The 144179-nt window shown below is 38.4% G+C and overlaps 1 protein-coding gene across 1 annotated transcript; it reads left to right on the top strand.

Annotated features, from left to right (window-relative positions):
- Positions 1-28795: 28795 nt before the first annotated feature.
- LOC149205056 (protein disulfide-isomerase-like) lies at positions 28796-89728 on the top strand. The gene is made up of 11 exons (XM_089394878.1): positions 28796-29049; positions 55927-55957; positions 56137-56424; positions 56522-56710; positions 56860-56985; positions 58027-58164; positions 65200-65319; positions 65432-65549; positions 80717-80829; positions 82556-82750; positions 89362-89728. Exons 1-10 carry the CDS (start codon positions 28877-28879, stop codon positions 82742-82744), a joined length of 1485 nt encoding a protein of 494 aa, XP_089251004.1. The 5' UTR covers positions 28796-28876; the 3' UTR covers positions 82745-82750; positions 89362-89728.
- Positions 89729-144179: the final 54451 nt, after the last annotated feature.

The raw sequence follows: 144179 nt of genomic DNA on the forward strand, positions 1-144179 counted from the left end.
GTTAGTCTGTTTTGGGGATGGGACGTATATGCAGCAAAAAAAAGGGGAACACACTCTCTCATTCTCTCACGTAGAGATTGTGGAAGAAAGTGCATAGGCAGTGGAGAAAACATTGGAAGATGTAGGGAAGGATGTGATCAGAATTTGTAATCAATCAAGCTTTGGAGAGATCAAACCAACTGAAGAACCCTCATGGAGGATTTATGGGTGAAAACATTATAGAGAGTATTGGCATGCTTGTAAGTTTGAGGAACCCACTGGAAGGTTGTGGATTGATGAACCTACTAGATTTGGAAGAGACATGCATGTGCTTGTCAGGGCTGATGAACCACCAGGTGTTGCCTTGGGGCTGAAGCTCTCGTGCTTGAATCATTGATGAACCACCTAGAAAGGCGATCTCTTTACCCATAAATAGCTTATCCACTGATGAACCTTGCTTGATGTGGACTCCCTTCTCCTGAATGTGAGATGAAAACTCTTTGTAATATGGTATCCTGACATGGATGTGATTATGCCTAAAAAGACTAAATGAAAACGTGTGTAGCTGGTCGATGAAGGAAGTGTAGCCTTGTCACATCTTGTTTCAATTTTTCTAATCAAATTACTTAGAATCACTCCGCCTCAAGCACTAGAATATGGCTTGGGGGTGACAAGTACAAGTAATAATGGTTGCAGTTTGTCTTTAGTTGGGTGGAGAGTTAGAGTCCCACTCTGAGTTGCCAAATATCTTATAAGATAAGTACAATCTTATGTTTTCCACTTGTGGTTATTGTTATGTCCCTAATATTTGCATCAAATTAACGTTATGTTGATGCATATGAGTATTGTGTATTGCATGAATGAGGAATGTAAATCTTTGTGTATAGTTATAATGAAATAGTTCAGTCTTCATGGATATTCTAAGCTTGAAATGACTTAAGAATTCTAGAGCATGAAGAGATAGAAATCTATGTTAACGAGAAATTACTTACATAGACCTATAGGCATATATATATATATATATATATATATATATGGTTACTATGTTAATATTAAGGAATGTGGATTCTTGTGCAAAAATGCTCTTGCATGTTTTGTTGTTGAAATGGTTTATTTTTGTAATTGTATTGAGTCTGTGGAATTAGTCTATATGACCTACATGTTAGAGGTAGATAACCTCTATCAAGTAATTAATCGATCACATGAAAATGATGAGGCCAGAGGATCTTGGATTATATGTTGTAGTCTTAGGGGGGATTGTATACATACTTATGTATGTAAGTACACTTATAAATGTTTTGCAAGATGGGTTAGGCTAAGTTTTTACAAGCTCAAGAGGGTAGCAATGGCTATGTATATGCATGTATATAACGTACGCTAAGGAAGAACCCCTTGAAAACCACCTTGTTCAAGTCCTTACATATTTATGCATGTGGAAACCAAGTTGGGCCAAAGTTTCAGTAACATATAGGCTTGGGCACTAAGCTGTGAGAGGCCCTCATGCAATTAAACCACCATGACCAAATTCCAAAGGGTGAGAGGGCTCCAGTTATTCATACATTAATTAAACCACAGTTTGGAATTTTAGGGCTCAAAAGAGCCGGAGAACTCATGCTTAGTAGGTCAAGTGACTGTGCACAGTGACTATGCATGTTAACCTATAAGATTTGGGTCATCGATGGATGAGCATCCATGGCCGTTGAATGACCCTGGAGGTTCATCTTCGAAGGTTTCAAATGGAGCACAAAGGAGGAACTACGAAGATCAAGTTCCTGAGATGATGTGGCGAGGTGGGTCACTGCATGGACGTGTACTTTGACTTGGTGGAAGGCCAAATTTCGGTATAATGTGAAATTCATGAACTACAGGGGTTCGACAGTCACATGAGACCTAGTCCACTTGGAGGGCGTGATGTAGGATGATGTCATCCCGACGTTTAGGGCTGATGATGTCACTCCATACCCTATCCCTGGAGGTCATCTACAGAGTGAAAGGCAGGACCTACCAGGATCCACTTCTCAGGATGACATGGTGTGTATATTGCATTTGGTGGGGGCAAGCATCATGTTGCACAAATGCATTGCACTTAATTCAAGGAAGGGGTTGAATCCTAATGTAGAGATGGCACAACCACGTATCCTGGTGGTGAGAAACTAACTGGGATATCCATGTGGGTGCCACATGGTAGGTTAATGAAGTGGCACTAACCAAATGACTAGTCTTCATATGATCATATCTTATGATCTAGGAATCAGATTGGAGTAAAGTTTATATCATTGGAAATGTATATATGTATATATATATAGTGTTAAGTTATAACTGGGGTCTTGTGTGCCGTCAAGGAGGGTCAATATGTGACCTGGGTGTGAGTAAGGTCGGAAACTAAGGTAACATTATTGATGTGGTGGAGATTGAATGGGATAGCCATGTGGGTGCCACATGGTAGGTTAGTGAAGCGGCACTAACCAAATGACTAGCCTTCATATGTTCATATCTTCTGATCCATGAATAAGATTGGAGTAAATTTTATTTCATTGGAAAGATATCAATGAAATGAACACAATAATGTTAACCAATTTAAGTTTTGAGATGAATGAAAAATGATAAAAAAAAATTTAGACCCCATTTCCATGATGTCACTATGGGATTTAGGTTAGTCTAGTAACTACCTCATTCTACCCTTAGTTAGGGCCAGGGTTAGTAGGGGATACGTTACACATCACTTGTCAAGGATGCAGGGGATCTCATTACCAACATGATTGTGTAGAAATTCCCACTATAGATCAACAGATTATGCAATATACTAAAGCAAAATACAAGATCTACTTCTACAACAAACTTGCGGAAGCTTAATCGAATATGAGAAAGATCAAATAGAACACATATAACAGATGAAGAGAAATTAATCACATATGAACACAGAAGAATACTCTGGGGAAAGCCTAAGCTAAAAACCCCAATCTTTGTATTATCATACAAGTGTATATATGTTCAAATTACAAAAAGAATCAGCTCACAAGCTATCCTGCTCTCTCTGCAATCCAACAATACAGCTCACAGACTGAATAGACACAAGATATGCCTTCCCTCAGTCCTCCAAGCCTCCTATTTCCCTGGGCAGTTTTCCTTGGGGTCTAGTGATGCCACCTGTGTGAATTGGCCTCATCACACACTCACCAAACTCAAAAGTAATTGTGCAGTCCTGAAGGAGATAATTCCTTTTGCATGGATGAGTTTCCTATATACGAAAATTCCTCCAATTGATAGTACATTGTCCCTTCCTTTGATCTCAATTGGGTCTCTGACTGAACTGACATGCATGAGTTATTTATGAGAGAATATTCAGTTATCTGAAGTGCGGTAGTTACATGCATGCATGCATTAACTAACTAAACTCACAATTAATTCCAAAAACTATTGGAACTAATCTAACTGGACTTAACTCAGTTAACTGAGCTAACTAATTACAACTCAAATTACAACTCATCCTTATCTCTTTAACTAAGGGATAAATTCCTCAATTAATGGGATAACTATTGCATGTCCTCACATAGACTTCATGTTTGATTTTCTACAACTAATTAACTCAAGATGAATTAATTAATTATTTTTCAAATAGCTGCTAAGATTAAATTCGAATTTTACTTCTCAATTTTAGTTCAGGGACTAACTAAAATAGGAATCCATCCCGAAATGTTATTTATAACAATGTTATTTTTAGCACTTCCATTTTTCATTCCTTGTTGTTATGTCCAACACTGGTACCCGAACTGTTATTTATAGCAATGCTATTTTTAGCATTTCTTGTTGCCATTTTCAACACTCCCTCTCAACAAGAAAGGCATTCAACTCGAACCCGATCTTGAACCTTTGGAATGTTTTGAATGCAACACTTCTCCCAAGTGTTGCTGCTCCAACAACTCTAGAAACAAAAAAACTCCCAACTAACCTTCCTGTTGGGCTAGAAACATCCTCTGATGCTGAAGCTCCATCTGCAGCGGACAAGTGCTCCCTCTCTGACCTCTGAGTTGTTGCAACACTTCATGCATCTTACACCGTTGCACACCTCTCTGTGCCATCCTACACTTGTGCAACACTCCTGTGCCTCTCGCATTGCTGTAGCTTGCTAGCTCCACACAATCTTGGGACTCCTGCACTGTAGCTCTCTCTGTCACTCCACCCGCATCTGTCTCTACCCACTCAGCTAGTCCTGCTACTCCTCATCGGGGCTCCCGTAGCAAGGTCTAATCAAAGAGGTTGGGTACCTAATTGATCTTGCCCTATTCCAGTCTTCTTAGGACTGTCACTCCACATTGCCCCACCTCCGACCTGGAGGTATGGATGCATGTGATCCCTCTGCCCACTTGGCTTGAAATTTCCCCCTATTGGAGGTCTCTGCATGAGTGAATGTCTCTACTTGATCTCCTCTCGACTTCTCTAGTTGTGGCTACTCCGCAACCTACTGAAGTTGCTTCACCAATTGTGGCTTCTCCACAATTATCTGAGACTTCTTCTAGTGCTGCATGTTGAGAGGTAATGTACTCTCTCTCTCAACCACCAAGTCTCCAATAGTTGCCTTGCCCCTCAAGGCTTTGCATGAATCTTGAACCTCAAGAGCATATAGGTTCTTGACTCGTGAACCGATCTGCTTCACCTGTCTCGTGGTGATGTGTCTAAGGAAAACCTTTCCCTTACTGAAGACTACATCATAGCCTTTGTCTTCTAGCATTGCAATCGACACCAAATTTTTCCTCAGTCCTGGTACATACTTGACATCGGTCAAGGTAATGCGAGCTCCATGCTCCCTCTGAAAAACAACCGTGCCTACACCTGAGACATTATACTTTTCATCATTACCCATCGCTATGAGTATTTGGAGATCTTTCTCCTCCAAGGTACTAAACAAATTCTTGTCGTCGGTCATGTGGAAAGAAGCTCCACTGTCAAGAAACCAACCACATCCCACCATGGATGAAACCATGCATGCGAAGAGGGTGAAATCCAACTCGAACTGTCAAGCCAATGCCTCACCTTTAGATCCTTCCTTGGATCCCATCTTGGATTTCTTCAGTGGACAATTTTTTGCAAAATGGCCCACCTCATGACAATGAAAGCATCGCACTTTCAATTTGTCAAACTTCTTCCCACCATGGGAAGAACTCGATTTGGGATGAGAATCCTTCTCCTTCCCTTTCTTCACCTTACTCGCTAAGGCGCAATTTTCTTCATCCTCCTTGGATGAAGAAACATCTCTGGTGCTTCTTCTTATCTCCTCTTGCATCAGATCCGACCAAAGTCATTCCCAATCTGGCAGTTTTTCTCTTCCATTTACCGAGTCTTGGTAGCTATGCCAGCTCTTAGGAAGACCGAGGAGTGCAAGACTCACCATGTCATCATCAGCTGTTGTGATCCCTACACTTCCAAGCTCATCCCTGCAAGTGGTGAGCTTGTTCAGATATGTAGAGATCGTGTCGCCCTTTTCACACTTGATTTTCCGAAGCTTGTCTTTCAACTCCAGCTTCATCTGATCGCTATTTTTCTGATATATATCTTTCAATGTTTTCCACATTGAAAATGGGGTCTCCTTCCCATGGAGGCTCGAGACAATGTGGTCTCGAACTCCCTCCGGGAGGATTCTCCTTACTCTAGCCACACATTTCTTCCATTCCACCAATTTTGTAGCATTAACTACTGCAGGCTTGGGGACTTCTTGATCAATGAAGTCCTTTAGACTGTTATCCTCTAATACTACTTCCATGTGATCCTTCCAGGCTATATAATTCGAGTTGCCATCAAGGGCATACTCGAGTCTTAAACCATTGAACGCCATTGGTGAAATTGAGATGTGATAAGAACTCGATTTCTATATTCAAGAACCTTAAACTTCGAACTTCTCCCTTCTTGTATATTTTTCTCTCCTTTGATAACCTTTGCTCTAATACCATGCAGAAATTCCCACTGTAGATCAACAGATTATGCAATATACTAAAGCAAGATACAAGATCTACTTCTACAACAAACTTGTAGAAGCTTAATCGAATATGAGCAAGATCAAATAGAACACATATAATAGATGAAGAGAAATCAATCACATATGAACACAAAAGAATACTCTGAGGAAAGCCTCAGCTAAAAACCCCAATCTCTGTATTACCATACAAGTGGAAATATGTTCAGATTACAAAAAGAATCAGCTCACAAGCTATCATGCTCTCTCTGCAATCCAACAATACAGCTCACAGACTGAATAGACACAAGATATGCCTTCCCTCAGCCCTCCAAGCCTCCTATTTCCTTGCGCAATTTTCCTTGGGGTCCAGTGATGCCACCTGTGTGAATTGGCCTCATCACACACTCACCAAACTCAAAAGTAACTGCGCAGTACTGAAGGAGATAATTCCTTCTACATGGATGAGTTTCCTATATAGGAAAATTCCTCCAACTAATAGTACATTGTCCCTTCCTTTGATCTCAACTGGGTCTCTGATTGAACTAACATGCATGAGTTATTTATGAGAGAATATTCAGTTATCTGAAGTGCAGTAGTTACATGCATGCATGCATTAACTAACTAAACTCACAATTAATTCCACAAACTGTTGGAACTAATCTAACTGGACTTAACTCAGTTAACTGAGCTAACTAATTACAACTCATCCTTATCTCTTTAACTGAGGGATAAATTCCTCAATTAATGGGATAACTATTGCATGTCCTCACATAGACTTCATGTTTGATTTTCTACAACTAATTAACTCAAGATGAATTAATTAATTATTTTTCAAACAACTGCTAAGATCAAATTCGAATTTTACTTCTCAATTTTAGTTCAAGGACTAACTAAAATAGGAATCCATCCCGAAACACTATTTATAGCAATGCTATTTTTAGAATTTCTTGTTGTCATTTTCAACAGATTGTCCCGAGTTACAAACTAGTAAAAGTCGTAGAGAAGCAAAAGAACTGATAGGAGGAGCAAGAAGCCACCATCAAATTTATGCAGTAATTGATAACCGACAAGTTGAACACTAATCCACCATCGTAGAAACCTCAGGTATGATAAAACATGTAAACATTTTTTATTTTTTTTTATTCTAGTGCTATAGATAGTTTCATTTCACTATTTGCATTAGAAAAATATGGTTTGGCATCCTATGAGTGTGATGAATTTAAACAAGTCGATATGGATTTTGAGATAAAAAAAAACGTGGTAGGACTTAGTATTGACCAATGTCAAGTAAACCTTGGGGTGTGTACAACTAAGTTGAAAGTATACGCCACAACACTTGTGACGTATGATGCAATCACCATATGGACTTGTGAGAAGCTCATCGAGCTTTGGTAGATTGTTTAAAAAAGAAGGTGATTTGTTTAAATGATGAAGGTAGGTCAATTTAGGTTTGTGGTGTCAATAGTGGAGTGTCCCTACGATTAATCTCAACGATGAAGGTAAAACATTGTCTCTGGCATGGTTGTAAACTATATGTGGGCAAGGATGTAAGTGAGCAAAAAGGACCCTCACTAGATCTGCACCCAGTTTCATCAAAATTCAAGGATGTTTTCCCTAAGGAATTGCTAAGATTATCACCTGTGAGGGAGATATATTTCACAATCGACCTAAAACCTGGTGCAGATCCAATATCCAAGACACCTTACAAGATGATAACTCTAGAACTTTGTGAGTTGTAAATGCAATTAAAAGAGCTATTAGATGTGGGATTGATTAGACTTAGTATTTCACCTTGGGGTGTGTGGAAATTTCACCTGTAGATCAACCTGATATATGCAATGTACTAAAGCATAATACTTGATCTAGTTCTACAAAACATTAAGCAGAAGCATAATCGATTTCATGAGCAACATCAAGCATAAACAAATATAACTGAGTAAGAGAAATAATCAACCATAACACAAGATATATCACTGGGGAAAGCACCAGCATAAAACCCCAACACTGTATTATCAATCAAGTGGAAATCCTCTTCAGTTTACAAAAAGAATCAGCTCAAGAGCTATCCTGCTCTTTCTGCAATCAGAAGATGAAGATCATAGACTACCTAGGCCTCAATATATAGGCCACAAGTCCTCCAATCTCCTATATCACGTAATTCTCTTGGAAATAAATCCTTCTCCATGCAAGGAATACTTACTAGAAATATCCTAGCAACTGACAGTACACTGTCCCACTATCTGAACTCAACTGGGTCTCTGTCTGAACTGACATGCATCAATTATCCATGAGAGAATACTCAGTTATCTGAAAATAATAGTTGTCACATGCATGCAAGCATTAACAAACTATATCTCATTATTTTAACAACTTGTTAAAATAATCTAACTAGACTTGACTAAGATAAACTAAGTCAACTGATTCTCTCATTATAGAACTCATACTTAATTCCTCAATCAGTGGAGAGAATCAAGGATAAATTCCTCAATCAGTGGGACAACTAATTGCATGTTCTCACAAAGACTTCTAGTTTAATTTTCCATAACTAATTAACTCATGGAGATTAATTAATTAATATTTTAAACTGCTGTTAAGACCAAATTCGTTTTTACTTCCTATAGTTAGACCAGGGATTGCTAAAAATAGGAAGGGACCATGAAATGCTATTTTTAGAAGATGTTATTTTTAGCAGTTTCACCTCTCACCCAAGGTGGCCAAAATTCTCATTGGCCAAACTGCTATTTTTAGACATGCTATTTTTAGCAGTTCTATTTTTAGCACTTTCTAAATTTAGCATTTCTTGTTGCACACTTTTCAACACTCCCTCTCAACAAGAAAGGGATTATCAACAACCCCAATCCTGTCTCTATGGAACTCAAACTTGCCCTTTGACAATGCCTTTGTCAAAATATCTGCATCATGTTCCTCGGTCGAAATGTACAACAACATCATGATCCTCTTGACCACACAATCCCATAGATGATGATAACGGATATCTATATTCTTGGACCTGTCATGAAACACTGGATTCTCAGAGAGTTTAATGCAACTCTGATTATCACAATATATCATGGTAGGATCCATCATCTGACCAAACAATCCCACTAGAATCTTCTGCATCCAGATGGCCTCACATGCAGCCTGACTCGCAGCCATGTATTCTGCCTCCACTGAGCTAAGTGCAATTGATCTTTGTTTCCTGCTATACTAAGAAACTGCAGTTGACCCAAGGTTGAAGATTCCTCCAGAAGTGCTCTTCCTGTCTGATGGACTACCTGCCCAATCTGCATCCGTGAAGCCTTGGAGCTTCACTCCCTCTATCTTCTTGTACCATAATCCATACTATGTAGTGCCTCTGAGATATCTCAACACATGTTATGCCGCCTTCCAAAACAACTTGGTTGGCTGAACTATAGCTTGACTCAGTTGGTTCACCGCAAAGCACAAATCCGGTCATGTGTTCACTAGATACATGAGTGAACCCACAAGCTGCCAATAAACTGTAGCAGCTACTACCTCACCTGAAGTAGCATCCTCCTTCCTCCAGTTACCTGCTAGAGGAGTCTCCATGGGCTTGCACATCTCCATGTGGAAGCGCCTGAGTATCTCATTGGCATACTTGCCTTGAGACACAAATACTTCCCCATCTCTCTGCCACACCTCCATGCCTAGAAAGTAGTGCATGAGGCCCATGTCCTTCATCTCAAACTCTCTTGCAAGGTCCTCCTTGCAAGACTTGATCAACTGATCATCACCTGTCAAAATCAGATCATCGACATAAAGTACAATAATCAATAGCTTACCTTCTACCATGATGTGGTAGAGGTTCGCATCTGCTTCACTCTTGGTGAAGCCCAACCTAGTGAAATAGTTGTCGATCCTGGTATACCAAGCACGGGGTGCTTGCTTTAGCCCATACAATGCTCACTTGAGCCGACACACATGCGACTCACAATCGAAGGTCTCAAATCCCTCAGGCTGCTCTATGTATACCTCTTCTGTAATCTCCCCATTGAGGAAAGCTGTCTTCACATCCATCTAATGGATCTTCCAACCCATTTGTGCTGATAGTGCTAGAATCGATCTGATCGATGAGTACCTTGCAACAGGAGCAAAGGTCTCATCATAGTCAATCCCCTCAACCTGTGAGAAACCACGGGCAACAAACCTTGCCTTGTGTTTCTCAATACTGCCATCAAATGCCTGCTTTACCTTGTAAAGCCATCGAGAAGTAACCATTGACTTGTCCCCTGGTCTAGGAACAACATCCCACACACTATTCTGCATGATAGAATCATACTCCTCTACCATCGCATCCACCCAAACTGGCTGCTGCACTGCCTCCTCAAAAGAAGAAGGCTCAGTCGCTACACACTCCCCAACCAGGGCCATGTAGCCAGTGTATCTATCGGGAGATCTCCTCTGTCTGCGATGAGAGGATGGCTACCCCATATTCTCTCTCGCATCCTGCATCAATCTGTCAACTTCCCGTGAGTGTTTTTGCCCATATCTAAAAGACTCTCCAGTAGTGGTGATCTCCACAACTGGAATCTCTGCATGCGGTTGCTCCACATCATCAGGAGGCTCCTCTTCCTTAAGAACTAAGAGTTCCTCATCATCACCATGCAACTTGAACTCCCTCTCAAGTGACACTCACATGGCTCGCTGCTCATCAAACTTCAGATCCCTGCGCACTACGGTCCTCTGACTGGCAGGCAGAAACACACGATAGTTGTGAGGTGTATCCATGTACCCCACAAGTATTCCCAACTCAGCTGTTGGGTCTAGCTTCTTCTGAGCATCTTTGGTCACATGACAGAAGACTGGTGATCCAAAGATGCAGAAGTGACTCACATCTGGTCGCTTCCCCGAAAAAGCCTCTATAGGTGTATTCATCCCCAAAATACGATGAGGACTTCTGTTCTGAAGATACACTGCTATATTGCATGCCTCAGCCCACAAATGAAGTGGTAGGCCTTGGTCATGCAACATCGCTCGAGTTGCTCCCACAATAGATCTGTTCTTCCTTTTGGCCACCCCATTCTGTTGTGGGTTATGAGGTGCTGTGAGTTCCCGTTTAATTCCTTCTGAAGCACATAAGTCCTTAAACTGCTGGGAAACATACTCTCCACCGTTATCACTCCGCAAGGCCTTTACTTTCTTCCCTGATTCTTTCTCTGCCAAAGCTTTGAACTCACAAAACTTCAAGAAGGTTTGATCCTTCTTTTGCATGAAGTAGATCCAACATCTATAAGAAAAATCATCAGAAAAAATAACAAAGTACCTATGCTTAATGGTGGAGGCTGTAGAGAAGGGCCCACATACATCTGAATGAACTCGCTCCAGAACTGCTCCTGCTCTACTATCCCGATCATGAAAGGAAGCTTTTGCATACTTACCCAAAGTGCAACCTTTGCATGTGCTCATTTGCTCCAGCTTGAACTTGGGTAATCTGGCAAAAAATTTGCTGCATGATCTTCAAGGCCCCATGATGCAAGTGGCCCAATCTACTATGCCATAACTCACCAATATCTTGGCCATGCACCACCTCTGCTTTGGAACTCAATGCAGCACAGTATTCTACCTATAACTTATAGAGATTCTTAATTCGAATCCCAATCTGTTTGGTCTATCTAGTGCCGATATGCCTTAGGAAAACCTTTCCCAAACTAAAGACTACATCATAGCCTTTATCCTCAAGCATAGCAATAGACACAAGATTCTTTTTCAACCCTGGTACATACATAACATTAGAAAGAGTGAGGGGAGAACCATGCTCCCTCTAAAACACAACCGTACCTTCACCTGAGACACGGTACTTTCCGTCATCGCCCATCTCGATCTATATCTGGAGATCCTTCTCCTCCAAGGTGCTGAAAATACTCTTGTCACCTGACATGTGGAAAGAGGCTCCACTGTCCAAGTACCAAACACATCCCATGCTGGATGAAACCATGCATGCAATAAGTGAGAAATCCATCTCAAACTGTGAAGCTAGTGCATCACCATCAGATTCCTTGGAGGAACCTTTCTTGGACTTCTTCTTTGGGCAATTAGTAGCATAATGGCCCAACTCATGACAATGAAAGCATCTCACCTTCGACTTGTCAAACTTCTTCCCTCCTTGAGAAGACTTGGATTGGGATGCCTTCCCTTTCCCTTTCTTAGCTTTAGATGCTAAAGCCAAGTTCTCTTCATCATCATGTTTTGATGAAGAAGCTCCATCCCTGGTGCTTCGTCTGATCTCCTCCTGCATCAAATCTGACCATAGTCATTCCCAATATGGCAGTTTGTCCCTTCCATTCACTGAGTCCTGGTAGCTATGTGTTGAGAATGCAACAAGATGATGGAGCTTAGTGGAAAGGAGTCGCCTTCACTAAGTGGGCCTGCAGGAAAATTATGGCGCAAAGTCTATTTTTAGACATATGGATCATGGTCTATGAGTTGCAGGATGTTGTTTATGGATGATTGGTCATGTTGGGAAAAATAGATGGACTTCTATTTCTGGTTCACAGCAGGAGTGATCAAAGTCTATTTTAGACTACCAGGTTAAAAATAGAAAAGTCAAATATTATTGTCTCATAATAATATTTAGACTATAAACTTTATCTTATCCTCTTGGAGCACTTCAATTTGAGCTACAGATGTGGCACATGCAGCTATCAGAAGGAAATACGCTTTTCTTGTGAGTCAGTTGAGCTATTTCATGCATGACATTAGTTAGAACTCATGCATGTGAGTTCTGTGGAGTTGGATGTGGAGTTGATGGAGTTGTGTTCAGTTTGACTTTGTTAAACTAGTTGTAATTAGTCTAACTGCAAATAGACTAGTGATGAGTGATTTGAATTAATTGATTAAATTAATTCACTAATTATTAACTCATAATGCAACTGAAGAATACATCAGTTAACTCAGTGCATGTACAGTTCAGTGGAGACAGGTGTTAGAGGTTGAGATTGCTATCAGTTGTGACTATAGTTGTGCATGAGGTCTTGCACAAGCAATGTATTGAGTATGCCTATGATAATTGCCCAATATATGCCCAGTAGAATAGCCTGTGCTCACGTGATTTCCAATGTGAGTGATTCTCAGCAGGTATTGTACAATAGAGGCAGGCAAAGCAGCGGAGGAGATTTGAACCTGTGACTTGTTCGGATCTGAGCTAGTTTTGTGTGTAACAGGTGGAGATAGTGCTGGATACTTGATGTTTCATTGTTTTGATGTTGCTAAATTGTTTATCAATGTAGAGGAGCTTATGTATTGTGCATGTATTCCGCAATAGTGAATGATCAGGATAATCTCTGTTGAATATGTGTTTATTATTCAAAATTTCTACATGGTATCAGAGCTGGTTGATTTTTATTAAAAATTTCTACATGGTATCAGAGTTGTTGATCATCAGATCTACTATTCAGAAAGTGTTTACATCTTATTTCTTCAGGCAGAGTCTGTAATCGGGCCAGGTAGCCTCTGGATTCATCCTTCCTTTGGAAGGTGAGATATCCGGTAAAATCCCATACAGTCAATCTCTGTACGAGAAATACTTTGTTCTCACGAATTCTAGATTCGAGGCGGTTGAGTTTGGAGCTGGTGGAATTCGAATTTGCAGCAGTGTTTTCTTGGTATCAACGAGGCAATGTCTTTCAACGGATTGCGATTGGAGTATGCTCTTGAGGGCAGCTCGAACTATATTGCATGGAAGGACAGGATGGAGGTAGTGTTGGATGATAATGGGCTGAAGGATTTCATAGAGGCTGATGTCCCAAAGCCTACTGATGCTGCGCAGGTTGATGCTTGGCAAAAGAAGACAACAAAGTGTCGAAGGATTCTGTTGGAGGGTGTGAAGGATCATATTGTGTCCAGCCTGCATGGTAAGACTTCTCCATATTTGATGTGGAAAACATTGACAGATCTATTCCAAGGCAAGAGCGATCAGAGGAAGCTGGCGCTCAAAGATAAACTCAGAAACATCAAATGTGAGAAGGGAGACAGTATGCCCAAGTATCTCACGAAGTTCACTCAGTGCAGAGATGAGCTGGGAAGTGTGGGGGTGACTGTCGATGATGAGGACTTGGTGAGCTTGGCTCTCCTTGGTCTTCCGAAGAGTTGGCATTCCTATCAGGACTCTATCAATGGTCGGGAGAAATTTCCAGGATGGGAAAGACTTTGGTCAGATCTTGTGCAGGAGGAGATCAGGCGGAATACCAGGGACGGATCTTCATCAAAGGGACCTGATGAAGAAAATTGCACTTTGGCTGCCAAAGCAAAGAAGGGGAAGAGCAAGAAAGCTTCTCAGTCTGGTGCGAAAGGCAAGAAGCAGGACATGTCCAAGGTGAAGTGTTTTCATTGTCACCAGCACGGACATTATGCCACTAATTGTCCGCAGAAGAAGAAGAACAAGCAAGCTGCTGGATCTGCAGCAGGAGAGGCTCTAGCCTCGCAGTTTGAGCTTGATTTTTCATTGATTGCATGCTTGGTTTCAAGTGTGATGGGATCGGTGTGGTTCTTGGACAGTGGTGCATCTTTTCACATGACAGGAGATCGAGATTTGTTTTCTGATCTGGAGGACAAAGATCTTGGAGTGCACATCGAGATGGGCGATGATGGTAGATACAGTGCGACCGGTATCAGTACCATTTCCTTTGAGAGGGAGTCTGGTAAACCCTTCGTATTGAAGGAAGTGATGCATGTTCCAGGATTGAAGAAGAATCTTATCTCTGTGGCGATGTTAGAAGACAAGGGATATGATGTTGTTTTCAGTGAGGGAAAGGCTTTCCTACGCAGCAAGACAACTGGAGAAACCCGGAAGATAGGGGTTTGAGTGAGGAACCTTTATCAGTTGCATGTAGATGGATGCGCAGCAATGGCATGCAAGGCAGAAGGATTGGTGAGCTGGGATGATGGCGAGCTGTGGCACAGGAGATTGGGTCACCTTCACCATGGAGCCTTGAAGATACTGTAGCAGATCACTACAGGGCTTCCTAAAGGCACTCTTGCGCAGTCAGATTAGTGCAAGGGGTGTACTTTAGGAAAGTTTGTGAAAGCCATCCTTCACGAGAAGGATAGTCGCGCCACGACGATCCTTGAGAGAATTCACACAAACGTGTGTGGACCTTTCTCAGTAGCTTCGACAAAAAAGCACAGGTATTATGTGATCTTTGTTGATGATTTCTCTCGTAAGTGTTGGATCTTCTTCATGTAGAAGAAGAGAGAGACATACTCAAAGTTCTGTGAGTTCAAAGCACTAGTCGAGAAGGAGTCGGGGAAGAAGGTGGAGGCTCTTAAGAGCGATAATGGTGGTGAATACATCTCTGGCGAGTTCAAGGATTTCTATAAAGTAGAAGGGATTCGAAGAGAGCTCATAGCTCCCCATAACCCAAAGCAGAACGAGGTTGCTGAGCGGAAGAACATAATGATCATGGGTACTGCACGGGCGATGTTGCATGATCAGGGCCTACCCCTTCACTTGTGGGCGGAAGCATGCAATACAACAATATATGTGCAGAACCGTTGTCCTCACAGGATACTTGGCATGAGTACACCCGAGGAGGCTTATTCTGGTAAGAAGCCTGATCTTTCTCATTTGAGGATTTTTGGTGCTAACGTTTGCATGCATGTGACGAAGGATGCCAGGAAGAAGTTGGAGCTGACCGTAGAGGTTGGGATATTTGTGGGGTACACTGATACGCCCCACAACTATCGTGTGTATTTTCCAGACAATGGGAAGATTGTTGTGCGATGGGATATAAAATTTCAGGAGGAGAAAGCCATGAAGTGTTCGCTTGAGAGGGAGGGAGCTACACTTGCATGCAGATGAGGAGCTATTAGTTCCTAAAGATGAGCTTCAGGACGTGGATCAGCCACAGGACAAAGTTCATGGAGTGGAAGAGACCACTCATGCAGCGCCAACCATCAGAGGGCGAAAGCACTTGACAGAAGCTGAGCGACTGGCTCAAGATACAAAGAAAATTGTAGGACCACCTACAGCCCAACGCAGGTAGAGACAGTCACCTGATCGGTACACTGGATACATGGCTCTTATGAGAAAATGTGTTGTGACTGAGCCATCCTCTTTCGAGGAAGCTGTGGAGGATCCCGCATGGGTAGACGCCATGGTGGAAGAGTATGATTCGATTGTCAGAAACAGTGCATGGGAGATTGTTCCTAGACCGGAAGGGAAATTAGTGGTGGGTTCGAGATGGATCTACAAAGTGATGCAGATGGGGTGGCACATCCATCAGATGGATGTGAAGACTGTGTTCCTTCCTGGAGGTTGGAGGAAGGAGGATACTACTTCAGCGGAGGTAGTGGATGCCACTGTTTATCGACAGTTGGTGGAGTCGCATGTGTGCAGGCTCAAGAGAGGCACATCGGGATATGGATCTTGGTACAGACAGGAGGATGCAGATTGGGCAGGGAGCTCAACAGACGACATCAGGTACCATCATATCAGAGATTGTGTGCAGCGGAGAATCATGTTACTTTCATACATTCCAACGGAGGATCAAGATGCTGATATCTTGACGAAGGCGCTCACCAGGAGCAAATTCGAATACCACTGAGGTAGGATAGGGGTTGCTGATAATCCATATCTTGTTGAGAGGGAGTGTTGAGAATGCAACAAGATGATGGAGCTTAGTGGAAAGGAGTTGCCTTCACTAAGTGGGCTCGCAGGCAAATTATGGCGCAAAGTCTATTTTTAGACTATGTATATTTTTAGACATATGGATCATGGTCTATGAGTTGCAGGATGTTGTTTATGGATGATTGGTGATGTTGGGAAAAATAGATGGACTTCTATTTCTGGGTCACAGCAGGAGTGATCAAAGTCTATTTTTAGACTGCCAGGTTAAAAATAGAAAAGTCAAATATTATTATCTCATAATAATATTTAGACTATAAACTTTATCTTATCCTCTTGGAGCACTTCAGTTTGAGCTACAGATGTGGCACATGCAACTGTCCGAAAGAAATACGTTTTTCTTGTGAGTCAGTTGAGCTATTGCATGCATGACATCAGTTAGAACTCATGCACGTGAGTTCTGTGGAGTTGGATGTGGAGTTGATGGAGTTGTGTTCAGTTTGACTTTGTTAAACTAGTTGTAATTAGTCTAACTGCAAATAGACTAGTGATGAGTGATGTGAATTAATTGATTAAATTAATTCACTAATTATTAACTCATAATGCAACTGAAGAATACATCAGTTAACTCAGTGCATGTACAATTAAGTGGAGACAGGTGTTAGAGGTTGAGATTGCTATCAGTTGTGACTATAGTTTTGCATGAGGTCTTGCACAAGCAATGTATTGAGTATGCCTATGATAATTGCCCAGTATATGCCCAGTAGAATAGCTTGTGCTCACGTGATTTCCAGTGTGAGTGATTCTTAGCAGGTATTGTGCAATAGAGGCAGGCAAAGCAACGGAGGAGATTTGAACCTGTGACTTGTTCGGATCTGAGCTAGTTTTGTGTGTAACAGGTGGAGATAGTGCTCGATACTTGAGAGGAGTATTGTACTATGTAATGTTACATGTTCTCAATCATTAATATACAGATAGTGTGGGGTTTTCATCTGTATGCTTTCCCCGGGTTACATACTGTGTTAATGTGTGCATGCGATTGATGTTTCATTGTTTTGATGTTGCTAAATTGTTGATCAACGTAGAGGAGCTTATGCATTGTGCATGTATTCCGCAATAGTGCATGATCAGGATAATCTCTGTTAAATATGTGTTTATCATTCAAAATTTCTACACTATGCCAGCTCTCAGGAAGGCCAAGGAGTGCTAGACTCACCATATCATCATCAGCTGTAGTGACCCCTACACTTGCAAGCTCATCTCTGCAGGTAGTGACCTTGTTCAGGAACGTAGAGATAGTGTCACCCTTTTCACACTTGATCTTTCGAAGTTTTTCCTTCAGTTCCAGCTTCCTCTGATCACTGCTATTCTGATATAAATCCTTCAATGTTTTCCACATTGCATGCAGAGTCTCCTTCCCATGGAGGCTCGAAATTATGTGATCTCGAACTCCCTCCAGGATGATTCTCCTAGCTCTAGCCACACACTTCTTCCATTCCGCCAGTTGAGTAGCATCAGTAAGCTTAGGGACTTCTTGATCAATGAAATCCTTAAGGTCATTATCTTCCAATACTGCCTTCATGCGATCCTTCTAAAAATAATAGTTGTCACATGCATGCAATCATTAGCAAACTATATCTCATTATTTTAACAACTTGTTAAAATAATCTAACTAGACTTGACTAAGATAAACTAAATCAACTGATTCTCTCATTATAGAACTCATACTTAATTCCTCAATCAGTGGAGAGAATCAAGGATAAATTCCTCAATCATTGGGACAACTAATTGCATGTTCTCACAAAGACTTCTAGCTTAATTTTCCATAACTAATTAACTCATGGAGATTAATTAATTAATATTTTAAACTATTGTTAAGACCAAATTCGTTTTTACTTCCTATAGTTAGACCAAGGACTGCTAAAAATAGGAAGGGACCATGAAATGCTATTTTTAGAAGATGTTATTTTTAGCAGCTTCACCTCTCACCCAAGGTGGCCAAAATGCTCATTGGCCAAACTGCTATTTTTAGACATGCTATTTTTAGCATTTCTTGTTGCACACTTTTCAACAGTGTGCACCAGTGATTTTCATCAAGAAGAAGGATGGTTCCTTAATATTGTCCATAGATTATAGGGACTTTAATCAAGCCACAATAAAGAATAGGTGCTCGATACCTATAATAGATTACTTCTTCAACCAAATGAAGGGAAGAGCAATTTTCTCAAAAATCGATCTACAATCTAGATACTGCCAGTTGAGGATTAAGGAAGCTGACATCCAAAAAAAATTCATGGACTCAGTTTGGGCACTACGAGTTTGTAGTAATTCCATTTGGTTTAACCAATGCACCTGCAATGCTCATGAGTTTCATGAATGGCGTGTTGTGGAAGTATTTGGAGCAATTTGTGCAAGTTTTTCTAGACAATATTCTCGTGTATTCCAACAATGAAAAGGAGCATGAAGGGCACCTAAGGGTTGTGTTGACATGCTTAAGGGAAAATCAACTATATGGAAAATTGTCTAAATGTTCTTTCTTGTAGAAGAAAATTCATTATCTCAGACACATAATTTTGGGAGAAGGGATTTCAGTTGACCTGGAAAAGGTAAAAGCCATAATGGATTGTCCAGAATCAAAAAATGCTCATGAGGTGCATAGATTCATGGGGATAGCAAGTTATTATTGATGATTTATGGAAGGGTTTTTGAATATTGTGAAACCCATCACCACATTGCAACGAAAGGGGGTTAGGTATGAATGGGCAGATAGATGTGACATTGCATTCGCTGAACTAAAGAGATTACTAACTAGTGCATCGATCCTTCGAGTGCCCAACATGCAAAATGAATTCACTATTTGCACAAATGCTTCTAAGCAAGGATTGGGAGAAATGTTGATGAAAGAAGATGGAGTAATAACTTATGCATCCAAAAATTTGAAGAAACATGAAGAGTTGTATGTTATCCATGACTTATAATTAACAACAATGATGCTAGCTTTGAAACTGTGGAGACACTGCCTTGTCTGGAGAAGCTTTGTATTAAGGGCCAATCCTGAGAGCCTGAAGCACTTCTTCGCAAGAGAGATTTGAATGCTAGCCAAAGACGGTAGAGTGAATTCATCGATGAGTATGATTTTGGTATTTCATATATTAAGGGAAAGGAGAATGTGGTGGTCGATGCACTACACAGGACATAGACCTTTTCCTTAGTACCCTTGAGGGTCAATTTGAGGGAGCGTGTGTTGGAGAAACTCTTTGAAGATAGTTGGTATTTGAAGGTTACATCAATGATCTAGAGTGGAAATTAGATAAAACCAAATTTTGAGCGTTATGTCATTAAACCATATGAACTATTGAGATTTTGAGGGAGAATGTACATCCCTAAGGAAGGGGGTATACAAAGAACCATCCTCGAAGAGTCACATAGAGCACTCTATTGTGCACATATTGGCATGAAGAAGATGTATGCGAACATGAAGAAAATATTCTTTGGGGTAGGCATGAAGCGCGACATAGTCCATTTTGTCGCCATGTGTCTTGAATATCAATGAGTGAATGTTGATCATTGCAACCCAACAAGGCTCCTACAACTGTATGACATCCCTATGTCTAAATGGGAGGTCATTTATGTTGATTTCATTGTGGGTTTTCCACTCAATCCGCAAAGGAACAATGCCATATTGGTTATAGTTGATAAATAGAACAAAGTAACCATTTTATCCCAATGAGAGACACTTATGATGTCACTAACGTGGCACGAGTGTTTATAAGCGATGTTATCTAGCTACATGGGTTATGCACAAAGATCATTTCCAATAGAGGTTCTCACTTTACATCTATGTTTTGGACAAGTTTGTATTTAGCGATGGGGACTCAGTTGAACTTGAGCATTACATATCATTTAGAAACAGGCGGGAAAACTGAAAGAGTAAATCAGGTTATGGAATATATGCTTAAATGTATGTCATGGATAATCAAAATCAGTGGGAAAGGTACTTACCATTGATAGAGTTTGCCTATAATAACAATTACCATAGTTCAATCAAGATGCCTCCTCATGAAGCTCTATATGGGAGGCAATGCAGGATGCCATTGAGTTAGGAAAAGTTAGGGGACAGAGTGATAGTTCAACCATAATTGGTTCAAGCAATGGAGGAACACATAAGACAAATTTGACAAAGGTTAAAGGAAGCATAAGCTAGACAAAAGGGTTATGTCGTTGCACATAGGACTGATCAAAGTTATGAAATGGGAGACCAAGTTGTTATTCATATTTGACCCAACAAAAGCACCATTCGATTTGGGAAAGGGACAAAGTTGTCACCTTGATTTATAGGACCTTTTAGAATCAAAGAGAAAATTGGACTAGTTACCTATCGTCTTGTACTACCACCCCATTTGCATAAAACTCATGATGGATTTCATGTATGATCGTAGGGGGTTACAATTCTCGGACATGGGAACCATAATGGTGGAACCATTATGCATATTGGAGTGCAAGGTTTGATAGCTCAAACGTCGCATGGTGGAACAAATTAAGGTCCAACGGTACAAGTGTAGCCCAAGATCTGATACCTGGGAGGATGTAGGGACTATACGTCGCAACTACCCTCACTTTTTGACCATTTGTGATACCAATTTTGACCTAGATTTCTATCTATGTTGAGGCTATATTTGTATTTTCATGTTGTTTTATTTATCAACACTATGTAATATTGATGCATTTTAGTTGGAAAAATGAACCTACTTATATAAAACAATTGATGGATTAGGTTTTGATTAAAGTATTTGATGTATGACTTATCTGATGAATGATTTACCAAATGTATGGCTTACTTAGTTATGATTTATATAGTGTATGACTTATCAACATTTTGATTTATTTGATAGATGGCTTATTTGGATATGATTTATCTGATGCAAGATTTACTTCCAACATGTTGATATTAATTGGGAAAATTTTGGGTCTGTGGATAACATACTTAATAACATGATGATTATCACCATTTGTTTACACACACACACACAATTGTTATGTATATGCATGGATGAGAACTAACTTGCATATTGGAAACGACTATGTGATAGCCAAAATCTAGGCTAGTGACCAGGGGAGGTTAAGACATTCAATGAGGAATGGTAAGATGTACATTGTTTTATTACATTTTATATCTACTTGATATGCACTATTATGACACGGGGTAAGATGTGGATTGCAAGTGACATGACTGCCTAACTAGATTATTCAATGACAAGTATCCAACCACACCATAGTGTGGTCCATATTAGGGTGTTGACCCTAGTTCTTTGAGGAGGGGTGGAGGAATTTCCCACCATATAACCTCCAATCTTGGAATCGTGGGAAGGTAGTGATGGAGACACCCCCTAGATGTTTGATGATGATTGCTAGTTTCCTACTGGTGAAGTTAGATTGATATAATTGATGCTTTCGTCATATTGGGTCTATCGGTCGTTCGATCAATATAACTAATACCATAGTATATTGTAACAAAGGATGGATAGGATGGGAGCATAAGTAAGTTAGGGAGGATAAGAGGCTATAGGTTAGCTGGAGACTCTAGATGGGAAGTGGCATCCTTGCTTGACTCACTTAATTTGACTACCATATCTCTCTCTTTGTTTTGTTATGCCTTATTGTCACACTACTGCGAGACTACTTATAACCTTTTGACTCTAACTTAGGGACAAAATTTTCTAAAGGAGGGGTGTATGTAATGCCCTACACGATCCTATTATCTTATTATCCTACGTGTTAAGTGATTGAATATTGTGCTTAATTCTAATAAGTATTATTAGTATACATATGAGGTATGTGTATGCTAGCTAAATACCCACACTTCAGACGAACACACTAGTATTCTAAAGCTTAAAGTGTTGGATGATTAAATAAATGGTTAGGATTGATTAATTACTAATAATGATTAATGATTAATTAACCTTAAAGCATGATTTATAATTAATGATTATATTTTAAACATGATTCATTTAAGTAGTAAGTTGATAACATTCTTGAAGTTTAACTAACATTCCACAATAATATTTTATTGAATGATAATATTTTATTAAAATAATATTATTTTATTGAATGACAATATTTGATTAGAATAATATTATTTTAATTGAATGGTGATATTTTATTGAATTAATAAGGGGTGGTCGGGGAATGAACCACCCAAGTGTTAATTAAGGGAGAAGGGGTAGGTGGAGCGATAAGGAGGGGTCGCTTGAGGAGGTGTTAGGGGGGTGAAAGTCAAAGGCCTTAAAGTAAAAAAGACGGGGGAATTTAAAGCATTTACCTTGAAGAATGGGGGGCATTCATGAGAGGTGGTTGGGACAAATGAAGAAGGAAGTCATTAAATGAGGAAATGAGAATGAAAGAGGGGAATGATGATCTTTGTTTCTTTAGTGCTACTTTTAGTCTTTGATTATTTTGATGTGGGATGTGAAAGAGAGAGGAGAGAACCAAGAGAAAGGTTGGAGAACTCAAATTTGCATCTATTGGAGAGTATTGGACTTGTTGACACACTATGACAATTGTTATTAGACTTGGGCTCGGAGGGCCAGGGAACTTGTGGAGGTTCCCTGGGCTAGGAGGTCATTCCTAGTTGGTTGGGTGGCAAATTTAGTTGGGCAACACCAATAGGAGCACCCCAACCAAGCCACCAGATTATACATTCTTATGTTTGTTGTTTTATTTATGTAAATTTCTATAATCAAATTCCTTCCATGTTTAATAATCTTTAACATGTTGTAGATCAAATTTTATTTATATGCTAGTGTCAAATAATTGTTGTATTATAAACATGTTATTTTCGTTGTTTTGAAATTATTGTGAAATTAGTTTTGATTAATTTAGTATTAGTTAGAGGACCCTAGGTTGAGTTGTCACATATTGACTATGCTCATTTGTAAGAAAACCCATCACAAAATGCCAAAGTGGCTTTTTAACATAAATTATTAAACCCTAAGATGCAAAAAACATAAAGATCCAAAACCCTAACCTTGGGAGATGAAGTGGCAAAAGGAATGCAAGCCCCAAGGAGTCTATTTGATATGTCAACTTCTTGAGGTTGCAACTTGTACATACAAACTCAATTTGGAGTGAACAATAGCCCGTTGGAAAGATCTCGATGAGAAGAGAAATTTCCTTCACCATCTCACACTCAAGCATTGAGAGGGAGGGTGATGATACCTTTCTAATGCACCACATAATCCCCCCCTCTCCCTCAAGTTCCGAATGGAGGGTTATATTAATTGATAGCTACTATCCCAATAGGGCATGATGAGAATGGATCCTGTAACCACTTATGCATGCATTTAGCTAAAAGGGTTGAACCAATAAGCTATTCGCTTTTGTTACGTATTATAATATTGTTAAAAATCAATCAATGCATCAATATTTGACATGCATCATCAAATTTAATTCATTTTCAAAACATTCAATGGGTGGAAATAAGAAATTAGACTATTAGGAAGCACAAACTTGAAGCAAAGACAAAATTTTGAACACATTGGGTTATTGCCTTTCTTTTTCAACCTCACCCTTCATGTGAGGGCCTATGTCTCTCTTGTTTTTGACATTTGCGCCCTCTACAACCCAATATGGGGGTAGATCTCACTTAAAAATGTAAACATGTAAACTTAAATGTAAACATAATATTTAACATTTAACATTTTTAATCTAATGTCAACCTTATTTAAAAATCAATCTAATTATTATTATGTATAAACACAATATAAATTTAAAATATAAACATGTTTATGAACACTCAAAAAAGATGTATGGTAAATAAATAAAAATATAAAAAAGCCAGAGGTATGGTAAATAAATAAACCTTTTTTTATATTTACTCCATAAGCCTCTTTATAATTACGAAAACTCAAAAAAAAAGTTTTATTTAAGTGAAGCCTATGGGCCAAATACCATATTTATAAAAGATGTATGGTAAATACATAAATATAAAAGAAGTTTAAAGAGGTATATTAAATAAATAAAAATATATCAAATAGGATTAGAAATCAACATCTAATTATATACCAAACCTATGGGCGAAATACCATGGTAAATAAAATAGATATAATAAATAAATAAAAATACAAATAAACCAAAGGTATGGTAAATAAATAAAACCTATTTTTATATTTACTCCATAAACCTCTTTATACTTACTAACACTAAAAAAAGAGGTTTTATTTAGGTGAAGACTATGGGTCAAATACCATGGGGCAAATTATTATTAATACCATGAAAAAAAACATTATTAACCCTATTATTATTATTATTATTATTAAAACTAATATTCATATTAATATTATTAAATTTAATAACTTTGGATTAATACAATATTAAATTTGTTATATTATAATATATATTAATATATCATGATATATATTAACTCTAGAAATATATGGGAGGGAAGAACAAAGACATAGAGTGATAGAGGTGGAAACATAGGGGAGTGACAAGGGAGAGATGGAGATAAACTGAATGAGAGGGGAGAGGAGGAATGAAGAGAGAGAGGGGGGGATGAGTGAGAGAGGTAGAGAAGGGTAAGATAAGGAGAGGGATACACAAAGATGGAGGGGGGAGAGAGAGAAGGGGAGAGGCAGTGAGATAGTGAGAGGATTGGAGGGAAGAGAGAGAGTGTGTATGTTTAGGGGTGAGATAAAGAGACAAAGAAGGAGAGATAGAGAGAAGGGGGGAGAGAAGGAGAGGGTGAGGGATATAGTAACATAGTTGGAGAGAGAGAGAGAGAGAAAGAGAGAGAGTGAAGGGGGAAGAGAGAGGGAGGTAGGAGAGAAAGGGAGAGAGAGGGAGAACAAGAGACAAGACTTGAGAGAGATGGGAGAAGAGAGAGGATTGGAGGGCAAAGAGAGAGAGAGATATAGATAGATAGATAGAGAGAGAATGATGGGGGAAGAGAGAGAGATATAGGATAGAAAGGGAGAGAGAGGAAGAGAGAACTTTTATTCTATTAATTGGTTTTTTTTTTGAAATATGTGATTCATTCATTTTTTTAATATAGAGATGATATGCAATATTTAAATATTAATAGCAACTATATATATATATATATAGAGAGAGAGAGAGAGAGAGAGATAGATTTATAATAAAAATATTTTTTTACAAAGAAAGAGTTCTATAGATATTTGTGTTCTACTTCCAAATATGTGTGAGGTATATATTAATATTCTAATATGTAAAATTTTCACCATAATAAAACATTTCAATCTCAACTATATGCATATATATATTAAAAAAAGTTTAATATGGATTTTATAAATATATAAAATATCAATTGTTTTTTCTATTTCATTTTTTAATATGGAGTTTGACATGTAACATTTAAAAAAATATTTATAACAAAAATATTTTTTTAATATAGAGAGAGTCCTATGGATATATGTTTTCTACTTCCAAATATAATTGGGGCATGTATTAATATTTTAATGTATAGAATGTAAATTATAAATAAAATATTTCGATGTCAACTATGTATATACTATATAAGACAAGATAGATATATATATCATTTTGTAAGTGTGTTGTTCAAAATCAATATAGATCCATTTAAACTTCGAATCTACAAAGGGCTAAGATGAATCAAATATTTCCTTAAGTTTTGTATTCAAAAAGAAATTTGCATCTCGAGAGATTTGATCCCGCTCGTTGCTTGGTAGATTCAGAGTTAAGATGGATCTATGTTGGTACTAGCACTAATTCACAAGAAAAACTATACCATATGAGTATCTATACAAATATTATATAATATGTTGACAAATTAGTGCAATCCCTATGTTAATATGTGACATAAGCATAGTGAAATATGAATTCAAGTTTGAAACCCAAACTTGGGCGAGGGGTGAGGCGAGGGTCGGGTTTTAGGGTTTGATAGTTTTATTATAATGAGGACCCAGGGAGGTGCTTTCCATTGTGATGCGGACAAGGGAGGTGGTTTCAGTCGCAGCGTTGGACGTAGCAGAGGTGCTAGAGGGTGTGGGGTTCGTTGTGGTGGCCGATCAGGAGCTTAAAGACGAAGAAGAAAATGGAAGCTCTTGTCTAAGATTGACTGCATGGTAAAAGAAGGGTTCGAAGGTGGGGGCGATACATGTGGCAACGACAACTGCTGTGATTTCTTCGCTAAGGTGGGGCGGATCAGACTCCCTTTTCTGGCGGGTGCTTTGCACTACAGAGCAACATTGGAGGCTATGTTCGAGCGATTTTGTTAGAGTCGGAGACAACAAGATCTCGCCCTTGGTTCTAGGCGTGTTTCTATGCTCGAAGAGTTGTCATGTTGGGTTGTAGGCGTGTGGGCTTGTTGCGACACGATGGTTCTGCATTGGGGGCATCACTATTCATGTTTCGAAGCTGCGACGAGTGTATTTTGCACATAATTTTGACAACACAGGGTTCACTGCCAACAAAGCTTTGGCTGTTGTTGTCTTAGGTTTTTTCCTGTTGCTTTCATGCTCTCCGGGTTGTGAGTTTGCCTTGTGGCTGTTGTGGCCCTTCTAAGCCTACTTTATTGCTACCCAGTCTTGGGTTTATTCCCTGCTTTTGGGATGTCTGCGTCCCTTGAGGGCTTTATTTCTGTGGGCCTGGTGCCCTTTCCCCTTCTTGTGGGCGTTATTGTTGATCAACCTTGAATGATTGTTTGCCCATTCTTGGGTTTCATTTGCATGTCCCTTTCGAGGTTTTCTGAGGGCCTGTGTGCCTGGTATATTTTGGTTTTTCAGTCTTTCAATCAAGGGTCTACTGATGTATAACTTTATGCTCTGGTTTTTTTTTTGAGGGGCTTGCGCACCCAATATTTTGATAATAATTATATGTTATATGGGTTTGTTTTGGAACCTATGCTACATGCATGAATATGTAACAATCTTCCTATCTAATAGCAATTTGTTATTTTTTCTTAAAAATAAAAACATATGCTACATGCATGAATATGTAACAATCTTCCTATCTAATAGAAAATTGTTATTTTTCTTTAAAAAAAAAGAAAAAAAAGAAAAGCATAGTGCAATAAGTCCAATATTTTTAGAGAATGAAATACTATTTCCAATTGGTAATAAAACACTATGCCATGTGTAATTAAATAATAATTAGAGAATTAGTAATAAAACACTATACCATATGTAAAGTAATAATTAGAAAACATGTGAGTAGAATTGTGTAATTTCTATATAGATTTTAGGATGATATTTTTTATTTAAGATTTTAATTTTGTTATATATATATATATAAGGAAATAGATTAATGATTCAAGATTTTTATGTATTTAGTAGAAGTAAAAACTTATTTGTATAGATTAATGATTCAAGATTTATATGTATTTCGTAGAATTAAAACCTCCATTTTTATAAAGCATTAACTAGTTATTCCAAGTAGTATAGGTTTCTTGGAATAATGATGATGACTCAATTTTTAGTGGTGGATCACAATTAATTTTCATTGTCCCATTGCTAATTTGACAATTAATTTATGATAAGTTTTTTCATTATTTAAAAAATAAAAATAAATAATAATAAATAATTTAATTTTAAGGTCACTACTAAACTAGACACCAAATTGGTGTATGATGCCTTTGATTGTGTGATAAAAGCCCCACCTCCATGTAACAATTTGACTTCTAAAATTTACCAAAATATATATCCTCTGCAATCTAACTTGTAATCTATTAAATTACTTTTTAATAATATGATGACAACTCAAAAAAAAATACATAAATTATTAGCCTATCCATAGTATATTAGATATACTAGTACTCTTGGTATTGCAGTGATACAAAATTGGATCCTAAAATCTTTACCTAAATTACTCCAATACTTTACCTTTCACTATAATTTTTTTAAGAAAATATTAAAATAAGTTTTTGTTATTAAAAAGATAGCAAGGGGCACACCGGTACACTAGTGCAATTCCTCCCGGGCGTGGAATACTAACAACGGTTGGCAGAGACAAAACAAACAATGATGTGAGGGGGAGGAATCTGTGAAAGAGAACCCGTGACTTCGTCCTCCCCATCCTATTTTCACCCTCACATATAATCCATGGCAGACGTCACGCGGAAAGTTTGGCCCCAACAACTATTCGTGACGGCAAATACGAATATTATTCTGACGTGTCTCCTAATAGAACGTCGTGGCATCTAGATGTTGGACTGGGAAGAGAAACCGGCCGCTGATTGGCTGGACCACGTACACCCAGCCTTAAAAGACACGGCGACCTTATGGTAATGGAAAAAGCAACTCTATATATATGAGAGGAAGGATCAGATCAAATCCTACGACATACATAGTTTGGCAAAGTGAAGTTGGATCTAGGGTTTTGCAGATACAGTCATGGCGATGCTACGTTGGGTTTTCTTGGCACTCATCTTGTTTTCGGTAGTAAATCTGTGTAAATCAGAAGCTGAAGAGGAAGGAGGAGAAGCAGTTCTTACGCTCGATGCAAACAGTTTCTCGGAGGCCATTTCAAGCCATCCATTCATTTTGGTGGAATTCTATGCCCCATGGTATGTATCTCTATCCCTCTGAAATATGGTGTGTTTTTGTCATATTCTTTTCACATACTCTAGCTGTCAAATTTTCGATTTGCATTTAATAATTTCGATTTTTAAGGCTAATATCTGTAGATGCCATAATGATGGTTTGCCTTTTCCCTTTCGTTCAGTTTTCTTTTTTATAAGTTTAAAATTTGTAGCAAGTAATGCAAGGATAGAAAAGTTAATTTTGTATAACTTGTCCCCAGATTAGTCAATCCAGGGAAGTAGCTGCTCCTGAGTTGGGAGTTATTTCGAATTATTATTATTCGTTTGGTCAACTTTTAATTTATTTCAAAAGATTAAATTTTTGTGATATAAATGTTGATGTACTGGTCAGTATTAAGCACTCAGTTACAGAGTATTTAAAACTGTGTATGTTTTATGTTGGATGTGTATGTTACAGGTTGGATCTTTGAGTATTTAAAATAGTGTAAAGCCCAGCATATAGAACATATCAGATCTAAGTAGAGCATTAATGTTCAATATCTGGGGTTAGTGCTTGCCGTTAAAGAGAATTAATGCTCAATATAACTGGGCTTAGTCCTTGCACTTGAGCTGTAATTAAATAAATTAGTTGGAATTAGTATTATCTGATTTATTTTTTAATCTAATTCTAAAATTAATGCCCACCAGAAGCCAAAGCTGGCTAATGGGATTGCAAAAAAGTACCAGGATGAATGGACATTGGAAGAGATAAAGCATATATTCGAGCAGTAGGAACTTGGAAATATAGAAGAACCAAATGGGCAAGGGTCCCAAGGGCACCAAGGAAGAAACGCCAAAACAAAAATGATGTTGGTGGTCATTGAGTGTCTGTGGTCTGACCGACCTTGAATTGGAGATCTGGTCAGAAAGCTTCGTTTGACTGGAATGGTCTCGAGTCTCGAACTAAGAGGTAACGAGGTTCGATCTAACCACATGGAAAGGCCTGACCCTGAGAGTGTTATGGTGGATGTGAATTATGTTACAAAATAACAGGGCGATACAAATATTGACAATGAATACAAGATTATTGGAAGTCAACTCGAACCAATCACCGATAAATTCTATGAATTGATCAATAAGTGGTCGCTCCAATGGGAGTTGTCTATAATGCGACTTTTTGGAGATTTTGGTGACGGAATCCGGCGGAAGAAATTGAGGTTAAATCTTGATTTGTTGCAGTTAAAATGGTTTTTTAACTGTATATTTGGATTCAGCACCCTGAAAAACCCTTGGGAGGCTTTGATTGTGCAGAAACTAGCTATCAAACTTGCGATTCTAATAAATTGCTGCCGGATTTTAGCCGGAAAAACCACCAGAAAAACTTCCAAAAAGTCCCATTATAGACAACTGCGCTCCAATGTGTTTTTGATCTTTGGCCTGGGTATGGGTTAATGTTCAATATCTGGGGTTAGTGCTTGCCGTTAAAGAGAAAATTAATGCTCAATATAACTGGGCTTAGTCCTTGCACTTAAGCTGTAGTTAAATAAATTAGTTGGAATTAATATTTAATTGATTTATTTTTTAATTTAATTCTAAAATTAATGCCCACCAGAAGCCAAAGCTGGCTAATGGGATTGCAAAAAAGTACCGGGATGAATGGACATTGGAAGAGATAAAGCATATATTTGAGCAGTAGGAACTTGGAAATATAGAAGAACAAAATGGGCAAGGATCCCAAGGGCACCAAGGAAGAAACGCCAAAACAAAAATGATGTTGGTGGTCATTGAGTGTCTGCTGTCTGACCGACCTTGAATTGGATATCTGTTCAGAAAGCTTCGGTTGACTGGAATGGTCCCGAGTCTCGAACTTAGAGGTAACGATGTTCGATCTAACCACATGGAAAGGCCTGACCCTGAGAGTGTTATGGTGGATGTGAATTATGTTACAAAATAACAGGACGATACAAATATTGACAATGAATACAAGATTATTGGAAGTCAACTCGAACCAATCACCGATAAATTCTATTAATTGATCAATAAGTGGTAGCTCCGGTGTGTTTCTGATCTTTGGCCTGGGTATGGATATGGCGGGAGACGTGCCATAGAAATGCTTTATAAGTCTATCCCAGCATTATATCTAGTGGGTACTAACTGCTGCAATTCGCCAGAGCTCATATATAAATGATTATGTTGACAAAAAAGTTTGGCAGACAAGTTCCTTTGGCATTTTAGCCAATTGAGCCCGCTGCATTGGATTCGAAACATTCCTGGAAGTCCATTGGTCTAATGTGTTTTTAGTTTAGAACACATGCTAAATCAGCTCAGGTAAGCTAAATCTGCTGACTGATCAATGACATCAGCTTTAATTTTTTTTAGTAAATTATTTAATATATCTTATTATTAATATATTTTAAATAAATCCCAAGTATTCATTAAACTAATGTTTGCCTGTCATAAAAATGTAAACATTTCGTTGATCACCTATGGCCTTTCCAAAGTGCCAATGTAAAAGTCAATGCGCTGATGGATTCATTGATCATCGGTGAAATTTGCGATTTTTATGTTAGAAGACTTTATCCACTTCGCTGGTTATCGATGGTTTCATTGGCCATCAACGAAATTTAATATTTTTACTTTTAGAAACTTTATCCATTTCGCTGATTGTTGATGTAGTAAAATTCCAACCTTTTTGTGGATGGTCGAAAATTAAATTTGTCCATTTTAAAACTCCATGAATTCTTCTGAGAGTTGATGGTTTTATTGTACTTCAACGAGATCTAACATTTGTGGTAAAAACTTCATAAATTCTCCCGATCCTCAATGTGGAAGATTTATCAAAGTTTTTCAGTCAATTTAAAAAGAGACCTGGAAACCTTGTTTTATTTTATCTTTCATTTTCATCCTTTTACTTAAATTTTTAACATTACCATGCAATGACTCAGGATGTTTGAGAGTGGTTCCAACCTCATTGAAATTCATATGGAGAAAATAGAATTTCACATCCCATTCAAAATTCAGCAGACTTAACAGTTTTCAAGATTTCATGATCAATGAGATTGTGCCATTTCATTAGATTATATCACGTATGAGGGATGTGATTAGCATTTTATCAAGAGCACCAAGCCCCATATCTTCCTCGGTGTTGATGGTGTTGATTGCTGAACTCTTTTGTCATGGCCTTAGCAAAAATGTACCCTTCACTCAAGTCAAAATCATTGATCAGGCATTTTAAGTTTTTTCTACCATATTTTAAGGCTTGGATTAGGCAGTTTGATCCAAATTGGGCAATGTTGACTAATGTTCCTAGAGAATTGAGGTAGAGGCAAAGGCTCGAATATATATAATATGTGCTTCCAGGATGCTTTGCTTCCAAAAAGTGCACTTGCTTCATCCCTATTTGCAACATTGATTTGAAATGAACTTTGGAAAAGTTAAATTTCCATGGAAGAAATTATATAAATCTTATGAAGATGCATCTTTTGTAGTTTAGTTCAATAAATCTCCGTAGTGGACCAAGCCTTACTTAGGATGATTGAACTTCTTCATTTATGCACACCCTTGCACATGCACACACACAATGCATAAATATCTCTTCTTTTGGAGATGAATTACTACTAGAAGCTATTAAATTCAGGTGGTAAATATAATTCTTACCAATCATTATCGAAAACCTAATATTAATGTAAACATTGCTTTAAAACATATATGCGAACTATATAAGTGAAGTCTCTTCTTTTGGAGATGAATTACTACTAGAAGCTATTAAATTCAAGTGGTAAATATAATTCTTACCAATCATTATCGAAAACCTAATATTAATGTAAACATTGCTTTAAAACATATATGAGAACTATATAAGTGAAGTTGCGCTCTCGAAAAATAAGGCAATTAATAAATTCGTGATATTGAAGTAAATGAGCATTTTCTAACCAAGAATTACTACCCATGTAAGTCTTTGAATTTTCATCTTCAAAAAATTAAGCATTACAAGAATTTACACACTCCTGTTAATAATGAGATTCTCATGAAGAGTTACCACCCACCAATATTTATACAACTCTTTTGCAGATAAGCCTATATTCAAAATGTATTGATACATTTTGCCTCTTAACTATATACATACATCGATATGTATATTTATATTTTGGTGAAGTGATATAGCTTTGGCCACACTAGACCAAGGGCTTACCCATGTAAACGAAGAGATACATGAAACCATAAAATGACAAGCATGTATGCTTTAACTAGGTTTTAATAATTGAATTTAGTTGAGGGCATAATATTAGTTTGATCTTTTGTCATTGCTCTTTATGGTTGACCACCTGGTGAAATTTTCCTTTAATTGCAACAACTAGAAATTTATTCCTATAATTGATTATGCAGTTTATTTGTTATATGACAAATAACGAATAAATCACATTGCAATTCTTCAAAATAAAATTACGCTACGGAAAAATAAATTGGAAGCTGAGAAAATAGATGTGCACACACAATAAAAATGACATCGATATGTTGGACTAATTGTCCTTGGAAAAACCTTGAAGGGAAAATCAGTGCAACAAATGAGGGTTTATTTTATTTTTATGCGACAAAAATTATGAGTACAATATCTGGATGCCAAACTGGAAGTTTTCAGAAATAATCTTGCCAAAATATTTGTGAGACAAATTGTCTCACTCCACAATTGATTTGGCTCCAAAATTGGCTCAATCTGGGCTCACTCGATATGCCCCTGCGTAATGATTGCACAGGGCCTACTCACATTGCCTTTGGATCTGTCTCTCTGCTTGAATTTGCCTTTGGAAATGACTCGCTTAGCATTCTGATGAAAAACGTAGCCACCAGCAAGTGAATCAACCTCCTCTCTGGTTGAATCGAACTGGCCCTTTGAAGCCTCTGTGCAACCTCTTTGAGGAATAATGCGGCCTCCTTGCTAACGCTTCTCTGTTGTTGGAAAACTCTCCAGAAATGTTCTTCTGCTGCTCACTTAATCACTAATGCTCTCCTTCTTTGGCTTGAACTCTCTTCTTTGCTGAATCATTGCATTGGATAACTTGATCTGCCAAGGATACCCACTCTCCCTCTTACTCGATGTCTCTTTGATGTGTCTCTCCTCATCCCATCGATTTGCTCTTATAATCTTTCGATGGATCACCAACGACCATGATTAAATTGTTATCAAAAACTAAGATCATCTCAAACTCGATTTGTGTGAGTCTCTAGAGCCATCGCGATATTTCTCAATTAATTATTGTTAATTAATCAATTTTCCTAAGTTAGATTTAGGCATTTTTAAAATTATTGATCAATTAACTTAATTGAGTGGTCTCTAGGTGTTTTCTACTTAAACCTTTTATGGGTTTGGGAGATTTCATGTTCTTTAGCCTTTCCAACACAAATCGAGACTAGAACACTTGTCCAATGATACCAAAAGTTAACACTCACTCTTAGCGAGGAAGGTGTTCTGTCTTCTCCACTACTACTATACCCATCATCTTGATGAATATCTTGTAGTTTGTAGTTGGACCACCTCACACTGCTGATGTCTGACAACTATGGTACAACTAGCTCTCACTGTCCATCAACCACTGCACATACTCTGATTCATTTGCTAACCCTATAGTTGAACCACTCTGCATATGTGTTGTTGCTAACACTGCCATATGCCTCTCTACACTGTTGCCAACATTGCCTGCGCTGCAATGTTATCAGAACCAGACCGGTCATCGAATTGGTAGACCCTCTGGGCTTGGAACTGGCTAGAATCAAATCAGAATTGGTAAAAAACCGGTCAACCAAAACACATAAAATATTCAAATTTAAAGGAAAAACATATGTATTTATGTGCATCCATATGAATCCAAACCATTTATGGTTTGGATTCATATGGATGGGTCAGGGGCGAGAAAGATAAGAGGATTGCATGGGTGCTCATTGAAAAACCCTATAAAGGAGGATATCCGGAAGACATTCAGATCAATTGGGAAGGCTCTTCAATCTGTCAGCGGCTCGACTATTGGGGAATTCCTTTTCGGTGTTCTCAATGCCACCGCACAGGTCATCTCGCAAGCACCTGCAGGTATCTTCATAGGCGGAACCCCAAGCGTTTTTCTCGCCACAGAGGAAGACCCTATAAATCAGAATCATTGTCTGAAGATCCAGATGGCTCTTTATCTCACCGGCCCACACAGGAACACTATTCTCAGTCGCGTTCTCAGGAGTGCGCCCAGGAAATGCCCTCACCAGTATTGGAATGCTCCCCCATTCCGGAGCCCATTGACGACCTTCCGGTAGCCTCTCCATCTCCGATGAACAAAGGGGATTTTATAGTTGGAACGCACCCTATTATCATTAGTTCAACATCTCCCTCAACGGCCACGCCTTCTGCTCGCCTCCACAAAGGCAAGGACCCAATGCCTTCTCCTACGCCGGCAAATTCCCCCTCCGGGTCTCCGATCAATAAATCGGACAGCGACATAGATCTCCTCCTCCATCGAAATCCCCCAATCCTGGAGCCATTGACTATCCATAAACCTGCATTTCCCTCCATTAGTCCCAACTCAGCCAAGAACATCACTGTCCGGAAAAAGAAAAAAGGGGATTCGCGTCATTTTAGAGGCCGAACCATCGCTTCTGACTACGGCATTACTAATCTCTCCCTTGTTGATGTTCCTATCTCCGATTCTCCTGTGCCTCAGCCTCTTAGAGCATGCATGGCTGGACAACCATCTAAATGACCTTTCTGACATCATTAAACATCCGGGGTCTCGGTGCCGCCCCCAAATTCCAGGCGCTAAAAGAGATTTTCGTTGCTGCTCGTTCTCATATTATTTTTATCCAGGAGACCATGCACTCAAGTAAGGCATCCATTGCATTCTTCCGAAGAATGTTTCCTACCTGGTACATCGCTGCCTCTGACGCAGATGGAATGTCGGGAGGATTGGCGGTTATGTGGGATCCGATGTGGGTTCAGGCAAAGGCCTATAAATGCTGTGCGGGCATTCTTCTTTCTGCTCTTGTTAGAGGCCGGGCCGAGATCATAAATATATTGAATATATATGCGCCGTATAAGAACAAAATCTCCTTCTGGGATCTGCTACTTGCCTCAGAGATCCTGGACATCCAATCTCTATTGATAGCTGGTGACTTTAATATTGCTTTAAACTCTAACGAACGTTGGGGTATCTGCAGGAAATCTGATCCTTTTGCTGACAGGCTTCGGGCGGCTTTCCTCAACAGGAATCTGGTCGACATTACTCCTCAAAAGATGGTTCCTACATGGACCAATGGCAGGACCGGCCCGGGGTACATCGCCAAACGCCTTGACCGTTTCATTATAAATGCTGGCTTAATTGAGCAATGGGGAATGCCAATTGCACGCACTGGTTTTGATTGCACATCTGATCACCGACCCATCTTCCTCGAATGGAGGAATGGGGAGCGAAGGTTGGGGTATTCGTTCAAGTTCAATAGGACCTATCTTGAAGACGACTCATTCCAAGACCTTATCACCAAAACATGGGGAGAATTAAAGCGGGCGGAGCGATCAACCATGTCCACCTTCCGCGACAAGATTCATCTGCTGAGGGTGGCGGCCAAAGATTGGCTAATTAAAAAGAGGAAATCGGACAAAAAGGCGCTTGAGGACATTAAAAATGAACTACGGAGCATAACGGACTCGGCTCCCTTCGACTCTCTGTCCTTCGACCAAAAAATCCACATCAGTACTTTGGAGAAAAGGAAACAGGTTTTGCTGCTCAAAGAGGAATCAACATGGAGGCTAAAGAGTCGAGCGGTCTGGCTCAAGCAAGGTGACCGTAACACAAGGTTCTTTCACAATTTTGCAAATGGCCGCAGGAATAGAAATTCGATCTGGAGGATTAAGGACGAAAATGGTTCCTTTGTTCATTCTCAGCAGGAAATTCAGATGGAAGCCACGAAGTTTTTCCAGAATCAATATAAGAGGCGGCCCAATGAGATAAGGGATGTTTTCTGGATGATTGAAGAGGTTCCTGTTATGTTTAACGAAGCCGACAACATAGCATTTCTAAAGGAAATCTCGGAAGAGGAACTGTGTGAAACCATTAAAAAATTTCAAAAGGATAAAAGCCCCGGGCCAGATGGATGGCCGATTGAATTCTTTTCACACTTCTTCGACTTGTTCAAAACTGATTTGCTGAACATGGTTGATGCGTCCCGTATGTCGGGGAATATCAACAGCGCCCTCTCTGCAACCTTTATAGCTTTGATCCCTAAAAAAGAACAGAACGATTCATTTGCTGATTTCAGGCCAATTGCCTTATGCAACATCCTCTTTAAAATCATCTCGAAGATTATTGCTGAGCGTATGAAGCCGCTTCTTAACTCCTTCATCTCCAAAGAACAACATGCTTTTTTAAAAAACAGGAATATCTTGGATGCTGTTGCCTCGACCCAAGAATGTCTCTTCTCGGTTTTATCCAAGAACACCGATGCTGCCATTCTGAAGATTGATTTGGAAAAAGCATATGATTGTGTGGACTGGGGTTTCCTCCGCATCCTCCTGGCAAAAATTGGGCTGAATCCTCAAGGTATTAATTGGGTGATGGCATGCGTAGAGAACGTTCAATATTCTGTCATCATTAATGGCTCCCCATCAGCTCCCTTCAAAGCGGAGAGAGGACTCCGTCAGGGGTGTCCTCTCTCTCCTCTCCTCTTTATCTTGGTTATGAGCACTCTCAGCTCGCAGATCAACAAAGCTGTTCCAGAGCATAGATATGCCCCGATTAAGATATGCAAGAACATTTCTCTGTCACACAATTTGTTTGTTGATGACATTTTGACTTTTGCCATGCTCTGTAAATCTAGTTGGACATGCCTTTCAGGTATCTTCCTCAAATTTCAATCAGCCACGGGTCTGCACATTAACAGAGCTAAATCCACCTTATATTACAACGGCACAAATATAGAGTTGGCACAATGGATTGCTACGCACTTTGGTGTCAATTTGGCATTAATCAATGATGGTTTTAAATACCTGGGCTTCTCTCTCAAGCCTAAAGCGTACCGGTATCAGGACTGGGTTTGGCTAATTGATCGTTTTCACAGGAAGATTTCAAGATGGGAGTTCAGATTTTTATCTCTTGGAGGCAGATTAATTCTTGTCCAATCCGTTCTCTCCCAGCTGGCGGTGTATTGGGCTCACCTATTTCATCTGCCCGCTGCAATCATTAGGAAAATGGTCTCCTTATCGGCAAATTTTCTTTGGGGAGGGCGCTCTCATCAGTCAAAGATCCATCTCGTCAAGATGGATCACATTTCCAGGCCAAAGCGTTCAGGTGGTTGGGGCATCCTTCATATGCGGTCTTTTGGCCAGGCGCTCTTATGCAACTCTCTTCGCAGAGGCGTTTTTGGTTCCAGCACTTGGAGTGCTATAATTAAACAAAAATATTTGAAGGGTAGGCCTTTGGTATTCTGGTACAGGAATAAGACTCTCGGCTCCAAGAGAGGTTCCGCCATTTGGCTTGGGTTCAAAAGGGTGCAGGCACTTTTCTTTGACTTTCTCAGATGGCGTTTTCACACTGGTTCCAATATAATCATTGGCGTAGATGCCACTGTTCATGACCTGGAAAAAAGGCTATCTCCTCATATGATATCCTTTCTTCATACCCGGGGTTATTTCACTTGGGACAAATTGATATTATCTTGGTCATCCTCCATGCCGATTTGGAAGAGTGCGCAGGACCTTGGGCTTCCTCCTTCGCTGCAACAGCCTTGGGAGCTGGCCTCAAAATTTTTTGCAGACAAGAGTATTGTTCAGACAGGTGATGCTGATGCATTGATATGGACCAAGCCGAATTCAACTCTGCCCATTCGGGTCCCCGATTTATACGTTGCTGCCTTGTCCAATCTCCAACAGCGGCCTTCTCCAATCTTCCCTTACAAATTTTGGAAAGCCCATTGCCCGCTCAAGGCCATTTTATTCTCCTGGTTGCTATTTTTTGATCGTAATCTCTCATGGGAGGTTCTTCAGCGGAAGGGGTGGTCGGGTCCTAGCAAATGTGTTATGTGTCGACAGGCGCTGGAGACGAACGCCCACATGTTTTTCCAGTGCCCAGGTACTGCTCAAATCTGGTATGAACTTTCAATATCTCATGGTTTTGCTCTGCAGGTTTTCGCATCTGTGCAGGAGGGTTACAAGTGGTGGTCTGCTCAATGTCAAGAGTGGCAATCATTATTTATCATTACCTGTTGGTGTCTCTGGAACTGGAGAAATGCAAGCATTTTTCAGGATTCCAAAGAACCAATCCTCTCCTCTCTCATTCACATAATGGCGATGCTAAATTCATCATGTTGATGTCTCTGTTCCTTCTTCAAGTTATCATGTCTTTGCACAGGTTCTCCCTCTATAATGGCCGCGGGTTTTTGGCTCTATTTTGTTCCTGGCCTCTTTTATTTCACAGGTTCCTCCTCGTTGTGCAATGTCCGAACGGACTTAGTCTCTCGGCTTCAGGATTGCATGGCTCTGCATCTTATTGTATGCTCCATGCTATTTTCTGTATTTTTCTGTCTTTATCGTATCGCTGATTTGTCATATGGATCTCCATTCGATCTTATTCGGCCCTATTCTCTTCACGGCCTGTACAGGTCCTCTGGAATGTTTTTGGATGGACATCGCCTGATATTGAGGCTCAATAGCACGCCTGCTATAATGGTTTATATGTATATCCTTGTATTTTCTCAATATAATATATCTGATTTTCACTCTGAAAAAAAAAAATGAATCCAAACCATTTATACACAAATAAGCAAAACTTCTCATTTATATAGCATGTAAGGGTGCACATAACCAAAACAGCACCGAGTGCAATCCATTTCTAAACCAAAAATACATCAACAAACAAGCTCCACATGGACTCTAGCATCCAAAAAAAATCATGCTACAACAAATACCTACATATCATCAAAATCATTGCCTATATTGGGATCTTCTTTGTCAATATCACCCTCTAAGCATTGAAATAAGATAGAGAAAACATAACATGTCGAGTTAAGACTTTGTTTGAGTGATGGGTACTTTTTTTAGTAGGCTCATGATAGAGGAGTTCGACAACCAATGCCACTAACATCAAGGTACATAGAGGGCTTGGTGTTCTTGATTAAATACTAGTTCCATACCCTTGTACATGACAAAATCCAATGGAGCATTGCAATCCCTCCAATCTTGAAATCTTGGGAAACTATTAAGTCTGCTTTCTCCTTTATCTTTCATTTTCATCCTTTTACTTTAATAATTTAACATTACCATGAATTGCATAGCATTAGTAGGGAAATATGGTCGAATACTAGGCTTCCCTTGTCAAAAATCATTTGCTTTTTTGAAAAAAAATTGTGTTCAAAGGGTCCTTGGCAACAATGTACAAAATTGGTTGGTTCAGTACTGAAGAACCAGCTAGTTCGCTACCAAACTGACCAAAAGCGATTTCGGTCATCGGTCTGAAACGACTTTGGCCTCAAATTGGTTGGACCGGTCGGTTCAGACCAGTTTCGTTTGGTCTTAATAACAATGTTGCATTGCATATGATCTCATGCTGCTGCGACCAATGTTGCACGACTCATACTCGTATAAGACTCGTCATGGCATTTACTCGTCAACTCGTATAAGACTCGTCATGGCATTTACTCGTCAACTCGTATAAGACTCGGGAATGAGTCAATGACCCTTATAAGACTCGTAAAAGACTTGTCAAAATACAAAAAAACTTAAAATATGGTAAATTTTAAGCACAAAAAAGAAACTAATGACAATTCCAAGTTATAAAAACCACAAAATATGCAATAATTCATAACATCATCTCATATCTATAAAAGTACAACATAAGTATTCGATTTTTGTAAGCGAAACATTTAGATACTGAATAAGAAAATGACTCGTGATTCCATAATTAAAATAAAAAATGTCAGCAAGTTCAAAATTCAAATACATGTCATAAGTGATAAATGATTGCCTCATAACAATCTTGAGTCTCGTCACTCATGAACGACCATGCCTACAATAAGCCCTTGTGGAGCTACTAGTAACTTCGGAAGGCAGAAGCAACTATGAGGCAGGTGTATTTGGAGTCTCCATTTGAGATGGCAAACTAGAGAGATCCTCAGTCTCTTCATCAAGCCAACTCAAATTAGGGGTCTCCTCCTCCACAACCCAATCAGACTCTAAATCAATAGTATCCAATAAAATTGGATCTGCATCCTTTGGTTGCACTTGTTTTGTGAGCATTCGAAGGTTGTAGTAGGTGAAAACCAACTTCTCCAACCCCTCATGCTCCAACCAGTTTTTCTTTTTGTTGTGTATGTGCTCAAACACTGACCAATTGCGCTCACAAGAAGAAGCACTGCAGGGTTGACTCAGAACTCTGATGGCGAATTCTTGTAATTGTGGTGCCTTAGTGCCACAATCTATCCACCAATGAGTTGTAAAAAAACAACAACAAAGGTTATCAGTTTGCAATGCCAAACATATAAAAGAGAACTAACAAAATTACAAACCAAGTTCTAACAATTTGCACTTACAAGGCAATGAGGCATTTTCTTGTCCTTGAGACGTTGGCTTGAGCTGAATCCAAACATGCCAGTCGATTCCTTGTACATATCTCGTTGTATGTTGATTTGTCTTGAATATCTTGATCCGGGAACATCTTCTCAATGCATATCATGACAGCTCTCATCACCTCAGGATCTCTTTGAATGCTACACCCCCCTCATTATAGAATAAGCTCCGATTGAGATATGCTCTTGCTGCATGCAATGGTGAATGTATGTGAAAACCAACTTCTCCAACCTCTCATGCTCCAACCAGTTTCTGTTTTTGCTGTGTATGTGCTCAAACACTGACCAATTGCGCTCACAAGAAGAAGCACTGCAGGGTTGACTCAGAACTCTGATGGCGAATTCTTGTAATTGTGGTGCCTTAGTGCCACAATCTATCCACCAATGAGTTGTAAAAAGATAACAACAAAGATTATCAGTTTGCAATGCCAAACATATAAAAAGAAAACTAGCAAAATTACAAACCAAGTTCTAACAATTTGCACTTACAAGGCATTTTCTTGTCTTTGAGACATTGGCTTGAGCTGAATCCAAACATGCCAGATGCTTCCTTGTACATATCTCGTTGTATGTTGATTTGTCGTGAATATCTTGATCCGGGAACATCTTCTCAATGCATATCATGACACCTCTCATTACCTCAGGATCTCTTTGAATGCTACACCCCTCATTATAGAATAAGCTCGGATTGAGATATGCTCTTGCTACATGCAATGGTGAATGTAGTTGTGTCCCATCTGGAATCAATAATTTGCCATATAGGGAGATATTTAGATTCATTTCCCTTATAGAAAGTCTTGATGGCCTCTTTGGCCCTGTCCATGCCCTCATAAATATATCCCATTGCAGGTTTTTCTCCATCCATCAATCTCAAGACTTTCACAAGGGGTTTAGTGAAGCTGACAATCTCAGGGATTTTGTCCCACAAACTATCAGCAAAGACAAATGTTTTCAGACATTGCTTCTGATTTTGTGCTATCTTTCCAAAATACCCATTGCTGGCTACAAAACATTCTTCTCAAAGCTTGGTACTCATACAAAAGGCTTTGGAGGGAAAGAAAGTTTGTAGCAAATCGTGTGACAGCTGGGCGACTAAGCTCACACTGTTTGAATTCCCTCATAAGGTTCAACACCCAAGCATAATTATAAATATACTTGGTAATTTGCTTGCATTCTTGCACAACATCTTGCACCCACTCTAACTTCCCAATGTCCTTTAGCATCAAGTCTATGCAATGGGCAGCGGATGGAATCCAAAAAATGGTGGGATATTTGGCACAAAGCAACCTTCCAGCTGCCACATAATTTGCTGCATTGTCCGTGATTACTTGGACAACATTTGCAACCCCAACATCCTCCACCACATTAGCCAACAATGAAAAAATCTAATGTGCATCATTTACATTTGTAGATGCATCAATGGATGTTAGGAACATGGTTCCTTTAGGGCAAAAAATACAACAAAATTTATTATTGTTCTACCCCTTTGATCTGTCCACCCATCAGACATAATTGTACAACTTGTAAATTTCCATGAGCTTTTAATGCTCTCCAATTGTTCCTTGACACACTCAAGCTCTTCATCTAGCTCTTTCCCCCTAAGTGCATTATAAGTTGGGGCTTTGTATCCAGTGGCAACACTTGCAATGGCATCCACCATGGGCTAATAAAAATAAGACTTTGTGTAGTTGAATGATTTATGGTACCAAAACCTCCTCACTACCATATCTGCCTCCTTCCTCTTCTTTTCATTGAAACTGTCCAAGGTTGGTTGAGATCCCGGAGTTGTACAAGAACTGAAGAAAGAAGAGGTTATGCTCTTGTTTGCCACAACACTTGAAGAGGAGTTACCAATACCTGGACTTGGAAACTGTGTTTCACTCTGAGATGAAGATTTACCTATCCCAACAATCTCATCCTTTTTTCTTGCCCTCTTAGAACTTGCTTCTTTAATGGATTCCAAAGCAACTATCATTTTAGTAGTGACTTCATCAGGGCAACTTTGACAACATCCCACACCATTCCCAGGAATTATGGCTAGGTGGTATTTCAGCCTGTTTATGCTTGCATGCATTGTGGCATTGCAATAATTGCGCTTGATATTGTGGTCATTATCGACAATGATTCGTTGACCATGTGCCCATGCCGGATCACAAGATTGTCTAAAACCCTTTGGTGGCATGGTGACAAAATCTGGAAGTTTTTTTTTTTTTTTTTTTTGGTTTTGATTTTTTTTAATTTGCAATTTTTTTGGCCCTGTGGCTGTTTCTCAGCCACATAGGGCCGCTATGTGGCTGAGAAACATGCAGCCCCAAACATAAAAAAAAATTTGCAAACATAAAAAAAAATTAAAAACAAAAAAAAACAAAAATGAATACATGGAAAACATCCTAACTAGGTTCATGAAGCCTCCCTGAAGTTGAGTCTGATCTGATGAGGCCTCCTTTAGCCTCCTCCAACAACTCCTTCAGCCTCCTTTAGCTTCACTCTCAACACTCTCAAATTAGCCAAACACTCAAATGACAAGTGAATGAGAAATGGAAGGGAGAGAGGTGCTTATAAAGCAGTTTTTTCCCTCCCTCATTTCCAAAAAAGAAAAAAAAATAAAAACTATCAAAATTTTGCACTGTTTGTGCCTTTTCATGCCTGACGAGTCCTATATGGGTTCGATAAGGGTTTAATAGGCTACCTGCGGATTTGATACGGGTAGTCGGGTCTTATGAAAAACCTGTTGGGTTCGGGTCTAGACAGCCTCCAACAGCTCCTTCAACCTCCTTTAGCCTCCTCCAACAACTCCTTCAGCCTCTTTTAGCTTCACTCTCAACACTCACACGAATTAGCCAAACACTCAAGTAATAAGTGAATGAGAAATGGAAGGGAGAGAGGTGCTTATAAAGCATTTTTTTCTCTCCAATTTCCCTTTCCCTCCACCTCATTTCCAAAAAAGAAAAAATAAATAAAAAAATCAAAATTCTGGATTGTTTGTGCCTTTTCATGCCCGACGGGTCCTATACGGGTCCGATAAGGGTTTAATAGGCTACCTGCGGGTTTGATACGGGTAGCTGGGTCTTATGAAAAAGCTGTGGGGTCTTGGTCTAGACCGCGGGTTCTATGCGAGTGACCCGACCCAACATAAGACCCGTCCTTACTCTCAAGTTTTATGCAGGTCGTGCTTCAGTCGTTGCAACTACTGCAACTGAGAATTCTTCTATTGTCCTTGCATCTAGCTTCTGCAATTGTCTCTCGAGTCTCTGACTACACTAGCTCTGCTCTGTCTACCGAGTATCTGTCTGCGCCCAACTGCCTCTATGCCCCGCTAGTAATTAATTGCAACTAGTTCTGCACTGTCTCTCAAGATCCGAGTGCAACTTGTTGACATCTTGATTCTCCTGCTACTGGATACTTGTGGGCCCTCATAGCCAAGGTAATGATATGTGAGGAAACACTTGTCCAATCTTGTGCCTCCTTGGAGCCTGCCCATTTGCAATTCTGAAGTACTATTCTCCACCATCTGGAGGTATAACTGCTACTAATGCAAATTCCTCCAACCTAGAGGTTAACTCATCTATTTCTGTCGCAACTGAGGTCTGTTGCTCCTCCTTCTTAGCCTTTTTCTTGGGACATTGGGTGCTATAGTGACCAAACTAACCACATTTGAAGCATTTGATCTGTGATAGATCTTTTTTCTTCTTTTCGCCTCCCTTTGAGTTTTGTCCCTGATTAGGACCTTTCTTCGCCTTTCCCTTACTGGCAAGGGCTACATTCTCCTCCTATTTCTTAACCATTGACCCTCTGCGATTGTTGCTGGTAGTGCCTTGGACAAGATTGAGCCTAAGCTCCTCCTGTGTGAAATCACTCCAAAGACGTTTCCAATCTGGCAATTTATCTCGTCTAATGATCCCTTAGACAAAAGTTTGCCACTCTCTGGTCAACCCATTTAGAGCGATTTGCACAAGTTTGTTGTCCTCTGGTTTCTCTCCCACAACTACTAGCTCATTTCAGACATTTTGAATTCTAGTGAGATAAGGAGTTACTCCTTCACCCTTCTCCTGCTACTGGATACTTGTGGGCCCTCGTAGCCAAGGTAATGATCCATAAGGAAACACTTGTCCAATTTTGTGCCTCCCTGGACCTTGCCCATCTGCAACTCTGAAGTACTATTCTCCACCATCTGGAGGTATAATCGCTGCCAATTCAAATTCCTCCAACCTAGAGGTTAACTCATCTATTTCTGCCGCAATTCAGGTCTGTTGCTCCTCCTTCTTGGCCTTTTTCTTGGGACACTGGGTGCTATAGTGACCAAACTCACCACATTTGAAGCATTTGATCTTTGATAGATATTTTTTCTTCTTTTCGCCTTCCTTTGAGTTTTATCCCTGACTGGGACCTTTCTTCGCCTTTCCCTTACTGGCAAGGGCTACATTCTCCTCCTCTTTCTTAACCATTGACCCTCTGCTATTGTTGTTGGTAGTGCCTTGGACAAGACTGAGCCTAAGCTCCTCCTGTGTGAAATCACTCCAAAGACGTTTCCAATCTGGCAATTTATCTCATCCAATGATCCCCTAGACAAAGTTTCCCACTCTTTGGTAAACCCATTTAGAGCAATTTGCACAAGTTCGCTGTCCTCTGGTTTCTTTCCCACAACTACTAGCTCATCTCGAACATTCTAAATTCTGGTGAGATAAGGAGTTACTCCTTCACCCTTCTGCATCTTCGTGGTCCTCGACTTCTCCTTGAGAATCATTTTACGATTATCTAATGGATCTTGGTATAGCTTCATAATGACATCCCACATCTCCTTTATTGTTTCCTTATATGCAATATGCCAGACAATATGATCTCAGACTCCATCCAAGACCATCCTCTTCGCTTTGGCCATATTCTTCTTATACTCGTGAAAATGGATAGGGTTTGTCGTATAGCTATGGCTGCTATCACGAACTCCTTCAGGCCATGCTCATTCAAAAGGAATTGCATCCTAGCCTTCCAGACACCAAAGTTATAGGCTCTGTCAAGTCTATCCTAATCTCTGAGACCTACTGTGACCATCCTTGTGAAGCTCAAATAATTGAAGACTAAAACTTGAAATCTCCTTCTCTTTCCCTGCTTGGCCTCTCTTTGCTATTCATACTTCCTTAGAAATGTGTAGATCTACTATTGTTTGCCTTTAGAAATCCTTCTTTGACTCTCACTCTACTTGTTGCTTCCTACTGGGCAACTCGCTCAACCTTCGAGAAGTCCTTCTCTGGAATTTGGCACACAATCTGTTGCTCCTGAAGCTTGCCCTGGTTGACTGGGAGAACTGCTACGGCCTTATGCTTCCTGAAATTATGGATCTCCTCCTGGATCTAGATCTGGAAACCCTCTAAAAAATTCTGGAAATTCCTTTGTGTGCTTTTCTTTTCCTGTCACTGCATAGATCTGCAGCTGAAACTCTTGTTGCAAAATCACTGCCATCAGATCTACTCAATGAACTGATTGCTCTGCTCACTGGAACTACTTCCTGGCAAATCTACTGCCTACAAATCTTTGCTTCCGAGGTTATTTGAGCTTTCCTCCTGTCTGGAATTGGAAATCGAACCCCCTCTGCCTTTGCAATTCGTACTTCCTGGTGGCCTGTGCAGATCTGAGAAATTTATGCTCAGAACTCCCTTTGAACCTGCACAACTTCTCCTTCTCGCTTCAAAGCTTCTGATTTGATCTTCCTTGCTCTGATACCATGTGAAATTTTCCTTAAATTGTAGTGATTGGAAATCTATTCTTCTAACTGATTTTGCAGTTTATTTGTTATACGACAAATAACGAATAAATCACATTACAATTCTTCACAATAAAATTATGCTGTTAAAATAAACTGGACACTGAGAAAATGATGCACACACACAATAAAAATGACACCGATATTTTGGACTTAGAATAATCCTGAAGGGAAAACTGGTGCAATAGATAAGGGTTTATTTTATTATTATGCAACAAAAATTCTTAGTACAATATATGGATGCCAAATTAGCAATCCTTAGAAAATAATCTAGCCAAAATATCTGTGAGACAAATTGTATCACTCGACAATTGATCTGGCTCCAATACTGGCTCAATTTTGGCTCACTTTAAATGCCCCTTCACAATCTCTGCGCAATGCTTACGCAGGTCCTACTCGCACAACCTCTGGATTTGCCTGGAATCTATTTCTCTGCCTGACCACCAACAACTGAATCGACCTCCTCTTTGGCTGAATTGAACTGGCCCTCTGAAGCCTTTGCGCAGCCTCTCTAAGGAATAATGCAACTTCCTTGCTACCGGGAAACTCTCCAAAAATCTCCTTTTGCTGCTCCCTCAATCACTGATGCTCTCCTTCTCTGGCTCGAACTCTCTTCCTTGTTGAATCATTGCACTAAATAGCTCGATCTGCTAAGGATACTCGCTCTCCTTCTTTGGCTTGATGATCCGGATTTAAACAGGAACGCAACAAATTACAGAGATAGCCATATACACAAAGATGCAGCGGAAATAATACTTCATTTCATTAATGGAAAATACTGAAATATGCTTACAACCAGAAATGGAAATAAACCAGCTAGGGCGATGGTAGCTTATCTCTGAGAAGAGATGTGATGGCTACATGCCTCTGAACTGTGTTACAATGAGGCTCGAAGGCCTATTTATTGTTGAGAAACAATGGAAAAACCCTTAACATTCCAAAACCTAACCCTAGGAGATGAAACACCAAACTGTGGGCCCCGTTTGGGGTAAATTGGTACATCAACTTCCCGGGGTCGTAACTTTGGCATATGATCTCCGTTTGACGCGTACAATAGCTCATTAGAAAGATCTATCCGAGCACTATCATTGTTGGAACGGGCAACATTGGTCTATTCCATGGACCATGTTGCCCCCGGATTCCCCAAAAAAACGTCGTTTAGGGCCTCAAAACGGCTCCGGAAGTTCAGGACCCGAAAAACTGCTAAAAATAGTAAGTTGTGCTACAATTAAGGAAACTGAAAATGCTGAGAAAGAAAATGGTGGGGGTCCAGGTGGACTTGGCAGGTGGCCACCAATATCCACCTGGATCATTCCTCCCCCCTTAGGAAGCAATGGTCCCCATTGCGTTGAGCTCCTCCATGAGATGAGGAAACTTCTGCTGAACTTGTTCCCTGGATAGCCACTTGCCCTGCTGAAGGAGTTGGCCTGCTTTGACAACTCGATATAGTTGGATATTCTGTTGGCGAGTGTTCTTGATTTGTGTGTCCATGATTCGATCAGTTGCAGCTTGTTCCATGCAATCTGGATTTAATTCTGTGGGTTTGAGCTGTTCTGCAATGTCGGATGTGTCTAGCAATGGTGGAAAGTATGGCCGAAGGCGGTCCACATTGAACACTGGGTGCAGGCCAAGGAATGGGGGAATGCTGAGCTCAAATGCATTGTCTCCCATAGCCTTAGTAATGGTGTAAGGACCATATCGGAGTGGTCTCAATTTCCGATAGGCTCCAGTAAGGCGTTCCTTTTGCAAATGCAACCAGACTTTGTCGCCCACCTGAAACTTGTGTGGCACCCGATGTTGATCATGTCGCTGCTTGTACTTGGCATTTGATTTCTCAAGAATGTCATGGACCTGCTGGCGAATATGTTGGATGCGCTCAATGAAGCTGGTGGCCTTATCTGTTTCGGACTGGACATGAGCTGAATTCATGTGAGTAGCTGCAAGTGGCATGGCCACATCAATGGGGCATAGTGGCTGGAATCCCAAACCCACCTGAAAAGGGCTATGGCCAGTGGAGCTGTGAAGAGCTCGGTTGTAGCTGTGCTGAACATAGGGGAGGCTCTCGTCCCATGTGCGTGGATGCTTTGAGTTATACATGCGCAGAATGTGCACAATCATCCTATTGACAACCTCTGTCTGGCCATCAGTTTGAGGATGGAAGGCTGTGGACTTCGTGAGTTTGGTGTCCAGCATTGACCAGAGACTGGACCAAAATGTGCTGAGAAACCGACTGTCCCGATCTGAGATGATAGACTGTGGGATCCCAAAGTGCACCCACACTCGTTCAAAGAAGAGTTTAGCAGTGGCTTCTGCTGTGATATTCTTCTTGCAGGCCACCATAATGGCCATCTTCGAGAACCTGTCGACGACCACAAAAACACAGTCATTTCCATGCTTAGTGGAAGGAAGGCCTGACATGTAATCCATGGAGATGGATTTCCAAGGTCGACTAGGGGTAGGCAACGGGGTATAGAGGCCTTGCTTCTTAATGGTCGGTTTGGCAATGGCACAGGCAGTACATGATCGGATGTACTTCCCAACATCCTGTCGAAGATTCGGCCAATAGAAATAATTTTGCAGTACTGCCACTGTTTTCTCGACCCCGAAATGCCCAGCAGCCCGACTGTAGTGTGCTTCCCAAATCATCTTGGCACGCTCGCTTGAAGGAACACAAAGGTGACCGAGGTGGCATAATAGGGCATCCTGGAGGTGAAAATCTGCAACATGCCGACCCTCCAAGAGTGTCTGGTATGTGTGGCCGAATTCTGGGTCGCTTTTGTAGAGAAGTGGCCAATCAGAAGTCTCGTGCCCACAAGAGTTGAGCACGGTGGTTAGCGCCATGATCGGTGGTCGACTGAGGCAATCTGCAACATTATTGGTGCTGCCCTTTTTATACTTGATATTCAAGTGAAACTGTTGCAGGTATGTAGACCACTTCTGATGGCGATCATTCTGCAATTTCCCTTGGGTCTGTATGAACTGCAGGGGTCGGTGGTCTGTGTGGATGACCGTTTCCTTCCCCAAAATGTAATGCTTCCATTGTCGGCAGGCCTGTACAATGGAATACATCTCTTTATCATAAGTGGGGTACTTCCGGACTGTGTCTGAAAGTGTTTCACTGTGATATGCCACTGGATGTCCATGTTGAGTAAGGACTGCCCCAATAGCATAGTCAGAGGCATCTGTCTCGACCTCAAATGGTTGTTGTAAATCTGGTAACGCGAGCACTGGTGCCGTGCAGAGGCGATCCTTCAACTCCCTGAATGCCTTCTGTTGAGATTCAGACCAAAAGAATTTTGCTTTCGCCCCTCCCTTGGTGACTTGACTCAAGGGCCAAGAAATATGAGAAAACCCCAACACAAACCTGCGGTAGAAGTTGGCAAGACCTAGAAAGCTGCGGAGCTCTGTTAGAGTGGTTGGAGAGGGCCAATCCCGAATGACTTGGACCTTGGCTGGATCGACATGCACCCCCTGTTCATCAATGATGTATCCCAGATACTGAACCTCGGTCATGCCAAAAGTGCATTTCTCCAAATTGGCACATAGCTTGTGTTGCCGCAGTGTTTGGAAACCTGTCGGATGTGGTGGAGGTGCTCTTCCCAACTCTGGCTGAAGATCAGAATGTCATCCAAGTATACTACTACAAAGGAGTTGGTGAATGGCCGCAAGATGTCATCCATTAGCCTCATAAAGGTTGCAGGAGCATTCGTCAATCCGAAAGGCATGACCAACCATTCGAAGAGGCCCTCCTTGGATTTGAAGGCAGTCTTCCACACATCTGAGGGTTCGATTGGTACCTGGTGATATCCTGACTTCAGATCGATCTTGCTGAAATATTTCGCCCCCTTTAGTTGGTCTAGGAGGTCATCAATCCGCGGGATCGGGTACCTATTACGGACAGTGATCTTGTTCAGCGCCCGATAGTCAATACAGAGTCTCCACGTCCCATCCTTCTTCTGTACCAACACGATCGGGCTCCCACAGGGCGATGAACTCGGACGGATGTGACCTTTCTGCAGGAGCTCCTGAATCTGCCTCTTGATTTCATTGTTCTCCAGAACGCAGCGCCGATAAATTGGTCCATTGGGTAGCGGCGCACCTGGGGTCAGATCGATGGAGTGCTTGACTTGACAGTGCAGGGAACCCCTGCCGGGGAGGTGAAGATGTCTTCGTACTCCTCCACAATCTTGTCCATCTGTAGCTGTCGTGCAGAGGGACCCCGTTTGGAGGCCGCGGCCACTGTCTTCTTCTTCCCTTGAGGGCGTATCATCAGAAAAACAAATTTCCTGGTTTTGGAAATGATCTTACTGCATTGTTTTGCAGTAATCAAAGAGATGGCGGCAGGTGGTGCTACCTCTGGTATCCTGAACAACTTATTTCCCAATGTAATAATAACAGCACGGGGCCTTGATTCATACACAGCATGTCGCTTCCACAAGTATGGTTGTCCTAGTAATACATCACAAACTTCAAGGGGAGCAATGTCACACAATACCTCATCCGTGAAGGGCTTGATGTTGTATGGAAGGCGACACTGCTGGCTCACGCGAAGATCTCGCCCTTGGTGTATGGTTGTGGATGTGCTGTGGTCGGTAAGCCCAACCGCTTCACGACCTCTGCCGAAATGAGGTTCTTTTGACTCCCGCTATCAACAATGAACTGTATCGGGGAGCCCTTTACCCACATCTGGGAGTGGAAGAGACGCTCCTCCTCCTCTGGATCTTCGGGTTCATTTTTTTGGATCTTTGCGGTAGCAACAGTGGCGCTGGGATCCGCATCAATGATCTGCTTCCCTTTTTCATACCCCTTATCGGGTTCTGACTCAGAGTCGGAACATGCATCTGATTCTGAAACCTTTAGCTCAGCCACCAGTGACTGCTTGGCCCGACACTCACTTGTGTTGTGAGTGGAGCTCTTATGGAACTCGCACCATTTTCCAGTGTCCTTTCTCGGCTTCGCGGCGTTGTTCTTTGCTTGCAGCTTCAGCTGGTTGTCTTGGGCTGTCCCGCCTTGGCTTTGTCCTTTGTTCTGTGGTTTAGGGGCACCTTTCCCCTGCTTTGGATTCGCAAATCCAAAGTCTCGCTTCTTTTGTTTAAACTTCTGCTCGACCTTGACGGCATATCGGTATGCTGCGTCGAGCGAGGGGATGTTTAGGAATTGTATTTCTTCCTGGATGTACTTGTGCAGGCAGCCACGGTATTTGAGTATCAAATGTTGCTCCGAATCCTTGATACCCAACTTTGTGCGAAGGGTATGGAAAAGATTGGTGAACTCCGGCACGTCTTGGTCCCTTCCCTGCCGCAGCGTGGTCCACTTTATGTATTCATCCTCATAGCTTCCGACAGGGTAGTACTGCTCCTTGATGGCATCCCGGAACGAATCCCAGGTGGGTGCGGCTGAAAATAGTGAGCCAGTACTTTCATCCTTCTGCTCGCAGTAGGTTTCCCACCAGTCCTTGACGTGGGGGGCTGCTTTGAGAAGAGCAAAAACAATCTTTTCCCGACTCGAAAATTCATGAACAGAAAAATAACCCTCTAGCAGATTTAACCATTTATCTACGGCATCAGCGTCTATCTGACCCTCGAATATGGGGATTTCAAAATTAACTTGTACCTTAAAGGGTGTGGCGTTTCCAGAGGAGCTACTGGAAGCCGATGCGCCGCTTCTGGGTAGCCGCTGAAGGATCTGGGCAAAGCTGTCCATCATCGCGTTCCGTTGTCGCTCGAGGGCTTCTTCGAGCAAGATTTTGATGGGATCTCCTGCCCCCTCGTCTTTCTTCTCGTCCGCCATGGGAGGCCGTCGGGATTTGCGAGGCTGGTCTTGCAAAGGTTCAACCAGTTCAAGCCCTAACTCCTTATATCCCGACCTTGTTGGGGACATGCAAAGAAAAACAGAGAAAAAGCAGACCGCTCTGATACCACTGATCCGGATTTAAACAGGAACGCAACAAATTACAGAGATAGCCATATACACAAAGATGCAGAGGAAATAATACTTCATTTCATTAATGGAAAATACTAAAATATGCTTACAACCAGAAATGGAAATAAACCAGCTAGGGCGATGGTAGCTTATCTTTGAGAAGAGATGTGATGGCTACATGCCTTTGAACTGTGTTACAATGAGGCTCGAAGGCCTATTTATTGTTGAGAAACAATGGAAAAACCCTTAACATTCCAAAACCTAACCCTAGGAGATGAAACGCCAAACTGTGGGCCCCGTTTGGGGTAAATTGGTACATCAACTTCCCGGGGTCGTAACTTTGGCATATGATCTCCGTTTGACGCGTACAATAGCTCATTAGAAAGATCTATCCGAGCACTATCATTGTTGGAACGGGCAACATTGGTCTATTCCATGGACCATGTTGCCCCCGGATTCCCCAAAGAAACGTCGTTTAGGGCCTCAAAATGGCTCCGGAAGTTCAGGACCCGAAAAACTGCTAAAAATAGTAAGTTGTGCTACAATTAAGGAAACTGAAAATGCTGAGAAAGAAAATGGTGGGGGTCCAGGTGGACTTGGCAGGTGGCCACCAATATCCACCTGGATCACTTGAACTCTCTTCCATGCGGAATGCACTAGATAGCTTAATCTGTTAAGGATACTTGCTCTCCCTCTTGCTCGATGTCTCTTCGATCTGTCTCTCCTCATCCCATCGATATGCTCTTATCATCTCTCACTTGATCACAAACAACCATGATTAAATTGTTATCAATGGCTAAGATCATCTCAGACTCGATCCGTGTGAGTCTCTAGAGCTATCTTGATCTTTCTCAATTAATTGTTGTTAATTAATCAATTTTACGAAGTTAGACTTAAGCATTTTTTAATTATTGATCCATTAACTTAATTGAGTTGTCTCTAGGTGTTTTCTCCCGAAACCTTTTTTGGGTTTGGAGATCTCATATTCTTTAGCCTCTCCAACACAAATCGAGACTAGAACACCTGTCCGATGCTACTGCCAAAAACTAACACACCCCTTATCCAGACCATGATACCGCAAGGGGAAACTACGAACACTCAAAAATTTGGGATGGGTGAAGGAAACTCTCTTTCGCAATTACAAGAACGTTAGAGAACTCTTTTGCTTATTGAGCTTGGGGTCTCCATAAATTCTAGATGCCACTCAGTTGCCTAGCGTAGCAATATAGAAATCTCTTTGTTTCTCTATAGTCTGTCGATGATTTCCTTGCTCATTGCTTATCATGCTTGCCCAACATGCATCAACTTGTGTCCCCCACAACCAAGCTAAGTTCCAGAGATCATAGGTGAGTATTTGGCATGCAAATTTGTTTTTAAAGACCCCAAAACAGACCAATATTGATCCAATCCTTGATTGGCACTTTTTTGGGCCTATTTGGGCACCCAAACCTTAGTAACACTCAGAACACCCCAACAAGCTTTCTGCTTGGAAATGGCAGTAGTGTACTTGCGATTTTGCTGCTCTAGTCACTTGCAGTCGTGTGTCTTTTCTCTCTTTGTGTGTGGTTTGAATGTTCTTGTAGAAGTCTGCTCCACATATTTTCTCCCATTTCCCCACACCATCTGTGGGTCAACTCTTGAATTTTGAGATGGGTTCTTGCCCATGCTGCCCTTTGAATGCTAAGAATACTCCACAACCACTACTTATAAATGGCGGTGGGTGGTTGCTTCAGCTACCCAGTGCATCATTCAATGACCTATGGGCTGGTGGAAAAACAAGGTAGTCAGATTTCAAATTTAAATTTTGGCTTAAAACTTTGGGTGAGGTTTTTTGGCAATAGCAAGCAAGGCTAATTTCCCATAACCCTCTCACCAGTTCTCACTCATGGTATGATTATCCATGTTAGTGCTCGCATTCCCAGTCATTCAGTTGGTTCATCGTAATGGTGATATTTAAATGTTGCTACAAATGATAACAACATAATTATTTACACTAATCTTGGGGTTCAAAATGGAGTTGTTACATCTGACTTCATCATTCGGGCCCCTTGTATGTAAAACAAAGCTTATGAAGTGTCCCCAATGCCATCCACCTTAACTGCAGACCCAACAAGCAAAGCTTGTGCATCATGATCAGTTTAAACTTAATGACCTTGAAGTGCTTCAAAATTTCAACTCCCACCTTAACCTTGTTTCAAAGAAAAGCAAGATTTTAATGATACAAGTTCTGGAATTCCATTGTCACACCAACCAAAACTGCTCCTAACCTCGTCCTGAAGTTCCTTCGCAACCACACAAATCTTTCTAATAATGTCTAGTTTTCTTGAACCTAAAGCAGCCTTCTTCCTAGTGTCCCTCTTCTCTGGCAGACCTGCTTTGAACTAAGTTGCATCCTTGTAATAAGTTTGTCTTCCGGGCCTTCTTGATCTTCTTCAGTACCATTCTGCACCCATGTCAAACCTTTGGAACCAAACTTTCTCAATGAACGAAGGTAACATATTGTTCTATGATTCCTTTTGACAAACTTTAAAAAAATTAACGAATAGGAAGCTTCCAGTGCATAGGAAGGAACTTAAGTACTTTTTATTGTACTTATTTGTAGCTATTCAACATGCTTACTGGGGTTTTAATGGATTTGTTTTTTGTAACAGGTGTGGTCATTGTAAGCGTCTTGCTCCTGAGGTAATTCCATCTTTTAGCTTCATTGCTGCTGAACAACTATTTGAAAGTATTAATATATACAATTTTAATGCTAAAAGCTTTGAGGAAAGTTTTGTGGTGCAAGTTCCACCTTTCCTCGGTTTGTATTTTCTGTATTCCGATTGACGTTATTGTAATCGATGAATTTCTGTGATTGCCAGTATGAGAAAGCTGCAGCTATTCTTAAAAATCATGACCCACCCATTGTCTTGGCTAAAGTTGATGCTAATGAAGAAACAAATAAAGCTTTGGCTAGTGAATATGACGTAAAGGGATTTCCAACTCTGAAGATCATTCGGAAGGGAGGGTCAAGTGTTCAAGAGTATAAAGGTCCTCGTGACGCAGATGGTATTGTGGAGTACTTGAAAAAGCAGGCTGGTCCCGCATCTGTGGAAATCAAATCTTCAGAAGAAGCCACTAGCCTTATTGGTGACAAGAAAGTATTCATAGTATGTATTCAATTGTATACACGAGCAATTTTGCTTTTATATTTTAAACTTCTTTCTGCAAAGCATTTGTTTGAATATTTTTTATTGTAATAAACAGGTTGGAGTGTTCTCAAACTTTGAGGGTGAGGAATATACCAATTTCACTACTCTTACTGAGACAATGCGTTCAGAATATGATTTTGGTCATACATCCGATGCTACATTCCTTCCTTTGAAGAATTCTCCAATAAACCCACCATTCGTTCGGCTGTTTAAGCCTTTTGATGAGCGATATTCTGACTCTCAGGTAAATATTAATTTCAGATCACTATCATATTTATAGAAGACTGGAGTCATCTACAAGTCTAATGATTCAACATTCTTTAAGGATTTTAAATGCTCAAACATTTTTTCTTTTCTTTTCTAGTGCTTCACAATAATTTTATGAATATGCAGGATTTCAATGTTGATTCATTAGAGAAGTTTGTTGAAGAAGCCAGTATTCCCCTTGTAGCAGTTCTGACTAAGGACCCTGAAAGTCATTCTCATGTTATCAAATTCTTCAACAGCCCAGATGCCAAGGTATGAATAACTTAAAAGGTCTGTTACTGGAATAGCCATATCTGAGTTGGATATCATAGGGGTTAGTATAAGGTACAATGGTTAGGTTCACTGTTTTTTTTTTGTCATTCCAAGTCTAAATCTGAATGGGTGTACCATAGTTAATGCTGTGAGTCATTTAGGGTGATTGTTAGTGGTGACTGCTACAGAGAAGCCTGTGTGTGGGTTGAACTCACTACTCTAAACTGTCGACTATAAACTCTTTCTTTATATGATTCTTACATCAATAAAATTGTTTCCCAAAATGTTGGAAGTTATTATGATCATTGCTAATTGTGCTTGAGGCCATTCCAAGTGCAAATCTGAATGGGTGTACCATACTTAATGCTGTGAGTCATTTAGGGTGATTGTTAGTGGTGACTGCTACAGGGAAGCCTGTGTGTGGGTTGAACTCACTACTCTAAACTGTCGACTACAAACTCTTTGTTGGTTTATACGATTCTTACATCAATAAAATTGTTTCTCAAAATGTTGGAAGTTATTATGATCATTGCTAATTGTGCTTATGGAGGTCTGTAAGGAAAACGGGTTTACCTCCAGAGTGGTATAAAACACCCACATAACATAGAAAGTCTGCTATTTAGTGTGTTTGTGTTGTGCTTGTTGCCATTCACCAATAGTGACTTGTGAATGGGAAACATTATATGAAAAGTCGCATGTAAATTTTTTTAGCTACAGCTTAACATATTGGTTAGAAATTGCATGTCTTTTCTATTTCCTGATTTCTTTTGGTACATCCTTCTTCTTTGGGTTGCTTTTCAAACAGGATGGAAATTTTATTCTCAAAGGCTCTTCTGCTGCTTTAGAATGTTGTCCTTTCTTAATGCAGTTTTTTTATATCTCAATCTATTAATTAACTTTGTAAGTGCCTGTTAATGATTCGTTAAAAGGAATAGCCATATAATATGAATAGACAGCAAGTCTTTTCCATAATTACTGTATTCTCTGTTAGCTTTCTAGAATCTAAGCAAGCTGATGTTTTGGTTGTTGGGTGTTGGACAGGCCTTGTTTTTTTTGAATTTTACTGCAGACAATGCAGAGGAATTCAAAGTTACATATCAAGAGTTAGCAAAATCTCATAGAGGAAAAGGCATGAAATTTCTCCTTGCTGATCTTGAGGCTAGTCAAGGTGCTCTACAGGTAATTTATACAAATAATAAATTTCTCTACAAAGTTTCTACAATTCATAGCATGTGAATAATTTTCATTTTTCAGTGATGTGAACAATTTGGCCTCTTTTGTCTTTATTTTGTCCTTGTAGACATCAAAATGCATACTGTCAATATTACTCGCTTATTGCCTATACAGTGTTCTCTTGAAGCTCGCCTGAACTAAAAGCATGTTTAGTTTAGAATAAGAACGACACATTCAATAATCCACTTAATCCAATTTCATAAGTTTCATTAGTAAGAATTTGTTTGAAATTTGTAGACTCGTAGGAACTTTCCACTCTTTGTTGTGTGATATTTTTATTATGTCAATATGAGTCTGTATTGTCTTTTCTGGTATGCTGATGTAGTGGCATATTGGGAACCAGGGTTAAGCTTATCTCAGCATGTTTGGTGTCCCCTCACTCAATGTCCTGGCTGGGGTAGGTGCCAAAACTGTGATGGCCAGTTTACCCAGAATGAGGGAAAGTGCGTGGGGTAACATGGGATATATATTTATAAGGAAAATAATAGTCTGATGTTTGCAAAAAGAGAAAAATATAAGAAAAATAACATAGATCCATCCTAGCCCTGGATCTTTTAAGCAGCAAGATGTTTGCATCTGTTTTTTTAATGCCTCTTGGTGTTTACTAGATCTGGGGTTAAGATGGATCTTCTGGTCACCTTGTTTTAGTAGGCAAAAGTGTGCCCAATTAAGGGCCATTTCTCATGACAAGATATTCAAAGTCAAGTTTGGTTACATTAGTATATGCTTTTGCACAGGTTTCTGTTAGTAGTAGTAAGATTCTGTTAGTGATTTTTAAGGTTAAGTCAAACACTTTTTACCATAAGTTTTGGATTTTGTCACTTTCTTGAAGTATCCAGCCTCATGTATCAGGCAGTGAGAAGCGGCCTTTAATCTATCTAGTCTCTATTGCATATTGGTATTGAGTGGGGGCCCTTTGGCAACTGTTTCTAGGTAGTAAGTATAGCAACTGATACATGCCATTACTTCTGGATGCCTTTGAAGTTTGAAGTATATATTGACCTTTACTTGAAGCTGTTATAACTTATTGTTGGAGACTCATGGTTAACCAGGCAAGCTTGTAGTCCATATAATGGGTTGGGTGCAGTTTGTATTATTTAAGGGCACTGTTCAAAACCCTAAGCCTAAACCCTAACCCCCAACAGAAACAAAAAATGCAATCCCTGTTTGTTAAGGTATATAGTAAATTTCAAGTTTTGCTAGGTTAGTTTTTTTTTATGTTTTTCTTTTCAAGGTGAGAGGGGGTTAGGAGTTGGTAGAGCTTATATTAAAAAAGCTGTGGCCATACCATACATCTTAAGTTTACTAAAAATATATAGTCCTGGGCAGCTATAACCTGGAATCCCCAGTTAAGGATGAACCAGTCAAAAAATACTATGGAGGCCTACCCATATCTGCCTCTTAGAAGTCCACAGGTATACTGCTTAACATACTGGCATAATAAAAACAGTACTCATCAAAACATACTAGGTTACTAAAAGAAAAGTAAAAATGTAATGCCCATTTTGGGCTTTAGTTACGAGGTCCACATGACATGCTAGGGCTTCATACTTCACAGCTGTAGAGCCAGTATCAATGTAGATAGCCACATGAGTGTCTTCAGTGGGGCTTTCCAGCAGCTTTGAGATATGAGCACTTAGGGTGTATCCATAGAATGAGGTGGGCCAGAGGAGGTAGAGTCTACAGAGGTGTTGTTTAAGTTGAGAGTGGGAGACAGCTTAACCTCTAGGTGGAGGTTGAAGTGAACCAATGTGCACCCAACCATCATTTATAGAGACTCCTTAATTGAGGCCATTTTCAACTGGTTCCCTCTAAAAATGGCCATGGCGGCCCAAGGTTCAGCCTCCCATTCCCTCAAATTAAGACTATGATTCCATGTTTCTGGCGTGCATTATATAATTGGTCTCTGAATTCTGTTCCTTCAGCCCCTCTCATCTTACTCATTGTAGGGTTGAATAGGCCACATTGCAGTGGCCCTTTGCTGCATCTTTCCACATTGTGGAAGTCCCTTTGAATAACACTGTTAACTTGTAGAAAACACACCATTTGTTACATCAACGATAGTGATCCATTACGATTCCCAATCTGTGAGGGATAGACTGGTCAGCTCTGGGGATCTTGTAGGAGTCAGAGAAACTATTTGAGAGGGATGAAAATGAATAATGCACACGGAGACTTGTTGAATCCTTATCCCTCTCACCAAGGCTTTATTTGATGTCACATAGGACCAGCGTTCACTCTTGGATAGACCAATTAATCCCACATGTCAGATCCGTTGCCACCAAAATACATTTCTTTAGAGAGTAAGTCAAATTGACATGCATAAGATTAGAAGGTGAGGCCGTTTAAGCCCTGTCCTCCGCATTGCCCTCATGATATGGCAGGTTTTATGGGAAGGGTTGCCTGTCTTAATGCTTTGCTGCTTCATGCGAGTGGGCGCCTGGAGCTTGAGTCTCTCAATCTCTCCTTTACGCACTGAACACCTACTTGCATTTGAACCCTTGAATTGGCCTTTTAGTTTGCTTCAGCATTTAGACTTTGACATATTTTTGCAAGCCTTAGGTTTGTAAGCAGGGGGAGTTTGAAGGAGGGATCACATAACCACCATTGAGTTGTTGATCACTGTCACCTTTCAAACACCTTTGTTTTTGAGTACATCAAGTAAAGTAAAGAAAATCTCTGACATTTTATCTGCTAGCTAATAGAGATATCCATATGTCTTGGAGCACAATGCTCAACTCTGCAAATCATTTTGTTATATAGATGTGTTTACTTAAGCATAGTGTACTGCTAGTAACTTGGAGGATGTAGTAGTGCAGAATACTGTCTGTTTCCTGCTTTGCTAGGTTGTTGCATTCAACAATTATGTGCTGAGTTTCTTTCTGGAGCTAATCTCAGGAGTTTGTAGGAGATTTCAACTCTTCTGTATTTGTTAGAGAAGAGAGAGTCTATTAGAATAGGGAACCAACTTGGAATAGTGTGCTTCGACCTTCAGATGTCAGGTTAAGACCTAGCAAGTGAATCGTTGCTGGATCCAAGTGGCACCTACGAATTTGGATTGCAGTGAAGGACAATAATGTGAGGTTGTGCGCCACATGTCAACTTTGAGGTGTGCCATTACAAGATGTGCAAAATTTTCCCAAATATGAAATGAATTTTGAGACAACATGCATTTCTCTAGTATTCTAATTTTGCTGTATCACAGTTCTTTGTATCTTGTACGTTTAGGAAGATTTATTTCTAACCATTGGTCCTTGGACTGTTTGAGCTCATGCCTTTACCTATGAATGCCTGCATCTCACTGTAACTACCATAAGATATGTCAGAAGTGTCATCGTAATTCCTTTGGCCTGTGGCCGTGTTTGTTAGAGAAGAGAGAGTCTATTAGAATAGGGAACCAACCTGGAATAGTGTGCTTCGGTGAACCAATGCTGTGCTCCCCCGTCGAAGAAAGCCCAAGGTCTGGTTCTGTCAATTTGTAGAGCGCGGATGATTTTGTTGTGCTGCACAGCCTTTGGCTTTGGAAGGAGGTCTAGAATGGCAATTGATTGGGCAGCAGTGATTTCCGGAGGGATCAGGCGTTTGTTGAAAATGGTCTTGTTTCTGGCAAACCATACACCCCAGTAGGAGAGGAGTGGGAGGATGATGGGGTCTCTAACTTCTCTATTGTTGTACCATGATTGCCAGGCCTCCATAAGGTTTTGTCCAGATCAAGTGCATGCTCGGCCTAGTTTGGCTGTGAGGAAGTGCCAGAGAACCTGGGAATAAGAGCAGTCAATTAACAAATGGGAGACAGTTTCCCCAGATGATTTACAGAGGCTACAGCTTTTTATTTTGCCTTCTACGCAGGAAATCTCAGGTGGGGATTTCGTTTTCCAGAGTGCACCACATAAATAGTCTAGATTTAGCTGGGCATTTAAGCTTCCAAAGATTCCTCTACCTGTCCTAATTCTGGTAACTGATCCACAATAAGGGTGAGATAGTCTTCTTTGGGACTGTAGTTCCCAGAAAGGGAATGAATCCATACCAGTTTGTCCGGATCATTGGTGAGGCTTTTGTGGGCCTCCCTTAAGGTGCAGATGTAAGCAGACCAGTGTCATTTGAGGCCATATGGGAGGTTCAGTTGGCGCCCTGTGAGCCATTGCTGTTATCTGAGCGGATTTTGAAGAGGCACCGCTGCATGGTTGACGGTGTAGAGCCCCTTGTCATGAAGGAAGGCTATTAGGTCCTCAGGAAGACAATGAGCAAAATTACATTCGATCCATGGATCCATTCTCAAGTGGAGAAGTGAGCCATCCCCCTACCTTCCAAGCTAGGCCATTTTCAATGAGGGGGAAAGAGGTGATAACAGCGTACCAGATAATAGAGCCATTATGCCTGTTATTGATTGTTGTTGCTTTGAATCGAGTCTTTGAGGGACAGGGGTAGATGTATTTCCTGTGAACCACTGAAGTCCGTGAGCTCTGAGTGGAGAGAAGCTGCCATCCAACCTTTGCTGCCAGCACTTGGGAGAAATAGGGAAGGTGTTTTAGACTCCAGTCCCCCCAGGCCTTGGGTTGTGACATTTTAACTCTGTGTGTCTGTTGTTTATTTAGCTCTTTATAAGCTGAATTCTAAAACAACAGAAAATAATGTAGTTCACCATAATCTCTCCCATTCATCTTTGGAACTAATTAGCATGCAAATAAAATATATATACAAGAAAGAATTCTGGACAAATGGGTGCTTAAATGCATAGGTTCATCCCTTTTGCTTTGCGGTATTAACTAATTTGGAGTTAATAAGTGTAAAGTTGTGGAGCAGATATGAGAACTGCCATGGTTAAGACAGATTTCAGCGATTCAAAAGTGAGTAGTCAGATTATGCAGTGAGAATTACATATCTACACAAATTATTTGACATTTGATTTGCAAGGATAACTGCTGGATAGATGAAAAAGCTTGAGAAAATTTAGAGTAGGACTATGCAGGGCAGGATTTTATGCTTGTATATAATCCCAAATCTCGGTAGGGGTAGGATATAACTAAATACAGATGTTTATTTATCCTGTTCTTTTCAGTCAAGTCATATTATATTTTTGAATGTGTGAATGATTAAATATGGGTCTTGCATCAATGTGGAGAATAACTCAGTTTATCTCAGACGTGCTCCTGCCCCTATGTTGTGTCTCCTGCGTTTCCTTGTTCACAATGACTTTGGGACTGCAAGGGGCTGCCCTCTGTTTGGAAGGGGACATTCCTGAGTAAACTGGGTCTTGCATCAATGGGAAGAATGTTGTGTCTCCTGCATTTCCTTGATCACAATGACTTTGGGACTGCAAGGGACTGCCCCCTGTTTGGAAGGGGATGTTCCCGAGGAAACTGGGGGCTTCCTCCATATTCTCTAGACGTTTCCTGCCCAAAATGGTGACGTCTGGAAGACAAGACTTGGTGGTTTCAGGGAAGTCTAAGGGACTCCTCTCCAAAATGGTGCCTATATAGCACTGGTCTCCTGAAAAATAATCACTTGGTTTGCTTTGCACTAATAACATGATAAATCACATCTATGCAATGCCTGTGGGCAAATGAAACCTGTCCCTCATCCCCTTTCACTGAAGTCTTAAACTTTGTGCTACATAGGACTGAATATGTGCATTTCGTAAAACCATATTTCTGGTATGTCACTAAAATATAACTTGCAGAAGAAGAGGTTTTAGCAGTGTTGCAAATGTCCCCATTTTATTGTGATAAAATGGCGAAATTGTGATTTTTTGGCCTAGCTGATGTTTGCCAATTTTTACTGATATTTTCCCGATTTTTATGATCTTTTGGTTTTCCAGATCCTTGCCGATTTTAGCCCAGTGCCGATGATTGCAAAATTGGGTTTTAGAACTCTTGACATGTTGGTGGAAAGGCATGACTGTATACCTAGGAGTCTAGGACAACAGAGCTACAGAGGGAAACATGTAGAATACTACCACTAAGAAGCTCAATATGATATATAAATGAAAGTAGGCAGCTTTGATTGCCCTAGTTCTGTGAATTAGGAATATGGTGGTAAATGGGGGCAGATCATGGTTAAAAAACAGCTAAATGAGAATTAAAAATATGCTGTCTGAAGATTGTTAAAACTTAAAATTACCGTTTGGCATGTTGTCAATACTCATTTTAATAATTTTCACTTTCCAGTCATGTTCTGTAGTATGTACTCGTGAACGAAATACAAATATGGACAGAGTTCAAAGTGTCACTTTTTGAATATACTTGTGAAGTAAAAATTTAAAATATTCCAAATTGCAAAGTGCCTTATTTTGTTCAATTTCATTATCTAGCATCCTTTGATTGGGGGTTTCCTGATTTGTATTGGTATTCTGTGGTTCATTTCACTCAAACATCATTAATTTGAACTATTTTTTACACTGACTTGTAAGTGTATTGTAAAGAGTGAAACTGTTGGAAAATGCTACAGCTGCCAGGTCATTGATCACTTGGCAATAATATATTTATGAAATGTTATTGTGAACTTGCTAATTTTAGATAGTTCTCATCTTAATTGTCAAATTCTCAGATTTTGTTCGCTTTTTTTGGTCGAACGATCATTAATTTTGAATGAGTTCTCTTTTGTTGTAGCCTAATCTTTTGTTGAATGTATTCTCTTAATGAGATGTGATGGTGTGTCATGGAACTGGGTAACTACAAGAATTGGGGAATGAGTATTATTTTGCTCTTTATCATTATGTCCGAGTGATTTTCACATTATCTTTCTGTGCCACTTATTTTATTGCTTTACATGTAAGAGCAAATTTAATGGATGCAAGTATTTTATTGTGGAATTCAATGCAGAGACACGTAGTATTTCTTTTTATAATTTGATACTTCTTATATCAATTGAAAAAACTAATTCTAAACCTCTACTCTGCTTTTATAAGCAACTCAAGAAACAATATTATAATTACTTAACGTCTAACATGTCCTAATCAGTTGCGTTGTAATTAATATATAGTACTATGGAATTAAAGCTGAGGGTGTGCCATCGATCCTCATTCAAGATGCAGAAGATCGGAAGTATCTTAAGGAGAGACTGGAAGTCGAACAGATATCATCTGTGTTGAAAGAATACTTTGTGAGTAAACATGATTCTTTGTAAAAGGCTCATATATTCTGTGACCGAGATTATTAGTTATTTACTGTATGGACCTTCATATCTATCACCTAATATTTTACATCATATGCAGGATGGCACATTACCACAGTTCAGGAGATCTGAGCCCATCCCCGAAAAGAATGATGATCCTGTAAAAGTTGTTGTGGCAGATACTCTGCAAGAAATGGTCATCGATTCTGACAAAAATGGTATTGATCTGCCTTGGTCACCTGCTTTTCATTGATGCACAGTGGGTGCCACTTAGATGTTCTCATATAATATGTTTTAGCAAAATGTCATTTCTGTAGGAATTTACATTTTGTTTGCTTTTAAAGACAGTAAAATCACACTACCATCATATACATTCTAGACTAAAATATATGACCAAGAAACCTATAATTTCTTGTATTGTCAAAATAGTAATGCTGAAATATTTCGTTGCTCTAGCAGCTTTTGAATGGCACAGAAGCAGACCAAAATAATTGAAACTGTCATGGGGAGTTGATTGGTCTTGTCATCTTGAGAATAATATTTCCATCCTGTCAGCAATTTGATATGTCATGTTGTTGGGTTTCAGAGCAGCCTAGAATAGTTTAATCTGTTTGATTTGTTGCCTGTCTTTGTTGGATAGAGCTACTGTAGAAATATTTATTACACTCAACTTGTTCAGCCAGAGCTTTCAGAACCCTAATGGGCATCCCATTTAGAAAAACCTGCAAGAGTTATTGATATATGTTCGATGGCCGATTAGTGAAGTAGATGTTACATATTAGAATTTTTCACTGATATCAACTAATGATATGTCCGGCCACAAAAAATGTACAAAAAGAGTACAACTAAGTAGAACTGTGGGGTGTTATGAAAATCAACATAGAAAAGACATTTCCACCATATTTGGATTCTATTCAGATTTAGAACTTCCTTCGCGCAGTGGTTCTTGCAAATACCGTGGGGATCATACGGATTGAAGTCTTTGGCAAAATGTTGTGATATGCATGTCACCTGTACACTCTTCAATTGTATTTCTTGTTATTGTCCCCTTGGAAATTGGAAATTGCCCCGTTCTTTATCCTAGCATCCCTAAACTTAGTCCCGCATCTTGCCAATTACTGGAATTTAGGAACAAGCATAGGTCTACCGTAGCCCTGGGTTGAAAAACTTGAGATGCCAACATGGGAAATATCACTTGGGATGCCTTGTGGTTAAATAATCTTTATGGGCAGGAAAACATTAGATCAGTACCTCAAGTTTTTTAATACTTTGTGGTGCAATAATAGATCTATGGTTAACATGGAGCACACAAGGTATTTAGGTCAGCCATTTTTATGCACATCACCACTATAGTCCACGTCAACATTACACAAAGAGTTGAAGTATTCGCCCTACAGGGTTGTAGGAGTGCCTTTAGGTGCAAATAATAATCTTGGAAGATTCTTGACAAAATCTGTATGGAAATTCATTGACCAAGAAGAAGTTAAGAACTAAAAAATGTTTGAATCTTGTCATGTCTTGGAAAATATGCATCAGATTATATGAAAAGAGTGCATGTCCAAAGGTAAATACAACCCAGGCACAATCTGCAGTCAAATTCACATGGTTCTGATTGGACTTTGAGTTTGGCAACGATGAAATTCGGTTTGAATTCAAATTTATTGATGAGATTCAGATAAGGTTCATCCATATACATATTTTATATTTTTCAAAATAAACATAATATTTATAACCACACTCACACACGCACACACACATACATATATATTTTGATAAAATTACAATTTCTGATTGATATAACTTATTTTAATCTATAATATATATTATATATGAGATTGACTCATTTATAATATATGCTATTATGCTATATATGAGATTAATTTTTTTATAATAACATTGAACTAATAAGTACCCGTGAATAACAACATAATCTGTCAGCACTTTTAGTCCTGTAATTCGCGTTGACTGTCTTTTGACCTGTAATGTATGCATGCATCAAAGCATCGCATGGCTTGATTGGTTCTTGTCACTGCTGAGGTGATTCTAACAGAGGATAAAATGCTTAAGAGTCGTGTAGGTTTCACGCCATACATCCCCTAATCAAATTCCTTGCACTTCTGTTGGACTTCCGAACTCATGCGATCATCCTCTTCCATTAACAATTTGACACTTGCAATAGTTAGTGACCTGTGGGATGCTCTGTCGACGCCTGGGATAACTGTTGAAATCTGTGTTGAATTTGTTCAAAAGTTTGGTGAATCTTAATTAGGGCTTTCAGATTTACCTGATTTGAGCTTTAAACTTCAAATTGATTGAACCCTGTGACAAGTATTATTTGCCACTATCAGCATGGTATATGATGCTCACTAGCATTATTTTTGCATGTAATGGACCTGGACTTTGTATGCACGTGAGATTTAATTTTATAGGTTAGAAGACTTGTGCATATATATATATTTTCTTTCAATACTTTGTTTTTAAGCAGTTCTTATTAACAAGCTAGAAGACCCAAGTTATTTTTACTACACTTGCTGTGGAAATCACCTCCTTGCATGTGAAGTTTAGTTTTTGCCAACCCTATTCTGACTCGGTTCAACGTGAGATATAATGTTGGGGGAACTTTGTTCAAACTCAAAAAAGCAGGAGTGAGAGAGGTTCAGAGTATGAAATTAAGCTTTTGACCTCAACCACTAGGGACTAGATGTTCCTGAATTGGATAAGAATTTAAGTACTTTATTGTGAATAGTCAGCCTACTTCCTACCAACAGAACTATCAATATACTTTATTATCAAGAGTTCACGACATCCCCAATTAGTAACTTCCATTTGCAGTTTGAGGATGGAATCTAACATTATCCCTAGATCCAAAGAACTAATTCTTGAAGAAAATATTTTTTTAGCACGAAGCTAAATGATACTTAAAATTGATCTTTTACCCTATTCATTCTCAGTTTCCAAAATGACTAGCATAATTCAACTGCAGCTAATATTTTCTGGATTAATTGGAGCTCAAGTTCAAGTTCCAGGCCATTCAACGTCAACTGTAATTTTCGATTGGAGTAGTCACTTCAAAATTTAGTGATATGACCTTTTATTTTGCAACCAAAGGTCAAAAGCCCTTTAGCAGTCTGAATTGTCACTTTTTCTAATGTTATCTGTAATTATCCCTGCAGCTTCTAGCTATTAGTGTAAAACATTCTCAAATTTGACATGTCAGCATGCCTAAGCACAAACGCAAAGTCAAGCTTGTTTAGCTTGGATTACTAGCTTATGTTAAATTTCCAGTTTGTTCAACTTGGATTGCTGTTTTAGATAGCAAATGTCACTGAAAAGTCTTGTCTTGGAAAGTGCTCGAGTACCTAGGACTTGCCTAGTCATTGTTCACTCTATACAGACTTCAGCCCTCCAACTCACATAAAAGTGCATTGTCTGACCTTTGGTTCCTACTGTCCACAGTGCACACCACTACGTTCAAGAATTGTCCTATACAGATAATAGCAAAGTTGTTAGATTGGACCCAGCAAAGTGTAGATCAGTCATATTCCCTTTCCAAGTTTTAACCTTGTGATGCCGATCTTGCTATTTTCCGTGCTACCGCAATGCACATATTTACTATTTCTTGCTAAAGCCTGAATGTCCAGGTGTGTTGGAAAATAAACCTTTGGCATTTAGAGTTAGTACCATTAGATTGATTGTTCCTGCTGCCAATTTTAAAACTGGCCTTCAGGTTTGTTAGAAAACAAACCTTGAGAACTTAGAATTATTTCTATTAGATTGATTGTTCCTGCTGCCAATTTTAAAACTGTCCTATGTTTGATTGTGATGTGGCATTTGGCAAGAGCATTGTTCTCCCTGTGTCCTAGCATCCTTTGTTTTAAAAAATATATATATAAATGAGAAAAATTAGTGCTTGCAACATCTGAAATCTTACTGACTATGGACAGAAAGGTAATTAGATATAAGATGAATTATACATTGAATAGCTGTGAGCAATTCTTATAAAAACTGAGTCCACAATGAATAATATTCCATAAATCACTCGGTGTCCTTAGTCCCAAGTGTAGATTTTGGTTATTAACATCTACCTGCTGGCCGTTTGGCATCTGCTAATGATCCGGATTTAAACAGGAACACAACAAATTACAGATATGACTATAAATACAGAGATGCAACAGAAATAATACTTTATTTGATTGATGTAAAAAACTGAAATATGCTTACAAACAAAAATTGAAATAAACTAGCTCGGGCGATGGTAGTTTATCTTTGATAAGCTAGCTCGGGCAATGGCGGCTACATGCCTCTGAACTGTGTTACAATGAGGCTCGAAGGTCTATTTATTGTTGAGAAACAATGGAAAACTCTAAACATCCAAAAAACCTAACCTTAGGAGATGAAACACCAAACTATGGGCCCCGTTTGGGTAAATTGGTACATCAACTTCCCGGGGTTGTAACTATGGCATACGATCTCTGTTTGACGCACACAATACCTCGTTAGAAAGATCTATCTGAGGACTACAACTTTTGAGTGAGCCACATTGGTCTACGACTTGCTCCCGGTTTTCCCGAAAACGTCATTTAGGGCCTCAAAACGGCTCTGGAAGTTTAGGACCCGAAAAACTGCCAAAAATAGTAAATTGTGCTACAAATAAGGAAACTGAAAAGCTGAAAGAGATAGTTGTGGGGGTCCAAGCCACCAACATCCACCTGGATCATTCCTCTCCCCTTAGGAAGCAATGGTTCCCATTGCGTTGAGTGCCTCCATGAGATGGGGAAACTTCTGCTGAACTTGGTCCGTGGTGAGTTGTTCTGCAATTTCTGATGTGTCCAGTAATGGTGGGAGGCATGGTCGAGGGCGGTACACATTGAACACTCGGTGCAAGCCAAGGAATGGGGGAATGTTGTGCACCAAAGCATTGTTTCCCATAGCCTTGATAATGGTGTACGGACCATATCAGAGTGGTTTGAGCTTCCGATGGGCTCTGGTAAGGCGTTCTTTCTGCAAATTCAACCGGACTTTGTTGCCCACCTGAAACTTGTGTGGCACCTAATGTTGATCATGTCGCTGCTTGTACTTGGCATTTTCCAGAATGGAGCGGCGATATATCGACCCGTTGGGTAAAGGTGCTCTAGGAGTCTGATTGAACGAATGCTTGACCTGACAGTGCAACGGTACCCTTGTGGGTGAGGAGAAGATGTTCCTGTATTCTTTCATGACCGTATCCATCTGTTGTTACTGCTGCGTGGAGGAACCCTTTGCGGGGGTCATGGATGTGGCAATGATCTTCCCCTTTGGGAGCGAACCAGACAGAAAATAAATTTCGTAGTCTGGGATATGATCTTACTGCCTTTCTTAGCAGAGATCAAAGAAGTGGCGGTAGGTGGGTCTACCTCCGGTATCATGTATAATGTATTACACAAAGAAATAATAATAGCGCGAGGCCTTGACTCATACATAGCATGTCGCTTCCACGAGTATGGTTGGCCTAATAATACATCATATTGATGCAACATCACACAATACCTCATCTGTGAAGGGCTTGATGCTGTAGGGAAGGCGACACTGCTGGCGGACTTGGAGATCTCGTCCTTGGTGAAGCCACCCGATGTTGTACGGTTGCGGGTGTGGTATGGTTGGTAGTCCCAACCGCTTCATGACCTCTACTGAAATAAGGTTCTTTTGGATACCACTGTCGACAATAAATTGTAGTAGTGAACCCTTCACCCACATTTGTGAGTGGAAAAGACGCTCCCCCTCATTTGGATCTTCGGGCTCATTCTTCTGGACCTTGGCGATGGCAACAGTGGCGCTGGGCTCCGCATCAATGATTTGCTTCCCTTTGTCATTCCCCTTGTCAGGTTTTGACTCAGGGTCGGAACATGTATCTGATTCTGAAGCCTTCAACTCGGCCACCAGCGACTGCTTGGTCCGACACTCACTTGTGTTGTGAGTGGGGCTCTTATGGAACTCACACCACTTTCCTGTGTCCTTCTTTGACTTCGTGGTGGTGTTCTTTTCTTGTGGCTTCGACGGGTTGTCTTAGGTTACCCCGCCTTGGCCTTGTCCTTTGTTCTTTAGATTTGCAGATCCAAAGTCTCGCTTCTTTTGTTTAATCTTCTGCTCGATCTTGACAGAGTATCTGTATGCCGTGCCAAGCGAGGAGATGTTCAAGAACTCCATCTCGTCCTAGATGTACCTATCTAGGCAGTCGCGATATTTGAGTACCAAATGCAGCTCAGGATCCTTGATACCCAACTTTGTGCGAAGGGTATGAAAAATATTTGTGAACTTCGACACATCTTGGTCCCTTCCCTGCCGCAACGTGGTCCACTTTATGTATTTGTCCTCATAGCTCTTGACAGGGTAGTATTGTTCCTTGATGGCATCTCAGAATGAATTTCAAGTGGGTGCAGCTGAAAATAGTGAGCCCGTACTTTCATCCTTTTGCTCGCAGTAGGTTTCCCACCAGTCTTTAATGTGGGGGGCTGCTTTGAGAAGTGCAAAAGTAGCCGCTGTGTTTCCATAGTAGTTGTTGGAAGTAAGTGTGTCGCCCCTGGGTAGCCGCTGAAGGATCTTGGCAAAGTTGTCCATCATCGTGTTCCTTTGTCGCTCGAGGGCTTCTTCAAGCAAGATTTTGATAGGATCTCCTGCCCCCTCGTCTTTCTTTCCATCCGCCATGGGAGGCCGTCGGGATTTGTGAAGTTGGTCTTGCAAAGGTTCGACCAGTTCAAGCCCTAACTCCTTATATCCCGACTTCGTTGGGGACATGCAAAGAAAAATAGAGAAAGAGTCAACCCGCTCTGATATCACTAATCCAAATTTAAACAGGAACGCAACAAATTACAGATATGACCATAAATACAGAGGTGCAACAGAAATAATACTTCATTTCATTGATGTAAAATACTGAAATATGCTTACAAACAGAAATTGAAATAAACTAGCTCGGGCGATGGTAGCTTATCTCTGAGAAGAGATGTGGCGGCTACATGCCTCTGAATTGTGTTACAATGAGGCTCGAAGGCCTATTTATTGTTGAGAAACAATGGAAAACCCTAAACATCCAAAAAAACCAAACCCTGGGAGATGAAACGCCAAACTATTGGCCTCGTTTAGGTAAATTGGTACATCAACTTCCCGAGGTCGTAACTGTGGCATACAATCTCCGTTTGACGCCACAATACCTTGTTAGAAAGATCTATTCGAGGACTACAACTTTTGAATGAGCAGCATTGGTCTACAACCCATGTTGCTCCCGGTTTTCCCAAAAAACGTCGTTTAGGGCCTCAAAACGGCTCCGGAAGTTCAGAACCCGAAAAACTGCCAAAAATAGTAAATTGTGCTACAAATAAGGACACTGAAAAACTGAAAGAGATAGTTGTGGGGGTCTAAGTGGGATAGGCGGGTGGCCACCAACATCCCACTTGGATCAGTTAAGCCTTTGTTTGAAGTAATGTAATAAACTCTAAACATCTTCGTAAGTATAGTGACGTGGGATGAAGGAAAGGAGAAGAGAGTGGTGACTATGCAGGTTTATTCCAACATACTATAATGGTTCCCACACATGCAAACCCTCTTAATCCTAAAAGTTGTCTGTGGCTGGGAAATTATACCTCATTTGCTTGAGGCTTCTAACGTAGAATGAAAGGATTGATATATATTCCTAAACACATCAAGTATTTTAAAAGAAGAGAAGCGACTCTACACTAGGCTTTTTGATTGTTTGCCACATAATAGGTTAAAACATTATTAGCACTCTGACCAATGAATAGCCTGTGCTTAATTGCCATCATTAATCCTAATTGTGCCAAGAGGTGCTCTATAGCTTGCTATGGGGGTAATGTTGTAGGGATGTGTTTGATGAAATGTTGGATAAAAAAATAATAATAATAAAACTTAATAACCGCTCAATTAAAAAAGTAAAAGGTGATAAAAATAACAAGTTGGTTTCATTCAATTTGTTGTGTCGAGAGATGCTCTATAACCCAGTGTGGGGGAGATGTTGCAATGCGTCAGATGAGATCAAATAAAATCAATAATAGTAAAACATAATGTCAGCGTAATTATAAAAGTAAAAAGTAATGGAAGTAATAATGAAAATAACAAATCAATTCAATTCAATTTGTTATGTTGTAATTTTCTTTTTATAAATAAAATTACAAACAATTTCTTTGGGAAAAAATTTCATAATATACATATCACACAAATAAATTTAAATAATAATGATTCATATTTGTAACCATGATATTTCATAACTTCATGTTTAATTTTAGTTAATAAATATATAATTAGAAATATGAATATTTGCAGTAGATAAGATTGAGAAAATTGTAACTGGTGGGCATTCTTTGTGCAACCCTTGAAAATCTGTAAGCATCAATGGATGGCACAAGAAAGGAGTTCATATTCTCTTTACATTCCTGTTGAAATACTATTCTCATGCAACTATAACCAACACATGCAAAATGATTAACAGCAAAGTGAAGATTACTTCTTTCATTCTATAGTTGGAAGACTCTCCTTAACATGCATCTTAAACCCAACCTTGCATATCTCTTCTCCTTGGTTGTAGCACCAATCAGTGGAACTACTAATGTTATCTTCATGATTATATACATACTCCCATTGAACTTATATACATACTCCCATGATTATGAATTCCTCTCCAATAATCCCCTTTTATTCTAATTTTTACTTTTTATTTTCCACTTCCCCTTTTAATATTTGATGCACTCCCTTCCTTTTTTCTTTACAGCCACACCTTGTGCAATGAAGATTTGGTAACACAACTCTATATAGCGCTCCTATAGACAGAACCAATTGAAAATTCTAGAATGATGTTCTGGACCAGAGAGTTAGTTGTGGCTAGGAAGAACCTAGCACTTATGGCTCCCACACAATTCCTTGTTAGAAAATCGGAAAGGCAAAAAGATTTTCTTATATTGTTAATTACTTGTGATACTATTATGTTCTTATTAACTTCTTTATGTTCTTTTATCTTCTCATCAAGCAATTATCTAGACAAAATCATGAAGATCATGGACACCAGATGTAGGCACCTAGCTAGGGCTAAAACCCATATATAGGGGAAAATCCAGTAATTTTTTTTTTCTTTCAGTAGATTCAAAATTGAGATAGACCAAGACCCTAGACCAACAGATCTTCCTCCTCCACCAAGTCAGCTTCTAATGTGATACAACTTTCAATATTCTCCTTTTGTTTAGTAGCTATAGCCCAACAACGACCCAAAAGTTTTGGCCTCAGCTTCAGAATTTTGGACCTGCTTGCACTTCTAAAATTTTTGGCATGCTTGCACTTCTCAGCTTGCCTGCACTACTTTTGAAATTCGACTTTCTTGTACTCCTAAAATTTTGACTTTCCTTTATATAGGTGTTTCTGCCCGTTAGTTAGGCTGACTTGTCCTTCTTTGAGGCCAACTTGGTGGAGGCGGCCTAGAAGACCTAATTTACACAAAAACAAATTTCTTTCTTGACAAATAAATCCCAAGAAGGGTTCTTTACATTATGACATGGACATAGACACTTGACTTAAACCCTAGAAACCTGCAATGGAGGCTATGACCTATAAATAATTGACCCAAGCATGAAACCCATGCTTTAATAAGTCAATTTCTGAATAATGAAAATTTCTTTTTCCTTCTTTTGATAATTACATTACATCATGACTCAAATACAATTATGAAGACCGACACTAGTTACATTCTTCAGCACTCCCTCTTAACTAGGGAGGTATTCATAATTACACACATATATATAGAGGTACATAGAAGATCTCAAAATAAACTACGAAGAGTTCTAGCACACTCAATGCTGCGGACTAGATACCTGACTAGGGTATTCTATCCAGGTGGGGCTAAGATGGGCTCAAGCTTTTAGCCACTCTAGGTACCATTAGGCTTACTAGCTTAACCATCAACCCAGGGATCTAGGTGCATATCCAAAGTCGAAGCTCCATGACCAACGCCACCCTCCCTCTTCAGGATCTAGACATCAACACACAGGCCGACCAGATGTCTTCCCAAACATCCAACATTAGATTCTTCAACTCTCCCTATTAAACTAGAGATATCCATTTGTCCAAGCATGCTTCCAAAGTGTTCAACCTTTTTACGGAGAGATTTACTTGTTCAAACACAATTCCAATCAATAATAAACTCTCAAATATTCAAGTAAACACAAACCTTCAGGGTCCTTAATCATCTTGATGCCATGTATATCAAGTTATTCATATGCAACTAGTCGGAAGCTTTTCTTCTTTCATTTCTTTAGCAACACCAAGACATCCTTAATACATTGTAGTACTTTCATTCATTCTTCGATTTCTTCTTCAAGGTATCAAGACTATCATAATATGCCCTCCCTCTTAACTGGGGGATGTATTCTTTTCTTCTAACCATGCTCCCTCTTAACTTGGGGAGATCAAACACTTCCTTCTTCTATAACATCGAAGAACCTGTCATGGCTTCATTCCTTCTTACAACCTCAAGGTCATCTTATATAACTTCCTTCATCATGCTTTATCATTATCATAAGGACATCTTCATCATTTGAAGATTATGTACCTACAAAACTTTAATAGCAAGTACAACAAATACAAACACACAAAAGCATCTTGGAAGTATCAATGCATTTAGACTTTAGACATCAAATGCCTAAATTTAGTTAGGTTCATAATCAACAAGAAACACATCTTTTTACATATTAGACTTCAACTTCTTGCTAGGGTTTAGTCATAATTCCTAGATTCTATCTTCAAGACACAAAGCCTTAGATATTAGTAATTCAATCAAATAACATTCCTACTATACATCTAAGGTTTCATCAATTTTCAGAATATACATGCCAGATTCTACTAGGGTTTGTTGCAAGCCATATATTTTATCAAAACTATAATAATCACATCCTAGAATATCAATCTTAAATAGGGCTTTGTTACAAATCCTAAAAACATGAGTAATCAATAATTAAATCAGCTTTCTCACACATACATATCTCGGATGCATCAACACATTGAAGTTAGATATACAACAATTTTCTCTAGGCTAGGGTTTTAGTCATGTGGAAGAATATACACCTAGGGTTTCATTCCTAGGATCTCCCTATAAATATTATTAGGGTTTTGCTCATAGACCCTAATTCACCAAACCCTAAATATCTAGGGTTTTAATACATAACATAGACATTAACAACAAACCCTAAAGGACTAGGGTCTTTATAATACCAAAACCTTACACATAAAATGAATATGTTTTCTAGATTTCCTAAATATTGACATACCCTTAGGTTAGTGTTTTTACAATGAACCTTTTGAGGGTTCAACAAGATTGATAATATAATGAGGGTAGAACCGTAGATCCAATCTAATGATTAATCACCCTAACAAGAATCTTTGTGATTCAAAACCCTAGATATAACGATGTTAGTAATGTAAAGCAATTTCAAAAGAGAATGAATATACCTTTTACATGAGAACTTTATAACAAAGTTTATAGTCTAAGACATATCTTCAGTTGTTTCTTAACAAACCTTGAAGGATATCAATTATAAAGAAAAGATTATTACCATACATTACAAACAAATCTTGATGTTAGGAGGAAAACAAACATGAAAAGATGAAAACAAAGAACAAAATACTTATCTTTTGGTAAAATGGTGGAGGCTTCCTCTTAATTCAATCTTTTGGAGGGACACCTACAACTTAAAAAGCAATTCAAGAAGTCTATGAGTTATGGAAATCAAAATATAAAGGAAATCAATTCAAAGCTTAAAAAATAGAAGACTAGGAGGGATAAGAGAGAGGGGACTTAGTAATATAAGTCCATGACTTTTGATTCTTTAGTCTTTCTCTTCTTAGGTGGAGCTTCATTGGCAATATTCGCATGTTCTCTTTCTCTCTTCCCATTCCTTGGATTCTTTGGACATTGATTTTTATAATAATCCATCTTATGGCAATAGTAGCATTCAATCTTTGATAGGTTTACTTTCTTCTTTTGTCCTTTGAACTTCTTGAAGGTTCCCTTCTGCATTTGATGAGTGGAATAGTCATTTGAGATGTTCTCTTCTTCATCCTCCTCCTTGTTGTTTACTAATGATATTTGAGCTTCTTGACTGCATGCGTTCCACATTTGTTCAAATGTTGGAGTATCCTCCCACCTGTTGATTCCTGATGCAAAAGCACTTCAAGATTTTAGTAGCCCTAGAAGAGTAGTAATTACGAGCTCTTTTTTTGGTACAATTTCATCTATTGCTTGGAGTTCATCTCTGATTCTATATATCCTTATAAAGTAGGATGCCATAGTATTGTCTTTTGTCATTTTGATAGTTCTTAATTCATTCTTGAGGCTTGCTCTTTGACTAATGTTCTTGATCGTGAATAATTTGGAGAGAGCCTCATACATTTCTTGAGTGGAATCTATGTTGGATATGTATAGAATGAGGTTGTCCTTTACTCCATCCACAATTAGGTTCATGGCCAAGATTTTGGTTTCTCTTAACTTTCCTTTCTTTGCTTCATCTATAGGCTTCTTGATTTTTCCTTGAACTATATCCAAAACTTTGTTCTTTTCAAGGATGAGATCTATTCTCTTTTTTTCTAGGCCCTGTAGTTGGAGGCTCCTTCTAGTTTGTTTTCTCTCTTCATTGAGTTTGACATAGTTCTTGTAGATAGTAGACTTAGCTCCTTAGCATTCAATCTTTGATGGGTCTACTTTCTTCTTTTGTCCTTTGAACTTCTTGAAGGTTCCCTTCTGCTTGTGATGAGTGGAATAGTCATTTGAGATGTTCTCTTCTTCATCCTCCTCCTTGTTGTTTACTAATGATATTTGGGCATCTTCTTGACTGCATGCATTCCACATTTGTTCAAATGTTGGAGTATCCTCCCAACTGTTGATTCCTGATGCAAAAACACTACAAGATTTCAGTAGACCTAGAAGAGCAATAATTACAAGCTCTTTTTCTTGTACAATTTCATCTATTGCTTGGAGTTCATCTCTGATTCTAGATATCCTTATAAAGTAGGTTGCCACAGTATCGTCTTTCGTCATTTTTATAGTTCTTAATTCATTCTTGAGGCTTGCTATTTGACCAATGTTCTTGACGGTGATTAATTTGGAGAGAGACTCATACATTTCTTGAGTGGAACCTATGTTGGATATGTATAGAATGAGGTTGTCCTTTACACTATCCACTATTAGGTTCATGGCCAAGATTTCGGTTTCTTTGAACTTTCCTTTCTTTGCTTCATCTGTAGGCTTCTTGATTTTTCCTTGAACTAGATATAAAACTTTGTTCTTTTCAAGGATGAGATCTATTCTCTTTTTTTCTAGGCCCTGTAGTTGGAGGCTCCCAGTTTGTTTTCTCTCTTCATTGAGTTTGACATAGTTCCTGTAGATAGTAGACTTAGCTTCTTATATCATCATTTTTCCTTAATGACCTTTCTTTGATCTCCTTTTCCTTAGTAGATCTTCAACCTGCCTTTTTCCGTCTTCTTCACCTTAGCTTTGATACCATGTTAGAAAATCGGAAAGGTAGAAATATTTTCTTATATGATAATTACTTTTGATATTATGATGTTCTTATTAACTTCTTTATGTTCTTCCTTTATCTTCTTCTCATCAAGCAATTATCTTGACAAAACTATGAAGATCATGGACACCAGATGTAGGCGCTCAACTACGGCTAAAATCCTTATATAGGTGAAACCCAGTAAAAAAATATTCCTTTAGTAGATTCAAAATGAGATAGACCAAGACCCTAGACCCAACAGACCTTCCTCCTCCACCAAGTCAATTTCTAATGTGATACAACAACTTTCAATATTCTCCTTCTGTTCAGTAGCTATAGCCCAACAACAACCTAGATATTTCGGCCCCAACTTCTTCAAAATTTCAGACTTGCCTGCACTCCTGAAATTTTCAGCCTGCTTGCACTTTTCGGCTTGCTTGCACTTTTCGGCCTGCCTGCACTACTGAAATTCAACTTTCTTGTACTTTTGAAATTTTGACTTTCCTTTATAGAGGTGTTTCTGCCCCTTAGTTAGGCCGACTTGTCCTTCTTTGAGGCCGACTTGGAGGAGGCGGCCTAGAAGACCTAATTTACACAAAAAAATTTCTTTCTTGACAATTAAATCTCAAGAAGGGTTCTTTACATTATGACATGGACAAGGGCACTTGACATAAACCCTAGAAGCTTGTAATGGAGGCTATGACCTATAAATAATTGACCCAATCATGAAGCCCATGCTTTAATAAGTCAATTTCTCAATAATAAAAAATTATTTTTCTTTCTTTTTGATAATTATATTACATCATGACTCAAATACAATTATGAAGAGTGACACTAGTTACATTCGTCAACATCCCTTTGGTGTTTTTCTTGCTTGCTTTTTATATGTCACTAGCTCTACAAAATTTTTCTTGGGTGCCTAGGTTATGTGATTTGTTGATTAGTAGCTTTAGCGTTGGATCATGGGGATATGTATAGCAATCTCTTGACTTCTCTTTTAAGCTTGGAGGTGGCTTTTACCTAGACTTAGTTGACACTCATTAGCAAACTGCAATTACACTACTTTTCATGAGTAGAGTCTTCTGGGGTTCTCTGTTAATTCTAGGTGGTATTTACATTGTTGTGCATGTCTACTTCTGAGTCTCCGCTATAGGTCATATTCTAGTTGATTCGTGTGTTGGTTTGTTAGACTCAGGTCAATTTGGTAATTTTTTGTTTTTTATCTGAAAAGCCTTTGTAAGCATCAAAATGAAGCCTCTTTAATGAAAGCTACCTGTTCTGGTCAAGCTTCAAAGAGGAGATGATTCCTCATCCTTACAAGTACTGAAATTTTAGTCATGCTAAACTGAAATTGTTGTTATAAGCGTAACTATAGTAGCTTTAATGTAAATAATGTCTTCAGTTATTGATCACTCTAGGAAAGTTGGATCTCAGTTATTACATTGTTTCATTCTGCAAACTACAGTTGTGTTTTTTTAATTTTCTTAGTTTTTAGAATGAAAATATGAAGTGCAAACCTTTATTTTGTGTAATGTTAGGGCATTTTGCATGAACAAACCGCACAATATTTGTTTTACTGTTTTGCTTGTTTGTTTCTATTGTTACTATCTTTAGGACCATTATGTTGAGTGTTAGACTTTAATCCTTAGTTGCTTGATTTAGGATCACTGTAATGATTTGTAGTTGTTCACTCATATATTTTGCTTTAAAACCCCTGAGTAATAATGGAAGCAAAGCTAATTAGAACTGTTTTTCGAAATCATTTATGATTATGTCAGTGATCTGGGCAATATCTCGATGTAAACTTCTGAAGCTAGTTGGTCCTTATGTTGATGATTTTGTCGTGGTACTGTTTGCAGTACTTTTGGAGTTCTATGCACCTTGGTGTGGACATTGCAAGAAACTGGCTCCCACTTTGGAAGAGGTGGCCATTTCCTATGAAAATGAAAGTGATGTGGTGATAGCTAAGATGGTACATCTCTAATGCTCATATATTCTAGGAAAATGTTGGGATATGATTCACTTTCTGTTTGTTTAACAGTGGGTATCCTTTGCATGGTTGAAATTTCACTAGGATCGTTGTTCAAGAATGATTTTTGCAAAATTATTTAAAAATATTTGCAGGAAATTAAAATATAGTTATGTCACTCTTGATATGGAATTTTTGCAATTGAGAGAGCTGATAAAATAATGAACAATGACTAGACTCTAGATTAAATCCTCTATAAGGGGATTCAAAACCTTTTCAAAGGAAATATTCAAGGACATGATTTAAAAAAGCCTGCATGGATGATATAGTGTGCTATGTACTTGAGACTTCCATAGTTCAAATTTGCTGGCAGAGAAAATATTCAGGATTCATCATCAATTATCACAACAACACATTTTGTATGCCAATTTTGTGACTCTACAAGATTCCCAGCTGCTCATTTGTGCTCCTTAGAATTGGTAACCAGTGGATGAGGGCCATTCTCCTTTGCATGAGTAGTGTCTATCACTCTCTCTAAGATATTTTTTTGGAAGTGTAATCAGCAATGGTGTTCACAAAATTGCATAAAATTCCTTTGCAGGAAATTGAAATATAGTCATGCTGCTGATGATATGGATCTTTTGCCTTTTAGTGCGCGTGGCAAATTTACGAACAAAAGCCTGACTCTAGATTGAATTGTCTCCCACCAAACCTCTGGAATTATTAAAAGGCCCTTACAGATGATATATTTGCTATGTCCTTGAGACTTTTGCAGGTCAAATTTGCTATCAGAATAGAATATCCCAGACTCGTCATTTAATTATCACTTCTTTACATTTTGCACAACTTTATAGGACGAGGACGATGATGTGTTAGCTGAATTGGCTCCAACTATCACTTGTTTTTTCTTCATACAAAGTGCGAAGAGAGTGTGGGGCTTGGGGCATATATTGGTGGTTTGAAAAAATATGAAATGGATGCTTGTTCATTGAATTTATGGTTTCTGTCTGGCAAGATACATACTTTCATCAATGTACATGGTAAATATAAATCAAAAGCTGGGATACTTTTTCCTTTATAGAAATTTGATTCTCATCTAGTTTGCAAGATAAAAACAATAAATATCCGTGTACAATTGGCAAGTCAAATTTTTCATGTTCCTTAGGATAGCTACTTCTAAGCTGCTGAATGCATCATGTCATGCCAACGCCATCAAAGTCATTGTTTGCGAAAAAAAATTTAAAATGCATTTATGGTCAGACCGTGAAAAAGAGGAGACATACAGGGATGTGAGTCGTAACAGGCTAGGCATGTTTCCTTGTAGTGATAATACAAAGGGATGTTCTTTTGGGTATTCAATACACGAGTCTCACAGATGAGCAAAGTTTGCACAGTCTGGAATCTATCCCAATGATACCCATTGAACATTGATGTCTTCACGGCCTAACTGCAAACTCGTGCAGTTCATGACTTATGCAGTCTCTGACACACACCTATTGTTGAAGAGTTGAAATCCTAGTAGATGAAGTCTGAATATATACGTTGGAGCCTTTATAATGAAGGGAACACTAATACTTTTTATTTATTTGAGTTCATCATATTATGGCATCTTTCATAGAGTATGTTTCAGGTACATAGATAAGTGGACATCATCTGTTATTACTGCTGATTTTTATTTACATAATTTGTAGCTTGATTGATATGATTTCCATCTTTTTCTCACACCCAGGATGCCACTAGTAATGATATTTCTACCAAGACCTTTAGCATAAAGGGGTATCCAACATTATATATGGTCTCTGCAACTGGCAAGATTGTGAACTACGAGGGAGATAGATCAAAAGAGGACATCACCGACTTCATTAATAAAAACAGAGATTCTGTAAGCAAAGATGATATCGGAAAGGACGAATTGTGAAATGAGGTAAACCTCCACTTTCTGTGTGTATGCTTGTGGGTGCAGGTGCATGTATGTGTGAAAGAGGGAGGGGGATGGAGATTGTGACTTTTACGTTTGCTGAGGGAAGGAGGGAGGTCGTCATTTTTGTTTTTGCTAGTAGCTATTTGTCGTAGATTTGAATTTAATGTGCATTATGAATTTTCCATTCATGTTATATGATGAACATACAGGGAGATCGTGACTTGTATATTTGCCGAGGGAAGGTGGGAGGGTGTCATTTTTGTTTTTGCTAGTAGCTATTTGTCATAGATGTGAATTTTATGTGCATTATGAATTTTCCATTCATGTTATATGATGAACATACTCATTTAGGAGTCGATCAATGTCTTCAGCATATTTATTTCAATTAAAGTTTCTTATCCATGTATTCAAATACAGTGGCGTAGTTCCAAATCTTGTGTGCTATACCGGATAAAGGTCATTTTGTAAGGTCTGGACTTGCATATTATTATTCGAATAAGAAATTTCTGGACTATGTTGCATTGGTTTTTGGGATGGGGACGTGTCTCCAGGACAGTTAGAGTGCACCTCCAAATTTTTTAAGGAATGACAATAATAATAATAAGTATTAAAAATTTAGAATTCACCAAACATAATAGTCTCTATACTATATAGTATTATGCAGTCTTTTGAAAAAGCTGAGTGACATTGCATTATTGGCCTCTAGACATGAGCAAAATGCAGTTTAGCTTTAGGAAAATGCAGTGAAACTACTTTCTATTTGCTATGAGGTCCATAAAGGGTCTTTGAGACATGAACTTTTCTCCCTCATATTTATTGTTAGCGATGATTACATTAAAAGACATTCCCAAATTGTTACAGCTGTATTGAAAACCACTCCAAAACACTTCAGAATATACCTGCATGCATTCTGTAAAGAGATTAGATTCATATTTCAGATTAGGAAGGTGATTGAATAGGAATTTATTCAAGTATTTAGTGTCCAATCTGAATCACTACTATCTGATTTTTTACAGAATTCTTGAGGTTAGGATGGTGGAAGAATTAGACTTGAAAAACCCCTGGACACCCATGTAAAATATGTAAAATCTGAGACGACCCGAAACATGAGAAGAACAAGAGAAATAACCACGATGATCAGCCCTTTGAGATGTTGCATTTCCTGGGATTTTGATGTAGCGTCCTCAGCCCACCAGCTGGGCCAGCCGCCACACTACTATACACCAACTTTGATACCATGAATTTTTAAATTTCCTTTGGCCTTTGCAGTACCTCTGATACGATAATTTATTCACCATGGATAATTATACTGACCAGGCTCCATTACCACAATGTAGCACATCCTGGTTACCCCACCAGGTATAATTACTATAATATTATCATTTAGGTACCCCCGGCACCATGACTCAACTCTGCTCATGCCTGGCTAATGCGCACTATATGCTGTGCAGCATCTAATATGACCAGAACAACATATAATCATATAAACCATAAACATGCACAAATACATAATTAACATAGTAGAAATATATAAATGACAATATGGCACTTATCTTTTATAATTGTCATGAACTGGTTGCAAACCTCAGATGTTCCACCCAACCATAGACCACACCTACTCCAATACTCAGCACAACCCAAGGTAGTGCACCCCCTTCTTTGCCTTTGCAGTCCCTTAGTCTATATCACTACCCTTCCAGGGTTCTAGCATAGGCTGAGAAGGAAGTCACAGATCCTTGTTGCTCTAGAAGTTCCAACTACCCTTAGGAGTCTCCATCATCCTCCAGGCCTCACACCAGTGAACCTATCCCCACACTTCTCTCTCTAGGGCTTTAGCCTAAGCCAATACAGCGCAAGGAGAAGTGTGTTACATAGATTTTGAAAGTGTAATTAAGAGTGTTAGTGTTGGATAATTAACAGAGATATCATACTCAATGTTGTGAACATCAACATCGGGATAAAATCGGTAAGGGTCCGGAAAACCAGAAAATTGTAAAAATCGGAAAAATATTGGTAAAACATCAGCAAAATCAAGATACCATCAAAATATTGGTAAAAATCGTCAAACATCGGCTAGGCCAAAAAATCGTGATTACAAGATAAAATTGGATGTTATCGAAATGTTCGCAACACTGATCATACTAAACCTTATAATGATGTAATATTCTTCTAAATGTATATGTTACTGAAAACTGAAGGAGGGGATAGCCTACATGGATCTCGAAACCTGGAAGAGAAGCTTCATTGAAAAAAGTAGAGGGGATTGGGAAACCTGGGGGTGTTACACATGGATACTTGTGTTGCTGAAAAGACAATATTTAAATCACCAAAAACCCAAATCAATGTTCATCATACAAAACCCATATTTTGAGCTACAACCTGTACAACAGTTTTAGAATCAGTAAAATATGGAAAAAAATGGATGGGAAGAATGATCATATTGCCCAATTGGCAATGTCCATTATCAAAACTGAATATACATTCCTGGAATACCCCCAAATTTCCCTGAACATCTTGGTGATGGCCAGCAAGTCCCCAGCAGTTTGAAGTTGTTGCTCGGCCTTTTCAAAGTCCATATAAGTCCAAAATGACAGGTATGAGTTTTTCTTTGGTGGGGATATGTCCCTGTGGAAAGTAATGCCCTAGGAAGATTTGTGTCCTAGGGTTCTCAAGTAACTAGGGTTTCAACAAAATTCTTGTGCTGTCAGAAATGTTATAGTCTATTTCATACGAATATAATAAACAATACTGCTCTTTCACTACACAATAAACGATACAGTTCAAGAATATAGCTTAATCATTCATCAATTCAATAGTGTTTCATGATTCATCAGTCCAGCACAATTCCAAATCAATTTAACAGTACATCAACAATCCAGTACAATTCCAAATCAATTCAACAGTATTTCAACAGTCCAGTACAATTCCGATCATTTCCAGTTCAACTTGAATTCAGCTGAACTTGTTTACTAACAAAATGTATCTTATCACTGATCCAGACTACACTTAAGCTGCTTGACTAGCTTCAGGGCCGACTTCTTTCTTGTTATAGGGTTGTTCGAGATACAATTAAAACTCTGGAATGCAACGTGAATTGCCTTAGGTAGATAACGAGTGTCTGAGTGGATGATCGAACTTTGATATGCTTCAGAATTTATCCAAAATCTATCTTAGTATTTCTGCGATTACTCCAGAAACTTCGACCTGATCCAGACTTCCGTATAACCTCAGTGTGGGCTCGGATTACCTTGAAGGGCTCCTGTTCATACTTAGATGGATTCAGATGGGCAGAGAATGACTATCTGTCCACAGTTTTGGCCTCAGAAGTTGATTGGGGGTGACGTCAAACCCAGGATGTATTTTGGCCTACTGTAGATGAATTTTACTCGGCTATAAGATGATTTGGCAAGGGTTTTGACCTCAGGAAATCTTCGACCTATGACCTCAGGAAACTTCGATATGTTTCAGACAATTAGCCTCAGGTAGTTATGTTCTGTTTGTCTCAGAGGATCCGTGGCTACCTCGTAAACTGCGACCTATTGGCCTCAGAGATTTCGGCTGCCACAGGAATGCCGTTCCCTTGCTTAAAGGAGTTTCAACCTGCCTCAAAGGATCCATCTGGCCTTACTTTTTCTCACCGTATACTTAGTTTCTCCTTAGATAAATAAGTCCCTATTGCCAAAACAAACTAAAATACCAATTTGACAGACGAAACCAGAGTTGACCAAACCTTGTTCCGGAACAAACGAAGAGTGACTATGTTGGGTGGGATCACCTCCATCGAAACTAGTCGAAGGAGAAATGGGGTCTCAAAACCCTCGGAGCCTTAGGCTCAAAGAAAACAGAGACAAATAATCCAATCCAATGATGCCTCAAATGAACCTAACCCTTTTCTATTTATAGACACCAAACCCCAACTTTGGGATTTTTTGCCCCAACTGCCCAAACATTGGGTATTTTGGGGTTTTTACCTTTATCGAGGACTATAGCCTATGGGGATCGATAGGCTACTTTGTCTCTTGGGCCAATTAATCCCTTGGGGACATTACAATCCCACCTTTTCAACTTTTTCTCATCCACCCTTAAACATGAAAAGTTGCCTTCAAATCGCCCATATCTTCATTAGTTACTTGATTGTGGCGATCCTTATATCCTTCAAATTCTGCACCCCCATGAGGCACAAATTTCACCTGTTCCAATCTACAAAATTGATGCTGCCAATCAAATTTTCCATTAGAGATTTCAACAATGTGCAGGCTACATCTTTCTCCCTGTTTTGTAGCAGTCAAATGACCCATTATGTCTTCAGTCAGATTTCCACCTTGCTCCACAATTTCCCAAGAAAATCCTTCAAGTTTGATAGCATATAAGCTATGCTTCACATCAAGATGGACTTCGTAGATAATGGACTTCCTTAGGTTCAGAATCACACCTGCATCCATATCTTCATTAGTTACTTGAATGTGGTGATATGCTTCAAATTCTGCACCCCCATGAGGCACAAATTTCACCTGTTCCAATTTACAAAATCGATGCCACCAATCAATTTTTCCATTAGAGATTTCAACAATGTGCAGGCTGCATCTTTCTCCCTGTTTTGTAGCAGTCAAATGACCCATTATGTCTTCAGTCAGATTTCCACCTTGCTCCACAATTTCCCAAGAAAATCCTTCAAGTTTGCTAGCATATAAACTATGCTTCACATCAAGATGGACTTCGTAGATAATGGACTTCCTTAGGTTCAGAATCATGCCTGCATCCATATCTTCATTAGTTACTTGAATGTGGCGATATGCTTCAAATTCTGCACCCCCATGAGGCACAAATTTCACCTGTTCCAATCTACAAAATTGATGCCACCAATCAATTTTTCCATTAGAGATTTCAACAATGTGCAGGCTGCATCTTTCTCCCTTTTTTGTAGCAGTCAAATGACCCATTATGTCTCAGTCAGACTTCCACCTTGCTCCACAATTTCCCAAGAAAATCCTTCAAGTTTGCTAGCATATAAACTATGCTTCACATCAAGATGGACTTCCTTAGGTTCAGAAACATGCCTGTGCCCATATCTTCATTAGTTACTTGAATGTGGCGATCCTTATATGCTTCAAATTCTGCCCATATCTTCATTAGCCCATATCTTCATTAGTTACTTGAATGTGGCGATCCTTATATGCTTCAAATTCTGCACCCCCATGAGGCACAAATTTCACCTGTTCCAATCTACAAAATTGATGCTACCAATCAATTTTTCCATTAGAGATTTCAACAATGTGCAGGCTGCATCTTTCTCCCTCTTTTGTAGCAGTCAAATGACCCATTATGTCTTCAGTCAGACTTCCACCTTGCTCCACAATTTCCCAAGAAAATCCTTCAAGTTTGCTAGCATATAAACTATGCTTCACATCAAGATGGACTTCGTAGATAATGGACTTCCTTAGGTTCAGAATCATGCCTAGTAAAGTTGCCGCAGTCTCGTTTTACACCACTTGTTCAACAACAGGCCAATCATCATATGAAATTTTGTCATTGGCTGGATACTATACTTGCATGCTAGTTTGTTTTGTGTTCCTTTCTCTCCTTGTTGCTGCAATTAAATTCTCTGTGTATGCAATCCTTGTCTTGAGGGCGAGATTTTATCTTGTGTATATCTGGGTTCTTCCGATCAAATCTATTTATCAATCTCTGCATAAAGTCTACATAGGATGTGATGTTTGCATGCCCAACAATCTCTGCGTAAAGTCTACATAAGATGTGATGTTTGCATGCCCCAACAATCTCTGCGTAAAGTCTACATAAGATGTGATGTTTGCATGCCCCAACGTAACTAGTCCATGATACCACCAACCTTGTGCTTCTCCTTCTAGGTGTAATGTGGCGAATTGAATAGCCTTTGTTTCCAGCTTGGGATTTAGTCAGAAATAGGTGTCCAAATTTTGTACCCAAGCCCTTGCTGAGCATTTTGATCACCCATCAAAAGAGGGGATGGGCAATTCTCTTACCTTGTGCATCAAATCCAAATTTCGTTGTTCCCTGGGTCTATTCTGATATTTGATGCTGTTGTATTCCCGGAAAGTTAGGGCTGCTTGAGTATTCTCTTCTAGTGCTGCATACTCCCGAAAGTACTTGTCAAAAATTCTATTAGGCTCTGTTGCTTCTTGAGTCGTTGTCTATAGATGGTTTAAAAACTAAAGGGTCTGAGACTCCTTCCACTGGTTGTCCTGTTGTGTGTTTGAGGAACAACATTAGAGAAACCGGGGTTATGGGTGCCGCTTCCTTGAGTAGTAATCCTATTACCTGCTTTAACCCATTGTTACCAAGATTATTTAACTTGGACAATAGCCTGAGCCTTATGTTGTTGTCCTTCCAGTAGCGCATTGGTCATTTGCTGTTGTTGCTAGAATATTGCATTTAGTAGGTCACTAGGATCTTGTTCCCCTTGCCCTGTCTGTTATTATATTCTGTCATTATTAAATTTATATTTGCGTGTCGGTCATTATGTTAGTGTTTGTCAACTATCAGTTTTTGTTTTGCGAATCTATAGGGTGGTTTTTATGAAATGATTTATCATAGCACCAACTGAAGAATAACTTGACTTGCTTCTGATATTGCAGGACATGAAGTTCGTAACTGGGATGTGGCAGTATCCTGGGCCTAAGGAAACCGAGTTTTTTTACCTTCTTTCAAGTGGCCCATTATTGGGGTCTTCGGAACTTTGTAAAGTTCAAGAGGAAATCATGTCTTGGTCTCTTGATCTCAGAGGACAACGCTTTTGCCATTAGCAGGAAAAGGATTAGCCCAATCTAAAGTAGGCTCTGCAGTCCTTAGTGCCTTTAATGAATTTAGTATGGTATTTATCTTTATAATAGTTAGATGAGAATTACTCGCATTCCCTTCGTTCGTGGATGGAATTACTCGTATTTTTGTTTTGCCTAGTTAAATTTCACATGGATTTTCTATAATCTATTGAGCATCACATGATGAGAAGCTAGTCAAATTCATGTGTGAATGCAAGGAGTTGGGGAATTTTTCCTCGTTTTCAAATTGCTTATGCTTCTATCATAAAGTCACAGGCAGAGTATGTACATGGTGTGACCGAATCTGCAGCATAGCTATGATTTATGTCAGAGGCGATGTATTCAACACCAGCAATACATAAAAGCATAAAAATCGTTTACTTGAACTTTCTCAAAAAAACTCTGGCAAAAGTGCATTGCATATTATTAGAAAGAGGACCATTTAGATAAGTTGCTAATTGTTTGCTCTAGATGTGGCTATGTTCAGTTGCGATATTTTCACTCAATACGGGTCTAGAGTGCATTCAGTCATCATGATTGTTAATCAATTCATTGGTTACACACCTGTGTCAAACTTGCCAACCCTAGTTTCACACCTATGTCAAACTTGCCAATCCTAGTTTCACACCTATGTCAAACTTGCCAATCCAAGTTTCTCCCCGTCCTCTTGGGATTGCCAACCCTAGTTTCTCCCCGTCCTCTTGGGATTACCAATCCTAGTTTCTCCCCGTCCTCTTGGGATTGGCTTGATCGATACTAACCTTTCGTTTCATGTGCAGAATTTCCTTGGCTATTTTAGAATTCTCCATTGCAAAAGCAATTTTTCCCAAAATGAATAATTAAGCCTTTTTCCCTCGACAATACTTTTGCGATCTTGACCATGACTGTGCTGTCTTAGCAACTTGATTTTGTTGACAAGTTGTATCAAGTTGTCTGGTGATCTCATGCAATATTCTTCAAACATATTGGAACAGAATTATGGTTTCCTCTATCGGGTTTGCAACCGTGCCCTTAAAGTGCCTTAAATGCCGCAAACTCCTCAGACTGAATTGAGAATGTACGCCCGCGTTTTTCATGAGTATAGTCCAGGTTAAGTTCTTTGCATCTCCCAATGACACTTTTGCAAGGATTCTCCACTGCCTAAAAATAGCTCTTTGTACGAACTTTGAAACTCTTCAGCCATATTTAAGCTTAGATGCAACCAAGCCAGTGATGATCGATATGTCCAAACCTTTTATTTCAAAGCTATGTATTCAAAATGCCATCATTTATGTTGTTTATTCAAGGATGTGCCTGATACATTCCATAGTTTCCCTACCTTAAATTTTTATCATTTATCCAAAGATGTGCCTTATGCATTCCACGGTTACCTTACCCTTGGTCGCTGACCTACCCTAGGTCATTGACTGTACATCTGTTTGTGATAATTTTAACATTATTTTTTTTGTCCTTCGTCCAAGGATGTGCTTTATACAATCCATGGTTCCTACCCTTCGTCGCTGACCATATACCCAGCTGTTTTAATTTTTACCATTAAATCTTTGTTTTCCTTCGTGTTTTTGGCTGATTGAGCAAATGCTTATTTGAAATCTTCTTTGGAATAAAATTATATTATCCAATTCTTTGCCATCGGTCATTTTTAATATAATTTCCCAAAGACCCTTATGCTTTGTGCCACTCATTATTGCCACTTAGGACTATCTCGTAAGTCCCTTGAGACTTGGATTACCTCGAAGTTGAGGATATATTTATGCTTGCTCTCACAATGAACAAGTGATGTGTCTTTTTTTACTCTCTCATTATTTTCTATTTATTTGAGCAACATTACTTCGAAGTTTCTTCATATTATTATTCAAACCGGTTGTTTAATTATTAATATGCAGATATAATCATGTTGAAAGTCATATTCAACGAAGTTGTGTGTACAGTTTGGAGAGAGATTTTTCACATCTTTAGAGGTTCACATTACAATATGGAGTCAAAAAGCCAAAATAAAATATTTTCAGGCTTTATGAAGTAGATTCTTAGACCTTTTACACACAAATTCATTCTTAGGAATTTGTGACTGTAAGTCAAATTTGATTTAAATTGAGAATTGTTTTTTTCACTCATTAAAACCTAAATTAGTAATTCCATCTCTTTTTGCCAAGTGTATGTGCAACTTGTTTGTACCTTTGGACTCTTTCTTCTTAATGTTGCTTCTTGTTTCTCTATTGCTTCAAAAATGTTTTGTACCAACTTGGAATCAGTACAACCATATTAAGTTTACATGCAACCACCAGAGAGGATTGCCATGTCTAAACCTTTCATTTCAAAGTTGTTTATTCAGATTGCCAACATTTATGTTATTTATCCAACGGATATCTCATATATTCCATGGTGTCCCTACCCTTGGTCATTTGGCCATACACTTGTTTATGATAAATTTTATCATAAAGTCTGTTGTTTATCCAAGAATAATTCTTGTTCTCCTACACTTATTCTTGTTCTCCTACACTTGTTAAGTGACAATATACACTGTTTTCATTTTAACTATAAAATGTTTGTTTTTCTTCGTGCTTTTTGGCTCATTGAGAAAACACTTATTTCAAACCTTTGGAATAAAAAGTACATTATCTAATTCTTGCCATCACTCAAATATAATTTCTCAAAACCCTTGTGCTTTATGTAACAGCAATATTCGCTGTTTTCATTTTAACCATAAAATGTTTGTTTATCTCAGTGCTTTTTGGCTGATTGATAAAACACTTATTTCAAAACCTTTGGAATAAAAAGTACATTATCTAATTCTTGCCATCATTCACTTCAATATAATTTCTCAAGACCCTTGTGCTTTGTGTAGCTCATCCTTGTCAGATATAACTATTTTGTAAGTCCTTTAATTTTGGAGACTTCGATCACCTCAAAGTCAAGGATGCATGTGTGCTTGCTATCACTATTGTACTCTTACTATGAACAACTGATGTACCTAGTTTCTTCATTATCTTTTATATGTGAGCAACATCACTCCAAAGTTTCTTCATATCCCTGTTCAAATCAATTATTTAATGTCTTCAACTTGTTTGATCAACCCTTGGTTGTTTTCTCAAAATTCTTTCCTTTGCCTATTGACATAGATGCAAAGGCCCTTTCACCGTCATTTATGTATGCAATGTTTTGTTTAAATATCTTTTAACAACATCACATTCAATTTCTCTAAATATAATTGTTGATTCTTATAAGTGATGTTTATGAGTCTTGAAGTGCTGGTAGATCATGCGGATAATATTGAAGGTCACTTGGTCTATCCCTTTGAATTCGTTTTTGTAGCATCATCTCATTGATTCCTTCTATCTTTCAACTTGGTTACATGAGCATCTATAGATCCATTCAGTTTAGTCCATATAGTTGATCATCCAAAAATATTATCATTGTATGTCTAGTTGTGGATTAATTTTTTTCCCAAGGAAAAATCGTAATTTCCATTATATATAATATTGAAAATTACATGTTGTAGATGTTGCAAAGGAGCATATCTCAAAAAATGGTGGCCACCTTTGCCACTTACATCATAAAGTTCATAGTTTAGTAAGAAACATACTGCATATAAGTCGTTGTGTGCATAGAGATGTACAAAAAAGTAAAATAGCATATATAAGTTAGCTGCAAAAAATATCAAAAAATGTCCCGACTATAATCACCAAGGGATCAAGCAGCGGCTGGATCGTATGACTCGATGAAACCCTGTGATAGTACTGATAATGATCTTGCTCCATCTGCTCCTATATCAACCATGAGCCCAAATGTTGCTCCAAATCTTCTTTGGATAGACTGTCGACAGTCTGGTTCCTTTCCTTGTAGATGTGATAACATGTCACCAAGTCAAATTACGATGTTAATATCATAACTTCATCCAACAGATTTCTGAGTGTGCACGTGAAAATTTGTTTCTTGGTTGAACCATTTAATGACTATTTTTGAATCCCCATAAACTTGTAGTTGCCGACAACCCTTTTATAGGGAGAAAATAAGCAATAGTCTAACGCTGTTCAATTCTGCATAATTGTTTGTGCCTCTCCCTAATCCCATTTTAATTTAAAAACGTGATTTTCATTTAAGAACAAGGCAACCCCACCACCACAGCCTTCTGGTAAATCGAAACTGTCAAAATAGGCCCATGGGATGGATTTGTCTATGACTTTAGCACAAATGTTCCAAATCCTCTGTTGTTGATCATCTTTAGGGATCATTTGATATGTAGCCACTGTATGGTTGCTGGATACTAACCAATTTTGTTTGTCTAATTTTTTTTCCTGCCCAACAAATGGCCCAACAAACCAAAAGCGACTGATTCTTGAGTTTAGTAGGGTGTGCCTAATTCCACCAGGATTCCCATGCTTCTTAAAGACTGATTAACCCTGCCACCTGATATTAATTGGCAACATATGATAAATCTGGTTCCATACTTGGATGGTGATGGGACACTGAAGAAAAAGATGATCTATAGATTCTTTATTCTCCTTACATAAAGTGCACCAGGTTGGACCTTGAAAGGATCAATGTTGAAGATTATCACCTGTAGGAACCTTATTTCTTAACAGATACCACATAAACAACTTTGTTCTAGGGGGACCTTTGAGTTTCCAAATCAATTTCCACCACCAAATACTGTTATTTGGTTCTTTTTCTACACATATGAAAATGTAACCATCTTTTGGTGTGTAATTGCTATGGGAGGCGAGGGTCCATATGAGTTCATTCTCTTGAATTTTGATATGAGCTTTTGCGAGGGCGTTGATGTATATATTCCAATTTTGATGCCATTGAGTCGATATTTGGAGATCATGTGCCGACTTCAAGCTCTGGCCCAATGGGGTAGAGTTCTCACTATCAACTATATGATTTAAGGTCCTGTAACCTTCTTCCATGAGAAATTGTTGCAGATCATGTGGGAGGATATGTGCAATTTCGCTTCCAGACCAAGCATCCATCCCAATGCGAATCCATTCCTCGGTCCCTACACTCTATGCTAGGCCAACCTTGATATATTCAAAAGAATTTAAGACCGCTCGCCACATCAAGGATATCTCCGATCTGTTCCAATGGGGCAGTTTGATCCATTCCTCGACCTGTAGGGGGGATATGTATTTCTCAGTAACCACTTGTTACCATAAGTCGTTTGTACATATAAGATGCCATCCCATTTTGGTAGCTAGAGCTATTTTCTCCCATCTAATCCATGCAAAAAGTGTGCCTTCTTTCTTCCCTTGCCATAGAAATTTTCAACAAATTTGCTAGACTTTGTGGAGGATTCCTATTGGAATCCAAGATAATGACATCTAATATACTGGTATGGCCTCCAGGACAGTTTTAATAAGGACCAATCGCCCATGCCAAATTTTTAGTTTGCTTTCAATCTTAGCAATCAACCATGACCAATGTGCTATTTTGTAATTATTTGCTTTCAGTTGAAAACCAAGATACTTCAATCCTTCTTCAAGTTCTAACTGCTTGAAGGGGAACCTCTGTGAAGTATATGCAATTTCATATGGAGAATAGTCCGATGTAGATAACATGGATATCATTTGATTGGTTTCCATGCCTGTAGCCTTACAAAAAATATTGAGAATGTTGGAAAGCACAGATGAGTCACTAATAGCTCCATTCATAAAAATGAGGACATTGTCAACATATAGAAGGTGGGACTATGATATGTTTGTTGCAATCTAAATCCCTTTAAATCTCACACGCTCCCCATCGACAATTATCAGTCTACTCAACCCTTCCATGATTAACAGAGAGAGTAAAGGGGATAATGGACATCCTTGCCTGAGGCTCCATTTAGCATGAAAGAAGTTTGTAGTCGATCCGTTGATCAGTACGCTGTAAGAGATTGTGGATACATAACACATAATGCAATTGATAAAATCATTATGGAATCCCACATGAGTCAATAACATCCGGAGATACAACCAACTTGTCCTATCGAAAGCTTTTGATAAATCAATTTTCATTATCATTCCTTTGAGTTTCTTAACTTTGATGGAATGGAGGCCCCCTTGAGCTATACCTATGGCTTCGTGGATATGCCTATTTTCCGAAAAGGCAAATTGTTTCATGGAGATGTGCTGGGATAAAATGGGCTTGATTATGTTAATGATGATTTTGGCTAAGATTTTATATATGCAGTTACACAATGATACATGCCTAAAATTGTTGTCGCTGACAAGATTATCAGATTTGGGATTAAAGCAATGAAGGTAGCATTAAAGGCCTCATACATTCTCCCATTCTTTCTACAATGTTCAATTACTCTTAGAAGGTCGTGCCCAATTAAATCGAAAAAGGTAAGGTAGAATTCAATTGGACACCCATCCGGACATGGACTCTTATCTTTCCTGAACCACTTTAATACTGCTTCCAATTCACCCATTGAAACCGGGGCAAACAGGTCTTCATTTCTTCTTCATTTCGGGGCAAAAAGTTGACCACCTTGATGATTTCTATTAGAAAGGATTCCTGTTGGGCTTTAAATAGATTACCAAAGTGCTGAATGCCAAGGTTAGCCAAACTCTTGAATGTCTGAGCAAAATTACCATCCTTGTCCTGAAGGGACCAAATAATGTTAATGGATTTTCTACCTTTGGCAAACTGCTGGAAAAAATTGGTGTTGTCATCTCTATAGTGCATCCATATAGCTCTGCTTCTAAGTCTCCACATTTCTTCTCTTTCCCTTTTCAACTTGATTTTGTTTGCCTCAAGCTAGGTGACATGTTGTTTTGATTCTAGAGATACATATCCACCATTAACAAGGTCCTCTAAGTTATAGCTAATTCCTCTTCAATTTTACGGAGAGCTTTCTCATCTTTTTTCTTCTTTGCCTTTGCCCACTCATTCATCCTTTTTTTGAGATGATGAAGGCTCTGTGCCAGATGCTCGACCGATGAGATATTCACAGAAGGGGTCCAAGCCTGGCACTCTGATTTAACCAAACTGTGATAATCTTTATTGCCCGGCCAAGTCGAGTTGAACTAAAATGGAGCACACGACTAAGGGGGCCTTCCGACAATTTCCAAAAAAAAAATAAGGGAATGAACTGAGATACCCCCCGATCCGACCCACTGTCTAATCATATTGAACTTTTCCATTATGGGTTCGTTGATGAGAAATCTATCCAAGCGCTTGACCAACGAGGCATTGCCTATTTTGTGATTTCTCCAAGTAGGCAAAGTATGCATAGATTCAATATTAATGAGTCTATTGGATTCGATCATTTGTTCAAAAAATTCAGTGAGTGAGTTTACTTGTGCATAGTGTCCCCAAAATTCTGCAAGACCTTGGGAAAAGTTTAAATCACCCCCCATGATTAAATTGTCCGTTTGCTTGAAAGATGCACCCATGAGATCCTCCCAAAATTCCGTTTTGTTGTGACAAGGGCCAGAAATATTGATCAACCGAAATTCTAGACCTATCTCTTCTGATAACATGTTTGCCACAAGCGCACCCTCTCGTCCCCAAACATTCAAAAATTTCATTGTTCTACCATTAATCCCCATAGCCATACATCTTGAATGCCCTTTTACATCTAGGGCATGGAATGTCCACTCTGGATTCATTGCTTCAAGAATTGAGACAATTTGCTTGCTATACCCTAATTTCTCCTAAAGAAAAATACATCCAATCTTTCAGACGCAATTAATCGTCTGAGGGCTAGTTTTTTTATCAAGGCTAGCCAACCCCCTGCAATTAAAGGATAGCCACTTTATTTGGTAACCAAATCCGGGTTGCTTCTTGCTCTAAGAACCCTGTCAATAGAAAGTTGCCTTCCTATGGCAACATCCAAACTAGCCTTATGGATAGCTTTGAAATATGTGACTGTCTACCTTTGCCAACTTTAACAAACTTGGGAGATGATGAAATACCTAAACCCCCATCGAGACCTATGGGTTGCTTGGCTAAAGTGCACAAATTGTATTTGTGACTTGCACAGGACTCTGATGAGGACTCCTTCATCAGGGACACATACACGATGGGAGGGGTTGGGACAACGAGAAAGGGAGCTGGACAACTATCAAGGGCCGAAGCCATGGGGCATGCAATAGAGGATAAATAACATACAAAGGATCTCTTATCATTCATAATAGAACATGCAACAAAGGAGATAAAACCATCATGATAGGAAGTAAAAGGTTCCGAGGGAGGGGAGAGGAGAAGTATCCTGGATTGTCGAAGATGTTGCTGCACGAGATCAAGGGACGACTTAAGGAGCTGAAGGAGGACCTTTCGGGATTTGAGCTTTTCAACTGGCAGATTGTACCGACCCTTTGTTCTGGTACGCTGGTTGCTTGAGAGGTTCTTGTGTGTTGGATTTGTATTCACTGTCCTTCCCACCCTCTTTGTCCTCCACCATCCTTTCCTTTGCCAATAATGGACATTCTTTGTACAGGTGTCCGACTTCATGACACCTTCTGCACTTAAAAGGGACACCCTCGTAATCCAACGTTTGTAATCTGGAGAAACCCTAGCATTGAAGCATCAAACTTTCCACCAATCCCTCCCTTGTGTCAAGATGAACTAGAATCTGGGCAACAACCATCTTTCCCGTCTCAACAAATGATTAACCATAATCTAAATAAGTCCCCAGATTGTCCTCAATTCGCTTGAAGACATCCTTAGTCCAGAATTACAGCGACAAGCTCGACACCCTTACGCATATCGATCTTGCTCCTAATTGCTCATGCTCGGGATCAAATAAAGGAGATAATCTCTTCAACATTATAGGGGCCATCTCTATGTGCCATAATTTCGTGAGAACCCACTCAGCATGTGTCGGGTTTGAAAAGATGAGCGCGAACCAACCTCTAGTCATAGTAACCATAAAGGGCAAAACATCCAAAACCTGCCCCCAAACTTCCACTATCCATTTCTTGAGGCGAGCCGATGAGTAGTTGCAGCGTCGAACCCTACCCACAAGCATACTATTAGTCGTGCCCATAACTTCACCTAGTTTAATGCACTCCCCGAGCAACAGTTTCCCTCTTTCCTTTACTTTGGTGGCTTTTGATTTTTTCCTCCTCAGCCGAGGATCTCCTGTCTCTGCACTTCCCAAATCCTTGGGAAAATTACCGTCGTCCCCACTCGCCCTAGCTTCTGACCGATTCTCGATTGGTACATAATTTGCATAACCCACAAAACAATTTGACGCTTGATGTAGAGATAAACCTCCTAGCTCGCTCGAAGTAGTAGTAACATCTATCCCAGTTGAAAAATTTGGATTTTTGTCGACAGGATATGTCAGATCCCTTTCTGTGCCTTCACCATGGGGTATGCCTTCCTCCCTGTCCTCCACCGACCTAAGGTTTAGACAAGCATCCAAGAATTGAAGTGTTGACGGGAAAGGAACCGAAATCTCTGTCTGAACATGACCCGCGTCCCATGCATGTGTCTCCGGGAACCCTTCATTGTGAAACCCTTGCGAAGATTGCTGCGAAGATTGCCACGAAGTCGAGAACGGGGTTTCTATACCGAGCGACGATGAGATGTCGAAAACCTCTTCAGATGGGGACCTTGAAGGGCTTACCTAATGCATCGGTGAGCCAGACGATCCCGGTAGCTCCATGCCGGGAGGCTGATGTGGAGGTTCTATCCAGATGGACACTGATTCTAATGGATTCGAGGAATAATCGACTAACTCCTCATCCATCTCAGCAGTGAAAACACATTCCTCTACCAAAAATTCCGGGCTGACTGACAGGTACTCAAAGATCTCGATAAAGATGTGTCTCCCCGTTCACCATGAGCAAAAGCACCAACCTTTGTTATGTTCGCGTGACTATCGACTGATAACTCGCTGTTATGCACAAGATTTACGCCAACCCTAACTATGGATGCAAAAACAAAAATTCAACGGATTTCAGAGCCATTCCCCCCGATCCACCCAATCCATTGTACCTTCTTCTATATCGATGTGTATCCAGTTGTATACCATGCCTTGGTATTGTTGTTTATGTTCAGGGACAATATTTGAAGGCTGTCTAGTTGTGGATTATTGCATTGTTAAATGTGGAATTGATAATAATCATTTTGTTATAGTGAGTGATTTTAGTGACACCTCCAAGTAGTTTCTCATCTTTCGTAACATCTTTCAAAGATCCTTGTTGTCTAATTGGTTTTGATCCTTTTCCTTCCAAAGGGTGTAGTTCTTGACAATCAACATTTTAATTGCAAACATGTTTTGATTACTTGTCTTCATTGTAAGATATTATACAATTTGCCTTAGAGTGATGCTTAAAATTCTTTGAAAGTGCTCTCAAATTTGCCCCAAATAAGTAGCTATGAATAGACACTAGAGGTGTTGGAAAATAAGAGCTTAATGATACAAAGAGAAAATGATAAAAATAATTGAAAGTGGCATATGCATACGTACAACAATCTTTGAACCCTTTTAAAAGCTTTCTTTTTATTGTGTTAAATACAAACATCTGGCTGCCTTTGTTGTATTTTAACCAATGGCTCAAATGGTGAAGATATTTGTTTCACTCCCTAATTTTTCAAGTCAACTCAAATCCACTTATAAATTATTTTCAAAGCATGACACCTCATAAACTTACTAAAATGGGTGCTCGTTTTGGTTGGGGATCTTACGGACTCCTTGGAATGGACCCTTATGGCTTAAGTTTACATGATATTATTATGGCCTTCACAATGTTTTAAACACGTTTAACTTTGACAATCTTTTCCTAGATGTAATGGACAATTAAAAAAATGATAATATTCAACTTTCAAAATATAGTTTGGCTTAAATTATCATTATATTTGTGTTAAAATACTCTCCACAACATCTGATTTTGACCTTTGATTTGAATTGGTTTTCTAATCAATTTCTATGTAATATGTCAAGAAATACAATTTTTTTTGGTACGAAATCATTGTTTCACACACTTTTGTTGTTGTTGTAATAAATCATTGTTCAAACATGTATCTTTGCTCTGACACTTCATTTTTCAATCTTTTAGATTTTTAGCATGTAAGCTTTTCTATCAAACAATCTTTCTAATGCTAGTGTTCCATGTCTCATGTTGCCATGTTTCATCACTTGACTTCTTATTTCCTCTTGAATTGGATTTCCCATGTACCTTGGGAAGGGGACCCAATCTTCCATTTCTCATTAAACCCTAAGATTTAAGTTTTAATTTGCCTCAAAAAGTTATTTAGTGTAAGAGGGACAAAAAGGTTGAGAAATTGTAGTCCGAGTTTCATAAAAGAGTGGTTTTAAGGATCACTACAAAACCTTTGCTTTATGATTCATTGTGTGTGTGGTTAGGGGGTAGTGCACTTTACAATAGCTTATAAGAGTTATATTTCCTTCAATTTTAGATGTATTGAAATAGAAGGCTTGCTTGCTATTGACAAACTCAAATAAAACATCAAATAAAAATGATAACATTCAACTTTCAATGATTCGAGTTGTTTTTCTTTTATAAATTTAAATTATATTTTTTTATTATCAATGTGGTTCGTGGTCCCTGAAGATCGACGACTGCTACATCCATGAAATATTTGTACTAAGAGGATCTACCTAAAAGGTGTAGGTTTTAACCCTGTACATAATTTACCTGCAAACAAATTCTTAAAACAAAAAAATATACAATTATGAGAACATAAAACAAATATACACAAAAGACTTTCCATTGGATCCCAAAATTGGGAATACTAGATTGATTTCTCATTATATTCCTTTCAATGTTACTATATATATATATATATATATGTTGAAGCATTCATAAACCCCAATCCACTACCTTAGATTAGAACATAACCGTAGTTCCCTTGACTAGATCTACAAATACCATGGGAAAAAACCATCGTGCCCAAAAACCATGCATGAAACTATGTGCAAAACCATAGGTAGGTTCACCCACCATCTTTGGGTCTACCCGTCATCCTTGGGTCTGTGACCTTTCAATAACAAAGATGCTTTAACAACAAGAACCCCATGATGCGTGGAAAGAATATAGCACACCCAAAATTCTCTCACTTGTTTTCTTTCCACACCGGGGGTCACAGGGGAGCTTAGTCATTGGTCCAGGGCTGCAATGTTCATTGTTTCTCTACACTAAGAAAACTTTTCAGTGCTCACAAACTTTGTCAATGCATTTGCAACATTTTTCAGAGTCCTTTACTGGCAACACCATTTTATCTTCAATCATATCTCTCACAAAGTGATATTGAACATCAATGTGTTTTGTCTTTAAATGATAAACAGGGTTCTTTGCCAAAAAAAATGCACTTTGGCTGTCACAGTCTATCCTTATAGCTCATTGTACCAACCCCATACTTGAACACAATCTCTACAATTAAACTGCTTCCTTGCTTGCATGAATAGTTGAAAAGGCCACTACAAACTGTCTCTTAGCAGCGACAACTTTGACCCAACAATTAGCCCAACAAACACTTCGACCTAACAGTTAGACTTCGATCTAGCAACACTTCGACTCAACAATTAGACTTCGATCCAGCAGCAACACTTCGACCCTCCAATAGTGGACCAAAAAATCCACACGAGTGAGAGAGAGATGACCTAAAAACTTCGATCTTGTCCTTTCCAACAATTCTCCTCTTATGGGAATTTCACACTTTTTTTGCCTCCTCTTGGATATCTAACTTGTTTGTGAGATGTCTCCAAATGAATTCAAACTGCTTGTATATAAAGGCTTAGGTCAAATTACCCAATTTGAGGCCGACTTTGTGTGGAGGTGACAAATAGCTTATTTGACTCAATAATAAATCTTTTTATATGATTCAAAAGCCCAAGAAGGGTCTCTTTAGATGGAAAATGACTCTAATGACTCAAAATAAATCATAGAAGTCCTCAATGGGGACTTTGACCTAAAACATGATGACCCAAGCATTAAGCCCATGCTTTAATAAGTCATATTAATAATAATAAAATTTATTTTTCTTTCTTTTGATAAATATATTTAATTATGACTCAAATACAATTATGAAGACCAAATCTAGCTACATTCTTCAAAGCTCCCTCTTAACTAGGGAGGTATCTATACTTACATATACAAGTACATGGAAGATCTCAAAACATATGAACCATGAAGAGTTTAGGCACTTACGGTGCCACAAACTAGATTCCTGACCAGGGCAATCTATCCGTGTGGGATTAAGATGGACTAAAGCTTTCAACCTCTCTAGGTACCATTAGGTTTACTTGCTAACGATCAATCCAAGGAACTAGGTGTGTAATGCAAGGTCAAATCTCTATGACCAACGCCACCCTCCCTTCTACTTCGGGAACTAGACATCAATGCATATGTTGGTCAAATGTCCTCCCAAGCATTTTACACACATAATGCCTCAACACATTGAATCTCTCTAACCTCAAGCACGTTTTTCAAAAACTTTGAGAGATTTATCTAAATAGCCACAACCCCAATCAGTAATAACGTTTCAAACACTCACGAGTAAACACAAACCTTTGGGGTATTCTAACATCTTGATGTTGCTTCACGAATTTTAACAGTAGGACTTAGAGGCTTCCCAAACAAATCTTGACAAGGGTTTCCTCAATCATTCAACTTCCTTTCCTACATCACATGCAACAACTAAATCCTTCTTTCAGCAACACCTCAATATTCATTCTCCAAGTTCTTCTTCAAGGTATTCATCATGACTATAATATGCCCTCCCTCTCAATTTGGGAGATATCCTTCTTACTTTTATATAGGCTCCCTCTTAACTTAAGGAGATCAACTTCTTTCTATGGCATCAGAGAATCTTTCATGGCTTTCATCCTTCTTGATCATCATCATTCATATAACTTCCTTCATCATGCTTATTCACCCAAATCAACATTATTTGGGAACATCTTCATCATCTTGAAGATTATGTACATGCACAACTTACACAACAAGTACAACCAAATACATATATAGAAGCTTGAACTTAACTATATCAGAATCATACAATAATGGAACCATTAGACTTTAGACAACAAATACCTAAACTTAGTTAGGTTCATAATTAGCAAGATACACATACTTTTATACATCAACTTCTTTTGCTCAGGTTAGGGTATAACCCCTAGATCACATCAAGATATCAATCTCATTATATCTAGGGTCTCAATATTTATTTCAAAGATATGGTATACTTTACTATAATATATTGCAAACCCTAGAATCTATTCAAACAATAATATCTACTTTAGGATTCATATGTCAGATTGATACTAGGATTTAATGCAAACCCTAGATTCCATACGTGAGACACTAAGCCTTAGATGCCAACAATCAAAACCAATCACAATCTAAGTTTTCAACGATATGACCAACTTCTACTAGGATTTGATATAATCCCTATATTTTATAATGGAAACAATATCACCACAACATATCCTAGAATATCAAACTTCTACTAGGGCTTAGTTGCAAACCCTAGAACTTATCAACAAACAGGTTAGCACATATATCTAGGATTTCATAATCATGCACAAGCATATTAATACATTTAAAGTCAGACATATAACAACCTTGATTGGACTAGGGTTTTGATCATACATACATACACCTAGGGATTAATTCGTAGGAGCTTACTCTCGATATATAATGATTTTGCTCATAAATACTAATTTACCAAAACCTCAAGGTCTAGGAGCACATTACCATCCAACCCTAAAGGACTGGGATTTCCATAACAATACTAAGACTCCAAATACAACATTACCATCAAAACCCCAAACATCAAAAGAATAATATTTTTGTAGGTTTTCATTAGTAACCCTAAGTAGACTAGGGTTTTCACATTATTGTTGACATACCCTTAGGTTATGGTTTTACAGAGAAACTATTAGGGTTCCACAAACACAATGATTTTAATGAGGGTAGATTCAATCTAATGATTAATCTCCCAAACAATAATTTCTATGATTCAAAGGTCCTTAGACATAACACTTGTTAGTAATATAAAGAAGATTTATTAGAATGAATTAATGTACCTTTGTCTTGAAGAGAAAACAACTCAGGGTCTAAGACATAGTTTAGAGTTTCCTTTTAGACACACCTTATAGAACATCAATTCCAATACTTTGTCTTGTGAGATATTTTCCATAGCCCTTGAGCATATCAACAAGCTTTTCCTAAACAAGGAAATGAAAACCAAATATAAAACATAATACATGGAGAAGCTACTTATCTTTGGAAAAATGGTGAGGGATCCCTCTTAATCCAATCTTTGAGGGATACCTATAACTTCAACAAAAAAAATCAACAATGTCTTTCCAAAGAATGTTAAGCCTATAAGTTCTAGAAATCAAAATACAAAACAAACCAAAAACTTAGAGTAGAAGGACTTAGTAGTATAAGTCCTTTATTTCCGTTTCTTTGGTCTTGTGCTTCTTTGGAGATCCTTCTTCAACAACATTTGCATGATCCCTATTTCTCTTCTATTTCTCGGATTCTCGGGACAATAGATTTTATAGTGACCCATATTGTGACAATTGTAGCATTCAATTTTGGATAGGTCTATCTTCCTTCTAGGCCCTTTATACTTCTTGAATGATCATTTGTTCTTGTGATGAGCATAGTAGGCATTTGAAACTTTTTCTTCTTCATTCTCTTTGTTGCTTACTAGAGAAATTTTGACTTCTTCCCGACTGCAAGCATTCCATAGTTGTTCGAATGTAGGAGTTTCCTTCCAACTGTTGAGTCCTAATGAGAAGGCACTCCAAGATGTTGGTAATCCTAGAAGTGCAATGATTACAAGCTCCTTTTCAAGCACTATTTCATCAATTGCTTGGATTTCATCTCTTAGTCTAGCTATTCTCACAAAGAAGGATGCCACAAATTCTTCCTTCGTCATATTTATAGATCTAAGTTCATTCTTAAGACTTTTTATTTGACCAAGATTCTTGATAGTGAATAATTTGGATAATGCCTCATACATCTCTTGAGAATAATATATGTTGGATATATGGAATGAGGTTATCCTTTATTCCATCCACCGTTAGTGTCATGGTCAATATTTTTGTTTCCCTGAATTTTGCCCTTTCTGTGTCACTTGACTCATTTGTAGGTTTTTTCACATTTTTTTTGACTAGATCCAAAACTTTATTCTTCTCGAGGATGACGTCTATCCTCTTCTTCCATGCCTTGTAGTTGGATGCTCCTTCTAATTTGTTTTCTCCCTTCATTGAGTTAGACATTGTCCTTGAAGATGGTAGACTTCACTTCTTATATGATCCTTTTGATGATCCTTATTCAAACTTCTTAAAACTCATTATTCTCCTTTTAATAGATCTTTGAGATGCATTTTTCCCTTCTTCACCTTAGCTCTGAAACCATGTTAGAAAATCATAAAGGCAGAAATATTTTCTTTATGTTGATAATTACTTGTGATAATATTATGTTTTCTTATGTTATTCTTTTATCTTTAGTTCATCAAGAAATTACCAAGACAATAACACAAAGATCATAGACACTAGATGTAGGTGGATAGCTAGGGAAAAACCCATATTTAAGGGAAAACCCAGTCAACAACTCTTCCTTAATAATGAGACGATCCAAGACTCTTGATCTAGAAACAAACTTCCTCCACACCAAGTAAGCCCTTTCAACAAAAAATTCAACCTAGCAACTTCGAGTTAGCAACAAAATCTTTGACCCAACAGTTAGCCCAACAAAAACTTCGACCTAACAATTAGACTTCGATCCAACAACACTTCGACTCAACAATTAGACTTCGATCCAACAACAACACTTCGACCCTCCAGTGGTAGACCATAAAATCCACACAAGTGAGAGAGAGATGACCTAAAAACTTTGATCTTGTTCTTTCCAACAATTCTCCTTCTCTTCTTGGAATTTCACACTTTTTTTGCCTCTTCCTCTTGGATATCGAACTTGTGCGTGATATTTCTCCAAATGAATTTGAACTGCTTGTATATATAGGCTTCTGGTGAGGTCGAAGTACCTAGTTTGAGGCCGGCCTGGTGTGGAGGTGACAAATAGATTATTTGACTCAATAATAAATCATTTTATATGATTCAAAAGCCCAATAAGGGTCTCTTTAGGTGGACAATGACTCTAATGACTCAAAATAAATCCTAGAAGTCCTTAATGAAAACTTTGACTTAAAACATGATGACCCAAGCATGAAACCCATGCTTTAATAAGTCCTATTAATAGTAATAAAATTTCTTTTTCTTTCTTTTGATAAATGCATTTCATTATGACTCAAATACAATTATGAAGAATGGACCTAGTTACATTCTTCAACATATATATGTATTGAATTTTCGATACCACGTCCTTGGTGATTGCTTTAACCCATATAAAGATTGTTTTAACCTGCATACCAGTTCTTTCTTACCCTTCACCGCAAAACCTTCTGGTTGCTTCATGTAAATCTCTTCTTCCAAATCCCCGTGAAGAAATGTTGTTTTCACATCCATCTGTTCTACCTCAAAATCAAAGGCAACGACAACAGATAAAAGTAATTTAATAGAAGCTAATTTGGCAACAAGAGAAAAAATATCACTAAAATCAATTCATGACACCTGGGAATAACCTTTTGCTACCAACTGAGCTTTGTATTTCTCCACCTTGCCTTTTGCATTCATCTTCTTCTTAAACACCCATTTGCTACCAATGGGTTTCCTTCCAGCCAATAACTCCACTAGATCCAAAGCCTCATTTTTGTCCAAGGATGCCATTTCTTCAACCATGGCCTCTTTCTAGAGTTTTCCATTCTCTGAATCCACTGTCTCCATGACAGTTATAGGATCATCATCAATAATAAATAAAGCAAAATTTGAGAAGAAAGCAAATGGATTATACCTCTCTAGTTGCCTTCTCTCTCGAACTGATCTCCTCAAAACTGGAGTGTGCGGCTCTTCCTCTTCTAATTCCTATTATGTTGTAGAGTCTGATTCTTCCTCCTTCAACTCAAACTCTATCTTCTCAGGTTCCTTTGGTAGGATTTCATGTTTAATAAAATATTTAACCTCTCTAAACACCACCTTGTTTATGGGTTCTAAATATTATAACATTTTAAACCATCCTTATACCCAACAAAGATGCAACTTTCATATTTACTACCTAACTTGGTTCTTTTCTCCTTCGGAACATGTACATATGCATCACAACCAAATACCCTAAGATGTGAGAGAGAGGGTTTCTTACCAGTCCATACCTCATGTGGAGTCTTGTCCTCCAACACCGATGAAGGTGATTTGTTAAACATGTAACATGTAGTATCCACTGCCTTTGCCCAGAATTCTTGTCCTAACATGGCACCACTTAGCATACTTTTTACCTTTTCTATCAATGTCCTGTTCATTCTTTTTGCAACTCCATTTTACTGAGGTGTGTATGGAGTAGTATTTTTCTGTGCTAAACCACACTTCTTACAGAACTCATCGAATTCCTTCTTGTAGAACTCTCCACTATTATTAGTTCTCAACACCTTAATATTCTTCTCTGTTTGATTTTCCACAAGAGCCTTAAATTCTTTAAACCTTTCAAATACTTCAGATTTCTTCCTGAGGAAATATATCCATGTATTTCTTGAGAAGTCATCTATAAATGAGAAATAGTAAATAAACTTACCCAATGATGGAACTGACATAGGTCCAAACACATCACTGTGCACAAGGTCTAACATCCCTTTCTCCCTCTTAACACCAGATGGGAAACTCACCTGATTATGCTTCCCATATACACAATGTTCACATAAATCAAAATCCAGAGAGAAATTAAACATACCTTATAACATACCATTAACATGCAATATCGAAAGGCCCTTCTCTCCAATATGTCCAAGTCTTTGATGCCACAACATAGTCTTTTATCCAGAGACCACTATATTTTTTGCTCCACTTTCAGGAACCACATAACTGTTGCACCTATCAATAACAATTCTACCCAGAAGCTTGTACAAAGTTCCAATTTGAACTCACCACATCAATACCAGTGCTCCAGGAACCATCTTGCAAGTATCTTTCTCGAACATTGTTTTTACACTTACATCATCCATCTTGCTTACAAAAATTATATTTCTGGCCAATATAGGAATACAAAGAACAACAAGAAGTGTTCTAATCCCTCCACCTTGCAACTTCAACTTGATTTTTCCATGTTCCATGATTATGGTCTTCCTGTCATCCCCTAGGAAGACATCCCCACCATCATATTTCTCATACTCGCAAAACCACTCCCTATGAGGAGTGAAGTGAAAGGATGTATCCGAGTCAATCAACCATGCCTCTTGATCTATGTGTGTACTTGAAGAAGAAGCCAAGTACACATCCCCACCTTCATCTAAGTTGGTTTTTGCCTCTACAGAAATAACATCATTAGATCCCTTTCCTTTCTCCAAAATTTTAGATTTACAATCCTTTTTGTAGTTCCCTCCTTTTCCACATTTCCAGCATACCTTTTCTGGTTTTCTTGGAGATTTATATCTTCCACTTGAAGACTTATTTTTGTTTCTATTTTGGGACCTTCCTCTTACAGACAAGGCATATCCATTTTGTCTCTTCATATTTTTTTATCTCATCTCCTCTGACAACAAGGATGAGACTATTTCATCAAACTTCAAGGTAGTTGTATTGCTACCTATAGAGAAAACCAAACTATCCCATGAATCTGGTAGAGAACACAACATGATAATGCACTTATCTTCATCTAAAATTTGAATATCAACAAATAACAACTGACTTACCATAGTATTGAAGGCGTTCATATGCTCTATCACTGAGTCTCCATCCTTCATCCTCAGGTTATACAACTTTTTCCGTAGGACCAATATGTTAACCAGATACTTAGACCAATACAAAGTCCCTAACTTATCCCACAAAGCCTTTGTCGTAGCTTCCCCTAATACATTCAACGACACTAAATCTGAGAGATACAATCATATTGTGCTCTTCTCCTTTCGATCTAACTAATTCACCTAGTCTTCTGTTGACATTCCTGTTGGTGTCATACTTGGATTTACAATGATCCACTAATCTCTATCCACCAATAGATCTTCCATATTGAGCTTCCACAACTCAAAACTTTTTCCATTGAATTTATCGATCTCTATCTTTCCACTATTTTCCATCTTCTTTCACCGCATGAATTGATCCTGTAGATCTCCCACCATAATAGGGTCTACTACAGGCTCGAGAAAAACCCCTTTGCAACGAAGACGTCCCCTTGAAGCTGAAACAATTCTGATACCAAATGTAGGTTTTAACCCTATACATAAATTCCTTGCAAACATATTCTTAAAACAGAAAAAATATACAATGACGAGAACATAAAACAAATATACACAAAGATTTTCGGGCCATGGATCCCAAACAGGGAATACCAGATTGATTTTTCTTTATATTCCTTTCAATGTATATATATATATATATATATATATATATATATATATATATATATATATATATATATATATATATATATATATATATATGTTGAAGCATTCATAAACCCCAATCCACTAACCTTGGATTAGAACATAATTGTAGTTCCCTTGACTAGATTTACAAATACCATGGGCAAAAACTATCGTTCCCAAAAACCATGCGCGAAAACCATGGGTTGGTCGACCTAGACCCCATGACACGTGGAAAGAATATAAAACACACCCAACAAAAGGATCATTTCCAGTTGGCTCAACCATGGAACTTGACCTCTCAATAATAGAGATGCTTTAACAATGGGGACTCAACCAACTGAACTGACCCTTGGGGCTTACAATGATTTGAGATTTCAAATAAAGTTTGGCTCATATTATTGTTATATTTTTCTCAAATACTGTTCATAATATTAGTCTTTCATACTTTGATTTTGACCTTTGAATTAGTCTTCAATAACCAATTCCCATGTAATATTTCACGAAATACAAAGGCTTTTTTGTACTGTATCAAGGCTTTGCACACGATCTTTGCTTTGATACTTTGTTTTTTAAACTTATAGATGTTTAGAATGCGAGTTTTTCTATCAAAACATCTTTCAAATGCTAGTATTCTATGCCTCATGTTGCCATTTTTTAGTGTACTATGGGAGGGGGACTCCATCACCCATTTATCATCGAACCCTATGATTTAGGCTAGAATTTTCCTCAAAAAAGCTATTCAATGTAAGAGGGACAAAAAGGTTGAGAGATTACAATATGAGCTACGTAAAGGATACTTTTTTGGATCACTACAAAAACCTTTGCTTCATTTTTCATTGTGTGTGGTGAGGGGTTGTTTCACAATATAATATCTTAGAAGGCTTTCCTTCTATTGACAAGCTCACTTGCTCTACATGACTTATTGTTTGGGTTGGGCCTTGCCACATCTATCCCACTCAAGACTGAAAACATCTCCTATTCCACATATCCATCACGGTAGCGATTTCCTGGTTCATCATATATGCAATTTCATCACCCTACTTGAGATTGAGTAGTTAAAGACTAGACGTCATGCTTTTTGAGTTTATATAATTCCTTACCTAATGCTACAATGAGTTTGTGGGTTGGTCATCCTTCATCTCAATCTTGGTTGGGCTTATAATTTTTCAAATGAACCTTGTCTTTGTTTGCACACTTGTAACCATCCCAACCTCCACGGTGATATGAATCATACATCAATTGGTTTCATGTCACTTTTATTTTAACATTTTCAAAATGTTTAGTTTCATGCAAAGTTCACTTGATATCTAATTTCTCTAATTAGTCCTTTTCATAACTCTTGCAATTTGTTTCACAACCCTAGTATGTAGTGTTCTTTCTATTGCAATTGCTTCTTTCTATTAACACTTCAATTTTGAATACTGCTTTCTCTTGTTCATATTTTTTTGTGTTGATATGGTTTCTTTTAAAACCTTTACATATGTTTTCTTTTACAACCCTTTGTGGCCACTTACACAATACCCTGTTGTCATTGCCTCTACATGTTCCATGAACAAAGTCAATATATGCTTTTGTTTAAGCTTACAACTTTACTAATATGCTCTACAACTACATAATGTTACCCCATGCAAGAAAATATAAGTTGTGAAATAGATACTCATTTCAACATGCACAATATACAACCATAATCACAACGTCCATTTTATTTATCTCATGACATGCCTTTAAATATATGAAAAGAGGATATATAAATCATTTATTGTATCATGGTAGGAATGACATTTGGTTGAAATATCTATTACAATTTTGCATACTCATACATTTCACTCAACATCGATGTTCCACAAATCTATTTCATTTGAGCCTTCAACTTTGTTGTAAATCTAAAATAAAAATACAATACTATATGTTTCACTTTTGTCTAACCAATTAACAACTCATCCACCCTTAAGACAATCCTTAAAATCATGTAACTTTTCTTGTTGTTTTGCCATGACATTGGGTGGCATATTGTCGATTTTGGTAACACCTATAACTTTTCACATTATTCAAATATTTCTTACCTAGATTTAATAATTCATTCTTATCCATCTTGTATCCTTTCTTGCTTTCCTTATTCATCCTCCTTGTTACCTCTTGTAACTTTATTTTTTGAGATGAAATTCCTAAAGTTTAAGAGAAATCTCGGAGGAATTAAGAGGGATGCTAATGTCATCGCAAATCATGTTCACACTTTATGTTGACTCTCCTCTAACTCAGTTGTCTTCCCTATATTAGGATTACTGGAATTCATGTAATAAAGTTCAAGGTGAAATTAAAAGAAAGTATAGCTAAACAATCTTGTATGTTTTAAGAAATAAGTTGGATGTGTGGATCATAGACTATTTCTTTATTAGTTCGGAAAACGGGGTCAAATCAAAGCCCAATCATGACATTATCTTAATAAGAAATAATGGTCACTAACACTGAAGCATATAAACAACCATTTCCTCATTGTTGTAACAACACCATTTTGAACCCCAATATCATTGTAATTAATTGTATATTTAAGGCTTGTATTGATGTTTGTGTGTTGATTACATGATGAATTTAATTGGACAACCCTAAAAAAGTGTGCAAATATTTCTCGATAAATTAAAACTACTTGGAAATTAACTCAAAATGTGAGTACTAATATAAAACATGATACCACGAGTGGGAACTAGTGAGGGGATTGTGCGAGCTATCCTTGTCTATTGTTGATAGAAAAAATTCTTCACCCAAAGTTTTGTGCAAAATTAGAATTTGAAATTGTTATCTTACTTATCCATTAACTGAAACCACTTTCCACAATTATGGGGATTGGGTGGTGGTTGAGAAGATTCCTAAAACTTCAATGAGAAGTTGGGAAAGTACCCATCTTAAATTTTGAGAGTTTATCAGTGAGTAGTGTAGGGGAATGGGAAAAGTCACATGGTTTAGTAACCCATGGATGGATTCAACCATACACAGAGAGTAGAAGATGCACAAGTTCTTGGAACAATAGAAGCATGATTAGAATGTTGCCCTGTTCGAGTGGAGTGTTGGTTTGGGCTTTCTGACAAAATAAAATATGTTTTGGGTGTCTAAACACAACCAGAAAAGTGCCAATTACGAATTGGATCATTGCTAGTGTGTTTTGGGCTCACCAAAAATGAATTTTTCATACTAAATATTGGTAGAAGAGCTCTTGAACTTATTTGGGTAGAGGGGATTACAATTTGATGTGTGTTGGGTGAGCATGACAAGTAAGGGGAAAATAAATCACCAACGGACTATATAACAATGAAGGGACTTCTATAATTTCTTTGCTAGCTAGCTGAGAATCATATGGAGATCATGGAGACCTCAAGTTTAGTAGGTAGATTTTTTAACTTTCTCATGTTTGTGAAAGAGCATTTATCATCGAACCCTACGATTTAGGCTAGAATTTGCCTCAACAAATCTATTCAATGTAAGAGGGACAAAAAGGTTGAGAGATTGCAATATGAGCTACGCAAAGGATACTTTTTTGGATCACTACAAAAACCTTTGCTTCATTGTTCATTGTGTGTGGTGAGGGGTTGTTTCACAATATAATATCTTAGAAGGCTTTCCTTCTATTGCCGAGCTCACTTGCTCTACATGACTTATTGTTTGGGTTGGGACTTGCCACATCTATCCCACTCAAGATTGAAAACATCTCGTATTCCACATATCCATCATGGTAGCGATTTCCTGGTTCATCATATATGCAATTTCATCACCCTACTTGAGATTGAGTAGCTAAAGACTAAACATCATGCTTTTTGAGTTTATATAATGCCTTACCTAATGCTACAATGAGTTTGTGGGTTGGTCATCCTTCATCTCAATCTTGGTTGGGCTTATAATTTTTCAAATGAACCTTGTCTTTGTTTGCACACTTGTAACCATCCCAACCTCCATGGTGATATGAATCATACACCAATTGGTTTCGTGTCACTTTTATTTTAACATTTTCAAAATGTTTAGATTCATGCAAAGTTCACTTGATATCTAGTTTCTCTAATTAGTCCTCTTCATAACTCTTACAATTTGTTTCACAACCCTAGAATGTAGTGTTCTTTCTATTGCAATTGTTCTTTCTATTAACACTTCACTTTTGAATACTACTTTCTCTTGTTCATATTTTTTGTGTGTTGATATGGAATCTTTTAAAACCTTTACATATGTTTTCTTTTACAACCCTTTGTGGCCACTTACACAATACCCTGTTGTCATTGCCTCTAAATGTTCCATGAACAAATTCAATATTTGCTTTTGTTTTTTTTTTTTTTTTCCCATGGGAAAAAGTCGCAATTTCTATTAATATAAAGAAATTACATTTTGTAGATGCCAAATGCATATTCATATGGAGGCTAAGAAGCCTGACGAGTTCACAATCTATAGATCGTAAGGATTGTCTGTAATGTCTCCACGCAGGGAGTCCACAAAGTCTGTACTAGTTGTAACTGAAAAAGTAGATCAAAAATTAAGTCCTGCTCTACGCAGAGAGCAACAAAAAACTGTACGTTACCAAAAAGAGAGTTGTTACTCATGTCCAAGCAGTGGATATATATACATGATAATACAAAAAACAGAGCTTGTTTATATGTGGGCCTTATAGCCCATTTTCTATAGGATCATCAAAAGGTCTATGATAATGCTGGTAGAAAGTTCTGTCTATCTCCTCCTGTATCAACCAGTCATTTCCTTGTCTGTGCGCTGCCTCTTTGGATAGTTGATCTGCATCTGAGTTTTGTTCCCTGTAAATGTGTCGACAGACAAATGATTCAAAAGATGTAATCAGTCTTTTAGCTTCATCTAATATATGCCTCAATGAAAATGCATAGCAATGTGATGCATCATTCAGCCAGTTGCAAACAATTTTAGAATCTCCATAAAGTTGCAGGTGTCTGCACTGTTTTTGTAATGCAAAGTGAATAATATGTTTTGCTGTGCACAGTTCAACAAAGTTATTGGTGCCTCTGCCTAGGTTAATTTGGATCTTGTAGCAGTGCGTTTCATTGAGGTAAAGGATGGCACCACCCCCACAGCCTGCTTCCTGAGCAGAGCCATCAAAATATGCCCAGGGCTTAGATTTGTCTATGATTTCAGGTCTGATGGTGCGGGGGGGGCACTGGTTTCCACTTCGGGTAGCAAATCAAAATCGGCGATCGTGTGGTGTAATATGACAGGCCAATGGGGGGTCTTTAAATTGAAGATGGCCTGGTTACGCGCAATCCATAATGCCCAACATACAAGCAGTGGCATATTAATGAATTTTCCTGAGTGATTTTGACACCAAATGTTCCAAGCATCCATGAGATTGTGCCCTTGCCAGTTTTTTAAGTTAGGATAGTGAGTGATGATGGATTGCCAAAATACCTTAGCTGTATTGCAATTAAAAAAAAGATGCTCTGTACTTTCTTCTTCCTTGCGGCACAAGTGGCACCAGAAGGGAATATTTGCTTTTGTTTAAGCTTACAACTTTACTAATATGCTCTAAAACTACATAATGTTACCCCATGCAAGAAAATATAAGTTGTGAAATAGATACTCATTTCAACATGCAAAATATACAACCATAATCACAACATCCCTTTTATTTATCTCATTACATGCCATTAAATATATGAAAAGAGGATATATAAATCATGTATTGTATCATGGTAGGAATGGCATTTGGTTGAAATATCTATTACAATTTTGCAAACTCATAAATTTCACTCAACATCGATGTTACACAAATCTATTTCATTTGAGCCTTCAACTTTGTTGTAAATCTAAAAATAAAAATACAATACTATATGTTTCACTTTTGTCTAACCAATTAACAACTCATCCACGCTTAAGACAATCCTTAAAATCATGTAACTTTTCTTTTTGTTTGGCCATGACATTGGGTGGCATATTGTCCATTTTGGTAACACCTATAACTTTTCACATTACTCAAATATTTCTTACCTAGATTTAATAATTCATTCTTATCCATCTTGTATATTTCCTTGCTTTCCTTATTCATCCTCCTTGTTACCTCTTGTAACTTCATTTTTTGAGATGAAATTCCTAAAGTTTAAGAGAAATCTTGGAGGAATTAAGAGGGATGCTAATGTCATTGCAAATCATGTTCACACTTTATGTTGACTCTCCTCTAACTCAGTTGTCTTCCCTATATTAGGATTACTGGAATTCATGTAATAAAGTCCAAGGTGAAATTAAAATAAAGTATAGCTAAACAATCTTGTATGTTTTAAGAAATAAGTTGGATGCGTTGATCATAGACTATTTCTTTATTAGTTCGGAAAATGGGGTCAATCAAAGCCCAATCATGACATTATCTTAATAAGAAATAATGGTCATTAAGGCTGAAGGATATAAACAACCATTTCCTCATTATTGTAACAACACCATTTTGAACCCCAATATCATTGTAATTAATTGTGTATTTAAGGCTTGTATTGATGTTTGTGTGTTGATTACATGATGAATTTAACTGGACAACCCTAAAAAAGTGTGCAAATGTTTCTCAATAAATTAAAACTATTTGGAAATTAACTCAAAATGTGAGTACTGATATAAAACATGATACTACGAGTGGGAACTAGTGAGGGGATTGTGCGAATTATCCTTGTCTATTGTTGATAGAAAAAATTCTTCACCCAAAGTTTTGTGCAAAAATTAGAATTTGAAATTGTTGTCTTACTTATCCATTGCCCCATAGCTCATTGTATGAAGCATTGGGCAACTGAAACCACTTTCGACAATTATGGGGATTGGGTGGTGGTTGAGAAGATTCCTCAAACTTCAATGGGAAGTTGGGAAAGTACCCATCTCAAATTTTGAGAGTTTATCAGTGAGTAGTGTAGGGGAATGGGAAAAGTCATGTGGGTTAGTAACCCATGGATGGATTCAACCATACACAAAGAGTAGAAAATGCACTAGTCCTTGGAACAATAGAATCATGATTAGAATGTTTCCATGTTCGAGTGGAGTGTTGGTTTGGGCTTTCTGAGAATATAAAATATGTTTTGGGTGTCCAAACACAACCATAAAAGTGCCAATTACGATTTGGATCATTGCTAGTGTGATTTGGGCTCACCAAAAATGAATTTTTCATACTAAATATTGGTAGAAAAGCTCTTGAACTTATTTGGGTAGAGGGGATTACAATTTGATGTGTGTTGGGTGAGCATGACAAGCAAGGGGAAAATAATTCACCAATAGACTATATAACAATGAAGGGACTTCTATAATTTCTTTTCTAGCTAGCTGAGAATCATATGGAGATCATGGAGACCTCAAGTTTAGTGGGTAGATTTCTTTAACTTGCTCATGTTTGTAAAAGAGCATTTATCATTGAACCCTACGATTTAGGCTAGAATTTTCCTCAAAAAAGCTATTCAATGTAAGAGGGACAAAAAGGTTGAGAGATTGCAATATGAGCTACGCAAAGGATACTTTTTTGGATCACTACAAAGACCTTTACTTCATTGTTCATTGTGTGTGGTGAGGGGTTGTTTCACAATATAATATCTTAGAAGGTTTTCCTTCTATTGCCAGGTTCAATTGCTCTACATGACTTATTGTTTGGGTTGGGCCTTGCCACATCTATCCCACTCAAGACTGAAAACATCTCCTATTCCACATATCCATCATGGTAGCGATTTCCTGGTTCATCATATATGCAATTTCATCACCCTACTTGAGATTGAGTAGTTAAAGACTAGACATCATGCTTTTTGAGTTTATATAATGCCTTACCTAATGCTACAATGAGTTTGTGGGTTGGTCATCCTTCATCTCAATCTTGGTTGGGCTTATAATTTTTCAAATGAACCTTGTCTTTGTTTTCACACTTGTAACCATCCCAACCTCCATGGTGATATGAATCATACACCAATTGGTTTTGTGTCACTTTTATTTTAACATTTTCAAAATGTTTAGATTCATGTAAAGTTCACTTGATATCTAGTTTCTCTAATTAGTCCTCTTCATAACTCTTGCAATTTGTTTCACAACCCTAGTATGTAGTGTTCTTTCTATTGCAATTGCTTCTTTCTATTAACACTTCACTTTTGAATATTGTTTTCTCTTGTTCATATTTTTTGTGTTGATATGGTATCTTTTAAAACCTTTACATATGTTTTCTTTTACAACCCTTTGTGGCCACTTACACAATACCCTGTTGTCATTGCCTCTAAATGTTCCATGAACAAAGTCAATATTTGCTTTTTTTTAAGCTTACAACTTTACTAATATGCTCTACAACTACATAATGTTACCCCATGCAAGAAAATATAAGTTGTGAAATAGATACTCATTTCAACATGCACAATATACAACTATAATCACAACGCCCCTTTTATTTATCTCATTACATGCCATTAAATATATGCAAAGAGGATATATAAATCATTTATTGTATCATGGTAAGAATGGCATTTGGTTGAAATATCTATTACAATTTTTCAAACTCATAAATTTCACTCAACGTCGATGTTCCACAAATCTATTTCATTTGAGTCTTCAACTTTGTTGTAAATCTAAAATAAAAATACAATACTATATGTTTCACTTTTGTCTAACCAATTAACAACTCATCCACCCTTAAGACAATCCTTAAAATCATATAACTTTTCTTGTTGTTTGGCCATGACATTGGGTGGCATATTGTCGATTTTGGTAACACCTATAACTTTTCACATTACTCAAATATTTCTTACCTACATTTAATAATTCATTCTTATCCATCTTATATCCTATCTTGCTTTCCTTATTCATCCTCCTTGTTACCTCTTGTAACTTCACTTTTTGAGATGAAATTCCTAAAGTTTAAGAGAAATATTGGAGGAATTAAGAGGGATGCTAATGTCATCGCAAATCATCTTCACACTTTATGTTGACTCTCCTCTAACTCAATTGTCTTCCCTATATTAGGATTAATGGAATTCATGTAATAAAGTCCAAGGTGAAATTAAAAGAAAGTATAGCTAAACAATCTTGTATGTTTTAAGAAATAAGTTGGATGCGTGGATCATAGACTATTTCTTTATTAGTTCGGAAAACGAGGTCAAATCAAAGCCCAGTCATGACATTATCTTAATAAGAAATAATGGTCACTAATGCTGAAGCACATAAACAACCATTTCCTCATTATTGTAACAACACCATTTTGAACCCCAATATCATTGTAATTAACTGTGTATTTAAGGCTTGTATTGATGTTTGTGTGTTGATTACATGATGAATTTAACTGGACAACCCTAAAAAAGTGTGCAAATATTTCTCGATAAATTAAAAATACTTGGAAATTAACTCAAAATGTGAGTATTTATATAAAACATGATACCACGAGTGGGAACTAGTGAGGGGATTGTGTGAATTATCCTTGTCTATTGTTGATAGAAAAAATTATTCACCCAAAGTTTTGTGCAAAAATTAGAATTTGAAATTGTTGTCTTACTTATCCATTGCCCCATAGCTCATTGTATGAAGCATTGGGCAACTGAAACCACTTTCCACAATTATGGGGATTGGGTGGTGGTTGAGAAGATTCCTCAAACTTCAATGGGAAGTTGGGAAAGTACCCATCTCAAATTTTGAGAGTTTATCAGTGAGTAGTGTAGGGGAATGTGAAAAGTCATGTGGGTTAGTAACCCATGGATGGATTCAACGATACATAAAGAGTAGAAGATGCACAAGTTCTTGGAACAATAGAATCATGATTAGAATGTTTCCATGTTCGAGTGGAGTGTTGGTTTGGGGTTTCTGAGAAAATAAAATATGTTTTGGGTGTCCAAACACAACTAGAAAAATGCCAATTACGAATTGGATCATTGCTAGTGTGTTTTGGGCTCACCAAAAATGATTTTTTCATGCTAAATATTGGTAGAAGATCTCTTGAACTTATTTGGGTAGAGGGGATTACAATTTGATGTGTGTGGGGTGAGCATGACAAGCAAGGGGAAAATAAATCACCAACGGACTATATAACAATGAAGGGACTTCTATAAATTCTTTGCTAGCTAGTTGAGAACCATATGGAGATCATGGAGACCTCAAGTTTAGTAGGTATAGCTCTTTAACTTTCTCATGTTTATGAAATATCATTTCCTTCACCTAGCCCATTTACCAAAGAGTCGACAATTTTTATCTTATAGTATCATTGCTTGGATAGGGGGTGGACAACTGTAGAGAGACAATGTGCAACTAAGCCTATTTTTGGATGGAAAAGGCTCCTTCCCAACTTATTTGACAGTATAAAATTTCAATAAGTGTTTCTATTTATCATGGAATTTGTCAGTTTTAATAAGATTGATATTAGTAAATAACAAATGGGTGTTTCTTGCTATGTCTTGAATTGAAATATTGCATAACATGTATGTTTTAATGTTGGATATAATGGAGTTGGAGGTTATGAGGCATTTAAATGTGTTTCATATTGACACATGCATTTAAATATTGGCATATTTAAATGTGTTTCTTTGAGTGTCAGAGCCAAAGTAGACCCTTGGCAAAGTTATCTTAGCCGAGAAGGGTTGGTTGATGCCTTTAATATTTTGGGTATGGGTGTTTGTTTAGGAAAGTAAACCTTTATTAGGTCTCTATTTAGAAATCAAGGATCATTAGATATTCAATGTAAACAATTGGTAAGCTTTCTCACGGGGAGGCTACCTCGATTTACCTCATGGGTAGGCCTTCAAGAATGAATTCATTGAATATATAAAGAGGACTATGTGGTTTTTAGTCTTAAAAGAACATTTGAAGAAAATAAATATTATTCTCACTAATAGTTAGATAATCCTAGAAAAATCCAACTTGAAGAGCAAGATTTCGATTTAGTCCTTCCAAAGCTACATAGTTGTTGGGTAGCTTTGTGGAAAACATTGTGAAATGGCCTTCTATTATCACTAGGGATTGGAAGCCTTGCAAGGTTAAATATTATAGAGAAGTTGGACCTTAATTATTATCCTTTCATCTTTTTTCCATGAGCTTATAAATCCCCGGTTTACTTCATATGAGCTTGAAAAAATATATGCTTTATATATGCCCTATTAACATAAGTGTAAATATAAACAAGTATATATGCATGCAAATAGATACTTTGAAGATACGATGAAGCTAGGGCCCTAATAGGATTTAGGGCAAGTTTTTTAGTTGGAAGTATAACTTATAATATGACATATTTTGATTATGGGAGTTCAAGCCATTGTCTGTCATGTCCTAAGGCTATTAGTTGTAGATTTTGGGTATCTAACCTATTTGGATTTTCAATGAATGTTTCCAATTAGAGGGTGTACCTAGCCATTAATAGATTGAACTATGTGCATATTAATAATGTGGCAAAAGTGGTATCTTCGGTGTAGCTCAAATGGTTTGGAAACATGTTTCTTTATGATCTATTATTGAACAAGGGAATTTTGGCTTGTTGTGATAAGGCTCTAAGAGTAGGTGCCCTCTTCTTTGATGATTTCTCAACTCTTGTGAAGTCATAAGTTTATTGGTATATCTTGTTGATGGTTAGATGTATTCTTAGTGTTGGATAGATTCTTAGCTTGCAAATGGGTAGATGTATTATTGGTGTTACTTAGCCCCACATCACTTCAACGTGCTATCAATTCACCATGGATAAAAAAATAATGTGGAAAAAGAAAAATCATAGGTATAGAAGTTTATAATGGAGATTCCATAGCTTCACACAATTTAGTTGTGAGTATGTTCCTCATCTATAAGGACATGAATGATATATTGGAATGTTTTAACCCTTGCAACGAAATTAAAAGTCCCCTATCATAGAGACACCAATGAGCTGGTAGGTGCAATAATGAGGTATTTGCTAAAACTTAGACACCAATGAACCAGGGTGCAACAATGAGGTATTTGCTAAAACTTTGTCAAATTTTTTGTCAAGGGTGTTTTCACACCCCTAGAGCACCCTTTGTACCAAATTCCTCTGGACATGCAACACTAACATGGTTCGTTATAATGGCTTGACCAACTTATAACTACCTACACCTAGACTATGCCTTTAGCACTTGCACTTCCATCATGAGTTAGATATATTATGTTTGCAGAATTAACATGGAATCTTAACCCAAGTACAATGCTCGATTACTTCACTTGACTTCTACTTCAAAAGTATACAATCATCCACATATAAAGTTATTCCACAATTAAATGTCACAATGTAATTTCACAAAGCTACATAAACATCAATGTACCGTTGTTCACTAGGTTATACAAGTGCAAAGGATACCTCACTAGTTCCCAGCTTCACATTATAAACTTCATCAATTTTACAACGTTACAACATCCACGGATTTCAACCTTCGCCTAATTTCATGCACAAAAAACCACAACTCATGCCACAACCCTCCTAACTTTCCTGCACAGTCTACGTAGTCCAAAACTTGCCAAACGTGCCACTCACATTGTGCCACAACTATCTCAACATGCCTGCAAGACCCAACCAAACTTGGCCTTGATATGCCCTCAAGGAAAGTCATCCCACAATCTTTCCATACCTACATGATTATCTTTCCAAACTCATGTGACTATCTCACCCAGCTCGCACGACTACTCCCATCCTGCATGACCATCTCACCTAGCCCACATGACTTTCTCTCCCAACCTACACGACTATCTTTTCCAGCCTGCATGACTGTCTCGCCCAACCCACACAACTATATTTCCCTACATGACTCGTATGAAACCAAAACATGACCATAACACCTTCGCTTGAACTCGTTCCAATAGTCATATCACACAATCAGGAGAACTCATTTGTTTTACCTATCTGTCTTGACTAAATTTGGGTTTCCTTCCCATTCCATTTGGGCCGTTGGTTTTCTTTCTTGCCTTAATTGTTCCAGTTATTTTTCTACTTATATGATTTGTGCGTTTGTGTAGAGGGGCGTGTCTTTCCAACCAACACATTAGCTCATTCAGGCCAACCTCATACGACCATGTTCTGTTGATTTTCTTAGTGCAATAAGAGTTAGCACAATATTTATGAAATTTTGATAATTACTTTTGATGTAGATCTTATTTTAGATTATTCCAATATATCATTCAATAATTATACTTCATAAATTCAATAATAAATAACAATAGAACAATAGAGATCACAACACATAAGAGAAGACAAGATTTACCCTGGGAAAACCCACTATGGGGAAAAATGAAACAACCTTTTTCAATAGAGAAATTTTTCTAGTTCAATTAGAGGCACACCTAGATCTATGGTAAAACATGTTATCATCCTCCAAGTCAAGTCACCAAATCTAATCCTGCACTTCACTCTTAATCTTGCACTTCAAAATTTCAGCCCTCCTGTAATAGCCAATTCCCTAGAATTTCGGTCCTACAATAGTTGCTCCAGTAACCTGAAATTTCTCCCCCCTTGAATAGTTTCCCCACAAAATGCAAACCATGGAGAGATAGATTACTCCACGTGTGAGTTTATAGAGATAGAGAAGAGGGAAAACTTGGCCTTCTTTTTCATCCTTCTTCTTCCTTCTTATCTTTTGCTTACTTGCCCATAAAATCTCTTATGTGAGAGAATGAAAATGTGCCAATGGAGGAGGCCAAGCTTCCTTTATATAGTCTGTCTTGGGTGAATGGACATGTCTCTTAGACAAGGTTGACTTGACTTGGAGGGACGCTGACTTGTCACTTTTCAAGCCAAATTTTACATTTCAAAAATTCAAATTTTCATCTTTTAAAAGTCGAAATGGGACTTCAACTCAAAATAAATTTTCCTTTTGACTCAAGAATTTATAAATATGTTTTACAAAGCTAAGTTCAATTACATCAAGTGACCAAAAGTACATTATGAAGACCGACCATAATTACAAATTCAGCACTCCCTCTTAACTAGGGAGGTATTTATAATCACTGTCAATTTTGTTTCAAATTGAACAAATTTCTCTAAAGAAAAGGTTATCCATTATTACCATCATCATAATATATCATCAACATCCTCTAGTGGACATATCTGGGTCAGTACCAAACCCATGAAATTTCATTAGCATATCTCGACTCACTCCTCCAGAGTGATCGGTCCTCAAATCCCTTGGCCTCTACCTAGCCAAAATTTTTGAGACCCTCAACTAGCAAGCACTCACTCACCCTTCCTAGTGAGCTCTCTACACAAAGAACTCACTCAACCCCTTCCTAATTGGTGGGGTATAGATGTTAAAATGACCTCACTCCACCCTTCCGGTGTGTGATCAGGGTATAGATGCTAAAGGACCTCACTCCACCATGCCTGGTGTGTGATTAGGGTCCAGGACCTCACTCCACCATTCCTAGTGTGTGATCAGGGTCCTCCTCCAAGAGACACTCAACACTGCTTGTTGAGCCCTCTAGGTCTCTTGGACCCATTCTCATTTCCGGGAGAATGTCCATCCGTGTTGCAAACATATCAACACTCCCTCTCAATGTGAGGGGTAATCTCCATGAGCCCCAACTTGTCTCTTGGAAACAACTTCATTAGAACATCAATTGTCTTCTCATCAATGGATATGTACTTGAGCTCTATTTCTCTCCTATGCACCATGTCATGGATGTAGTTGTACTTGATCTCAATATGCTTCGACCAGTCATGGAACATGAGATTCTATGAAAGCTTTACACATACTTGATTATCGCAATGTATCACCGTCGGTTTCAACTCTTGGTCGAACAATCAATTTCTAGAGACATAATGCTTTAGTACAAGCCTCAAGGGATGCAATGTGTTATGCTTTGGCAGTGCTAAGTGCAATCAACCTCTTCTTCCTACTCATCCATGATATCATAACGGGACCCAAACTGAAGCATACTCCTGAGATACTATTCCTATCATCAACGCTTCTTGCCCAATCAAAGTCTGTATATCCCTGAAGCTATACATCTTTGTCTGCAACATACATTACTCCATAGTTCACTGTACCACACAAATGTATCAAGATGTTATTTGCTACAATCCAATTCTCGTGTCTCAATTCTACCTGGAACTGGCTCAAGCTGTTCACGATAAAGAATATGTCTAGCCTGGTGTTAACCAAATACATCAACATACCAATCAATCACTAGTACATAGATGGATCTACCAATCTAGAGTATAAGCCTCTTAACTTATTTAAGTTAGTCACCATGGGAGTCACCATGGATCTGCAATCCATCATACCGAATATTTGAAAGATCTCTAACACATACTTTCCTTGACCAAGGAAGACTTCGCCAGGTTTCTGCCATATTTTTAATCTAATGTAACAGTGCATCAACCTAATATCCTTCATACCGAGCTCAAAAGCCAATTTATTCTTGCACCAAATGATAAGAGGCTCAACACTTTTCATAAGAAAATCATCAACATATAACAATTAGATCACGTGTGCATTCTTCACAACTTTAAAGTAAAGGTTTGGATCATCTTTTCTCTTGGTAAATCCCAGTCTCGTCAGATAGTTATCAATACAAGCATACCAAGCTCTTGGAGCTTGCTTGAGTCCATACAAGGCCTTTTTCAACCCGCAAACATGAGACTCCTTTCCATATACCTCAAACCATTGAGGTTTCTTTATGTACACCTCTTCCCCAATTATGCCATTGAGGAAAGCAGTATTTACATCCATATGGTGTAGTTCCCATCCCATAGAAGAAGGAAGTGAAATTATGGATCTAATGGAGGTGCACTTGGAAACTGGAGCAAAAGTATCATCAATCTTCTCCCTCTTTTTGGGAGAATCCTCTAACCATGAACCACGCCTTGTAATTTTCAATACTTCCATCTACATCATGCTTAATCTTGTATATCCACATGGAAGTCACCACTGACTTCCCTTCAGGCCTTGGCACAATTTTCCCAACATAATTCTTCATGATTGATTGGTACTCTTCATTCATTGCCTCCTTCTAAACCTACTGACTAGTTGCTTCTTCATATGTGGAAGGTTCTTCATCAATGAGTTTTGTCATGAGAGCTGCATAGCTGGAGAATATTTCAAGTTTCTTCACCTCTCTAGATGTGCCATCAGGATTTGCATGTCCTTTCTCTTCCAATGTGGATCTAAGCTATGCTAGTCTCTTCTTGATCTCTGGAACTATGACTAATTCTGCTGGATCTTGAGGCCCTTCAAGCTTTCGATACATTTTGTAGAATTTGAATGCTACTCCCTCGCGACCTCTTTCTTTACTTCATCCAAGGAATCTACGAAGAATTCCTTAGACCTTCAATATGCCACTTTCTCATCGAAGGTGACATCTTGGCTTACCTCAATTCATCGTTTCTATGGAATGCATACTCTAAAGGTTTTCAAAGATTCACTATATCCAAAAAATATTCCTTTCTTTCCTAAAGGCTCAAAATTGTTCCTCTTATCCTTAGGAACATGAATATATACAGGACAACCAAATATTCTCATGTGCCCAGACTTTGGCTTCCTTTTAGAGAAGGCTTCTTCAGGAGTCATAATTTCTAGAATTTTATGAGGACTTTGATTTTAAATGTACACAACTATTTGTGATGCGTCACCCCATAAGAAAAACAACAAGTCCAAGTCATGCATCATGGCCTTGATAGATTCCTCAATGGACCTGTTCTTTTGTTCTGCTACACCATTTTATTATGGATTATAGGGGACAATTAGCTCCCTCTTAATCCAAACTTTCTTGTAGAAATCAACAAGCTCCTTTGAGGTGTATTCTCCTCCATTTTTAGATCTCAATATCTTGATCTTTCTTCCCGTTAAGTTCTCCACTTCTGCTTTGAATTCCTAGAACTTGTCAAACACTTCATCCTTAGTCTTCAAGAGATATATCTATGTCTTATGTGAGAAGTCATCAATAAATTTTACACAGTAAAACGAACCACCAAGCGATTTTACAGGCATAAAACCACATACATCAGAACGAATCAAGTCCAAATATTCCTTAGATCTGTTGTCACTATTTGAAAATGGTTTCTTTATTTTCTTTCCAAGAGCACAACCTTTGCATACACCATCATTCTTAATTTGCAGTTCAGGAACCCCTAACACTATTTACTTAATTTAGGAAATGCTATAAAATGAATATGTCCATACCTTCGGTGCCATAACTCACTTGGATTTATCTCATCATGTACTAGTGCTTGATCTAGTTAACTTACAAGTCTATATAATCTTCCGTCACGAATCCCAGTAATCCTAGTAACATCTATACTAGAGCCCTTGGACCAAACGAGTACGTTTCCGTCCACAAAAGAAATTATATCTCCTTTATATTCTAAACAAGAAGCATAGGAAAACTTGTTTTTCAAACCTAGTAGATAAAGAAAATTGTTGAGATGTATATTAATACCAAATTCCAACTCTATGGATGCCTTTCCAACTCCCTTGAGTGCATAACTGTTATTATATCCCAGTTCAACTCTTTGAGACAACTTATTTTCTGTCATGCTTGAGAGATTCCCACGCTCTTTAGTCATGTGCCTTGATACTCCACTATCTACCAGCCACATGTCATCATCATTTGCAAAGGAAACTGTCAAAGCAAAATAGTAAAGTAAATCATTTTCACCCTTGTTGTTCTTTGGTTTTTCATATTCCTCAATTTTTGTTGCGGAAACATGTTGTTTCCATTTTCTTTTATTGTTAGCCATATTAGGACAATATCTCTTGAAATTTTCATATTCTTGACAACCATAACATTGTATCTTTGATAAGTCTTTCTTCTTCTTAGAGGAAGAAGATCCGTTTCCCTACTTTTTTTGTTGAGGTCTAAACATCTTCTTTCCCTTGTTCTTGAAAGGTGTTGCAAGGGCTTGACACTCCTCATCTTGTCGATCTCTATTCATCAACATTTCTTCTTATTCAACACACAATTTCCATAGTTGTTCAAATGTAGGATATTCCTTCCAACTACTTATACATGTTGCAAAAGCATCCCATGATCTAGGAAGATCATTGAGTGTTTTAATTACTAGTTCTTGATCGGGGATGGATATTCCAATTGCTTGAATTTGATCTCTTGTTTGGGAAATCCTTACAAAGTAAGAAGCCACAATATCATCATTAGTCATCCTTGTATTTAAAAGTTCATTCTTTAAGCTCATTGATTGACCAACATTCTTGATCATGTAGAGATTCATTAGGGCATTGTACATCTTCTTTGAGGTATCAAGTTTTGCAATATAGGGAACCAAATGATCCCTAATTAATTCCACTAAGATGGTCATATGATTGATGTCATACTCCTTGAAGTTTTATTTTCCTGCACCATCTTCTGGTTCAGCAACCTTTCCTATCACAATGTCCAAAACCTTGTTCTTGGCAAGAACAATATCTATTCTAATTTTCTAAGCTCTGAAATTAGATGCTCCCTTTAACTTGTTTTCAAATTTCATAGAGGAAGCCATTAGAACCAATCAACAATAACGACTTGAATAAAAATGATCTATAGGGTTTTTTCAAGGTGATCTCAATGTTCCCTTCTTTTTTCACCAAAGCTCTAATACCATGTTGATTTTCTTAGTGCAATTATGGTTAGCACAATATTTCTAAAATTTTGATAATTACTTGTGATGTAGATATGATTTTAACTTATTCCAATATATCATTTAGCAATTATAATTCATAAATTCAACCATAAATAGCAATAGAATAATAGAGATCGCAACGCACAAGAGAAAAGATTTACCCTAGGAAAACCCACTACGGGGAAAATCCCAACAACCTTTTCCAATAGAGAAATTGTTCTTGTTCAATGAGAGATACACCTAGACTTATGATCAAACCTAGTATTCTCCTCCAAGTCAAGTCACCCGATCTAATCCTGCAATTCGCTCTTGATCCCGCGCTTCAGAATTTCGACCCACCTGCAATAGCCAATTGCCTTAGAATTTCGGCCCTCCTTCAATAGCTAGTTGCCTAAGAATTTCATCCCTGTAATAGTTTCCCCAGTAATAAAAAATTTCAACCCCTTGCAACAATTTACCCAGAAAAATGCAAACCACACAGAGAGAGAGATTACTCCACACATGTGAATTTCTAAAGAGAGAGAAGAGAGAAAACTCAACCTTTTTTTCGTCCTTTTTCCTTCTTGTCTTTTGCTTACTTTCCCATAAATTGTCTTGTGTGAGAGAATGTGAATGTGCCAATGGAGGAGGTTGAGCTGCCTTTATATAGTAGTATATCTTGGGTGAATGGATGTCTTTCTTTGTTAGGGCCGACTTGGCTTGGAGGGAAGTCAACTTCTCACTTTTGGAGCCAAAATTTACATTTCAAAATTCAAATTTACATCTTTTAAAAGTCGCAATAGGAATTTGACTCAAAATAATTTTTCCTTTGACTCAAGCATTTATAAATATGCTTTACAATGATAAATAAAATTATACGAAGCGGCTAAAAGTACATTATGAATATAAACAATAGTTACAAATTCAACATGTTTCGCCAACCGTTCCACTTCATTTTGCTCGGGCCGATCCATTCCACCCATGTGCCTGGGTCGATCATTCGACTCGTGCACCCAAGTTGACTCGTTCCATTTGTGTGCCCATATCACATGCCCTTGTCCAGTCACTCGTCTCACATGCCCTCACCTAGTCGCCCATCTTGCACAACCTCATCCATCTTGTGCTCCCTTCTTGACCACAACATGGTCTATTATGTGCACGAATCCGCTTTGTCGTAAGACGTGACAAAGTTTTGGTGAAACTCCAAAATGTCGCTTCCAATGTTGCAAATGTTGTGATGTCATTCCACCTCCACAAATCAGATTTTCTCATCCTAAATGAATTGGGCACACATTCCTAAGGGTCTTACATCCTCCCCCACTCTACACATTCTCTCGTCCTCGACAACGAACGTCTTTGACAATCCATCCATCACCAAATATTGTGAGAATACTATCCTCTACATCTTGAACAACCTCTTATCAACTTGTCTCATAAAAAACAATAAGGAATAATCTCATCTACCTACACACATCCCATGAGACTCCATGAATACCCACGTAAGAATGTCATGTGTTCAATCCTCTCATGTCATCGACCAATCATGTATCTAGTCTCATCATAGTGCCAACTCCATGAGTATTCATGAAATAAAACATGTACTCTCACCATCACATCCTCATGTTAATGGACCTCAGCCTCATCTTTCTCCTTCTCATTATCGAGAAGTACCCTATATGGCACCTCCTACATATTCATACTCACCACCCTAAGAAACTATATTGAGTCTGTATTCATGAGCTCAATGAGAATATGAAGTGGGGGAGTCTCTTGGACTACCTCTCCAAACCACAGATCCTCCATCTCTCCTCATTGAATATGTACTCATCAATCCCGAAATGGTCCACCTCTTACCCGATATGAACTCTCCGTATATGTATGCAATGTATCTCAACAAAGGAGTATAGGAACCAAATCTACCCTCACTCTCCTCAATCAAACTCTCCAACTCTGGATCATCAGGCCAACCATATGCCTCCTCGGTCTTAGTAGACTCCTTATACTCTCTATTGGTCTATCTATGTCAGGTTTCATCATCTTGAATCTCATTCATAGATTTAATCCTACAATATCCATCATCTTGGTCTAGGTCTTCATGCATGCTCAAAATCCAAGCATCAACATCCTCAACATCATCTTCATACTCGACATCTCCACTATTGTCATCAGATGTAGAAGTCTCAACATCAACCTTCTCGCACTCAACTGTGGAAGTCTCATCATAAACCATCTGGGGTCTCTCTGACATCCTTAGAATCTCATTTTCCAATTCAACCATTAGCCTTAAATGCTGCATGAGTATGGGCTCCATACAATACAATTTATCACAAATCTCTCTATCCGACTGTCCTCCCTCCATATAGATAGTTGTCATCCTATGTCCATCTACAATGTCCCTAATACTTGTAACAACCACTAGTTCCTCTCCTAAAATAATGAACAATGTCCCCATATGAGGTGTTGGTACAACTCTCTATTCAACCATAAAATCGATTCCCAATACAATCTCACAGTCATCCATCCTGATAATCATGAAGTCACACTTCCCTTTCCAACTACTAATCTCTACTGGAACACCAAAAACTTCTCGAAGGACTCTCATGCCCTCAGAATTCACCACTTTGAAAGATGCACAAATTGGAACAATCTGCAAGCCCAATCTCCAAGCCACGTCTTCCCTCATAAGTTTATGTGTAACCCCACTATCTACCATAGCCATCGATGAACTCCCATTCACATCAATCTTCACATAGTTCAACTTCATCTGATCCATATAATTTTTCAAAGTATCATCCTTCAAAGAAGTTTCACCTAGAACTTGCATCACTCCCATAGATGTTTGAGAACACTTCCCACTTCTATTTTCCTTCTTTTTGTATAGAAACCACTTTATGCTTCAATGGATAGTTCTTCATCATGTTATCCTCTTTGCGTAGCCAACATGAAAGATACTTCCTCTCCTTCTTACCAATTTTCTTTGGTCCATCCTCTTTCAAAGAGTTCCCTTTCTCCTTATCTGACTTATTCTTCTCGCCATACTCCTTCCCTTCTAGCTTTCCTATTGCACGACGATCCAAAAGATTTTCTACAACAATGATAACTTCTCTGAGAGTCTGCACATTATGTCTCTTTACTTCTGTATGAGCCCAACGTTGTAGACCTATCAAGAAATTGAAAAACCTATCCTTCTTATCCATATCCAGAATCTCCAACATAAGAATTGAATACTCCTTAGTGTAACCCTGTACACTTCCTGCTCGCCTCAAAAACTCTAACTTATTCCTTGCATCCCAAGTATGATCCTATGGTCCAAACTAGGAACAAAATGCTTCCTTCAACTTCATCCATGTGGTAAGGCCATCATGTGTCTGACCCGAGGCAACCTGTTATGCCCATCTTCCCCACTACAACTCCATATTCCTTATTAAGAATGAGGTAGCAACCTTCACCTTGACCTCATCTGAGCACTCTCCCAGTTGATCCAAGAAATGCTATACATATCAATAGAAATTCCAAAGATATTTTTCACATACCATACCATCATACGATTCCAGTTCTTTCAAATTCACCATTACTGAAGCACTAGATGAACTCTTCCTGAATTCTTTCCTCAACACTACAATAATCTCTATCTGCACTTCCATAACTGAAGTAAGACTCTCAATCTTCTCTTCCAACCATATCAATCTATCAAAATAATCTTCAAGTCTGTCAAGCATATCACTGTACTGCTCAAATATCTTAAGCACTTGAGTGAGTAACCCAACCCATCCTTGGTCTTGAATTCAAATGCTCTCTCCCCTGCACTTCAAATGAGACTCCATATCACATGGATCAATCCTTGCCAAATTAGCTTTGATCCCTACTTTGATACCAATTGTCAGTTGGTGAGGAGCACCAAACTTTTGTCAACCTGCCTCAGTTGTGATACCAATTTTCAAACCCCAAAGAACCCTTTATACTGAATTCCCCTGGATGTGCAACAACAACGTGGTTCGTTGTAATGGCTTGACCAACTTACAACTACTTACACTTTGACTATTCCTTTAGCAGTTGCACTTCTATCACGATTTAGATATATTATGTTTGCAGAATTAACATGGAATCTTAACCCATGAACAATGCCCAATTACTTCACTTCACTTATACTTCACAAGTATACAATCATCCACATGTAAAGATACGCAACAATAATATGTCACAATATATTGCCACAAAGCTACACAAACATCAATGTGCACCAGGTTATATAAATACAAGGGAAACCTCACTGGTTCCCATCTTCACATTATAAACTTCGTCAATTTTACAATGTTACAACATCCACAAATTCCAGCCTTCGCCTATTTTCATGTACAACAAATCACAACTCGTGCCACAACCCTATTAGATTGCCCACACTATATACGCAGTCCAAAACTTGCCAAACGTGCCACACCTATCTCAACCTTCCTACATGATCAAACCAAACTTCACCTTCGTTTTCCCTCAAGGCAAGTCATGCCACATTCTCTCCCTTCCCAGACAACTGTTTCTCCCAACTGGTACGACTGTCTCTCCCAAGCTGCACAACTGCCTTGCCTAGCACGCATGACCATCTTGCCTAGCCTGCACAACTATCTCGCCCAATCTGCACAACTATCTCATCTAGCCTACACGACTTTCGCGCCCAACCAACATGATTGTCTCACCCAACTCACACGACTGTCTCGCCCAATTTGCATGACTGTCTTACCAAGCTCACACGACTATCTCACCTTCCACGACTCCTATGAAACCAAAACACACCCAAAACACCTTCTCCTGAACTTGTTCTAATAGTTAGCTCACACGATCAGGAGATCTCATCCATTCGACCTGCTTGTCTCGACTTGGTCTCAATTTCCTTCCTGTTCCATTCGATCTGTTGTTTCGACTCCCACTCTACTTATATGCTTCATGTGTTCATATAGAGGGGTATGCCATTTCAACCAATGCATTAGTTCATTTGGGATGACCTTGTACAACCCTGTTCCACTGGCTCTTCCACTTTGGTTCGCCCGATCTGACTCATTCCACCCATGCGCCCATGCCATCCATTCCACTCATTCGCCTGATGCGACTCGTTCCATTAGTGCGCCCGTCTAACACACCCTTATCTAGTCGCCCATCTCGCATGCCCTTGTCCAATCTCTTGTCTCACGTGCCCTCGTTCGGTTGCCCATCTTGCATTGCCTCACCCATCTCATGTGCCTTGCTCGACTACGTCTTAGTGTGTTTCTTGCACGACTCCACTTTGTAGCAAGATGCGACAAAGTGTTGGTAAAACTCTAAAACATTGCTTTCAACGTTGCAAATGTTGCGATGCCATTCCACCTCCACAACTCAACTCACCTCATCCTAAATGACTCAAGTGCACATCCATAAGGGTCTTACAAGTGTGATCCTATGTCATCCTTGACGTCAACATTACCTTCCCTACCCATGGTTTCTTGAATGAGGCTAGAATCACGTTTGGAAGCATTTTCCATACTACAATACAAATTGTTCTCCACCATTGTCTCTCCTCTCTCATTGGTGAACACCTCAATCGTTATGGGTATAATCCTCACGATTTGGCCAAGGTACACTGGCACAACATATCAACATTGTGGGCAACAAGTTCCTCACTCTCTTGGTTATGGTTCGAGGGTATAACCATTGGTCCCTTTTGCAGACAAAGTTAGGTGGATTCTCCCTCACTCTTCGATGCTCAGTACAACGTATCCTCTCTAGTCGACAAGTGGGATGATGGAGTATTTCTCCCTGTGAGATCAATGTTATCAAAGCTTAGGATGATATTTCCTTCGCTGAATTTTTCTGGATTGAAAAATTTGGGAATATTTTGAAAGTTGGTTAACAAGAGTGAGGTCAAGAGAATTACAAATAAACAAGGAATCAATTATTTTTTACTTACTAAGATAGATTTTTAGAATTCAAAAATTAAGTCCAAAATAAAAATTTTCCCAACACCAAAGACTCTAGAGAAAGTTATTAGTAAAACAAAGCAACATTAATGTGGATGTCTAACAAATAATGCTTCTCTAGTTCCATACCTTCTAAAATTTGAATCCATCACCCATAATTAAGTAAAATAAACAAATTTAATTAAAATCTGTCTTACAATTAATATTGAAATTAGTCAATAATTAAATACACATCAATAGTTATGATTAAAATGATTGATTTATAAAAAATCAATGGCCTTGATCACATTAGACTAAAGCTCTTCACTTTCCCCGAGAGTTCACTTTGGTCCTATGGGATGAAAGGCCATAAAAATCAACGCTTTGATCACATTGAACCAGAGCCTTTCACATTTATGTCTAGATAACTTTATTTCGATGTAATTAAGGTTGTTGATTTTTCATTAAAACCAGTAACATTATTCAAATCAAATCAATTCCCTTCACATTTCTTAAGAGTTGGCTTTGGTCCAATGTAATCAAATTTATTGGTGTTTATGAAAAATCAATGACTTTGATTACATTACAACAAAATCCTTAAAACTTCTGAAGAGCTAACTTTAATCCGATGTGATAAAGACGTTTATTTTTGTCAATAACTTCTGATCAAAACCTTTGAAATAAATATTTTGATATGAACAATTTTTTGATCCACAAATCAATTCGATGATTTTTAAAATTAGATGAACATCATTATGAATGTGGTAATGATTTTTAAAATTAGATGAACATCATTATGAATGTGAAATTAGATGAGTGTCATTATGAATGTGGTAATTTTAAAATTGGTAATATTTTAATTAAATAGAGTTTAGAAATGTGCACTCATCAAATTTAACCTCTATATGCCATATGCATTTATACACATATCCACCCTTTATGTATTTGAATTTCTTAAATAACTGTAATTTTAAATTTGAATAGATTTGTTTAAGTATGTGATAATATCGCTGAGAAGACGACGATTTTCTCATTAAAATCTAATGATTATTATTATTATTTTAAATCTTAAATTGGGAGTATCTAAATTGTTTTTTAATGGTGGAAATGGATTTAGCACCCTCAAGAACCCCTTGAAAGCTATAAATTTGATTTTCAAAAATTTCCCTTGGATTTCATCAAAATTGTGTCCAAAAAGCTATTCTTTTGTAGGTGAATCACCACTTATTATCCCTGCCCTATGGAAGGGATATTGCATTGAGTTTTTGGTCAAACCTATATTAGTTTGACCAAAAAATTTTGCAATTTTTTTATAGCTAAACATTACAAATTAAAATTTATTATTTTTAAAAAATAGTTTTTTTTTTTTTTTTAAATTAAACTTGTTGATGGCCTCATTTAATAAACCTTTACAAGAATAATAATGTACTTATAGTCAGTTTATAAAATCTTATTTTATTAATTTTTTAATGCTTTTATAATAAAGACTCAATCATCATAAAATAATTAATTCATTTTAATATAAAGCAAAATAATATCTTATCCAAACGTAATAAGCCCTGCAATCAAATAACTCAGTTAGGGGAGGGTCGCCAATACATGTGCGCCCTCCCCGCCACGTCACTTTACCACGTGTCAGGACACATGGAGCCGGTACGACACTTGTCCACTGTGGAGCTCCATGTGTGGGCTATCACCTCACTGCATAAAAAATCAACTTCGCGCCATTTCAACGGTTGGTCTGGGCTCATTTCTGCGATGTTCCATTTTCCCTTTGTTTTTCTGCTCGAGGCCGGTTGTTGGGCGAAGCCCCCCACCGAAGATGGCGCGGGACGGCCCTATAACCTGCGCGCATGGTGGTTTATTCGTGTGCTGGGGGAATTGTTTGTTCGGTTGACAGGGTTTGTGTACCTGCGCGAAGAGTCGTTTATTCGTGTGCTGGTGCGAAGGTTTGATGGAGTTTCAGGGTTTGTGGTTGGGACAACAGTTCTGCTTTTCTTGTGCTTTTCCGCCTGGATTTCTTGGTCGTTCTGGAATGCAAGTTGTTTAGCATGGAATGCTGGTTGTTTAACATTTCTCTGGTGGTGGTCTTATTCGGCGATTTTGTTGTTTGGGGAGGAGTCGGTTGCAGTTTTACTGAGCTCGAGCTAAAATAGGATTTTGCTGTTTTGCGCTGGTGTTTTTGGTGGTTTTCTGATCTCTAATGGCTTTTTTCTTCTCGTTGCAGGTGTGGAAAAGGACGTTGCAGGTGTGGAGAAGGTCTGGCGAGCTCCGGGGAAGGTGGGGGAGGTCGGCGACCATCCATGGCCTGTAACCGGTAGGATTTTAATCCTACCAGCAATTTCTCTGTGTTTTTCAACACAAGCAACTCTATTTGGATATTTTGTAAACTTTCTATGGCATTTTATGGCATTTTTTTGAGCATTTTTTTGAGGGTTTAGGGTTTTAGGATATTTTGATCCTGTTTGTTGTTGAGGGTTTAGGGTTTTTGTGAAAATTTCATTGTTTTCTATGTTATTTTTGCTGTTTTAGCTGTTATTTTTGCCGCCCCGTGCCCTCGGCCATCCCGTGCCCTCGGCCGTCCCGTGCTCTCGACCATCCCGTGCCCTCGGCCGTCCCGTGCCATTCTCGGCGGAGGGCTTCTCCCCACAGCCGGCCCCGAGCAGAAAGACAAAGGGAAAATGGAACATCGCAGAAATGAGCCCAGACCAACCCTCGAAACTCTCTGTAGCTGCTCTCAATTGACTTGCATAACTTGTAAATTCATGTAAATTTCGAGTGGACTTGGCTTGGCACTTTGACATGCCTGTTAGAGTAGCCCTTGTTACTGTGTTTGCTTTATAGGTAAAAACACTGCATTTTTATTGTCCCCGCTATAGTATCTTTTTCATTGAATTCGGGATTTCATTCCATGTAGATATGACTACTTTTGTTCATTTTAGCAAGTTTAGTTTTTGAACTGTTTCTCTGGTTTGGTTGGCTCTAGCATCATAACCTGAACAGGAAACTTTTGCTAACATAACCTGAGTTATTCTTGCATGTTAACGTTTGTGTTTTTATGGTTTGTACATTTGAAGCGAGCAGGAGGTGTTTCTAATTGCGAGTGTAGACCTCTATTCAGTGTTAAGTGATTGTGGACTTGCCCAGCACTGTCATCACATGATAACTGTTTTTGTTTCTAATAAAATTTATATGCTAAATATGTTCGATCTAACCCCTTATTGTTATGACTCTCGCCTCTGCTTACTTGGTGCGACTCTCACCATTGTTGTGACTTATAGCACATGGTTATTGCTACAACTTGCTTAATACTGTCGTTGCAACTCTAAGAAGGCTGTTGTAACTTTGCGTCAATTATAACAATTCATTAGTTAACCAAACAATTGTCATATGTGAATCACTCATATAGTCAAACAATTGATCTACTCAGGAAGGAAAATGAAAAAGGTGAATAGGTGCTTAGAAAAGAATTAATGACTAAGCCACAATTCGTCATATAGCTGATTAGGTTACTGTGCACCCAAATTTCTCTATCTTTTGGAAAGTTGATGTAACAAGATGGAACAATATGATTCTCATAGTTGTTCATCAACTGATTTGATTAATTTAGATACTTCCATCATTTTTACTGACACATATAAAAACACATGCTCTCTTTAAGTTGGGCAGTAGTAAAAAAATAGGCTAGCTAGGTGATTGATAAAAATCATAACTATGTTCTTTATTTTATTTCTAGTTTCCAGTAATGTAAAGTTCTTATTCATTCTAATTCAATCAATAACATGCTAAGTATAGAGTTCCTTACTACTAGTGCCTCGTATAAGGAGGTAGGACCCCTTCCTTAGCAAGGTATTGTTTGTACTTTATAGAGTAGTTGTAGTATCATACTTTATTTCCAGCAATTCTTCTCGCACTTAACTGCAACTGTTATATTTCCTTTACTGCAACTTTCAAGATCAATTGTTCTAACTCTAATAGTTTTTGAAATGTTTCTCTGGTTTGGTTGGCTCTAGCATCATAACCTGACCAGGAAACTTTTGCTAACATAACCTGAGTTATTCTTGCATGTTAACGTTTGTGTTTTTATGGTTTGTACATTTGAAGCGAGCAGGAGGTGTTTGTAATTGCGAGTGTAGACCTCTATTCAGTGTTAAGTGATTGTGGACTTGCCCAGCACTGTCATCACATGATAAATGTTTTTGTTTCTAATAAAATTTATATGCTAAATATGTTTGATCTAACCCCTTATTGTTATGACTCTCGCCTCTGCTTACTTGGTGCGACTCTCACCATTGTTGTGACTTATAGCACATGGTTATTGCTACAACTTGCTTAATACTGTCGTTGCAACTCTAAGAAGGCTGTTGTAACTTTGCGTCAATTATAACAATTCATTAGTTAACCAAACAATTGTCATATGTGAATCACTCATATAGTCAAACAATTGATCTACTCATGAAGGAAAATGAAAAAGGTGAATAGGTGCTTAGAAAAGAATTAATGACTAAGCCACAATTCGTCATATAGCTGATTAGGTTACTGTGCACCCAAATTTCTCTATCTTTTGGAAAGTTGATGTAACAAGATGGAACAATATGATTCTCATAGTTGTTCATCAACTGATTTGATTAATTTAGATACTTCCATCATTTTTACTGACACATATAAAAACACATGCTCTCTTTAAGTTGGGCAGTAGTAAAAAAATAGGCTAGCTAGGTGATTGATAAAAATCATAACTATGTTCTTTATTGTATTTCTAGTTTCTAGCAATGTAAAGTTCTTATTCATTCTAATTCAATCAATAACATGCTAAGTATAGAGTTCCTTACTACTAGTGCCTTGTACATTAGAAGTGAGCAGGAGGTGTTTCTAATTGTGAGTGTAGACTTCTATTCAGTGTTAAGTGATTGTAAACTTGCCTAGCACTGTCATCACATTATAACTGTTTTTGTTTCTAATAAAATTTATATGGTAAATATGTTCGATCTAAATCAGGACAGTATAGTGGTGTAGTGAATGCAGACCCATTAGAAGAGATTTACAATGGCACTTATTTTTTATAAGTTGTATGGTGTTCCTTTAGATAACGGTCCACTTATTGGAGCCATAAGTGAGTTTAGAGCTTTGTACAGTGCACACAGAATAACTTATAGAAATAGTTTTATCATAATTAATATTTTAAAGAAAGACATATTCCATTGAAAATTTCTTATCAACACACAGTTAGGTTGCCACAAGAAATCACTACTAGGTTGTAAGCCAAAATGTTTCTGTGCCAAGAAAAAGATACAATCCATCCAAAATCCACATCATAATGTGGTTAGAACCAAAAACATATGACACCCCTATTCTTTATGGCCCTGAGAATCTTGAGTGCCAAAACTCCCCGAGTTACCTTCTTGAGCCAGGTAGGTTGGCCTACCAGTCAAGGGCTGATTAGGAAATGGTTGATTGATGCCATATGATTGATTCCAATTTGCAGCTTCTAACCATGGAGGTATTGAGTACCCATACCTCACATTTGCACTACTAACCCCTGCATTAAGTGGAGGTGTGTAATGAGCATACAGAGAATTGACACCAGCTCTGGTAGGAACAAGGCAAGTGGGTAAACCCTTGGTTTGATAGTGGGGCACTTGAATGTTTATGAGATCTTGGAATAATGGTGTATTATCTGCAATGGAGTCCAATGAGTTTGAAATAATCCTGGTTTCATAAGCTATTCTTGTATCGTTGATCATCCCTTGTTCCTTTTCAAGCATTTGTTGTGCCTTTCTTTTGTCCTTTTCCTGTCTTGCCATTTGCTTTTGTTGGTCCTTAACTTGCCTTGCTTTATCTCTTTCAATCCTTTCTTCTGCTCTCTGTTGTGCTGCAACAATCCTTGCTGCCTTCTTCTCCTTGACCATATCCTTCTTTTTCTGTTTTAATTCTTGCATTTCAAATTTATTTTTTTCTGACTTAAATAACAGGTTTATATAGTCCTCTGAGGTGAGTAACTGTGAGCTTCGGCCCAAACGAAGACTACCCGGTGCACCTTGCTTTTTTCTCATTAATACTCTCTCTACTGGTAGCTTTAGGAACCGTCCAAGTGTCTTCTCCACCCCTCCCACCTGCATGTCATTGCTTGGTACTTCCCTTTCAGTATCTGTTGGAACTGATTGAACCATATCATTATCTTCATTTGATGCCTCATTATGTCCTTCATCTTCTTCCATTGATCTATTGTCCACAAAAAAATGAACAATTTCACTGTTCAATTATGCTGGTTGTGAGGGCATGTTCATGCTTTCTTCATTGGTTGCTGAGACACTATGTGCATTCATATTGATCATTGCTTCTGCTAGCCATGAAGGTGGGGTTACTTGGCTTGGCAATGTCAATTGGTCATTGTCAACTGCATGTTCAACAATATCATTAGCAATATCAGCAACAGGAATTTGATGTTCTTGAGTTGGTGGAACAATCTCCATGTTACTAGGAATTTGTTCATTGTTATATTGTGTTTCACATACAGTTTCATCATCTTCAGCATATAATTGTCCTTGAGACAGGGAAATCATATTACCAGCTGCAACAACATCATCTTGGTCATCTACTTCTTGCACTTCAACACATGTTTGGACATTCCCTTCTTCCTGACCATCCACATGAAACGCTTGGCTACAACCAGTATCATGCATAAGAGCACATAGTTCAGTGGCCAGATTCCTGTCCTCCTAAAGCCAGCCTTGATATTTGATGGTGTCAAAGCCCTTTTAAAAGCTTTACTTGCAAGCTCTGCTAGCTCAAACCTTTTCACCTCAACCCCTGGATTCTTTGCCATCCATGCAGCACGCTCCGACCTGAAATAGTTCTTGAAAGGGCCAAACACACTAACATCAAGGGGTTGCAGCCTATGAGTGGTATGAGCGGGCAATGTCAACAGGTCGATGCCTAAATTGTTTGCTTCCTCAATTGTTTGTACAACCATGTGGCTCCCATGGCCATCTAATATCAAAAGGTGTCTGTTATTAGGCGAGACACCACCTGGTACCGATGCAGCAAAGTGAAAAAGCCAACTTAGAAACAATTCTTTAGTCATCCATGCATGGGGATGTGCAGCCATGCATGCACCTGGTTCACAGTTCTGTATATAGTTTTTCAGTTGATTTTTACCTTTGAATAGATAAAATCCTGGGATTGAAGTACCAATTGCATTAACACAACATAAAATAGTTATCCACTCCCTGCTCTTGGGAAAAATCTTTGGCACATTTCGGCTCCCTCTCTTGGCAATTACCCGCATGCCACAATTCCTCCCTGCCTGTAAACCTGTTTCATCACAGTTCCATATATGGTCTACTCCATAAGAATGTTTATCATAAGCACTAGAAAGTGTGTCATAGAATTTTTGCACAACTGCAGGGCGCAAATTTAATGCTCTGTCTCTGTCAAGGCCCTCAGCAGTACGCAATACAAGTTCTGGATGCCTTTTTTTAAACCCAAACCACCATGATTTACCAGGAAACCCATCTTTGAATGGGTTTGGCCTCCCTTGACAGATTTGAGCAACTGCTGATTTGAGTTGTATCAACTCTAGCCCATGTCCCAGTTGGGCCATCTCTTTACACCACTCAACCACCTCGGCCTCCTCATCCTCAGTCATAACTATAAGAGGCCCTCTACGTTTTGTATGAGTTAGTCCATTTATCCAATAATGTATTGATGAGGGAGGAATACCATGTTTTTTTGCAGATGCCCGAACTGAGTATCCATTAAACTCTATGTCGTCAATTGCAACTAACATTTGTTCTTTTGTCCATCCTCTTATAGCACTGATCTTTTTAGTTGAGCTTGCCCCTTGGACTGTTGTTGATGGTGGTTCTGTGGTTGATGGTGTGTTAACATCAGCGGCTTTCACATGCTCATCTTCAACAATGTTCCCTGGTGCATTGCTGGCATCGACATCAGCTGGCCTGTCATCATCAGACGATGTGCATCGCAGCTGCGCACCCCTTGTCACTCTCCTGCCACTTCTCCTTGTACGAGCAGAGTAACTTCCTTTTGCCATAGATGCAACAACCTGTAAAATTATTGCATGCATTTAGACATTAGAATATATGTTAAATTATGCTTTATTACTTCTGCAAAAATTACTTTTCCTCTGTTACAGGAAATTATCAACATGTATGTTGCATTTAGACATTAGAATGTATGTCAAATTATGCTTTTTTACTTCTGCAAAAATACTTTTCCTCTATTACAGGAAATTGTCAACATGTATGTCACTGTTTTCATAATGAGAGCAAATGTTTGACTTTCATAGGGCAGTGTCAGGATATGCGTATACATTAGGATACAGAGCTTGTTACATTAGGATATGCGTATACAGTGATTACAGTCTATCCATATGTATTACATTAGGATATGCGTGTACAGTGATTACAGTCTATCCATATGTATTGATTATGTATTACATTAGGATATGCGTATACAGTGATTACAGTCTATTCATATGTATTGATTATGTATTACATTAGGATATGCGTATACAGTGATTACAGTCTATCCATATGTATTGATTATGGAGAGAACGGTAGTCTATATACCAATAAGAAAAAAGGTATTTATATAATAGGAATGACTAAGAGTGAGAACCCCAGGATATCATGTTGTATATTGATTAACTTGTCACCTTTGTATCTTATCTAAGCTTATGACAAGCTATGCAATTAGAACACAGTAGTTACACATGACTCTTTCTAACCATGCTTGTTTACCCAATCACTTGCTTGTCTCATTCTCATTACACTCGGCATAAGTAATAGCACAGATATTTTACAAGTAACATCATCTAAAGGTTGACCTATCAGTGCTAACCTAAGAAATACATGTATAGATATGATAAAGTACCTGTATCACAGGTTGGTTATCTCCCTAATAGACTGGATTCAGCTTTAATATACATATAACATATGTAATTATACAGAGCTTTGTTCTAGATCACTCATAGATAAGGGTGAATTGAAACCATGCTCAGATACTAATACGAGCTTTTTAGTGTATAGAGCTTACTGGTGATAAGATGAATGAGATGTATTCAATAGGTTCAATTCCTGTAAGCTAAGGTTCAATTCCTGTAAGCTAAACAAGCTATGACTACAGTACTAACACGACATACGTAACCTTTGTGATATGTAAGCTGTAATCACTATCAAATTTGATTCTATAGTCTCCTAGGTGTCATAGACAATTGGTTTTACTTCAGTTTAATCGAGTTTCATTGCAGTCATTTATTTTTTATATTTTTAATTTATTTAGTTATTTTGAATATTGTGAAGAACAATCTCTGCTCCAAGATTTCTCTCCATTATCTGTGACTTAATTTACAGTGCTGAATTATGTAAATCCCCATTCCTTTGGTCCAACTTTTACAACTCCGTATGGCTCGGGCTCTCCATACCCTAAGGTCTTGAGCTCAACGAGGTGAAAAGATATGAAGGCCAATAAGACTGTCATCTGCTATGTTACTTATAATTGTGTTTTCTCATTATCTAAAATCTTACAGTCATCTAATCCAATAAAGAGAAATGGTCATCCGCTCGGGCTTCCATTCTAAGAAACCATTCCTCAGTTCTATGGTCCATTCATCAGTAGTAGAAATTCACTTATTTGCATTCTTTCAAATCAATATCAAAATTTTTGCTTTCTCAATAGCTTCATGCTTCTGAAAATACATGTCTTTCGATTATGTTTCAATGTGATGTCTCAATGATGATTGTCAAGGTCTGAAAATATGTGAAAAATTACTAAGTTTATCAGAGTCATTAAAGTTACAATTCGTT

The sequence above is a fragment of the Pinus tabuliformis genome, chromosome 1_2 (assembly GCF_031772625.1).
Source record: "Pinus tabuliformis cultivar Carrire ecotype Pingquan chromosome 1_2, CPIR1, whole genome shotgun sequence".
Taxonomy (NCBI): domain Eukaryota; kingdom Viridiplantae; phylum Streptophyta; class Pinopsida; order Pinales; family Pinaceae; genus Pinus; species Pinus tabuliformis.

What these genes read in the sequence shown, in the direction of transcription:
- LOC149205056 (XM_089394878.1), top strand. Translation starts at nt 28,877, where the DNA reads ATGGCGATGCTACGTTGGGTTTTCTTGGCACTCATCTTGTTTTCGGTA. An exon ending in TCAACAGCCCAGATGCCAAG is followed by an intron (nt 56,986 to 58,026) that starts GTATGAATAACT and finishes GGTGTTGGACAG; the next exon opens with GCCTTGTTTTTTTTGAATTT. An exon ending in CTAGTCAAGGTGCTCTACAG is followed by an intron (nt 58,165 to 65,199) that starts GTAATTTATACA and finishes ATTAATATATAG; the next exon opens with TACTATGGAATTAAAGCTGA.